The 130,192-nt window shown below is 42.1% G+C and overlaps 5 protein-coding genes across 9 annotated transcripts; 1 reads left to right on the forward strand and 4 right to left on the reverse strand.

Moving 5' to 3' along the window:
* Window positions 1–316: 316 nt before the first annotated feature.
* Window positions 317–53,295, reverse strand: sema4ba (sema domain, immunoglobulin domain (Ig), transmembrane domain (TM) and short cytoplasmic domain, (semaphorin) 4Ba). 3 transcript variants are annotated; one of them, XM_018763717.2, is made up of 15 exons: window positions 53,230–53,295; window positions 20,941–21,327; window positions 12,810–12,970; window positions 12,620–12,682; window positions 11,864–11,962; window positions 10,927–11,038; window positions 10,651–10,767; window positions 10,021–10,178; window positions 6,426–6,607; window positions 5,797–5,947; window positions 5,462–5,672; window positions 5,257–5,372; window positions 4,858–5,015; window positions 4,328–4,419; window positions 317–3,892 (listed from the first exon to the last, which is right to left on the reverse strand). In XM_018763717.2, exons 2-15 carry the CDS (start codon window positions 21,095–21,097, stop codon window positions 3,126–3,128), a joined length of 2,544 nt encoding a protein of 847 aa, XP_018619233.1. In that variant the 5' UTR covers window positions 21,098–21,327; window positions 53,230–53,295; the 3' UTR covers window positions 317–3,125. The 3 variants fall into 3 exon arrangements, with proteins under 3 accessions (XP_018619233.1, XP_018619231.1, XP_018619232.1); XM_018763715.2 differs by lacking the exon at window positions 53,230–53,295 and adding an exon at window positions 43,858–44,145; XM_018763716.2 differs by lacking the exon at window positions 53,230–53,295 and adding an exon at window positions 42,771–43,332.
* A 41,168-nt stretch (window positions 53,296–94,463) lies between these two features.
* znf710a (zinc finger protein 710a) lies at window positions 94,464–99,944 on the forward strand. 2 transcript variants are annotated; one of them, XM_018763775.1, is made up of 5 exons: window positions 94,464–94,652; window positions 96,523–98,013; window positions 98,753–98,944; window positions 99,029–99,203; window positions 99,315–99,944. In XM_018763775.1, the coding sequence occupies exons 1-5, from the start codon at window positions 94,608–94,610 to the stop codon at window positions 99,341–99,343; spliced, it is 1,932 nt and encodes a 643-aa protein (XP_018619291.1). In that variant the 5' UTR covers window positions 94,464–94,607; the 3' UTR covers window positions 99,344–99,944. The 2 variants fall into 2 exon arrangements, with proteins under 2 accessions (XP_018619291.1, XP_018619290.1); XM_018763774.1 differs by having other exon boundaries at window positions 99,524–99,944.
* A 2,342-nt stretch (window positions 99,945–102,286) lies between these two features.
* On the reverse strand, window positions 102,287–109,788 carry idh2 (isocitrate dehydrogenase (NADP(+)) 2). Its single transcript, XM_018763776.1, has 11 exons — window positions 109,545–109,788; window positions 106,228–106,319; window positions 105,440–105,605; window positions 105,175–105,335; window positions 104,938–105,081; window positions 104,648–104,784; window positions 103,958–104,109; window positions 103,763–103,875; window positions 103,325–103,422; window positions 103,034–103,126; window positions 102,287–102,643 (listed from the first exon to the last, which is right to left on the reverse strand). The coding sequence occupies exons 1-11, from the start codon at window positions 109,660–109,662 to the stop codon at window positions 102,559–102,561; spliced, it is 1,359 nt and encodes a 452-aa protein (XP_018619292.1). The 5' UTR covers window positions 109,663–109,788; the 3' UTR covers window positions 102,287–102,558.
* A 7,267-nt stretch (window positions 109,789–117,055) lies between these two features.
* On the reverse strand, window positions 117,056–118,874 carry tmed3 (transmembrane p24 trafficking protein 3). Its single transcript, XM_018763778.2, has 3 exons — window positions 118,562–118,874; window positions 118,078–118,323; window positions 117,056–117,882 (listed from the first exon to the last, which is right to left on the reverse strand). Exons 1-3 carry the CDS (start codon window positions 118,796–118,798, stop codon window positions 117,649–117,651), a joined length of 717 nt encoding a protein of 238 aa, XP_018619294.2. The 5' UTR covers window positions 118,799–118,874; the 3' UTR covers window positions 117,056–117,648.
* A 4,953-nt stretch (window positions 118,875–123,827) lies between these two features.
* Window positions 123,828–127,758, reverse strand: ankrd34c (ankyrin repeat domain 34C). 2 transcript variants are annotated; one of them, XM_018763447.2, is made up of 2 exons: window positions 127,582–127,758; window positions 123,828–125,899 (listed from the first exon to the last, which is right to left on the reverse strand). In XM_018763447.2, the coding sequence occupies exon 2, from the start codon at window positions 125,847–125,849 to the stop codon at window positions 124,257–124,259; it is 1,593 nt and encodes a 530-aa protein (XP_018618963.1). In that variant the 5' UTR covers window positions 125,850–125,899; window positions 127,582–127,758; the 3' UTR covers window positions 123,828–124,256. The 2 variants fall into 2 exon arrangements, with proteins under 2 accessions (XP_018618963.1, XP_018618962.1); XM_018763446.2 differs by having other exon boundaries at window positions 123,828–125,902.
* Window positions 127,759–130,192: the final 2,434 nt, after the last annotated feature.

The following is a 130,192-nucleotide window of genomic DNA, read 5'->3' on the forward strand; positions in this document are numbered from 1 at the left end:
AAGATTGCTAATGCAGTGCATTCTCACTAAAATCACAGGTTGTGAATTAGGATACAGGACCAACATCACTTGGGAAATCAATGACACTCTGTGACATATTTTTGCATAACACTGCAAATACATAGTAGTAACAGGAAACTATTTCCATTGTAAGTATTCTGCAGGAAATAACCAGTACTCATTACTGGGGTCCTACTCTTGAGCGTGGCCAAATTTGTCTCTGCCAGCATGCAGGTGAAGTTCATGGCTTTAATGCAGCATTAATAAGTGGTACAACCTTCTGGAGATACAGCGCTAATGATATATACTGAAGGTATTTTTTTTTTTTTTTTTAATAGAAGTGTTGAACTTATTACAATGACTAACCCCACTGCAAGCTACGACGTACAGTATACTGTGCAAAACCAAGGCATTCTTGAAAAACAAAACAAAAAATATAAAAACAATAAAACATTAGATAGCTGCAAACAACAATTAGACGCCAAGCAAATTTGCCAGAACGCGTTACTGTTACTAGAGATTTAGCCTTGATACTGTACTTTAAAGTAATTTTAATGAGTAATGTGTGCTCAAACACAAAGGTCATGCAAGTATATCCATTTGCATTTTAGTCTGATTACGAATCTTTTGCAAAATGTTTGCTTAGACTAAATCATAGGTATCAACCATGTGAGCGGTTTTCCAGAAGAAAGGATTAATGGTCTCTCTTGTTGCATTTAATTATCAGCCTCTTGTTGTCTCCCTCTGAATCCTTTTGTATCAGTCAAAACAGAAATGGGGCTTTTTATTGGGGACGTATGCAAATTTGGAATTACGCAAATTAATTGTCTTGTAAATAGCCAAGACCATCCTCATACCATGTAAAATTTCTAGTAATTTTTGTGGCAGAGAAAAATTATAGAAAAATTCAGTGCCTAAACCCACATGACACTTGGCCCCTTAAAAGCAATGCAATATTCAGCCTCTAGTTGGACACTTAATTCTATAACAACATATTTTGCACAAGGTCCCTCAAATTCAGTACACATGTACATATATACACGCACAACCATTTCAACTTTGCACGCAGTATGCTTTTGCACAGCTACTTTGTCAAACAAACTTCCCATACAAATATCAAATTACGGAAAATAATTAAATAAGACAAAACATCACTTTTATTAAAGATTGGCTTTGGAATACTTAGTTAATTCATACATTCCAGTTTTAAATAGCTCTGGTACATGTTAAATTATTTTCTCACTTTTTTTCTTTGGAAAATGAGATTTATGTCGAGATTCCTACTATGGGTCAATATATTTCACTTTAGAGAATAACTTTTTCAAAAGTCATTTTCCCTGTTGCAGTAGGTTGGAACGTTGGACTTGTCTGTCATCTGTCTTTCATGTCTTCTGCTTCTCAGTAGTTGTGTCACTGGCCTCTGTTCCTCTAGCTTTGCTTTTTTGCGGAAATGTGCAAAGGATTCTCATAAGCAACGTCCCGTGAGTTAACAGCCCACTCTCCCACGCTCCGGTTCCTCTGGGCCCCAGAACATTATCAGCAGAGGACAGTGGGGCTGGAAATGGTTTGGCCACGTCATGGTGGTGATCAGACAGTTGGTCCGAGGCAGAGTACCATCCTTTGCTTCCTCTGCCACCAAGGGCAACAGACATTTAGCAACTTTTACATTCTCCATGTGGTCATGCTGCAGCTGAGCATAACCAACCAATAATCTCTGGCCGAGCATAAATGCTCTCCGTGTTCCTCTGTTTCGAGGCGACTAAGTGGCCCAGGCAAGTCTGCCTGGATGAGTAAGGAAAATGTCAGAGTTCATGACAACACAAATGGAAACGGAAGCAGTTTTGGCACAAAGCGCAGTGCTTTTGGTTATGTCCGGGTGGCAGACCAAACTTGCCGGGTTTCCAATGGGCTATCACACACACAGAGCAGGCGCAAACTAGTGACCTGCCTAGATAAGTCAGAGCAGCTCTGCTTTATGCCATTGTTGCTCCTCGTCCTAGCGGGCACCCCTGGCTCCCGGGGGTTCTGACACATTGTACACTGTGTTAGCGTGGTCAGTGAATACTGAGTCAATGATGCTTACATAGTGTAGCAAGGCCAAGCAACATCCAAGGAAAGTTTTCTCACAGCTCCTCTTTTCACACAAATGGCTCAGAATTGCAAAACCGAATGATGTTTGTGTCTGTGCGCTATACCTCTGGGAAATACTGAGGAAATATGATGTGGCCCCCTTGGAGACGTTCACATGCACATTTTCTGGGTACAGTTCCCACCATGAATGAATTACATTTGTTGATAAATCTGGGCTCCCCACATCTTCATGTTACGTTGGTTTGCATAGTGTGCTTGTGCTGTGACGTTCCATAGGTGAAATCTAGGTCCAGGTCCTCTCTGGATTTTGTGGTTATGTCCAAAACTACATCTCCAGAACCTCTGTCTTCTTCTTTAAAGTTAATTGACAGATCGCCAAGAGGAAACAACTCTCTTTTTCCGAAAAGATGTGAAAACAGACACATTCTCTGCTGACCCTGAATCACCTGGGAACTGCTACTTCTGTTATTTTACATAGGAATGCCTTCTTGTTTCGTTGAATGTTGTACTCGCATCATCCTTGTAATTCAAAGATCAACTCTTGATGCTCTGGTGCAGATACTGTGTTTGATTTCATGGATCTTTCTCCTTTCTCTAGAATAAGGCAATAAATGAGACTGGATGGCCATGAAAACATCAACAAAGATTTTACACCTCTCCTAAGAAATCGTGAGCAGCCCCAGATGGATCTGTTAGATGTTCGCCACATTATGTCTCGCTGTTCACTTTCAGAATCGTAGCAAAAGGGAAAAATAATATGGCGGAGCGCTTCACTCTGAAGAGTGCGCTGGAAAGGAGATAGTGACTTTGGAATGAAAAAAGAAGTGCTACCCCCTCACAAGACCAGAAGGCAAATAAAGATGGACTAAATAAGACAAAAGAAATGTCCCTCTGTCATGTGGTTGAAGATTGTAGTGTTTCCCTCTTTTTTTTTTTTTTTTTTGTGTGTGTTTTTACTGCTTTATGCTGAAGGAACACCATCTTCCATTAGCCACTTTGATTTGATATCTGACTGCTGCTGTTTAATGGGTTCCTTATACAATAGAGTCTTTTATCTCTGACCCCAGTCGCACCCGGGGACGGGGGCAGGTGGGCGAGATCTCCACGTGACTTTCCTTGAAATTCAGTGGCCGTCTCTCCGACTCCGAGAAGCTCTTGCTGTTGTCAGGGGAGGAGTCAAGCGTGGGTGTGCTGCAGAAGTAGTTGTCATTGAGGGTTTGGTACCCCTTGTGGTCAGAGGTGGATGCTGGAAGTGTGTTGCCATTTAGCGGTAAGCTCTCAGTTGGCTTACCCACCATCCTAGGCTTCATCTGCTGCATGTTGGGGCACTCGCCCTCCTTCAACATGGACTTCATGCGGCCTCTGTTTCTGTACACCACAAACAAGGAGAATACCACAAGGGAGAAGCCCAGCAGGGTGCACACAATGATAAGTTCATTCCAGTAGGTCTTCGTGTTGACCGAAGACAATCGTTCCTCGCCCGGAAGGATGATGGTGTCTTTGTGGATCTGTGCGGTCCGAGAGTGCCCGGTCAGTGTGGTGGTTTCTGTCCGACCCTCAGCTCTCACGCAGTAATTGGCCAGAAGTTGTTGGAAGCCTTCCTCCACAGACCAGCACTGGTAGATCTCTGCTTTGTCACCCTGGGCCACCACCACAAGCCCTCCATCTTGGCTGATGTACAGGAAGCGACTGGCACTCTCACTATACTCCCACTTCTTCTTTGCAAGGTTGGAGCGCAGGTGGCAAGGCAGGACTTTGAAGGTGTTGGCTGGGATGAGGACTTCCTGGCACACAGAAGGTTCTGTAACAACACAGAAAAAGCTAAATTTCATTTCGGTAACACTGCTTTATAGTTTTACTTAACCTAGGACTAGTATGAAGTATTTTCAGACATGGGTAGTTTCATATCATAATTGTGTAATAACTTTAGATTATGCTAACTTGGATTTATATGACACACACACACACAATTAATTCTATTAATATGTTTAAAATTGTAAATTTTATGTAATTTAGTGTGCTGGCTATTTGGATCCAGTCCAGTGAGGCAAGTGTAAGGATGGGTATATCTATCCGTTCATTCATCCGTCCATCTATCCATCAGTATGTCCATCCATCCATTTTCAGGGTTGAAGTGATCCAAAGCCTCCAAGGAAGCATAGAGCATAGGACAGGGTACATCATCGATGGGTCGCCAGCCCATTATAGTGAAATGAAGTGAAGACAGACTGCTTACGTGTGACTGCAGGCTTTAGAGAGCGGGGGCTGGCTGTTGTTCTGTTGCAGATGGCAGATGTGTTGGCCTCCTCCACATCCTGCTGCCAGTGGCTGGAAAAAAAGAATACAGGACAGGTGAGCTTTCAGACAGGGTCCTCAAGCCGAAAGGGCGATTCTCCTTACATTTGACAGCTGATAGAACGAGGGTCCACAACAGGGCTGTGTGCGACCTGACCTTGAGAGACAGCCCTGTCCTCAGTTTACCTCGCAATCTCAGCGTACTTATGAGCATGAAGCTTAGTCGTGTTCATTCTGCCATGAAGGAAAACGGCTTTACGGTTTTAAGATTGGTGTCTTTCATACTTGCATCAAAACTATGGGCCGGTAACCCTGTTCTATTTCCTACTGAAATGATATTTAACTGGGATTGTTCACTCTTTAAGCAGTGCTGCTCACTTCAGCAGCACATCACAAAAGGCAGTGTTATGAATCAGATTTGACTTGATATCCCTGTCATATTTGGAAGACCAGGCGTAGAGAGGGACTCACCCCTGAGGGGGCCAGTGCGTGATATCGAGGCATTGCTTCCCTGTCCAGGCACAGTAGGGGTCTCGGGACAAGATGCATTCCCCGCAGCTCTGATAATTACTGCAGTTGGCTACAGGGATCTCCACCAAGCCCGAGTAGGAGGACAAAAACAGCATGCCCTACAGAGGTGAGGAACCAGTCACAAACTGTGAAGGGGGTCACTGCATTTCCCACCAATGCGGTAATACAGCATGCACATTGGCAGTCTATACCAAAGAAGGTAAATATATTAAGAATTTTATAAACTCATGCATGTAATACACATGAATACAATGGCACTGATATACATGATAACAGGCAGACTTGAAAGATCAACCTTTTCTGGTTATTGCCATCGCCACGAATGGTAGGAATTTTTACCTTTTCCGAGTCCAGTTCAATATGCTGTACAGGTTGAGGTTGAGGAAACAGGTCAATTTCTTCAACGATGTGCATCTTGTCATCTGTGTTGATAGCTTTGTGCAATTTTCCATCATCTGATGAAAGGAGATCAAATCTGCAGTTTATTTTGGCCTGAGGTTTTGACCTCTTCTCGACAGATTGCCGTTCAGATAAATCTACATACCTGTGCCAATGAACAGCACGTCGTATGCTTTGTTCAGGGCCTGGACCCTGTGCACGGCGATCTGAGTGTAGCTCACGCTGCGCTTCAGCAGGAGGGGCGTGCTACGCACCACGGTGTCCATCAGGAAGTGGTCTTTCACAAAGTTCAACACCTTGTCGGGCATGTGCAGCGAGGAGGGGATGTTCATCTTCCGAGCAGCGTTAGTGATGCACTGTGAGGGAGGCGAAGGCAAACCAGGAATTGACTGAGCATGCAAAAACCAAACTATGAAGGAGGGCAGAACCTGGAGGTGTGTTCACATTCATGAGGAAGATGGCAGGGGGGCTCATGCTCACCGCTCCTGGCCGCGGTTCAGGGACAGGGTGGTTGTAGGTATACCACTGCTGTGTCTCCCGATTGACCTCACGGTAGCGACCGCCGAACGCCTTCTGCACCTGCTCCATTTTGAAGGCGCACACTGCTGAGCTCCCTGATGCACCTTTGTACCTGAGGGCGCGCACGCAAAATGAGTCTCGTACACATAAACACAAACACGCGCTTCTGCCAGCGCACACCCAACACAGTGACAGCATGTCATATGTAAACATCCCTGAGTGCGTAACACTAACTTGAACTCAAAACGCTCCAAAATAAGATGAGAACCTGACAATAGGCCTGCACGTGGGTGTGTCACTCTCAGGTTCCAGCATGAATTGACACGTAATTGCTTGCTTTGGCAGCTGTGTATGTTGAGAAGGTGAAAGTTTTTGAGTATTCCTAGTCTTGTGAACACGTTTAGCTCCAGGCTTCTTGCAACAACTACAGGTCAAGAATGTGTACCTATAGTAAATATTCTGTAACACTCTTTGTGACCTGCATGATTTGTAGTGTACTACTAATAAGACGTGTTGGGGAGCCAGAGGCTCTCGCCATATGGGAATGCTTTGTATCGACAATATCGGTGCACGCCCTATCCCTCCCTCACCATTGGGACGTGAAAACTCCATAGAACATGGTGTTCTTCCAGTTCTCCTTGTCAGGCTGCAGTACGAACATGTCTTGGATGATATTGAAAGGAAAGCCATCGTCAGGGAGGGAACAGAGGAGCTGGGCCTTCAGGAAGGTGGTCCATTTCTTCTGCAGGACCCTTTCCCCTCCTATGTCTCCCTGCGGTCAAACCAAGACAGAAGTCTGTTTCTCTGCCGAGAAGGGAAGGGAAGGGGCCGGGAGACGAGCGGTACACCGAGTGTCCAGCAGAAGGCTCTGTTCGGCAATCACAAAAACGGGACACGACGGCGGCGCCGAGTTGAGCGCTACTGCCCTGGAGCGATGGGAAATCTGAAAACTTCCCAGTGCTCTGCTTTAAGACAACATGCATAATCTCTGATAAGCAAAACTCTGGAACAAAATGGCCTGTGTAATATTATTTCCTACAAAAACAGTTCCTAGGTAATTGGGTTTATGGTGCAAGTTACTGACTTGGCTACTACTGTAAAACACTTGATCTTGTCTCTCCATTGGCAGAAAGAGGAAACTCGTAGACACTGTTACTCCGCATGCAGCAACTTGAAGGCTTCATATCCGACTAATTTGCACCTTAATATTCAGCACCGTAAGCCTCTCTCTCACGCGAAACAGCAGTGAAAACTGAAGCATGATGGACTTGTCCCCAGCAACACCCAATTAGATAAGAAAGTCCCTGCTCTGTGTTGTTGTTTTGCTTGAGTGAGCAGCACATCTTAGTGGCCTTCCTCGTCTATCCATCTCCGAAAGTCCCTATGCGTTAACCCTTCAGGTCAGCTCCCCGTTACACACAGCAGCACCGATTCAGTAGGGGGCTGTCCGCGTCACCGAGAGGCAAAAATATTTTTCGTCTTTTAGAGAAGTGAAATGAAGTTGAGAAGAAATTCCAGTTACAGTGCAACCGCAAAGGACGCAAAGAAAAAGAGGCACACTTCGAATGAGCCAGGCTTCCAGCTCACGGTATTTTACTGCATACTCTGGCCTATAGCTTTCAGTGGAACCTTGTCCTCCACACCTGAATAAACAACAGAAAGGGGAGCGTGTGAGTGAGAGAGAAAGAGAGGGAGACAGAAAGAGCAAGGGAGGGGGCAGGGAGAAATAACACGATGTGTGTGTATATTATACGGCGCGTGTATGTTATTCTCGTCACAGGCTTCCTACTCGCACTGCAGCACGGCCCCTTTGCCCGGACGCTCGTACGAACGCTAACTGCTCCCTGTCATCAGCCCCAGACCCACTCCTGCACAGATTGGTTTCCTCCGTTCTGACGGTTTCCTCATGTCCTTCGGGGAACACTAACGCCAAGCAATGCGATGGGGGTCTGGCTGCAGCAAGTTGCCTTTCTGCAACAACGTATGGCGCTAATGGACTGCTGATGACCTGTCTATTGGAAAACAGCCTGAGCTTCACTAAAATTGTTCCTCCTCACTGAAACACCATTTGCAGAGGACAAAACGTCCACAAATCCACTGTCGTGATGTTTCATTTACTTGCTGCAAAAATGCACGAGTAAATGACTATTGCTATTAATACTGCAAATACACTGTTACTGCAAGCCTCCACTTTGCCTATTGATGAAAGCAAAAGTTATAAGAAATGAGCTACGTCTGAGATAATGTTGTTATTATAGTAATTAATTAACAAAAAGGCCTGATTGCAAAAACCAGGCTATGATCATAAAGTAATGTTATTGTTACTGGTGAACTCAGTAGCAGGCTGGAGTTTGTCATCTTGACACTGAAAGATCAATTAGACTCAAGCAGTCAATTTTATTTCCTATTCATCATGTTTCCTGTGTTTTGCTCAGTAGGCTGACTTCCTGCTGTAATTTGTCACATTTGACCCACAAAAATTTTTGATCTGATGCCAGTGCATTGTACAACATTATTTATAGGCCCATTATACAGTATAGATGAAGTTTTGTTCAAAGCAATTCTGGGAATAATCATTACAGGGCTAAATGACTGCCATAGAAAAGAAATTTAAAACAAGTAAAATGTGCTGCAAGTTGAATATACACTGGCAAAACCATATAAGATAATAAAATTATGTCTACATAAATATATTGATTTAATGTAGTAAGATAGTAATGTAACAGGTGAAGGGTTAGGAGCTACTGGGTGTGATTTAAAGTAGAAGTGACCTTACTGTAGTACACCTCATTTAACCTGAAATGTATCAATAAAATATGCAGCAACTGAATAAGCAAAGAGACTGTCAGATACACAACTAATAACAACAGAAGTAATAAGAAGAAGATGAACAAGAGGAAGGAGAAGTTGACCTGTACTATTAAATCATAACAGGCTGGATATGTGCGTCAGGTGATGCTGTACACCTATATTCGCTCGTTGATCTCGCTCTCATTTGACGGCTCTGTTTTACGTTTGTTTCAGCAGCAGATGGGAGGGGTGCACACATGTAGGCAGTGCGTCATGCCATCCTTTGCAGGCTTTCACACACTGACAGGCACGTGCTTTATTACCGAAATTAGGGAGGGAAACATGCCGGGCGCAGCCACTCAACACATTCCCGTAAACACACCAGCCTGAGTTAAAGACTACATTTCAGTGTCTTCTGTACTGCTGCATGACATGCGTTTGTGCCATGCAGTGGCCTTGTCAGACCATAAATAGACCAGCCAGCGTTGCAGCTATTTCTTATATCATATAAGGTATAGTATCGTGATCTGAGTATCCAGCTATTTAAGGACAGGAAATTGGACTAGCCCTTAGAAAGCAAAACATTGCTGGACTCATTTTATCTCTGGGAGTTTAGAAAAAAATAAACATGGGCTGTTAGTAAAGAAAAGTCCGCAAACACACGGAGTGTCTTTTTTGCTCCTCGCAGAAGGGAAAGGAGTCAGTGGTGACCATGCTGGCGTCTCCCTCGTCCAGCTCTTGCCTGCTACTCTCCGCTCTGGCAGCACTGCAGTGGAACGCTGCCATATATAGAGTAAAGAAGCGGCCGGTCTGCTGGGAAGTGTCGCTTCTCCGAGCCGCAAGGGCTACGGGAGGAGGGAGTCCCTATTAAACTGCCACTCAACACAATGCCCAAACACTATTTGCATTAAGGCGTTTTGTATACAGGAGGCTGTGATACTCCTGTGTGGTGTAACACTGGGAGAACCAACAAGCTCCAAAAAACTCAAGTAATGCAACGATGTGTTTTGAATCATGTGGGTAAAAATAAAATCTGTGCTTTTCCATAATGTAAACTGATGTTCTACAGTCATTAGTATGTGTTCTATCATCGCTCTCCCTTGGCAGCAGACCCTGACACCTAAAAGAACTGTGAAGAAGAACAAGCAAATAAATATAAGGCCTGTATGAATAAATTTTTTTTTTAGCTCATGGATGACTCATGCACATGTTTTCTTCTACACACTGCATCACACATATACAAACGCGCACACACATACACACGCAAATTCTAAGAAAAGACATTAATGTGTCGGGGAGGTTTTGCTCGTTCAGATTTGACCCCCCCCCACTTCCAGAAAGTTTGCAGCAGTGAGGAGCACCCAACCCACCCACCCATCTCCACAGGTGTCTCACCTTACACACACGAGCGATGCGTGAAACAATGGTGTTATCAAAGAAATCAAACTCCTTCCCCGCTTCGCTGAAGAAAAAGTAAATCTTGTCGTCATCACCATCTGGGTTGCCCTTGGGCAGGCTCTCCTGGATGTAAGCGGAGCCCACAAAGACCGGGTCTGAGAAAAGCACAAAAGACAATCTGAATCAGAGAACTCCTTTTATCTGATGTTTTGTTAATGGCAACTTTGTGTTGGGGTCGGGCAAACCCTTTCATTCAGAAGCACAAATATGAGCCCGAAACACATCGCACGTGTTTATATTGGCCCGGACAGCAAGCGACACCCCATCTTACTATACAGTGATACTGAGCATGATATTTTGCATAAGTGCTGCATGGAAATAGGACAGAGGATCTGCACTGAGAGCAAAGGGCACAAATCGGTACAGCGATGTCTTCTTGATACACTTGTGTTATAACGAATAAGATCACAGTTTTTCTTTTAAAACCTGCTGTTGGCTAGAGACAAAAAAACAGTTCCTTAATGACTTTTGCTCTGGGGACTTATTGTTTTGGCTGCTATGGAAAAGGAGATAAATGAAACATGCTTCTGGAGCCAGAATGCTCTGATTGCAGGACGAAGTGTTTACCTTGAAGCCAGTTCAGTGAATTTTCTGTTTTTAAGGCAGTCCCTTGGCCAAGGCTCTTGTAAATGATGGGCTCATTTCCTTGGAAGTTACTAACTGTGCCAGCATACAATTCTTCATCTTCAAATTGAAAGGAGGAAAAAAATTAAAATACACATGCCAAAGCAAATTACGAAGCACGCACTGTCCACTATACTACTGTGCAGTTTTTGCACGCAATGAGGAGGTGTGTAATCCGACCTTTCAGAAACCTTTCTGTGAAACACGTGAGACCCTTACCAACCATGATGGCTGTTGATTTATACTCTGGATTGAAGGGACAGCGACTGCGGCCGTCCTCCATCACAATCTCTCCCATCTTACTTCTCACAAGGCTGAAGTCCAAGGTGTTCTGCGGGACAGGTGAAGGCAGTTCTAAGGCCTGAAATCTTTAACATTCTTCTGTAAATTTTCAGTAGACCTGGAATTTAACTGTATCAGCAATTAGATATACGGTAAGTCAGTACTAGCACTGTAAATTGAAGACTACAGGGCTACCGCTGGCAAATAACATTCTGGCAAACAAAAAAGTGTGCACCATACAAGAAAAACAAATTTTGAGGTTAGGGCTGCCTTAAACATTTCTGGTCCATGTTGAATCTTGCAAATGTCCCTGTTAAAGTCATCTAGGCCCTATCAGGTCTACTGATAACAACAGGCAAGGAGCTGTGAGTCTGGACGCCTGATTTAAGACCCAAAGTTCAGCCAAGAGTCCAGACTCCAGTAAACTGTCGTTCTTGTAGTGTGATGTCAAAGCAGTAGACATTCATGGAGGATATTAATGGTGGAGATATAGAGTTCATTATTGCTGAACAGTCAGTAAGAGAGGAGAGATATCTTGTTTAGCTCCTGAAGATCATTACCCAAAGAATACGGAATGTAAGTATAGTACAACAACTTATGCTTTTAATAGTTAAAGCTTGTTAACCCCCATGAAGCCTCTGTGTTTAATAGCATCCATTCCTTTCCATTCCATTCCACTCCATTCGGAGGGTGTTAATGGGAAACACAAGACGACAGAAGAGTACTTCAGGTTTGTGTTTGCAACAGAAGAAGCGAAACAGCATTTTAATAGACTCTGTAAATTAAATGACTCAGTAATCAAATTCTGCAGCTCTCCAGAGAGGTCTGTCAGGAGAAGCCAAGAGCATATGAAGATTTTAAACCATGTACTTACTATGTATGCACAGACAGGACTAAAGGCATATGTCCCACACACATAAAGGTGCGTGCTGTTGAGTCGCAATAAAATTTTGATATAATTGAAGCAATCCGTCTAGAAAAAGAAAAAGAAAAAACACAGCAGAGTGCATCAGGCAACAGGATACACAAAAAAAGAGAGCTGAACAGTGTTAAAATTAGGATGAAGATACTCAACTGGGCCTTCACTCAGGCTAATATTACACACTGCTTTCAGTTTATCAGAATCAGAGTCGGGTATAGTTTGTTCCATTCCTAAAGGACCAAACCTAATAATGCTCATATAAGTGCTTAATAAGTTAACTTCATTGCTGCTGACATATTGTAGATTAGAATTGTTCCACAGCACATCAGTATGTATATGTGTGAACTCAATTTCCTTCATTTCACAAGAAAAATGTAAAGATGATGTTTTTTGCAGTGAAGATATACATATTCCAATCAAGAGCACAAATCTTTTTTTTTTTTTTTCTAAATAACTTGTATAATTTAAGCAGAAGGTCAGTGGGGGCGGCAGGTGATGTAACGGTTAGAGCTGCTGCCTCTGGACTTGGAGGCTACAGGTTTGCATTCCACCGACTACCACAATACCCTTGAGTACAATTTTAACCCTTAATTGTTAAGAAAAATATTACCAAACTCTATATATGCGCAAATCAGTGCAAGTCACTTTGGTGAAAAGTGTCTCAGCTAAATGGATAAATAGAATAAGGTTTTGGCATGTCTCGTTTACCTGCAGGTCCTTTCCCTTGAAACTGCATTCTTCTCTTTTCTTTTTTGGGGTACTCCATGTCAACTGATAATGAAAATGACAAGATGGAAAACAAAATAAACACGGGATGATCGCAGACTGGTAATTAAAATGCTGTTATCCAAAACGTGTGTGGGGGAGCAGGGAGGGGACGCAAGCAGCAGTCACTTACATTCTTCTGCAGCTTCGCTTTGCTGATATCAGAGAGATTTAAGGCAAACAGAGCTTCCCTAGCACCAACGTACAGCATACCATCTTCTGGGCTGAGGAGCAGAGAGGTGTAATTGAAGACCCCGTCTGAAGCGAATCTTTTGGCTGACCTCTCCTTCGAATCTGGAGCAAGAGAAAAACAAGAGAGAAAAGTCCTTATTACTGAGCAGTTGTGGCAGGCTCTGCAGCTCAGCTCTTCATGCACTGTTGCCAAACTGTCATCACAATATAGGAACCCTGAGATCAAGGACAGCAGATACACTTGTTTACACACTGACCTTTTTCATCCATCTAAATACTTTCAGTTATGTTAATATCTCCCGATGTATTCAGAAAGCTTTTGGATATTTTCTTAAAACCTCTGCATAAAAACCAAAACCTTTGTTGGATGAAGACATTAGACCAAGTGAATGATGATTAATGTGAAATTAATTCTTTTTACACTTTTCCTATACTGTATTGTAAAAATGTGGCACAACTGTCTGTAGAGCATCACATGTTAAAGGTCCACCCAGAGATGTGAACAGTTCTCCATATTTCCTACATAGTTACAAAGACAAAACAAATTTAATTATCGAGTTTGGAACTACTCAGTTCTTGCACTGAACTGAACAAAGCACTGAACTAACAGCTGCTGTAACGCCGGAACACCAACTAATATTGATAACAGGCAGCCTTATTATCACCAAATCAACGGAAGCTGAGAAGTACACGCAAGCTCACAAGGCCTTCAACAAAGCCTCGACAAGCACCTGTATACTTGTTTCCACGTCACTGCAGGCGGAACACAGGTGCCCTGTACTTCCATACCGTGTGAGCTCTCTCAAAGCGATTGTGAGTTTTTCCATCGTGTGCAAATAACTCAAGACCAGGCATTCTCAGCACTTAGAAAAAGCAGGTATACCAAGCCTTTTACTGCGTGTGTGTGTGTGTGTGTGTGTGTGCGCGCATCTGCTTTCAGACTCTAAAGATTGCTTTTGTCTAGATGAGTGTTGCATTCACCATTTTTTTTGTTTTTTTTGCCGTAGACATGCTATTCTGTCATGCATTGTCTCAGCATGCACATACAGGATTTTATTTGTAGTCGTACAAACTTGCATGTGGGACAATAAAAATGCTCAGCACACAGGATTCAAAATTTTTACGGGTCATATCACTTTTGCAGCAGCTATTTTATACTTATATACTCAATTTCCCACCATTACGCCAGTTGGAACATTACCCTGATGTAATAAATAAAAGTAATACTCCTATTATTTTCTACAGCTCCAAGGCAAGGCCCATCATGCACAGCAGAATTACACCCCGTCCACATCTTGAAATGCAGTGTACCATTCTTTGTGTTTACATCAGTCTTCCTTCTGGATTCAGTCAAGGAGGAGCAATCAATAAAAGGGCTCTGGACAAATAAATAGGGACAGACTGTCACTAAAGTATGGAGTTTTAAGATGAAGCAAAGATCAGTATAAACAGCATGTGACATCATATGCACTTCTGTTCAGTGTTGCACTTCTATGATGGTATAAACAGAGTTATATTCACTGAGCAGACACTTTCCTCCAAAGCGACATGCAACCCAAAACCAAGAAAAGTGCATTTCACAACAGATGAAGAGTTATATATGCAAGTGGGTGATTCCCACAGCACAGCCAGTTTTTTCAATACCACCATATTTGCTAATGCACATTGCATGAATAAGTGACCACAGAATTCACGGGAAATAGAAGGGTAATTCTGACTGATCATATAATGCAAGTTTACATTCATGATGAATAAAACTGTTAGGAGATCTGGAAAGAAGTGGATCCAAAAGATATGCATTTTTAAACTTTTCTAAAAAGGGCCTCAGCAGTTCTAAGTGAAAGAGGGAACTCATGAGTGGAACTACCACATGGCCAGAGGTAGAGGAATGGATCGCTCGTGCTGGGGTATACAGAGGGAACAGGTCCTGTTGATGTTGAGGTGCAGGACCTTTCACTATGTTACAGGGCATAGCCAGAGTCTTGACATTGATAAAGGCAGCTATAGGAAGCCAATGGACGGAGATGCACGGGAATGCTTCAGCAGGTCCAACTCAACTCATGCCACAGCATTCGAGATCAAATCGAGATGCTTGATGGAAGAGGATGTGACTGTATTTTTTACTTTGTTCCTTGAGCAAGAAATCACCTACCACACTGTTACTCTTGAAACGTGCCCACTTTCGGCTGGCTTTGTCACTGAAACGCCAGCCTAATGTCATTCGAAGCTAAGCAGGGTGCCTACTGCACCTGTTCTGTGTTGAGATCCGGATATTTCACAAGCTATGCATCTTTGAACTGCACACACTGAGATTATAATGTGGTGATGCTGTTTCTATTTTTTACACAATCTATTTGACAAATGAAGAGATATGTCTTATATTTTTGTATTTCACTGGATGTATTCCAAAGACCAGAGGTTTAACCAACTCCACAGCTACTACAGTAGTAAGAGAGTTGTTTTTGCTCTAGACAGTACGCGTGGTGGCGTAGTGGTCAGCGGTGCTGCCTTTGGACCCCTGGATTTGAATCTCAGCTCTTGTGATGGTACCCTTAAGCAAGGTAGTTCCCCTAAATTGCTCCAGTAAAAAATTACCCAGCTGTACTGGATATGGGTAACTGTAAGTAGCTCAGCGTTGGACGTTGTTCGGGAGAAAAATCGGCTAAATTAATAAATGTAATATAGTAATAATCCTCTCCGTAGAAGGAAAGAGTCACAGTTCAACTTGTGTGGGGTTAGAGCAAGTGGGACTCCAGTCAACTTTAACAAGCGACTCCAGCTGTCCCAAAGCTACCAAGCTGGGGCAGGGATTACCTGTTCCACCCACTGGGTGAAGGGGTACTAATTCTTGCAGGCAAGCGGTCACTGTGACTCAGCAGAGAGAACGAGTGACAATGTCAAGTCTCTGCCCTACTCGCCGCTCTATATTTCACGCAGTGCTTGAAAAGTCCTCCCGCTGCAGTCGTACCACGTTCGCACACGTGCGCCGTGCCGCAGGTCCGCAGAGGAAGCGAAGGGCATGATAATAAATGTTCTGTTAAGCATGGGGTGTCACACAAGACATTCTTCATGGCTGAAGTGCTAACTGAGAGGTAAAACTCAGACCGTTGTCTGATTTTCAGGTCATATCAGAGGTTTCTTAATAACGGTAGTAAAATCTATATTACAAGTTCTTGACTGTATACAGGAGCATAGCAGCTGTGCAAACAGATGCAGGGGCAGATAATAAGCAATTGAAAGCAGGACATCAGTCGGGGTTTGGCAATTATAGCTGAGAGTTTCCATTTCGCAGAAGGACTCTGGGCCTATTCATCAAAGTGCCGTTTAACCAGCTGCCTGTGCCCACATAAGGGCCAAGGGCTACCACTGGCACGGGCTGCCTACTTGCCTCCTCACTTTGGCTTTCCCAGGCTACGTGCCGAAATACACGGTGGGCAAATGATGCGTCCTGCGTGACCTGTTCAGACTCAGCCACAGTGCAAAGCAAGCCACAGAGGGCCTGGCTCTGCAACCAACAGCTGCTGCCATTATTATGCAATTAAATATAATGCATAATATAATGAGGCTCATTTGGTTCGCTAATCCGTTTATGGGCTAATTGATGAAGTTGTCTTTTATGAAACTTGATTAATATGCTACAGAAAGGGCCAATATGAAATGGAGGGGAAGAATCAGCCTTAAAAATGACAGTGAAATTTAGGGTTTGGATGGTGGGAACTGATTTCAGGTTGTCCCAAAGGCTACGGCACACCAATTCTGATCTGCAGATGCTCAATATCTAACAGGCTATCGGCTGAACAGCAGTTTGCATTATAATGTAATAATGAAGACAAGGTGAAATCCATAAACGTGAAAGACCAATACAGTTTAGCAGATGTGCAGTGATAAAACACCATAATTATTACTATTTTCCACATGTTGATCTGCTCACTGGAAAGGCCGCAATGACAGTGCAACTATGGGTGGGTCTGGGGCTTACAGACAAGGAGGAGAATGGTCACCACTGCTTGGAGCCAGGGACTGGAGAGATGGTATCTCATTAAAGCACACATATGTCAGAAGTTGTGTAGCAAAGGAAGACAAAAGCCAGACCTCTGGGGCCTCTGAGCTTCTCGGCTTTACTTGGGTCACAAGCACAGAGCAGCAAAGCAGAGAAACAACAGACAGTCAGTGTCCACGGGCACAGTCCAGAGGCTGCTTTACTCTGTGCCTACATCAGGTGCCTTGCCCCAAAAGGGAAGGGTTTAATCGGTACTGTTATACCGACAGTGATACATGCAATTATCTCATTTATGCACAACAGTGGAGGGTGGATATCCAGTAGACAAGGCGAAGACACAGGATGCATGTTCTGATCTGCTGTGGGTCCCCTTGTTGTTGAAATTACTAAGCTCTGGATAGGCTGGAAAAATACAGAAAGTTGTAGAGTCGAATGCTATTTTTTTGTTTTAAAAAAAAAAAAAAAAAAAAAAAAAGCAGAAAAGATGTCTAATCCAAAGTCCTTAATACGTATATGAAATCACTGAAAAACATATGACAGACAAGCACTATCAGTCCAGACAGAGAATCCATTTTAACTTCTTAAAAGGTTCAGTTATGAGCCTGCAGTTCAGTTATGAGCCTGCATTTGATAGCTTCACCAACTGTCAGCCATCTATTCCAGCACAGCAGGCAGCATATGACTTGAGCACAGCGGGGGTTAATCGTGTAGACCATCCCTCTCTCAAGTCCCTCACGAATTCTGGCTGTTCAAATACCTAACGCCTTATCGAGATCATCAGACTCCGTGGCCTCACCACGCTAAAGTACATTCTGCCGCACAGTGCAGATTTTAATTTGCCCGGATTCTGGCCTTTTCAGCAGAGCACAGAGATGACGATATGAAATATGTTCAATATGAAAACACAGTCAAAAGGAAGGCACTTTTTTGTCAAGAAGACAAGTTCGTCAAGTATGATTTATGACTCAAGGAACACCAAAATTCAAACCTAAATAGTCATTTTTGTGCCGTTGCAGAGTTTTTAGCTTGATAAGATTCCTACCCATTTGCCTTATTTGTTTATACCTCTTTCTGTGTAATTACAGAATGTGCATGCCCGAATATAAGCAGCACAATATGAGTTGTATAGTCTACCAACTATCAAACTATCTATGCCAAGAAGTTCTTTCTTTAACCTTTTGAAGAAAAACAAACAGTCATCCACAGCGCAAGTAAACACCTAAAATTAAAAGCAACATTATACCAAACGGTTTTCATGCAGTGAAAATACGGTGTAATCGTATCCGTTTACTCATACTCATTAAATAATACAGTATATTTGACGAGAAGATGCATTCCGGAAGAAAGTAAAGAACAGCCCAGTGAGTCTAGAACGAGAAGGTCATACAAGTTACAGTGACTTCTAAAGATTTGTTTTTAGGATCCCCCCCCCAAAATGTTTTGCTTTAAAGCAGCCGACATGTCTGAACAAAGGCATAAGCTCTGGTTTGGGCTACGGCAGAGTGTACGAAAACATACAGGCCGACACAGACGACTAACGCTTACAGCTTTGCTTTATAGCGCTAAGCTTCACTGTTCGGCAGTACTGTTATGCCCTGTTAGCTCTTCTTTGTGTGCCTTTTCTTTATCTACAGAATTAGTAATTTTCTAGCCCCCCGAGTCCATGCCAAAGTGTAAACTGTGTTTAGGTGCCAGTTCAGCTAGCAATATTACATACTTAGAGCTTTACAGTGTGATCTGCATTAAAGCCCTGAGCATAAAGGGGAACAGCAACCGCACACTGCCTGTCTGAGCTTGCGATCCCCTCGGGTTTTTCTCCAATCGGAGCATAATAAGAACCATACAAATGTTCACACATAACACCCTGAAATCTCCATTCATTATTCATGGCAGATTAGCTTCCTCATTTAGGGGAAGAGAAGCCTCTCTGGGGAAGTTCCCCTGTTGGTGGAAAAGGGGAACAGAGAAGAACAGAGCCAAGAAGAGAGCATGAGTATCAAGGTGAGACCATGACTGGGCACGGAAGGGACACTTTCCCCGCTCCAGACCGTAACACAGCCCCTGGGTTCACCTACAAGGAACATCTGGGATGTATGATTGCATGACCGAATCGAACTTTCCACGGTTGAACCCTAGATTCCCAAAACCATAAGCATGCCGTTTGGTTCATTTCACATGTGCACCAGCAGCTAGAGAGGCCCTGGGAGAGGGTATATGCAGGTATGCTGAAAGATCTGTCTCTCAAGGCAACCGTCCATTGGCCCCACTTCAGAAACACAGTTTGATGAAATCCAGTACCAGCATAAGAGACTGCTGAATACAGTTCCTTAATAGCACATAACCACCTGCAACATATAAAAAGAAATCCTTCGTAAACTAAGAGCACGTTAAAAGTAAGGTTAACAGTAGGATAAGAAAAAGAAAAACACCCACTTCTGAGCTGTCCTCACTACTGAGATCGAATTCCTCTATCCCGCATGTCCCTGTAATTATAGACTGAGAAAATGGTACAGTATGGAAATGGATAGGTGAATCAGTCTAAGGAAGGAATCTTGTTAGGTGCAAGAATATAATCTGGGAAATGTTTAAACGCTTGACTTTTTTTATGTCTCTGTGAATCACTTCTTCATGGTGTAAAATTCATTATGTCAGAGAGCAGGTAAGGAAAGTAAATTTGTTCAAGAATGCAAGTTCACACTGGCAGAATCTTTATCTGAGGTTTTTGTACACTGTTTTATTCGTAAATCTTCAAGATATTGACTACATAGTTCCATTAAGATAGGACAGGATAGGATAGGATGGAATGGGATGAGATGGTACTTTTTATCCCTGCAGCCAAATTCCCACACAGAGCACCTTAACATATGACACAGAACAAGGTGTGCAGTTATGCTCAATAAATAACTAAATAACAAAACCGAGATTTACAAATTTACCATTACACGGGAGAATTACATAAACAAGTGCATCCGCTCTAAGGTACTCGAGGTACTTCCTGCTTGTCTGTATTGAGGTTGATGACCGTCGTATTACCAGTGGACACATGATATACAGCAATATACCTTCCAGAACTCTCCAGATCTGTCACCCACAACTAAAAATCCCAAATTTCAGAAATGACTGCAAACCAGCATTTTCCAACAGGTGCCACGGCCATGAAAAATGTTTGAGACACCTATTGCTTTTCCTTGTGAAATTCACCCATCGCCTGGCTCCCTCTGACTTCTTCCAAATGGCACAAATTTGTTCAGCTCTGTGTTTTGAAATATACCTCCTAATTACAGGACAGATTTGTAAACAATTCTCTCCTGCCTCAAGATTGCAATAATGCGTGGAGGAGCCTAGTGGTCTTAATAATCCAAAATAATGAAGTCAAGCCTAAAGTGGTTTCACAGTGGCTTCGGGGAAAAAAAAAAAGGATTATTTGCCATGCATGACATTGGATTTGTGTTGTCAACAAATTTGGACGCACTGATAGCATGCTGTAAATTAGCAAACTTGTGAATGAAGAGCTACTTTCTGTAATGATTGTCCTAGGCAAGAGTTTTACCACACGTGTCCATTTCTGAAGAGTTTGTACCTCACGTTTTTGTCGGCGACACAGGAACGCATGGCATACACCAAGCGTGTTCCCACACCGACAGAAAGTAGTGAGAAAAATCCGAAATGATGGATTTGTCAATACATGTTACCGATAATATTTAAACACTAAACAACTATATATATGTATTTTGAGTTATGGTATAATTTTTTGTACTATATTAAAAGTGGGCCTGATACCAGAGGCAACCCACCAGGAGGACAGATAGTTCTCTGTTTTTCAATAACTGTTACAGTACAAGAGGAACACTACTCTGCTCACAATAGTATGAGCCCAGGGCTCTATTATTGTAGTAATAATAATAGAATATTAAGTACAACTGTTATATTTCTACACTATGTTTTGTAAATATGTACATATATCTGTACCCCTCTCCCTCTTTCTATAGATAAATGTTTTCCTCTATCCAATGTATATGTGCGATGTACTTGCAGATGCATCAGAATGACAACAGAGTGAAATTTTACGTACCGTATGAGAAGGTTAAGCGTGGTGTAACATCATCTTCAGCTCCTGTCGTCTCACAAAAGCAAGTCATGAACACAGCTGTGATTAGCAGTATGGATAGTAGGTTCATTTTCCTTGTCCACATGATTCCAAAAAGTTGTTGAATAGCTTGCAGAGCCATTCAGATGTTTCTAGAACTCATAGAGGAGGCTTTTGCTCTGTTGGATGATGTTCCTTCAGTTCGCAGGTTTGTGTCCAGTATATACAAAACCTGCCTGATGCTGTGAACAGGAAAAGTTGTATTTCTTGATCTGTTGCTGCTTTTGGGTTCAGCGCAGAGCTTTTTAAGAACTGCATGCAACTCTCCAGATGTTCAATCTTCCAAGGTTGGTCTCCTTGCACTTCTGAATCCTGTAAAGATAACACAATAGAGTCATGTTCTTAATCATGTATGGAAATGTATCAAAATGCTGTATTACAGTTTCAAGTAAGGATGAACACAGCTTTTTTCTTTACAGCTTTTTCCCCCCTGCTCAAGTGTACTGTTGCCTGTTGGAACAATATACAAATTTCTGCTCATTCAGCAAACGCAAGGCTAACTATAGCCTCCGGCAGCTGGTAGCGTAGTGGTTAGAACTTCTCCTTTTGGACCCAACGCTTGCAGGTTTGAATCCCATCTCCAGCAGTAGTATCCTTAAACAAGGTACTTACCATAAAATTTCCCAGCTGTATAAATGGGTAAATAACAGGAGCTACTGATGCAATTCTACTCTGCAGTCATCGAGTCTATCCTCTGCACCTCTATAGCTGTCTGGTTCGGCTCAGCTACGAAATCAGAAGACTACAGCAGATAGTTCGGACTGCTGGAAGAATCATCGGCCACCCCCTCCAGCTCTCCAAGAACTTTACTCATCCAGAGTCAGCAAAAGGGCTAGCAAAATCATTGTAGACCCCTCACATCCAGGCCACTTCCTCTTTGAACCTTTGCCATCTGGCCGGCGTTACAGAGCACTGAGCACCAGGACAGCCAGGCACAAGAAAAGTTTCTTTCCTCAGGCCATCTACCTCATGAACAGCTAAAGAGAGTAAACCAGTGCAATACACAACACTATTTATAATTATATCTATTTATCACATCATATCTCTTACTCACATTCCCTTGCATTTGTATAGAACATACCTGTACATACATATAATGTCTAGTGACTATTTTGTATATTGGGTACTTATATTTTTAGATATTTTTTATCCTTCATTCACATACTCTATCTTCTCATCTGTGTCTTGTCACTGTCATTCTGTCTGTGCTGCGGAAGTTCCTGTCACCAAGACAAATTCCTTGTATGTGTGAACATACTTGGCAATAAAGCTCGTTCTGATTCTGATAACTGTAAGTACCTTAACATTGTAAATTACTTTGAAGAAAAACATCTGCTAAATTAATAAATGTAACTGACAGAAGGCAGGTGAGCAGCAACATGTTTTTTGGCCTGGCCACGACACTACACCTAACAGGGAGCCCCGTGTTCGTTGGCTACACTATTCTAAAACTCTTGGCCTGGATTAACTGAATTACACTCATGGTTAATAATGCTCATGGCTAAAGTTCTATTCATCCGTTTTGAAATGGACTGAGTTAGTTCTTTGCCCAACCAGACCCAATAAGACAGCTGACCTCCGACAGAACAACTTCAATCATAATTGGCACCTTGAGAGAAGATAAGAGAATTAATTCTTTAAAAAAAATCTGAATCACGAAACAAAAAATCTTTAGATTAAAATTACATCTCCAATCATTAACTTTTTCCCCATTATAAAACATTAGATTTAATCCCAAATGAAACAACATGCAGAATATTTTATATAGGCCGCAATCTGCTGAAATGACTGAAATAATGGTAGCTTTAATGGCAACTGATGTTTGTTTTCTTGAAAATACAATGGATTTGTTGAAAATCACATTATCAAAGTGCTTTCCAGTCAAGAAAGATGGGTTTGATTTCAATATTTTAACCGCCATAGCTTCGGAAAATTCTAAATTTGATTTATAGCGTTTCCAGCTGGCTTTGGTTACAAGCCAACAGTATTTGAACACTTACATAAATCTGACTGTGGTACAGTTGCAGAACAAACATGACAAGATGGTGATGAACCTTCGTGGTATCCCATAGTAAAATTATTGCGTCCACCACGTTGCTGTTCGTCATTACAGCCCAAGGTTCACCTGTACCTTGTTGAACCTGTTTGTAGTGCTTTGGATAAATCTGCAGAAGATTTTGAAAAGTAGTAAAAAATGAACAGGTGCCAAAGTGAGGTCTGTCTGTAAATAAAACTTTTACTACATACTCTGGTACGCCGAACACATTTTTATAGGGGATTGATGACACTAAAGGTAACCAAGTTCTGTTTTCACGTACTTGGCCATTTACAACCCTTTTACAATCTTTCTCATCGGCATGTCTGTACTTATAAGAGTAAAGTTGGCAAGAAAGGAATTAAAAATGTAAGACCTAATTTAATGTTTGTTTTAGTCCTCAAAGCAATTGAGGAAACAAACAGCGTAAGAGTTCAGATTGTTACGATTCCAAGGTCAAGCCAAAGCAAAAGTTTAAGCTTATTATTTACATAAAAATGTAAATACTATGACTGAATGCCCTGAAGCTGTGTATTCAGCTGCGGTTTTACTGCAGCACGTACTGTGTGTGCGCAGGAACAAGATGAAGGCGTCTTTCTTGGAAGGGCTCATGCCAGAAAATTAAAGGTGTTTCATTCTTTGTTTACAGCTCACATTACCAGAGCAGCCTAAAACATCTGCCATAGAGTATGAGTCAGCCCTTTGGAAAAACAGCACAACCAACCTTGGGTGGCACCATATTGTTACTTCAGGGTTATACTGATACTAGCAACATTTAAAGTTTGTAATTAATTATGAAATACATCAAGTGCCAATTCTGAAAAACACACATGATGTGGTCAGGTTAAAGAGCAGCATTACAATTTATGACTGCTATACAGAAGGAATAAATAAAACCATGTTTCACAATTATGCTTTCCTTAAACTTTGGAAAGAGTAAGAAATTGGTTTCATGAGTACACTATTCATATGCATATCCATCTGCAGAAAAAAAATCATTTTTTTTTAATAATGAGGGTGAAAACATTTCTTCCCGGGCAAAACTCAAGAGAGAATTATTGTTTTATCAAGTGTTACTTTACACTGAATTCCACTGAAAACAGCTGTTTTCCCTGGAAGTATATCTTGCAAGCATTATAGCCTTCCTTGTAAATTAAAGCTTTCCCAATCACAAGTGCTTGTTTTCAATTAAACCGTCACGGGCATCAAACTGGACACGGCCAAAACTATGACATGGCAGAGGCACTGCCTTCCATTTGTGGTGACAAGCGAGGAAAATGAGAAAGGCAAATGCCCCCAGACGAGCTGCTGTAATTAATCTCATAGAAATGCCGTAGGGTTGCTTCCACATGACCGCTATACTGGGGTTTTACGGCAACACATGCAAACCTTTATGAAATGGCTTTGAGTGCACTTACACGCTGAACAGGAAGGATAAGCTTCCATACATTTATTTACATGTCTAGCAGACATTCGCCATCTGCTCTCGCTTCCCTTTTCACTCAGTATACGAGGTTGTCACGCTGCTGGCACCCCAAACAACCTGAGCGAGTGAAGTTGCTAGAATGGCTAATCCATGTAAAACCCCTGGAAAGTAATTCAAAGGGAATGTCAAGCAACTATAAATATAACTCTTTAAAACTCAAACTCCATAGATGGGGTGGGATTACCAAAGAAAACTGCAACATAAATTCAGCTCTGTGTGGTGTTTATGAAATAATCACAATGGTTCCATCTGTCACTTTGATAGAGTGGGGGAAAAAAGCTAGAGTTTATATTTCAATCACCAAGCTTGTAAAAAATCACAGCAGTAAAAAAAAGGCTCACTGTTGATAGGTATTGTTTTCTTGTAATCAAGCTTCCAGTCAAAATCCTTTATGTGAAAGCATGAAGGAGGCTTCTGTCCATAGCATACATTTACCCAATGCTTTTCTCCAAAGCGACTTACAATTATTTATCCATTTATACAGCTGAGTAAATTTTACTGGAGCAATTTAGGGTAAGTACCTTGCTCAAAGGTACTACAGCTGGATGTGGTCTGAATGATGAAGACTAAATAAGATGCTGGCAAAGTATCTGCAACAACTGGAGAGAACCTGTGCCAATTTAAACTACTCAGAATTAGTGGCCCACTACATTACTCCAGTAAAAAAAAAAGCTACCTACATAAATAAATAAACCATTCCGAATTCAATTTCGATAAGAGTGTCAGCTAAATGAATGAACATGACAGATTTTCTTCTTATATTTTCATACAAGCTGTCATGGAAAAAAACTGTATTGCACAGCAGCAGAAATGCTGTAATCTATTGTGTTTCATTGTATTATTCGTATGTATTTGCATAAAAACATACAAAATAAACCAATTATGCTTTTTTGAAGTGCCCTGGGATTGTTCACGGTGAATTAATGTAGTAAAGTATTAAAAAAAACTAGCTGCCACCCACAGCTCCATGTTACATAGACATATTTTCAAGTACGTACAAGGATGAACTGAACAATTCAGGGGTGCAAGGTACTTTCTGTCTGTGGGTTGAAGCATCCCAGTGACAAAGACAGAAGAAACCTCAATTATTACAAGACACTGCATGCCTGTCTCATGGAAGTATGGCTAAAGTCACCATCTGATGCCCTTTATGCACTGTGGTTAAAGCCCACGATGTAATGCAGTTCCAATGACAGGAAGCATTGTCAAGTCAGCCTCATGTGCAGAGTGGTCTGTTTATTCTGCAGTGAGGTCAGCATACTCTGCAATCATCGTCCATCATCATAGCTTTGATTCCTCTTAAGCTGTGGTTCGCATTTCCAAGGACATCTTTAACTCTGATGACAATTATTTATACTTTTATCAAACGTAATTTACAGTGTTATTCTCACTTACAACTTGATTTTTATATTAAATTTTTCAAATATATAAAAGCAGGGCTTCTGGGGCATCTAAATTAGAAACACTCTGCTTATAAACCTGTGTCCTTAACCATCATGTTACCTGTTTCCCTATTACATTAGGGAATGCAGACACACACAAAAAGAGAACAACAAGTCCTTAATCACCAACGTGTCTTCCCAGAATAGTTGTTTTCTCCGTGTTAATCAAAGTCCTCTGTGGAGCGTCACCTTCAGTTTAGTGTTGTTTGTTGTCAACAAGCTTTAATTTACTGTGGCCCCAGAGCAGGATCTTGCCTCTCAAATACATGACCCAGGCTTCTCACCAATTCCTATGAAGTTTTATGTCTGTCCCCACATCACCATCTCGCCTTAAAAGGCCTTTCCACATGCGTCATGAACCTTGTTTCTACTTTCCAGATTATTGACTCATACAACAACTTATTTATACAAGCTTTATAAAGAACACTTCAGTGTTCTTTCCCACAACATGACCCCACAAGAGCAATTCCCATAACAGAGGATGGTTCTTTCCATCTGAAGCTATTCCGTGCAAAGAAGGCATCCAAAGCTCCTCTAAAATCTCTATGCTTTAATGTTTTACTGTAACTGTAGAAGGTGTGGTTTCTCATAAAAAACAACTAATACTCTACTGTCTTGATAATGGCAAAACAGAAAAACAAGAGAACCAGTTTTTAATGCATCCAGAAAGGTAGAGAAAAGAGAGAAAAGCAATTATTTTCATTAAATTATGAAAAAGACATGTTGATATATCTGACGACAGATTTGTGATGGTGTTGTGAAAATCCTTTGTATCTTTTTACAGGGTTTAATAGGATAATACTAAGAGAATAACAGAATAATACTAGGAGTACAAACAATACATATGGTCAGTTATGTGAAGTTTTCTTTAAAGTGAAAAGTTTGTAAGACTGCTTTCCCACATATTACTGTGTACGTGGTAGAATTTTGTTCCCGTGCTGAATAAAAGATGATAGAGATTCAGGTTTAAAACCCGCAGGTTATGTAATGCTCCATCTAGACCCCGCTGGGAGGATGGTGGGCTGGGGCTAATCTGGCTGACTCAGTGGTGACAAATGTTTATATTAGACTGAAACTTGCTGCAGGGGAAAACTTTACACCGGTTCATTCAGTGACTTAATAGATCAGCTCAGTGTATCACACGGAGCTTCAAATACAAGAAAGAATCGCCATGATGGTGACATGTCATAAGCTCTAGTTTCAGTCATATGACTTCCATATAACTTATGGCAACAGAAATTCAACCCTTGAGTGAAGAAACAGTTCTTTAGAGGATCTCTGAAGATTTCGCGCACACACGCCCTTCAAAGAAGCAAAAACTACTGTACAGTACTTAACATTATATATTTTCTGAACGATGTATTTTTCAAAGACAATTTAGACTTGAGTGATACATTTCAAACACATCGTTAGTATTAATTCTTTACTTTTTCCTGCATTAAAAAGTGTTTCATGCAGTTATTGTAATGCTCTGAACCCAGTCCTGCTTTTTTCATGAAACTCCAGTTCTGAAGATAAGAGACACCCAACAGGGTTCTTTGTTGCTGTCCTCTATTTCCAGTGCCCATCTGTTCCAGTCGGACCGTGACCTATGCTGGTGAGGGTTGTGTACCACACCATATTGCCAGAGGAAATGGCTAAAAGCATCATTAGCCTGTTTAGTGATGAGTGGTCTGATATACCCATCCCAAGGCAATGGAAGAAATGAAGTGATTAACTAATGCGGGGGCGCTATTCATCCTGCAGCTGTCAAACAGCACAGGGGAGACAGATACATGGGGGCAAACTTTTTAGTTAAGCAGTGTGCTTGATATATCGGAAATGAAGACCTTCCTGACGGCAAAGAGATTTACCACAGTCCGAGCGCCGCAACAAAAAATAGTTTTGAAAGGAAATGAAAGCGTCCTGTTGACTCCACAGTGAGGTTAAGAAGCTTGAGTTGCTTTCATTTGCATGATCTTGCCTCAGATGAAATATGTCTTTGATAGCAACATCCTTTGTGTTTGTCTCATTTTCTTAGCATCTTTGTATTGTATCTGTTTGGTGACTCCAGTCCAGGGACATGTTTTCCATCAAGACTTTTAACAGGGTATTTGAGCCAAACTTAACTGAACACTTCCTAACCACCTCCTGAACCTAGACAACTTAGAATATTCTGCAACCACAAGGGAATGCAAGACTCCAAAAGACTCTTAATACGGGCTATGAATTCTAAATCTGTTTTTTTTCTTCTTTGTATGCAAGAGTTGAATGGAAGTGCCTCGGTTTCTGAAAAAATAGTTTAGTCTGCAAATCTGCTTATTGAGTCAGAGAGATAAGTTTTTTAACTGCTCAATTCCCCTGCTAATAGATGCACCCCCAAATCCTTTTGAACTAATAAGGACCACGCAGGACCCAAGCAGGCTTGTCGCACTCAGCAGTCACATGAGGACCGGCAGTTCAGAGAGTGCTCTGCAAATTGTCAAGCCTCCTGAATCATTCACAGCTGTGGTAAAAATAAACGGAGAAGCCTGAAGGCAAGGAGAACTGTGGGCAAGTGCCCCACGGCAGCCGGGCTTCCCTTTTAACCCCCCATGCTTGTATTGTTTTCAAGACTGCGGCAAAAGCACGAAGCAGCAAATTTTAAGTTAAATCTTAGTTCTTTGTAATTCTGTATACATACCTGACAATGTATAGCTGGTAGTGTAGTGATTGGAACTACTACCTTTAGACCTAAAAGTACACACTCACACACACACGGGGGTTGCGGCAAACCAGAGCCTAACACAACAGCAGAGGGCACAGGGCTGGAGAGGGAGGGGACACACCCAGGAAGGGATACCAGTCTACTGCAGGGCACCCCCAGTGGGACTTGAACCCCAGACCACCAGAGAGCAGGCACAGGTCAAACCTACTGAGCCACCACACCACCCCTAACCTATCAGTAGCAGAATTGAATCCCACTTCTAACTGTAGTATCCTTGAGCAAGGTACTCATCCTAAAATTGCTATAGTAAAATTACCCAGTTATATAAACAGGCAAATAATTGTAAGAAGCATAACGTTGTGTCCTTTAAAGAAAACCATCAGCTAAATGAATAAATGTAAGGGGGTCAGCAGGCAGGATAATGGTTAGAACTACCAGGTTCAAAACCCCTCCTTTAACAACCTTGAGCAAAGTACTTTCCCTACCCGACAGTTTAAAAAAATCCTCATCTGTATACAATGGGTAAATCACTGCAAGTAGCTCAATTTTTTAAAGTTGCTTTGGAGAAAAGCATCTCAATGAATAAATGCAATGTAAATCTAATATCTTCAGGAGCAATAGCAAATAGAATTAAGTATCAAAGTGGCGCATCTTTTATATTACACTTTACAATTAATACGTCTATACATCAGACATGACTTTTAGTATATCACTACAAGCTTGGAGGATCATTCTGATAACCAAATAGACACAGAGTACAGTAAGCCTACAAAACCAAAAAGCTAAACAGAGAATCTTAAATTCACATCAGTGCAAGAGTAATTTGAGACAACAGTAATACGAAACAGTTAGTAGCGTAGTGGTTAGCGCTACTGTCTTTGGATCCAAAGGTCACAGATTTGATACCCACCTCTGGCTGTAGTACTCTTACACAAGGTACTTACCCTCAATTTCTATAGTAAAATTAACCAGCTGTATAAATAGGTAAATAATTGTAACCTTCCTATTGTAAGTCGTTTTGGAGAAAAGCATCAGCTAAATTAATAAATATAATTTGATCAAGATTTTCTTACATTCACAATTCTCATTCTGGTGAACAGGTAACTCTTGGAAAAAATCCAATGCTAGAAGGAGCAGGTTGACCTCTGAACATAATCATATGCTTTTCAAACTCAATGTAGAATGTCCTATAGTATTTCAATATGATAGTTTCATACATGAGCAAATATTTTCCTTGTTAAATAAAAAACCGAAACACAACTTAAAAATGCAATCAGTTTCTTTACAAAGCATTCCTAATATATGACTCAGTTCTATTTCACTGTCTGCGAAACACTATACTCTACACCCATGCCTCCCTACAGGTAACTTATATACTGTAGGAGGAACATGTTTTCAGTTTCCTGTAAAGACATTACCCGGAAAACAAATCAATTTACTGCATTGCCTGGACTTCAAACAGCAATTAGTCATACGTAGATTTTGTTTACTCTCCAAGTCGAACTCTGAGCCTAATTGGCTATCTAATATCAAATGAAAATTCATACCTTCAGAATATAGCCAATGAAACAGAAGAAAGTAGATTTTAGTAAGAGGAGTTCTGTCACCTTTAAGATTAGAAATAGAAATAATGTGTCCTCTTACTTAACCTCAGGTGTGTTTAGTACTTCCCGCATGTTGGTAGATGAGCTGACATTGCTATCGGGTTGGATATCTGTAACAGGCTGGAATGTAAAAGTTTCAGTTTCAGGTGGTTTTTCTTTTGTAAAATACCTGCTGTTTGAACTGATGATTAATTAAATGGCATGTCTACTGTACATATGTAGAAGCCATGAAATCTTTCACAATTACCAAACATGCTCAAGTCAGATGTTTCAAGATGTGACTTAAACCCTATGACCATGCCCTTCTTGTGTCAATGAATAATAGTCAGATGCGTGACAGAGCAGATGTGTCATCAGGCAGGACGTACAGGAGCTTGTCTCAATTTACACTGAGGAAGCAGAAATTACAATCCATCCATAAAACTCATCTCCGCTTTCCCACGGGTGACTGATTCACAGTGTCTGAAGAAACATGCAAATGGCCCACAGAAACCTAAGGGGTCTAGTTGTGAAAGCTTGTAATCAAGACAGTGAGATGGATAAGATGCCAGGAAGTGCTTTGTTGTGTGATTGTGTCATCATGAATAAGCAGTCAGGTGACAAGACCCAACGTGGGTGTGCTCCGGTGAGCTCCAGTAAGCCACTTCTCATCTCACACTTGTCCACATCAGCTGTCCAGGAAAAACAATCGTCTAACCACTTCTCATCATCAAATGGAATGAATATGCCAAACACTGGCAGACTCCTAACTCCCACATACAGTTTGTTTATGAATAATGACTTACTTCCTTTCTGGGTGAAGGGCAAAAGCATAATTATTTCCAATGCATTTCAAAGGTAATTAATAGATGGGCCCTTTAGATGTAGAGTCAGGAGAGTATAGCAGCAGATACTACCTCATAGACCATTTTCATACAGAACAAATGTCATGAATACTTGGTCTGTGGGGCTACGTTTTTACTCTGGTCTTCCTTATGTGGAAGAAATGTTATGCAAACTCTGTCAACAGCACCATTTTAGTGAGGAACTTCAGTCAACCAGTCCTCATGGACCATTAAGTGCTGGAATCAGTATTCTAGGTTTTTCTCCGCAACTACTTTACATGCAGAGTCAGTGCAGGAATTCTGTTAGTGAAAAAAAATCAAATCTGCTGCACTAATCAGAAATCCAGCTTTACTGAAATCCTTGTGGGGTGAATGAGAGAACCAGAAATGCTGCTTGGACTCTGGCAGAAGGTCAAAATAAGGTTAAAACAATCTCATATTTCAGAGTAGAAGCATAGACATACAGAAAGTCAGTAATCGACCTCAACTGCTCAAGTTAGAAGCTAACCAGGTGAATGTTGTTGATGATGTCATTATTTGTGAGAAAATGGTTATAGCAGGTCTCTTATGTGGCTTTTAATAAGCACAGAGAGAGCTATTCCATTCTAAATATTCAATTTAACACAACATTAGTTTAACGCAATATTTGCACTGACTCCCCAATGCACCATACAACAAGGAAAATTTACCATCAACAAATTCATCAAGCAAAACAATTGTAACAACAAGATCAAAGACATTTCATAAGGAGTCTCCATATTAAACCAAGACAATCAGTTTTTTTCTATGGAAATGCCAGTTCTGAGTTATTAATCAAAAATAGAAACATGGAGTTTAGAATAGCCAATTTTCAATAAATCACAGAGAATTTGAAACAATGATTGTTATTTTTTATGACACCCAAGTGACAATATGAACAGAGAACACTTTGTGAACCTTGTGAAATATAACTTGTCACACTCAGCCCAGTTAATCTTGTCAAAATAAATGTCTGTTGCCCAAGATTAAAATCTCAGCTTGTTTTTATTAATCAAGTTTCTTAACGCAGTGTTGAAATACTGCATGAACACTGAGTAAAAATTCAGGAATTTACCAGTTTATATTCATACAGGAGGAGGGGTAGAATGTTGTAATCTCATATGGCTGGTAAAGTTCATTACTTTTTTGAAAGAGCCCTTGTTCTTTTATTTTACCTTTTCAACAGAGTCTCTATTGTATGAAAGCTAGATTGTGGAATTAATATGCTTCCTTCATCTTTGAGGTTTGTTTTTCCAATATATGAAATAACAGCTCATCAAATGTAGAGAGCCTTTAAGGAACAAGCCTGCTGTTGACCCTAATGATAAAGCGAGAAACCTTTCCATATTCACAGTGTGAAGTTCTATATTGCTGCCACCTTTTACTAGTGGGGGCAAAAGTGCTCAGGAAAGTGAGCCACTTAAAAGCAGGCCCTGTAGACCAGTTAATTCTGTCTTGTTCTGTCTTTATTTGGTCTCACTGAGTGGTTACACCAATTGAGTAGATTCCCCAAGCTGATCTTACATCAGGAATAAAGGGTATGTTTTGCCAATTAAAATGGTTTTTATTATGACCACATGACTGTATACGTACATGGAGGTATGCCATTCACAAAAGTAGTCCGTGGCATGCCACTGACACTCTCAGTCTTTCATTAAACACCCAGCTGGTCCATGGGAAATGCCTGACATTTCCAGCTGCCCAGGCATAAACTCCAGCAAGATATAAATAAAATGCTATGCATCCAACAAGGATGATTCCTTAGTGACAGCTCTGAAAGCTGAAGTCAGAAAATTAGTGGAGCACCTACAGTCTTCAAACTTTACAGTGAAACAGGAGTGAGGTGAAAGGTTTAGACCTGGTAACCATTTCACAGCAAACCTGGATGCCATTATTGATTTTTATCATAATGACTAACCTTTCCGTAAGACAGATACCATGGACACACACATCTGCAATTCCTATCTGTGAGTTATTTTAACCTGCAATCTGGTAAAAATGCTAGAGCAGATTTTTCTTTATATGGTGTGTACAGAACAACACTTGGAACAGTCTAAATTTGCTTCCACCAAGAAAACTGACAGTTCAGAGACCATCATGACCCAAATTTGAATGTAGGACTCTTCAATAAGAATTTAAAAAACAGCTCATGAAACAAGTGCTCAAAACATTTTGGTTGTTCCTTTCACATAATATTGACTTACTCTTGATCTGGGCTTCTAGCCTAATGATGGTCTGCATCCTTTAATGAGCCGCATATATGACGAAGCCTTCAAAGTAGAGTGATGGAGCAGCCCTGCCATATCTCTGCCTCATTATAATTCCAACACAGACAGACAAAGCCCTGGGATTTCGGGGAGCATTCTGGAGACCATGTTCTCTACTGCTGTATATTCAGTAGAAATCCCAGAGAAGGAAAACAATGTTGGAAAAAGTTGTGACATCGCTGCCTACTTTAACCTCTCCTAGATTTACTCTGTTCATTATACACTGCAGAAACCTTCTCTGTACCAAGCATAAAGCTCAAAACTGGTTAAATTCTCTTATTTGTACAGCTGATGGAGGACTGTATTAGTCTGATAGGAAAATATGTATTAAACCAGTCGGTTTCAACCTGAATGTATTATAAACATTGTATAGACACTCTTGGCTCAGTTAGCTTTTGCTGCCCTGAGGCTGTTTATAACTACTACTACCACTAAACAAACAAAAGCAACACATAACTTCAACATGTCACTCATAATAGCATGTATGTTAAATTCATTTGAAAATGTGAGCAGTTAAAATACCGATTTTTTTTTTTTTTTTTTAACTTGTCTTGAGTCTGAAATGAAGCTTCAGCTCTTACTAAGAAAGTGAATTGACATGACGTGTGTGAAATAGACTAAGTTGCACTGAGAGCATATATCTGTTCAAAGTAGGTCAAAGTTGAAGGAGTCAAGGGCCATGGTTAAAAAGCTGAATGTTTCCAATTACTTGAAAATGATTTTTCATTTTCACAGGAATATATTTATAGTGGGGTTAATACTGACTATTGTATTGCACCTTGACTATATTCTGTGAGAATATAGGATTTCTAATGCCTTGCAGCCTTCAAGCTTTCATGTGCCAAAGAACAGTTGCCTACCTCAAAAATATTCATTATTACACAAAGGGATGTCATCACATCTACGTCCGCATCACAATCAAAAGCACTTGACACAGATCAAGCACCAGACACCAATCAGCACACGCACCCTTAAAACACCCTCCTCAGCTCCCATTTCCTTGCAGAATCTCGCTGAGACAACCGTCCCTCTGCACTATGTCCTGCTGTTCCTCGTCCCTTACTTCCCGTTTCCGTTCTCCGGCTTTCGACCATTCACATCATCCCGACCATGTCCATGGATCCTCGCTCTCGCTCTGACCGCCGCTCGACCAACTCTTTGCCTGTCCCCAACAACGAGAACTCGCCTGACCCCTTGGTTCCCAACGAATGATCCTGCACTTGGGTCCAGCCGCTCCAGCATCCTTGGTTCCGTGTGACAAATGTCTTACTCACTATTCACTTTAATCAGTTAATACAATATGTCAGCTGTTTGCTCTAACAGTAAAATCAATCAAGCAAGCAATCAACCAAGCAAGCAAGCAACCAACCACCATCGCTAACTCCTTGCCCAAGTCAGGGTTGCAGTGTCCCAGAGCCTATAGCTGAAGCACAGGGTGCAAGACTAATCAGCATACACCCTGGACGGAATGCCAGTTCATTGCAGGGTAGTCAGACAAACTTTTTCAAAGAGACATTCAAATATTATGGGCAATTTAAAGTCACAAATCCATGTGAGATGTATGCCTTTGGACTCTGGGAGGAAACTGGAGACTCTGGGAGTAACCCGTATAGACACAGGGAGAATATGCTAACACCACACAAACTCTGCTGGATTTCAACTTGCAACCCAGGCACTGTGAGGCACCAGCGTTACTCACTGTACGACGATTCCAGAAAATAAATCAGTTTTTGAAAAAAAAAGCCTTTATAAACTGCTTATTCTGTGGTTGTTTGTTCTTCCCATAACAAGTTTGGTTCTCACCTTACACCTTTAAATCAAATCTAAAGAAATTGATCATCGATGCATACACAAGACAGAAAACAGATGATTCTCAGTCCTGAAATTTTTCAAAAACCAGGAGGTGAGCATTCCCAAAGAGACAGACACACAGAAACAACAAATAAATAACTACCTGCCGTTTGTTCCCTAAATGAAACTATTTAAAGGCAGATTAACTATCCCAGGGATTCCCATTCTGTACTTTAAACATGGTGGTTGTGTTTGATCATCACTGCCAAGCTACAATCAAACAAAATAATTGCATGCAAGGTGTCGAGTCAAACCTGACCCATGGGCCATAGCGACCACTCGCGTGGTTTGCAAGGAAAGTCAAGGGAGGAACAGATGTGGATTAGTGAAAAAGTTACCACACATGAATTTCCTTCCAAACGTTCTCAGTGTCATGCGTACAGTGTACAGCTTCCATAAGAACACAGTTTCTCTGAAAACCAAATATAACCAGTGTTATTTATAAGGAATCACCCAGAACTCAAACTGGAGGTGATAAAGAAGGCTTGTCCCTCATAGTAAATATACTGGTACATGCCGTACCTTAAAAGAGAATGAAATGGAGTTATAATTTTGTCCCCTTTATAGGAAATTCAGTTGCACTGAAACCTGAGAGTGTCAGAGTCATTGACATTGAACCAAATAATATATATATTTCGATAACTTCATGCTAAACTGAATTTAATATGTGTTTTTGGGGGGATGGCCAAATATGGTAATAAACTGTGTTTGTGTGATAATGAACCAGATCTGCTTGTTCCTGCCTGACTTTCACAAAGAGGAGCAAAGAGCATTCCTTGGCCCGGGAGTCGGTGGCAGATGCCGAGAGGGCCGAACCCATCCATCAGAGCAGCGGAGAGTAAGGACTGGGTCAAGCCGGGCCTAGAATGTCGGCCTCTGAGCGCAGCAAACACCTGCACTGAACTTCAGCTCTCCAGCATAACAGCTGGCATAGCGAGTCTAATCCACAACTGAAGTCGGGAAAAGATGAAGGGACAGCATACAGCATCTGCTCCAGCTCCATGACACAGCTGCATCCAGCATGATAACAGGCTCCTCCTTGCACAGATCATCAAATTAAATGCTTGTTAAGCATGCGGAGGTAAAATGCAAAAAAAAAACCTTGCAAAGATTCTTTCCTCTGAACCTGCTTCATCACAACTTGCAAGCCACTACCCGGACATATGAACCTAATGTAATTTTTTTTTTTTTTTTTTTTTTACTATCCGTGGTTCAGGACATACTAGGCGCACCACAATGACCTGAAAAAGAAACCCCGAACCTAACCATAGCTGATTTTTTTTTTTTAATTAAATTGGTCACCGCCACAAACCTAAACAGAAAAGGATAAAGCTGACAGCAATCCAAATTCTGCGGAAGGATAGTATTATAGAGCACAAACAAGCGTTATCTATCATCTGTCAGCTCAGGTTACTGTTCAAACCAATAGACTCACAAAGCAATGACCCTTGTTTGCTTTTCAGTGCTGTAGCCAGACAGTAAACAGATCCCTTGATGAGCACCTTAGGACCTGAATTTATGAACTATTTAAGTGACACACGTAAACATGAGAAGTTTAACAATTGCATTACACCATCTGCCAACATTCTGACAAACATCAAAGCTCGCCTGCTGCCTTCCCTGCCTCAGGCAACTGTGCCCAGCATCACAATAACATTAGCGATGCCCCATTGTTTGCACTGGGTGGAATCTGTGCCCTCAACCAAACTTGTACTATTCCTCAGCAAGATATATCATAACTGAATGTTTTAGAATACCCCAAGTAGTCATTTCACATTGTACAATATGACAGTATTGTAACATGACAGATGAACATAGTGAGCATGCCAGTTTCATCAGCCCTAAAATAAGCCCAGTTATCCAAGGTTAACAGGCTCTGGCCAGTGACTTCACTTGAGGTGGTTCAGTAGAATGCCGATCATTCCTTAGCCTTTAGAAAGAGCAGTCGCTAAGTCACGGGCATTTAGGCCATTCCACTGTCCCCAGGAATCCCTTACAACACAAATATTTTGGGCTTGCAGCTTAGACAGCAGGCTTTGACAGCCTAATAGCCAAATTCATTCAAATGTTCTTAGAGGTCTGATGTCATCCAGTAAGCAAATGTATACAATGCTACATTATATTAGCTATTAAAACTATTTATGGCTAAAAACCTCAAGGCCTCAAGAAATTTCTGTCTGGGAGCTAAAGGTGGGGAGTTTCTGGATACTCTGAGATAAGTGATTTGACAAACAGAAACTTGGGGACTTCTTTCTTCTCATTATTCGTTCTTCACGGTTTTCTCAGGGGAAAACAATTAAGGATACAATTCATTCCTTTGGGCTATACACATTTAAAGATTGAATTCTTCATTTCGCCACACTGGCATAACAGTATCAGATGATGGTTTTCTACAAACTGGCCTTGGGATACAATGGCTGACCTGTACGTCCTGATGGATATAGTAGCTGATTAGTAAATCCTCTTGCTGCATGGCTTAGTTACAAGGTCAGGTCAGTTACCAGCAGCATACAAATAATGCTGCACAAATATAAAACTGACTTTTCACATGAGCTGAATGAGATTACACTAATTTTTCATCTTTTGAAATCCTTTTTATGACTATGCTCAGTTCCTCTCATTTATTCCTCTGGTAAACTACAAAGTGCAAATTTTCTATTTTACTAGGTTGCATTTAACAGTTACTTGATACACTGCTCACACAGGGTATATGTTTGTCAACCTCAAAGGGCCCTTCGAGTTCTTGGATCCTTTTGTTTACTGCTAAGAGCTTGGCACCAAGCACTGCATTGAACTGGGCAATTAGACCTCACCTGGGAATCAACACACTAAGGTGCAAAGCACACCCCAAGTTTATTGCACATGCAAACACTGACAGCTTTATACAACTATAGAACTTAAAGCGAGTTTGAGGTAAGGCATTATTCATTTAGTCACTAATAATTCAAAGAAAAGTTGCATTACCAAATTTTTAGTTTTAAAAAAGGAAATAAAAACAATTGGGGACTATATTTTCACTATGGCTGAATACGGTACAGAGTAGCTAAATCTACAGATTGTTCTTCCTTGACAGCTGCTTCTACAATGCTGTACATAAAATAAATGCTCACTTGTAATAATTTTGTCTTCCAACAAGACTTGGGAATGTCTCATTTGCTTGAAAAGATTTTTTACATGTACTGTATTATCAGTATGTATTAGAACAAAAGTGGGTCCAAAACAGATGTGTTCTGAAACTTTTCTTGAATGTTGAGAAGGGTTCAGAAGTTCTGAATGAGGGAGGTAGCACAATCCACCCCACTAGAGCCAGAACTGAGAACTTTTGGCCTTTTGATCATAGACCTCTTGTATGTGGGATCATCAAGTGGCCAGAGGTGGAGAAGTGTAGTGTTCTGGATGGGGTCTAGCAAGCAATAAGTTCCTGCCGGGGGAGAAGATCCATTGATTGTCTTGTAGGCCATAACAGAGTCAAATCTGATATTGGCAACTACAGGAAGCCAATGAAGAGAGTCAAGGAGTGAAAATACATGGAAAAGATTTTGCAAGAGAAAGGCAACTCCTGCTGTAGCATTCTTTATCTGCTGGAGAAGCCTGATGGTGGAGGCCAGAAGACCAAGCAGGAGGAATTTGCAATAGTCCAGGTGACATATCACCATAGGTTGGACTAGAAGCGATGTATGGTGTTGTGAAATAAGGGCAGATCCTTCAAATGTTACTCAGAACATATCTTCAGGACAAGGTTATAAACCTACTGACAGATAAACTTAATGCCAAATGAAGTTTGCCACTTTGCGTTAGTTAATAGAATGCCTTGATTAATGATTACAAAAGGACATCAGAATCAGAATACAATTTATTTGGCCAAGTATGCACGCACAAACAGGGAATTTGGCTTCGGTTCCCAATGGCTCATAGTGTAGACAACAAAAAAAAAAAAACCCTTCACATACACACATATAAACAAACATACATACATACAAACAAACAACAAGTGCAAAGATGCATTGGCAGTGCCAGAGAATAAGAGAAAATAATGAGGGATGGAATATGTAATAAGGGATCGAATAAATAATGAAGGAGGGAATAAGTAAGAGGGAGAAAGTACTGCACAGACTAACAAACAATCAGCTGAACTGATTTAGTATCTGGTTGTTTCAGCGCACAGCGATGTGTAGCACCTGCCGGATGGAAAAAGTTCAAAAAAGCTGTGGCCCGGGTGGGAGGGGCCTGTCAAGATTTTCCCTGCCCGTCTCCTGATTCTGGAGGAGTACAGGTCCAGGAGGCAGGGCAGTCTAGACCCAATGACCTTTTCTGCAGACCTTGGTTCTGCAGTTCTTAAGTTCTATGGTTCTGCAGACTTATGCAAACAAAGCTAGACAGCCTAACTGGGTAGTATGCCATAAAACATTCTGAACTGCAATACTTTTTTTTGTAAAAAAAAAAAAAAATGGCTTTCCCAAATTTTTAAGTTTTGACACTACAATGCAACTCTGCAGTTCAGTGATTGTTCATCCACTTTTAAAGGTTCACTTTAAAGTCTATGGAGTCCTAGCCAGTTGGATCCAACTCTTGGCAACCACTGGCATGGTGTTCTAGGGAAATGAGGGACAGACACACATTCACAGGGTGCAACATTCAAACGCTACACACCCTGAGCTGCACCCACTGAGGAGCTCAGCAGTTGTAAGACACTAGCTTTACCTGCCATGCCACTGTGTCCCCTGAACTAAAGTTTCAACCATAATTATTTTAATGGATCATGCACTATTCCTAAAATTTCCTAAAATTAAACGAATTAATGACATTTAAAATCTGTGAAAGAAAAGAGATATATATGTAAGTTTGTTGGGCATGTTCAGGGACATTTTGGTATGATGAATTCAAGTCAGACAGACAAAACAACAGGGACAGACTCTCGGGAAATGATTGGGAAGTAAGTGTGAAAACAGGAGCAATTCCCCTTAGAATGACAGGGAAGTGATGGTGTAAAAAGGGATCAATACCCCTGGGGATGATGATGAAATATGATGGGAAATATTGTAAATATAAGGAATCAAGAGGAATATGAAAACTGTGTGGACACTGTCAAGACTGTTTCCAATGGATAAGAAACTACGTGCCCGGCAGCCTCTCCTTCTCCCACCTGGAAGAGCCGAGTACTAGATGAAGAACCCAAACTTTGAGAATGAAGAAACAAGAATTTGATAAAGAAGAGCCTAAACTTTGAGCAGCAAGGGCTTACACATTGGGAAGAAAGGGTGCTCAGATTTTATCCCTCGATATCTCCCACAGCGGTCCTTTCTGGCACAGTGAGCTACCAAGAGGGCAAGAACAGCCACTGATCTAGAGTCTGTAATCATAAAGTATTAAACATTACCACAGAAAAAAATTCCAAGTGGGCTGGAAAGTTAACATTTTGAAGGGTGCTACACCAGCAGAATTAGTAGCAAAAGTAAAAGCCTATATCTTTTATTCACATTGTTAAGTTATTCAGAGGGCTTTGCTTTGTCCAAAGTTGAAACAAGTTCTATAATTTATTTAGCCACAAATGGCTTTTGTGAAGTTGCATTTATGATTGATGTTCCTGTTGTTTCTCTTTAGCAGATTTATTGCATTTCTGTTTATTCATTTTTTGTATTACTACATTTTGTTGCAAATGTCTTTAATTGTTCATTGAAAGAAACAGGTTTTCTAAGGGTTCAGAAGTTTGCTGATGCTTCCTAGAATAAAAGGTCAACTGCAATCGACATAAATTTTTGATGTGTTCAAGCATTCACACATTTACGGTCCATAGCTAACGCCTGTACATTTTGACGATGTATGGAATAGGCCTCCTCATTTCCCCTAACATCTGCTATTGGTAATCTAGGATTAAGAACAGGACAGTCTGTTTTCTTCATTCCTTCTGAAAACCTTTGCACAACAGCTGCTGTACAAGAACATGACAAACATTAAAAAAATTAAAAACAGAAATCTGTGTTTTGAGTTTATGCTTGTTAAGAAAAAAGAATTAAACACTCTGTCGCCAATGTCTTACAAAGGAATGTCCCAAAGGGTCAACAGCTCTCCATTGGAGGAGTAAAGGGCATGACCTGGAATGCTCTGAGATATCAAATCACTGTTTGTGGGGGAGGTCCCGGGCAAGCAGGGCTATTTTTACTAATAAGCCATACAGCTACAAAATGTGTGCACATAAGAGTTAGAACGTTTAGATTATTGATCTAAAGTTTGTGAAATGGAACAGCAAATAACAGCCCAGGTTATGGTGTAGAATATCCCTTCTAGACTGATTGAAAAGGATGCAGACTGTAAAGTCACTGAAAGATTTTTCATAATGCATTAGGAGTTTGTTCGAGAGACATTCTGCAACATTTTATAAGCAATGCCTACTGTAGTACAACCTTAGCCGCACAGAAATTTTTACAGGATTGTAAGAACTGAGCCACTGGGTAGTGGGTGCTAGAAGGCATGCATCTGGCTGATGTCCAACACAAAAAAAAACATTTTACCGTGGCATTGTGCTGGACTGGAAATACTGAAGAGACCATTCCGTCTGCTACGGTGCAAGATCTTAAAGTTTACATCAAAAGTTCCTACATTAGTTCTCAAGATCCAATATTTAACCTTCATAGTAGAAACAGTAAGCAGTTCTCTCCCGTTTTTCAGTAAGGCCGCACTATATCTTCTACTGCCTCTAGGTTTGATCAACACCAGCTTGTGGTAGTCTGGAAGGAAAAGTATCAGGCAAACGCAACTTACATGTGATGGTCTACATCGGACTACAGTCCACAACGCAGGAATTTGCCCCACCAGCCTAGTTTGATATAAAGGTGGTCCAAGAACAGTAGAAAGAAGTTGGACCAAGGCTATTTGCATTCCTTTTTTTTAACTACCAAACCTACCTACTTGACCCAGTTTCTGATCTGCTTTTTCTCTGATAATAGACAAACAGGAATCTGATCACTTTTCCCTGGGACATAAAGACTGTGTGAGAGAATGTATGGGTGTTGGAAGCTGGGGTGGGGTGATGCAGCAAAAGATAAACAATAAAGTGTTTTTTTTTTTTTCTGCTGTTCCTCAGGATAAATCACTCATGTGTAGCAGCTCATACTGTTCACTTTGCTTCATAAAGCAGTTTTCCCCCTTTCTTGCCCACAGCTATGTTAAATTGACAAATTGTCCCCAGGCACATCCTGTCACTCTAAAAGAACCCTATGAATAATGCAATGGTGAAGAAAATACATACAGTGAGAATAGCCACTTTCATACTCACCAATGCAGAAAATACCCAATTAAAAACACATTCCTGGAAATTCTGCACATTAGGAAACTTACATCAGTAACATTTTGTCATAAAGTTTCTTTCAGCTCTATGATAGTGATAGAGAGAGCATCAAATGAGCAAGGCGGCGTCTCTCGGACAGACTCGGCAGTGTATTTTATTGCAAAGCCTCCAGCTGTTGCATACATACAGTGGATCAAACCAAATGAAAACACTGGAACAGTTCCAAAGAAATTCCTCTGTTGTGTCTCCAGACTTACCTTTTTACCGTCCAGGAATTTAGACATCCATAAATACTGGACAACGCGAAACGTAAATTTCCGATGCCTGGCTGGAAAGGAAAAGCAGTCAAGGGTTGCAGATGCTAGAACAAAATGTGAAAGTTTGAACGAAATTTGCTAAGAATTGTAAAAACTGCACGTTCTACCCTAGTGATTTTTGGCTGCTCGTCGAAAATAAAGAGGTGAAATCACTCTTTTAACCCTTTTAGTTGCCGTTTTCAAGTAGGGAGCCCTTCAGAAGATGGTAGACAACTACCTGAGCCATCTGTGGGCTCCACTGACCAAGTCATCATGAAGGACTCATGAAGTCAAGAGATCTACTGACGTCAGACGAGCCAAAGCCTCACGTACGAGCTATATGAAGGCACTCTTTTAAATTTCCTCCCACGGTGAGCCGTAAATAACCTTGTGTAACAACAAAACGAAAGCTGGAACTTCCCCTTATTTGGAGTAAAAATGACTAACACCTATTAATCATGAGGAAATCTGATAAGTGGAAAGGAGAGTAAAGCTGGGATGTGGCTACATTCACATCCAGAGTAGAGATTGTTGTACTGTAATATAATGAAAGAGGCAGGGGGGATTATACCAGCAGAACTGGAGCCCCACTGCATTTATCAAAATGTACCCTCGTCGAAACGTCGTCACTAGACATCACTGCCAAAAGTCAGGAGGACAAACAGTTCCCAGGCTCAACGGGTTGTATATACAGGATCCGTTTGTTCACTGGCCGCCACTGCACACTTATCTCCTGAGAGAGAGAGGCCCCGGCGTGGGGCTGCAGTGTGTGTCACTGTAAACACCCGAGGACGGTTGTTTTCTCGTGCTCGAGTGTTTACAGTGCAGCATGTGCGTCATATAGCGCCTTCGCAGCCCTCCTCGCTCCCCTCCGCAGTGTGACGGAACAGCAGCCGAAAGAGCGGCGGGAACCAAAGGGGACTATTTAGTCGAGCGGCCGGGGCGACGTGCAGCGAGCGAAGCGGCGCATTAATAGTTAACTGAACTTGCACGCGGAGCGGTTAATGAGTACAAGAAACGCGTCCGGATCCCAGCGCTGAGTACTTACGTTTTCTTTTTTTTTTTTTCCTTTTTTTTTTTTCCTCTCTCGCTCTGCTTTCTGTCAAAATAACTTCCAGAAAGTGTACATTTCCGTCTTCTGAAATGTCCTTGAAAATCCAGCCACAGTCAGAGCTTAAGTCCCAACGATACCATATAGAGTATCCTCAGATCATGTGTACTCCTTCTCTGGTTTTCACTCTCTCTCTGCCTCTGTCTGTGTACGCCTGGGTGTATGGCTCTCGCTCTCTCTCTCTCTCTCTCTCTCTCTCTCACTCCCTCTCTTCCTTACTCCCTCTCTCTCTCTCCCCCCCCCCTCTCTTACTCCCTTTCTCTCTCTCTCTCCTTCCCTCACTCACTCTCACTCACTCCCTCCCTCACTCCCTCTTGCTCCTTCTCTCTCCCTCACTCCCTCTCTCCCTTACTCCCTCTCTCTCCTTCCCTCACTCACTCTCTCTCTCTCTCTCTCCCTTACTCCCTCTTTCTCCTTCCCTCACTCACTCTCTCTCTCTCTCTCTCTCTCCCTTACTCCCTTTCTCTCCCTTACTCTCTCTCTCTCCCTCCCTCTCTCTCCTTCCCTCACTCACTCACTCTCTCTCTCCCTTACTCCCTTTCTCTCCCTTACTCCCTCTCTCTCTCCCTCCCTCACTCACTCTCACTCCCTCCCTCTCTCTCTCTCTCCCTCCCTCACTCCCTCTTGCTCCCTCTCTCTCCCTCACTCCCTCTCTCCCTTACTCCCTCTCTCTCCTTCCCTCACTCACTCTCTCCCTCCCTCTCTCTCCTTCCCTCACTCACTCTCTCTCCCTTACTCCCTCCCTCTCTCTCTCCCTCCCTTCCTCACTCCCTCTTGCTCCCTCTCTCTCCCTCTCTCCCTCACTCCCTCTCTCTCTCTCCTTCCCTCCCTCATTCATATGGTGGTTCAAGAGCTCGCCTCTGGCAGCCACAGTAACCTGTTACCCCTCCCCTAGCCTTAATGACACTCAGAGCGAGGAAGGGAGAAGCACGGCACAAACTTCTCTGAAGAAACTCGCAAACATGAAACACCTTCTGAAACGAATTAATCTCAGAAAGAAATGAGCCATTCAAGCAAAACAAATTCAGGCGTATTCAGTATTGCTTTATATTACTTTTTGTTTCGACTCAAGTCCCGGTCTGTGAAAGGAAGCGTGGGTTCAAATTGCCCTTCTGACACATCCTTGCACAATATCCTTTGGGATCAATAAAGATCTAATCTATGACTCTGTTTAGTATAAAAGGGGGTGGGGTGGCACAGGAGGTTTGGCCAGGGCCTGCTCTCCGGTGGGTCTCGGGTTCGAGTCCCGCTTGGGGGGCCTTGTGGCGGAGTGGCGTCCCGTCCTGGATGTGTCCCCTCCCCTTCTGGCCTTGCCCCCTGCGTTGCTGGGTTAGGCTCCGGTTTGCCGTGACCCTGCTTGAGACAAGCGGCTTCAGACAATGTGTGTGTGTGTTTAGTATGAAACTGAAATAGGACTAAAGAAGTGCACTACCCAGAGAGGACATAGGTAGAATTGCAACATACAGGCAACTCTGGCTGTGTAGCTTTTCATGAACCAAAATAATATTTTCAGTTCTTTTAAGTTTATTGCCTTACAAAGTACAGCCCAAAAATTCGCATTTTGCTGCTGGATTCATTCATTAATTCGCTTGATTTGTATTCAGTATGGATTTAATGTTACTCATCCTTCCATGCTCACTAGTGGGACTGTTACAAACAAAATTTCAAAGAGAACACCATAATTTGATTTAAACAGTTTCTCATCATCATAATAGCCTGAAAAATGATCAAAGTGTAGTCTATTATCTTTTCATCTTGGGGCGTTATTAAGCAACTCAGAGGCATTTCACATATTTTCACGCTGTACACAGCTGACAAACACATGGCATCTCCTACATGACCCCCCCCCCCCCCCCTTCCCTTCCCTTGCCCCTATTTAGCTGACAAGTTCCTATGCACTGAGAGGCACATGACTTCAACCAGAAGACCTGAAAATATGACATATTAAGTGCCCCCAAACTAATATGCCGCACAGATTCTCAGTAGTTACATTTATTAGCTTCGTAATGAATTTAACTACAATGATAGGCAAACATAAACATATACTTTGCTGGCAACCTGCTTAAAGTCCTATTTCAAAAGAAACAACAGAACAAACAACAATGCAATTAATAGTTTCCCTTACCTTTTCTTTCATATTTAAGCTATAGACTGTAGACTACACCCACACTGGCTGAAACTGCTTGTCCCAAGTGGGGTCGCGGCGAACCAGAGCCTAACCCAGCAACGCAGGGCGCAAGGCCAGAGGGGGAGGGACACACCCAGGACGGGACGCCAGTCCGTTACAAGGCACACCAAGCGGGACTCGAACCCCTAGAGTGCAGGACCTGGCCAAACCCCCCCGACTGTAGACTATAAAGCTACAAATAAATTTAAAAAACATCTGGAGGTAGTGAAACATAAAGTGAAAACATTCATTAAGTGACAATGATGCAAAACGCAGAGGTCGGCTTTTTTTTGTTGAGTCGGGATCATCTGCTGAAAAAAAAAAAAATGCTATGAACAGGAAGAGCAGTCTTAAATGCGATGATTAGGAAGCGTGAGTTGTGGATGTGGCTATAGATGTTATGGACCATAAGAGCCACGATCAGAGAAATGTTCCACACGCTGTGGAGCCCTACAACGACATGTTCACTGAAGTTTCCTCCCCGTGGGGAGTTCTCGTACGCTCAAGCAGCACGAGCCTTTCAAGCAGCCGGGAACAATACTGACTGCCCAGCACAATCGGTATTAAGGGGTCTTATGAATCACTCTACAGCTAGTGACACAATGGGTTTAACAATCCCAGTTAATCCACTTGTATTATCCAATGCAGAGAACAGTAGAAAAAGGCCACAGGTAACTGACAAGCGAGTGACATTAAGTTAGTAAGATGGGAAATGTACACAACCTACACGTCGATGAAAACGAATCGACTCGCACGAGAGCTTTTAACAGAACTACGTGACGTGAAAAGGACCCTGTTGAAACTCTCCCGGTACAGTTTCGCTTGGAGACATTCCCTTCCGTCGATTTCAAAACGTTATCTGTTGGGCTGAATTAAAATTCTTCTTCGTCTCCTGTTGCGAAAGCTCTTGTTTCACCTGTACTGCGCCGCTCTGATACACTTGCAAAATAGCAAGAGTGGCTTTTTCGTGAGCTGCAAATGCCGTGCCATCACATATCCTCCGTTTTCCGTGAGTATTAATGGTGGAATCAAATGCTGAATTAATTAAGCATCGATTTAATAATGATAATACTTATACAGCCCTTTTCTGCTAACTCAATAGTAGAAAATGATATTCTGCATCCTACTGACTAATATTGTCTTTAAATATAAATGACACTAATCTGTTAACTGTGGCATAACTTTTTGTTTCATTTTCCTTATTAGTTGGCCATAATGGCCAGCCCACTTGCTGAATGAAGAAGATTTGTGAGAGAAGATTATCTAATAAAGTTAAAAATCTCCGTCACTGCATTTAGTGCACATATGACAGTTTTGCTGTTGCTCAGAAAGCAAAACGGAAACAGTTAAATACAGCTGTTTCCCATTATCCGATCTAAGAGAGCTGTCCTCCTGCCGCTCCTGGGTGGTGTCAACCCTCGGGATGGGGCAATCGGTCAGTCGCGGTGTGCAAAGGGGATACGCTGAAAGTGCTTGGTTTTCCAGCAAATCGGGGTATGTTTTTCTACTTCATTTTCCAGAGGTTGCATAATACCCCAAAATTAAAACACAGATTAATTTTCAAAGGGATTATGATCAGTCAACTTCTTCACATTGCTCAAGCTTTACTTCCTGATATAAGAAGTGAAAACACGTACAGAACTGAATTACTTAGGATAAAATAATATATTGTTTTATGTATTACAAGGCATTGAGACGTATACTTTTCTTTACAGTAGCATCATTGCTCCAAAAAAGCTTAAAGTAATGCATCCCTTGGGTAATCATCTTGGTTTTAAATGTATTTACTGTAAACACTTGCTTAAAATGTATTGTGTTAAAATTGAGTTATTAACTGAATATCCATACATGAATCACCTACTTCATACAGGGAAAACGTCCACCATGCTGCTTTTCTAATAGTAATAATGCCTGAAGCGCTTCGAAACACTTATCCCTTATATCCTACAAGCCATTCCATTGTTTATAACTGCAAATAGCTGCATTTTAAATGCATAAAGCATTAAAATGCAAATTAAACCATCAGTCAGTCCTTCAACATCTGTCCTTTATTGAACTATTAATTACATGCTATGTATTAATGAGCATGGTTTCATACTGAATTATTTCCCCATGGCAATTGAATAGACAGTCAAAGTTTTCCTTTGGTATTTTTAATGGTCAACAAGTAAAACATGTACTGTGCAGAATTTTTTTTTTTTTTGCACAGAAATGCATTCTTCAAACAATGAATGAAAACCTTGGATCCAAAAATATGGACATCTAAGTGAAATATAGGAACAAATGGGAAACAGAATGCTAGGCTATTCTTTTTTTGGCACTCTTGGCTTAATGGGTGCCAAGCCACTGAATACTTCAAGGGAGGACTGTTATATTCACTGACCTCAGCATATAAAAAAAAAAAAACGAAATGACATGAAATCTGGGATTGTAACAAAACTGCTATTCTGGGCAGAAGAAATATCGGTTAGCACCTGTTGAAATGAAAATTGTGCGAAAAACGTTTTCCGATGCTGGAACAAGTAAATACATTTGACCAATAGACGACCGCTGGAGAAACTGAAACGTGTTGCAAGCGATGTGTTTAGGGTCTTCGGTAGTCCGAATGAAAATACGCAGATTGTTCGGCTGTATTAGTTTCCAGCATTTTCTCGGTAACTATGCAAACTCCCACCCTGTGAGCTGGGACCACGGTAACCAGCACGCCTCCGCCCTACCCACATGGTGCCTCCTGGGGATGGTAGCTGGGGAAAGCAAATACACCCCCTGGCAGGTTAGAGCTTGACAAATCCCAATCCTTCTTTTCTACAAGGCTTTGTCAAGAAAACCTCTGTTGAAGTCGGCGTGACTCACACACTTGCCTTACCAGTCCTACCTTACCTGTTGTTCCGAACACCACCTGCACATGAAAGTGTTGCCTCACTCAACCTTTCTCCCACCTGCCATTCTCCTAAACATGTGATGTTGTTTCCTCGCTGCGTGTATCAACAAAACCACATTTGGTTCTGTGAAGAATGCCCTGCTGTTCTGTCACTATTTCGTCACATCGCTTGTTGGACTGATATTACAGAGTAGGCGTACATTCGTGCATTTAACCGTTAGTAAGAGGCCCACCCTCAGACTGAAAGCGCAAATTTAGGCACAGTCTCTTGTACAAGTAGCGTGAGAGTGTTGAACAGCAGTCCAAGTGCAGTAACAGTTTTATAAATCACAGACAAATACGTACTGAAAATGTTTACATTGCATGGGATTGCAAAGGTGCCCTGAGAGAACCTTAATTATTATGCCCTAATTTGTGAACTCCCGTTCGTCGTTTTTGCGTCCTTGGGTCAGTCTCATGACAAAATGAGACGCAGCTGACAGGAGAAGCTACACAACCAGCTGATGTATATTTCAAGACGGTTACAATAAAACTGTCAGTCACCTTGATTCCGTGAGCATTTCCGGCACAAAGATTTTTATTTTATGTAAGTGCTTATGCAAGGAAACAAAGTACTATTTTAAAAAAAATACAAAGGAGAATCGAGCCCACCTGGCCGTAAAGAGAAATTCTGTCTGTTGAAACACGTCAGTTAATCATACCTGCGGCATTTTTTGTTTAACTATGTCCTGATCATATTCCTGAGTATCAGGAAAATCCACGATTTCCAGCAGCCAAGTGACAATTTACAGTAAAGCTCCAAGAAAGGAACAAGAAAGTAAAAGAAAAAAGAATGGGAATTTCATGTATTTAACATATTTGTATTAGTGTGGGGGGGTGCGGTGGCACAGTGGGTTGGACCGGGTCCTGCTCTCCGGTGGGTCTGGGGTTCGAGTCCCGCTTGGGGTGCCTTGCGACGGACTGGTGTCCCGTCCTGGGTGTGTCCCCTCCCCCTCCACCCTTACGCCCTGTGTTACCGGGTAGGCTCTGGTTCCCCGCGACCCCGTATGGGACAAGCGGTTCAGAAAGTGTGTGTGTGTGTGTGTGTGTGTGTGTGTTAATGTGGATTTTGCCAAACTTATGGGGACATTATTGGAAAAAGTCACTATAATGATGGAAACTGAAGACTTTATTGGGGGGTGGTATGGTGGCGCAGCAGGTTAGGCCAGATCCTGCTGTCTGGCGGGTCTGGGGTTCGACTCCTGCTTGGGGTGCCTTTCGACGGACTGGCATCCTATCCTGGGGTGTGTCCCCACGCCCTGTTTTGCCGGGCTAGGCTCCGGCTCACCGCGACCCCCGCTCGGGACAAGCAGCTTCACACAGTGTGGCTCCTACGAAAAAAAAGCTTTTTGTTTTTCTTTTAATAAACAGACTTTAAAAGCAAACAAAAGCACGACGAATTATTTTTTCAACTTTCACAAAATTAGGAAAAAGAGCCCCGTGCTCCGTAGGTGCATGCGTGTAAAGGCCTCGGTCCCTACAGCAGGATCTACCCCACATCTGTCTGTCTCGTGCGCTGAGCGCAGACGGGGAGAGTGAGCCAGGGTTGGACTGCCGATCAGGCCAGCTGTCTGCTTCAGAAGCTGTGATGAAAGGATGCGTCAGGTCAGTTTTTTTATTCACTGAACTGGCAGGGAGACAGCAACGGGAATCAAACAAGGAGAGACTCAAAAAGCAGCAATTTGCCTCCTTCATGGGCCTCCTGGCTCTTCACTCACAGAATGCAGATGCTGACATTTAGAGGCGAGGTAAAACTGAGAAGGAGAGTCAGTGGATTCAGCAGCGGTGCTACGAACGAACTGAGCGAACATGGACTAACGGGTCGCATACGGGTGGGCATGCGTACGTGTGTGCGTGTGTGTGCGCGCACGAATCCGAATAGCTGCGTTCCATTTTTACCTCATGTGTGAAAGAGCTGATCTAAAAAAAAAAAATGCAAGAAAATGCATTAGAATGCTAATTAAGGCAGACTTTTGCCTTCAAAATGAGCTGTTTCATTGGAAGAACGCACTTGTGTCGGCCGACTGCCCACACTGCGATGCACCAACGCGCCTTCTCAGTCTGCGCCGTCTTTACATCGCCATCGAGCAGGAGCAGAACGAGCCTTAAGATATCGATTTCTGCCAGGGCCACTGGGGTGGTCCACGGAGAGTTAGCCACTTCCCTTCTGCAGTGATTTCGAGAAAGACACTGAGGAATAGTCGGCGACTTGGAGGTAACTATTTCTTTGACCCTCTTTTAATTGGAAAATATACTGTGGCCTGTGCAAACGTTTTTCATATGCGTACAAGAACAGCAATCCGGGGATTTGCTGCCAAACGCCATTAACGTCATGATACAATTAACTGCTTGGGAGGTGACCCCGTCAAGGACAACTCCAGTTGCTTACAGTTTTACACATTACGCATTTGTCCGGCTAGACAAGCTCAGTCGTTCGCGCAAGGGTACAACAGCTGTCCCCCTCGTGGCCGTGAAGTCACATGCCACCTGCTACCCAACTGCTCCATTCCCAGAAGACGTGTAAAAGAGGCAAAGCCTCACCTGTACAGCACCGTTCCTTGGGAAGACTGCTTATGGAGCGCAAGGGAAAACAAGGCCATTTTTGTACCACCTTATGAAGCAATATCACATGTGCCATGCACTCCGTTACCTGAGTTATTGTCGAGGATTCCTGCTTGAGGAGCTACCTAATAGGGAAGGTCAAGAAAAAAGCCCTATGATTCAGATTTGGCGCAAAAAAGAAAGAGGAAAAAAAGGTCACCGCAACAAAGGGTCACGAAGCAAACAATTTCTAGACTAATTAACACACAAGAACCCCAGTGTGACCGTTCTCCCGGAGCGCACGAGTGAAACGGCCAATCGGAGCAGACGGATGGTGGCACCTCTGCGTTTCCCCACAGGGAAGGTGTGGCCTGTAAATAGAGGAATTACGGTAGCGCTGCATTACTCACATCATCTGCCACGTAAAGTGAACAGGAAGCAAATGGAAATCCATATTCGGTGCACCACCATCACATTGGTCACAGAGGTTAAAAATTCCAACCACTAAAACCTCACTTAGCATTGGATGTGTTCTTTCCGAAAGAGACCCTCTGTGCGAGGTTTACTCTGCAGAATTGACAGTACCCAGGGACCACAGGATATTAGAATGGAATAGTTGCTCCGTGTCACATCAAAAATATCAATGGTCTCTTAAATTACTTTTCAATGTTAAAGACATCGATGGTTTAAAATATATTTACGTGTACAGCTATTTACGGTTTTTACAGACACACACCTGTAATGTGTAGTTTTAAAAAAATATAATGTACCTAGATATCATTTCGTAAAACAAGGGACAATTAATATTTAATCGCAACAAGACCAGTCATCGCACAATTTGCAGAACAAAACGATACAATATCGTGTGTCTGCTTCTGTTTTATATATTCATCTGAATTAATTAGTCATGACTACATGAACATCTGGAGCAGGCAGGAAATAAAAAATATTGAAATTTATGTGCTAGGCGTGCCAACCAAGAATACAATAGCACAAGAAAATTAAATTCATTTTAGGCTATTAAAAATGCACAATGTAAGATACAGTGCAACTGAACTGACGTTTCAGTGATAATTATCAATTACAAATAATGTAATGTATTTAAGTAATATTTTTGTCAGCCCTGAATAAATACTACTTGCATGCAAAGTATTCAGCCAATGCACACAAGCACTCATTGCCTCTTTTGCAGACACAGCACATAAGCAGATCTCACTCTTTAATTTTTCTTTTTCTGTGTGAGAGATGCAGAGAATAAAAGGAACCTCAAGTATTTTTCAGCAGTGAAATTTAGGAAGTGTTCTTCCTTCAGTTGAGTAATTACTGCAATTACATTAAAAGAAACTGTGAAGAAAAATCGTAACTATAATGCACCGTATTACGAAAGGAAAGAGGAGGAAAATGCAAAGAGGAATCCGAGCTACTGCCTGAACAATCAATGAATTAGTACGGGAATCCACCCCTACCTCACCATGGTTACCAACACCTTCACAGAAGCAGGGAGCAGGAAGACATGGAGGATTCAAGCTATCGCCATGGCACCCAGCTCCAAAGCGACAGGAATCTCAGACAGAATGAGCTTTCGGCAAGCGGCCGCGCTCACCGGCACCCTGGAAATGTGGCTCCTGTCCCTCCACAATGCCTCCTTTAGTTCCGCTAACAAAGGAGAACAGCATCTTACCGTGCTCACAGCCAGCTTCTTCTCTGAGGAGCGCGGATGGCAGGTGCAATGAGCGAGGGCCTCCCGAGGAATCCCCGAAGGTGCCCGGAGCTGCGGCGGGTGCGACGCGTGCGGATGGCCTCCGCCGGCAGCCAACGGGAGCGGGAGGGGAGCGGGAGGGGAGCGGCGGGAGCGGCGCATTACATCATGGGTTTTTCTGTGAAACAGCTGTTGAGGGGTGGGCTGCGAGAGGAGGGGCGGCTGGGGGCTTCTCACTGGAGTGATGGCACGCGTTGGCCAGCAGCTCCTTCCCCCTAACACAAAACGAATCACTTCATACGTTGCAATGCACGTCCGCGTTCCGTAAACGCGGACAATGCCGCGACCTGCCGATAAGCGCATTCCGGCCTTTATCATGCTTTTCACCACCGCTAGGCTGCATTGAAATATACGCGCGGTAATATTTACGTCAATATTGTAACGTTTCGATATTCTAACAATCAGTCTGAATGAATTCTAAGTCTATACAACGGAAAAAAAAAATGGAAAAAAGACCTCAAAAGTTTCTCTTTGAAATATTTCATCTAGAATCGCATCTAACTGCTAAATTACACATAGACACAAATGAGAGAAAAACAAAGAATGCAAGTACACTTGCTATCGAGGGATGAGGCAATAGTGACGCTGGTTGGGTGGCGCTCTCTGGGCCATCGGGGGGTGCGGGGTTTCCCTGGCACACGCCGGACACATTCATCCAAATCTGTCCCGTAAGCATTCCTACTGGGATACCTGCCATTTCCAAAGACACTGACTCAAGACCCTTCCAGCTCGCTCATTCGAGCTGCACGGCACGGACGCATCGCGTTGAAGGCTCCGTCAGACCGCGCATTACAATCGTAACGACAAGTGTTCTCGATAAGCGCAGTTACTGGCAGACGCGTTATTTAAAAAGGTAGGAGATGGGAGGGGCACACAAATCAGATTAGGTTGGAAATGTTCTTAGGAATCCCCAGTTTTCTTAGATTCTCGCTGAATTTCATAATCCTGGTCTATTAAATTTGACCTAAAAATGTAAGAAAAGGGACAGGAGGAGGAGAAAATGTCATCCCCCTAGTGACAGGTACCCCTGCGTTCCCCTCCCCCATTTCTGCACCACTGGCTGGGTCTTGCTGCATCTTCCTTCTCCTACGTGCGTCTGCCACTCTGCACTAAATCAATACAATTTCAGACATGCTATTTTTGGGGAAAAGAAAACCTGCTCATAATGGAGCGAAAACTAGAGGTACGCTAAGATGTCCATCTCCTGCCACTGCCGATTTATTTTTCATGTTCAGAGAAAACACAGCTTGTGCCTCCTGGCAGAACCTTTTCTATGGAGCCGTGGTCTTCCGCAGCCGCACACCTGGAAATGCTTTGTGTTCCAAAGGAGGCTTTAATTGATAGACATCGTTTCCCTCCCAGCAACATGGCTGCAATGAGAAGGATGCCCTTTGCACTCGAACTGGTATATTTCAACCTTTTCCCTGTAACTGCGGTTTATGATCTGTCTATTTCACATCTTATGATCCACACGGACAACTCAAACCCCATCACAGAGGAAGCGGGGAGAGTAATGCCAAAATAAACACGGAGCGAAATAATTCATAAACCTCTCTCCGTCCAAACTGCCCATTTTAAATGCGCTTTTTTTTTTTTTGTCCACTACGTCAGGTCTTCCACTGAGGATGAAGTTTTATTTGTGAGTTTTTGTGCTTTCGTTCAACCGAGTTGAAACGGTACTTCGTACAAACACCTAAGAAACACGGGAACAGAATTTTTAGTAATTTTCTCTGAGGGAGACTCCAACACAGCGCTTGTCTTCTTACCCCCCATGTGCTGACTCTGCATAGCCAATCCATCTCCCATGTGCCGGCCTGTCACAGTTCCCGCCGCTGCTGAAGACATGCAATTACATGTGGCGACTGTCTCAGAGGTCTCACCAAGGGTAATGATGGCGGTGGTGGCGGCGGCGGCAGTGGTGATGGGGGATCTATATTGTGTTTGAGTGCTACGGCCTTGGTATCGCATGGTTACCCCACCCGACTGTCCTGCTGACAGACCCTCGGCACATGCATGCTCTTGCAAGCACCATATTGCAGCAATGGGCTTCTCCTTTCCTGCCATAACAACGGCAGTCTGGTGCAGAACGCTTAATAGCAGACCTGCTGCAAGGCTTCAAAGTGGCATCCGAACGCCGCCGCAAATAACACAGACCGAAGATGGAGCTGACACCGAACACATCATTCAGTTTAATTACGACGTAAGGTGGGAAGCCTTCAGTTAAAAAACAGTGTGATCACAACAAGCGGAGCCTAAGGGTTCCTCTGAGTGTTTTGCTGATGTGAAAAAAGCTGTAATGTTACTAAATAAAAAAAAAAAAAAAAACGGTTCCGTTTTCTGCAAGTCCACCGTAAAATGCAATAGATATTTTACATGCGTTTTCATGACAGACAAGAATTTAGCTTAAAAAATATGAAATACGATATTGCTAATGTACAAATTACCTGGAGAAACACTGCTAATAGCAAGTTTATAAATTTGCAATTAATCAAAAGTCCAGCCTGATCAGAAATGAAGCCAGATGGTGTTCTATCACACTTAGCTGCCATTGTCAGGAAGAACACTACCAGACTAAAAGGTCAAAGGTCAACGGTCAGCTCTCTTTGCGCTCGATGAACAACGAGCATTGATCACGTGCGCTGACGAGATGCTCCTCCTGAAACAAAAAATATATCACACCCTTGCAACTGTGCCTTATCACACCATCGGCGCTCGTTCATGGTCGCCAGAGAGGGGCGAAAAAGCCGGCGATCCACTCAAGGCAGCGTAATAACCACCGGTGCGAAGTGGAAAAGTGTAGTTCTCCGGTCGCCTGTTGCACGCTACACAACCCTAAGAGCCGTCTTCTCTATAAATGCTTTGTCTGAAGACCTTCGTTACGCTGCAGTACTTTGCACCTCCAAGGCTGACCGCTAAATGACACACTACTGCAAAGACCACAGCACACACCATTCTATTTGACATTTAGAATCAGGGGTCTCAAGGGTCACGTTCGCTGAATGTTCAGCGTTTTCCAACTCTTCACATTTCCTTCTTCTTTCCTTTAGGGTTTTTCCTCGCTACCTTTCAACGCAAAGAAAACAACTATTACAAAAAAGAAACAACCTAAAACACACATATCAAAAATACTACTCAGCGATTTTTAACAGAGTGCTATTTTCAAGCACTATTTTTATCCTTGAAAAATTGGCATTTATATTCACTTGACATGGGGGGTGCAGTGGTGCAGTGGGTTGGACCGGGTCCTGTTCTCCAGTGGGTCTGGGGTTCAAGTCCCGCTTGGGGTGCCTTGCGACGGACTGGCGTCCCATCCGGGGTGTGTCCCCTCCCCCTCCAGCCTTACGCCCTGTGTTGCCGGGTAGACTCCGGTTCCCCACGACCCCATATGGGACAAGTGGTTCAGAAAATGTGTGTGTGTCTGTATTCACTTGACTTTGCTTTGAAAAAGGAAGGTATATTCAGACTACTTTAATATTCAGACTACTACTCTCTCTCGTTCCAGAACCAAACAAAACTGTTCAATAGCAGATCCTGTAGCATGAGATGTTCTTCAATGAAGAGCTCTTTGACCTTCACAACAGAAGGGCTCTTATTTCCATCATACCACCTCAGATAACACTGTATCGCGACAAACATCCTACACCAGATTACGTTGTTGGCCGGCCTTCAGCACTAAGCAGCCCAGTTTTGTGTTTTACACGAAAGCTGAATCTGCAACTGCAGATTTTTAAGACCTTAATCTGTGTTTATTAAATATGGGAGATGCCACACAGTTGCTGTTCCATCTAAATATAGGGAGAGAGCATTTGAAAGCTTTGTATCCCCTTGTGGTGAGACTAAAACCCTCTTAAGATCTGCTGCAGCCTGGGCCATGCCAAGGCCACCCTTACAATGGCATGGAGGTCTACTTCGCCTAGCTAGGGTGACCACTGAGTGACTGGGACGTTTCCCAGTTTCTGGTCATTGTAAGGCTCAGCTGTGGGATTCTGTTTTCTGGAACCTCCCTCCTGGGAGCTCTCTGACAGGAGGTGCGAGATTCCATAGCACCACGCCACCTCGGACCACTGCCCAACAGTCCCCACCAGCTTACTGCTGGAACCCTGGGCCTTCCTCATTGGCACACATTCTTTCTGTTCACACAAACAAAGAGGGCAGCTGAGTGTAAAGGCATCTGGAAAGTAATGTGTAGCTGCTAGATAACAACCATTTCCGACCAAGCCGCCACAGCTCCTGTCGGCAGCCAGAGAAACAGGATGGCGCTTCAAATATCTTGAACGAAAAACATGCTACAGCTGTAAGGTCTAAATAATTTGAGCATCATTCAACGCAGTGTAAATTCCCAAACTGCAGAAAATCATCTCGATGATAGCAGTAACAGTACAGTAAAAGCACAGGAACAGAAAAAAAATCCGAGTAAACTTTCACTGTTATGACGCTGACTATAATATAATGCCCAGCATCAGACTATAGCACTGTTTAGTCAAAACTTTTTAATATAACGTTCTGTGTTCAGCAACAATAATGCCGCCACATTCAAGTGCGAACAGGGTCTGAGAACAAGGCACAGCACACACACCTTATCCTCTCGTGCAGAGGCAAACTGCTCGGGCTCTTACGCAAAAGTCTATTCTTTTGTTATTGAGAAGTCACAAAAGAAAGGAACACTCCTTTCCCTTCCTCACACTAGATGTCAACTGACACTCGACTTACAAAGGTGGCCACCGGGCTCCAGTTACACCGTTTTTCTTTTGCATTGGTGTATTATTTCAGGTAACCGTGGAAACACCATGATAATGTTCTTCTTTTTTCATTCGCTCTGGTTTTACACCACCCTCAGTGGGACTGAACTCTTTTCAGGATCCTTTAAAAAAACTTGCTTTTAAAGTAGCCAGGCACCTTTTTGACCACAAGAAAGAGAGCTGCTTTTCAATAACTCACAAGCGAGTGTCAAATGAACCAAAGGACTCTTTATAAATATCGGTGCAAAGAGCATAGATCTATTTCACATGGATCCGTTGACAGGTTAGGGTATAATATTCCACCCCAAAAACCCAGTAAACTGTAAGCTTAAGCTCTGGCCATGTAAAGCATGGAATAAAACAGCAGTGCACTCCATAGCCTCCCCTTTCAACTGCATTTATGTGTGCAGAATATACTGTGCTTCCATGGTAACCACCATGGAGAACTGGGGGGAGGATATATTGCAGGCAAGACTTCCTTTAAAAAAAACCTGTTTCATTCAGCTTTGTCAAACTGTTCTCAGGGATCGATAAACTGAAAAATCATGATGTCATGTGGAATAATGACTACTTCTGCTGCACACATCCCATAACGGTGTTCCGATGACAACGGAAAAATCCCCCCATTGCTTACTGCCTATTATACAACTTTTCTGTCTAATCCACAACATCCTCCAACAAAGAACCTGCAGAAAAGAGGCTGTTCTTCACCACTCTTGCGTATTTCACATAGCCTCCTTCCGAGACGGAGCATATCGTTTCAGTTTGCAGGGAAACTCAATTAACAATGGAGACCAATCTGTAATAACACCTATGCAACATCAGACTTATAAAGCAGAATTTAACAGAATTCATGTATTTCGAGGGAACATCACATATTCAGAGAGCAATGCACTGGCCTCACATCACCCAGTTCCTTTGTTTCATTGCGAGTACGGCAGTTTTATCCCTTTACCCACAGTCAACAGTGTCAGTCTAGTGTGCGATTTAACTCCTGTTAAAGAACAAACACCAATGTGTGTTAAAAAAAGAAATTTTGTTGTTTTTTGGGAATTATCAGCATTTCACACAATTCCGAAGCCATCCTGCCACTTTTCCCCCCTTTGTTTATACATCGGATCAATTACCCAGGCACACACCCGCATGGCTAACAGTATTTATTATATCTTTATTATTATATTCTGTCGGCGCAGCAGCAGTACAGCAAAATTCCTGCGTTATCAGGGCTTGTGCTGAATTTGGCATAAACCATTGTGTTTATCATCGAAATCTGCTTTGCTGTTTCTCTGCCAGGTCAGGGACCTGTACTGTGTGCAGAAGAAATGTGTTCAGACTTCCAAAGAAAAACACTGTGACAGAGCATCGCTGCAGAAAACCCGGTGAGAGGAAGCGCTAGTTATTTTGATCCCCAATTAGCACGCTCTGACACCTCGATGTTGCTGGGGGTCTCCTCTGAGTGCGGCACCACGCACCTCACACCTCCACCGCAGCTCCGGCGTCCTGTCTGATGGCTCCCACGCAGTCACGGGGCCAGTGCCGGAAGGTCTCACTGCCTTGGACGTCATTCCCTCTGCAGTGCCGTGATTCGCTTTAGCATCGCTTACCTCCTTTCGTTTAATTCACGTGTTTTCACAGTTAAATTAGAACATCTTTTTCACCCAGGCACAGGAGTTCCCTTTCATTAATTTTTGAAACTCTCCACCCAGCAAAGAACATCTGTGTCATATAATTGCAAGAAGTTCATAATCTTTTTTCCCCAGACTTGAGCTTGCGTTGCAGATGTCTACAGCTGCTGATGTAAGGGTGTGTCAGGCAAAAGGTGCCCGGTGTCTCGTGTTGTACCACAGATGATTGGCTGGAAGTAACACTTATGTCAGGCTTACATCCTGTTAGAATAAGTCACCCCTTTCATGCCACGGCTTCTTGTCTTGTTTTATTAAGAGCAGTGACCCCATAAGACTTTCGCCATCTTTTTAAGCGCTGAAACAGATGCCAGGCAAGTAGTACTCGAAACTACGGGGTTACGAATAACAGCATGTCAAAATCTTGAAACGCATCAAAAACACACCTCACCCCACACCGCAAAAATGTCGCACGTGTTTTACACATTCACATATTTTTTGACAGTTCTGATGCTACACACTGCGAAACGTACGGCAAGTCAGTTAGGGCAAGTGTTTGATTTTTTTTTTTCATTTTGTCTACACCTCCCTAAAATGAAGACTCTTATGCCATGAATGTTGACTTGTGAAAACATGTCAAAAACTGTAGAGCAAGCGTGCTACGTGCTGATGGCTGCTCTCGGAAGGGTGCGTTTCAGCATCGAGAGATCCCATGGCCGTCACAGCAATAAACTGACCAGAGCAGCAATCCCTAGAGCCAACTCCTCCAGAGAGCATTCATTTTGTCTGCCTCATCCAGAAATATGCTCCCTTCGTGCCTTTGTCACAGCTTCTAAACTTAGCCTGTCCAAAAGCGATGCAGCTTGTTGCTTGTTTAGTTATGGGCCACATGGACAGCTGTTTAAGGGCAGTGAGATGTGTGACAGCTGCATGCAAAATCTGGACTGCTCCGTCAGACCGTATACAGGTCTTCAAGCTTGAACCTGGAACACCAAATAAGCTTTGTGTAATGTTACACCGACACAAAATCTAGAAAGAATAAAATAAAATCAAAAAGAAGCTTTCCTTGGCATGTATAGCATGTATTTTAATACACTAAATAGCAGTGTGTTAAGTTATATTTGTTACATTTCATTATACAGTACACAAATACAGTCTTTCATCTACAGCAAAAAAAAACCCATCAAAGATGTTTTTCAACATATAAAATTGAAACTTGCTTCAGGGCTCTCTGTACTTGACCTCTAACAGAATATACTTAAGGAAAGAAAAGAAATATACCACTTACTCACTGGTATTGTTCAAACGTAGTACATGTCATACCCCTGACCTAGGTTTCCTTTATGTTGTATTATGCTCATAATATCCCGTATTTTTTGGGGAAATGTAATGTGTCACATTACTGAAAAGTCACTCCGTCCTCATTTTCTCTCCAAGAAATTCTCAAGTACAGTAGCAGATACAGCATGCTTTAAGGACGCGGGTAAGAAGAAAATGGAGCATGTGAACGGCCCTGTGAGCAAAATGACTCTCCAATCACTTCAGCATGCAGAAGGGCCAGAGACTGATGTGGTTATTTGAATTAATGACAAGTCAAGGGTTGCCCCAGGCAGATGTTCTAGCTGAGCATCAATGGAGCATTGTGTACCATCCCAACAGGGGCTGGATACACAAACTCCCACCGTTGCAATGCTGGAAATAAACATGTCAAAGGAAGAACTCAAAGGAAATTCATTCAAATATCAGGATGTGAACAGTTTGCTCTAGTAAAGTTCAACATGATGTCAGCCATCTGCAACTTCTTGTGTATGAAGTGATTTTCTTAATGGTAATTACTTACAGGACTGCGCAGAGGACTGGGAAGTGGATGGGGATGGTGCAGTTTAGACCAATTGTAGAGCTAATGCTAATCATATTAAATCATCTCAGACCAAAAACTAGGAAGTAAAAGGTTTCCTCAAAGTGTTAAGTGCATTAATTCATAGCAGAAAAATTAGCTTGAACCTGACTTGTCTTGCATGAAAAACGATAAGTTGAGGAAAGAGCCTTTTACTTGACGGAAATTATAGCCTACATGATACGCCTTGTTTCCCTCACAACAGAGTGGGTGTGAATCACGTCCTCTTCACAAAAACACCCAAGTTCCTTTGGTCAGGATTAAATCTACGCATATGACTCAGAAAATGTGTGCATGAAACTTGTGGGACTGTAAAACTGCAGGGCTCAAGCATGGAGTTCACTATAAACCAAAAAAAAAACGAAAAACTATTCAGACAAATGTACGAAAGGGAGAAACTTGTATTTAAAATTCATGTCATTACTTCAGAATTGTTTGAACTTCACAAGTCAAATGCCCTGTGTAGTACTCAGTATATACAGATTAATAACATTAACCACAATTTATCTCTTTTGTTTACGCCAACCACGGGTTTAAAAAATTATCCGATGAACAATGAAAACTACAAAGTCCAATTGTTTCCATTTATCACTGCTGAATGTGTCACATCCAAATGTGGCTGACAAATGAATCCATATACAAAAATGGACATCATTTGGGTAAGTACTTTAATCTTGGTGGGCTCTATTCATAATGATACTAATATAGTTTCATTACAGGCGTCACACAATTTTGTTTCCTAAACAACTACACAAAATATAAAGTATAGTGACTAAAGGCACCGTGTTAGTCTAATCTGCAACAGATTTGTTTAATATGAGAACACCTTCATAGTTTATTGGGTATATTCACGAAACAAATTAATCACATTTTAGCACAATAGAATAAGTAACATGGCTAGACAAGAGACTTCAGTGCAAATTTAAAGTAATTTTGTCCTGGCCTTCACCGACTGCTTTTTCATGCTGTCAGTCTCTGTTACCTTCTCGGACAGCCTTTTCATTACTCATAAAAGACAAAGTCATATTTATTAAAGCACACATACTGGATCAGCCAGCCTCCCTTCATATGGTTTCAACAACTGAACCAAAAACAAAAAGCCAATTGCATTTGCTTCTTTTACATTTAGCTGCATTATAAAAGAAAACATACAGCGACGCAAGCAGGCCACTTCTGTTTTTCTTGTTTTATTGACTGCATGCTGCGGTTTCTTTCTAGGGTACAGAGGGAGGGGATGTTAATTAGACTCCTTTAGAGAAGAAGCTTCACTACAATAACATGGCCTAACGGGGACGGACATTGTGCTTTAGAAAAGTTTTATTGAAAGTCAATGAGGAGCTCCAGAACTGGGCTACAAGAAGATTTTCTGAGTTCATGTTATACAGTAACATAGTTTTCTGAAAGGGTGTTTGCCCAGAGTAAAATGTCTTAAAAGATGAAAAGGTCTTAAAAATAAAACCCTACTGAACTCTACACTTGACCGTTAGGTCACTGATGTCTCACTGATGCTTTACCGTTTTTCACTGCCTGTAATCATCATGCGGTTCTGCTCCACCCTGTACTTCCGGTGTTATCTCTATATAACAAAAAAAATTAGAATTATAAAAAATTATTAATTCATACATTGGCATGAATGTATGTATATATATGTGTATATAATATGGATAAATGTATATATTTATATATGTATAATATAGATATATAATATGTACACTATCTGTACATACATAGTGCATTATCCTTGCTACTATTGTACATACTCTATAGATGTATATATATATATATATATATATATATACTGTATATTCCTACTGCTACCTGCTCAACAGCTTCTGTACATACTCTCTGCCATATCCTATTTATTTACTTGTTGTACATATATTTCTTATATTTAACTGCACTTGTACATTTGCACAATTCTACTATTTGCACTTCTGGTAGATGGTAAACTGCATTTCATTGCTGTGTACCTGTACTATGCAATGACAATAAAGTTATATCTATCTATCTATCTATCTATCTATCTATCTGATAAATACAGTCCACAGTTGGTTGAGAATGTAACTAACATCTGGTATTATTACATATTACTATAATATTTTATAATTATGCTTCATACACTGGCATGAATGTTTTTGGAAAAATCAAATGAGTTACAATTTATTCCCCTTTTCAAAATGTGACACATAAGAAAAAAAACATATTTGCCAATAGCCATCTTTCCCAAGCTTGATGGTCAATACCTACGGGTGTATTTCTCACACATTTTCAGTATTAACAGTAATTATTTACTTCCCAAAGCTCTTTGAAGTTGACAACATATTCTCAGTATCAATGTATATTTGGTCTGACAATGAAAAAAAATAACTAACACCCAGCATTATTACATATTGCAATAATTATGTATTTTATATACAGACACAAATGGAAAACTTCTGCTCAAATTTTATTTGTGTTCTGATTTAATTCACCCACATTATTAGTAAAATCAAATGAGTTAATTATTCTGCAATAGGGGAGCGTGGTGGCACAGTGGGTTGGACCGGGTCCTGCTCTCCGGCGGGCCTGGGGTTCGAGTCTCACTTGGGGTGCCTTGTGGCGGACTGGCGTCCCATCCTGGGTGTGTCCCCTCCCCCTCTGGCCGTACGCCCTGTGTTACTGGGTAGGCTCCGCGACCCCGTATGGGACAAGCAGTTCCGAAAATGTGTGTGTGTGTATTCTGCAATAATTCCCCTTTTCAAAATGTGACACATCATTAAAAGAAGGAAAAAAACATATTTGCCAATAGCTATCTTTCCCAAGGCCGATGATCAACACCAGCAAGTGTATTTCTCACACATTTTCATTATTAACAGTACTTCCCAAAGCTCTTTGGGGCTGACGACAAATTCTCAACATCCATGAAAGTTTATTATAACAATGAAAAAAATGACCTGCACCAGTGATTTCTGAGAGCTGCGAAAAGCAGCTTGCTGCAAGGCTTCTGGAGGGATCCCTGCTGTGAGTCTATTTTCATTGTATGTCACCATCTTTATGCTACTTTGCCACCATTGGCTCAGTAATGCAGACAGACAGAGCAATTATTCACCCATGGTTTACCATTGTAAAAGCGATAATTTGATAAGTCTTATCATTTGATGGCTGTGTAACATATGGTAAGCCTGGAGCTTCTGCTTTTATTTGCTACATAACCACAAAATTCACCATTTGAGGACTGCTTGAATTTACAATACTTTAAATGCCTTGCATAAAAAAAAGCCTTTGGAGACTGCAGGGATCTCTGCAGTAATTAAATTATGCAACTGTATTATTTTACTTATGTGTATGTACAGAGTGAGAAACCAGTCCTACCTAATCCTGGATCAGGGAGAGATTAAATGCAGTTAAGGTCCATCTTCTTGGGGAAAAGTGACCAATTTTTCAACAGCTGATTGTAAAACTTTTACTAAACCACATGAATAATGTACATTGACATGAAATATGTGTATTCGCACATTGGTGCGCTTTACTCTTCAAGGCCACTAACGCAATCCAACATAACTAAGCAGCATACATTGGAATTTCTATATTTACACCGTTTTAGCCCTGTGAATTAAAGTTTGATGTGAAACAAGACTAAAAGTGATAAATAGCAAACAAAAAAATTGTTTACGAATATAATTCTATTAGAATAGTACAACAAAAGCAAAAAATGTCTGTTCCATAAGTAGTCTGAAACCTCGGAGAACTATTTTCCTTGCAAAATCACTCTTACATATTATGAAATCCAAACTTGTCCTTGTATATAACACTTTACCTTATAGTTATCTCAATAATTAGAAATTTAGACCCAACTCAACAGTTAGCGACCAGGTACACAGCCAGCTATACATGGCATTCAGTGGTCAACACAACTTTTGCCAGAAATCATCATTTCTGGGGACCATGGTCTTCAATTCCTGTACGGATTTCATGTTACGCAACACATACGCAGTTGTGAATTAAAAACATAATTCATAATCACTGGGATCATCCCAGAGAACATTTTTGTAATTCTCCTGCTGGTTTACTCCTCCCAAAAACATGTGGACGAGTGACAAATCATTTAGGCCTGGAGCCAAAGAAGTGGGAGTATCAAAAGGAGGCAGCGAGGGATTACACATGCACTTAAATGCAATGTCTTGTCACTGCCCACAATAAACACAGGCCAAAGGGAAGTTAGACCAAGTGCAACAAACAGGCCTTTTTTATGAGTACGCTTATTAACCCCAGGGTGACTGGGGGACACCCAGTATTTATATTTATGTTAAATTACAATACGGAAATTCTTCTGTGCAGATTAAAGTTTGGAAAATCACAAGAGTAGTACGAGTTACTGTGGGAAAGGAATTTTAACTGGTTCCTACTTCAACCCATTTTTACTTCAGTACAATTTGAAAAGGTTTTTAAACGAGTGCCAAAAGTGAACCTCACACAGCGTTCAGCGTGAGGACATACCAACTGCTACTTACAGTCTTTTCTACAATTGTGCAACATGCCCCTTATTTGGATACGTAACCATATGATGCATCATATGAAATTAAAACAGATGCTTTAACAGCCTCATTATGATGAGTCTTATTACGGGGTGGCATGGTGGCACAGCGAGTAGCGCTGCTGTCTCACAGCACCTGGCTGGTGCAAGAGGATGTGGCTTCTATCCCTGCTCAGTCGGGTGCTCCGGTTTCCTCCCACGCTCCAAGGGCATGCTGTTCAGGTTCCCCCATAGCGTGTGAGTGACGGAGAGAGTGTGTTCCACTGATGTATGGATGAGTGACCCATTGTAAGTAGTGTATCTAGCAGTGTAAGTCACCACGGTGAATAAGGTGTGTGGATTGATAACACTACATAGAGCTCAATGGAAGTGGCTTTCGAGAAAAGTGTCTGCTAAATAAATAAATGTAAATGGTGACAAGTGGAACTGAATGTAGCCATTTTTGAGGGTTGCAGCTGCCAGAGAAAAACGCAGCTAATGTTAGCTTTTTCCAGTGGCTCCAATGCCCATTCGCCTTCAAACGGGCACATGGTTCCATTCCATGATTCCAAGGATGCATTCCAAATCCATATCTTTTCCAAATCACTCTTTGCAACGGAAGACTGCTTCTGCCGACAGTTTAAATGCAACCCAGCTTTTAAATTCCCGTCTGTGTGCAGATAACCTAGAAAATGTAAACAGGTCTCTGTCTGAACACATCCAGGCCCACTAAGGTGCACTTGTTGATGCAATGTGTTTATAATGCTGGGCTTACTCTAGTACAGCACCTCTCACTGCCTGGAGCACAGTAGGGAAAGTTTTTTTTTTTTTTTAACAAAATGTGTTAGCTATGCACTGTGATCGTTAAAATGTCAGAAAATTAGGAACTTGTACACATACTGTATATGCTCTATCTGAAACATTTTATTTTTCCAGGTTGTTAAGCATGTTGAGGGGGGCGCGGTGGTGCAGTGGGTTGGACCGGGTCCTGCTCTCCGGTAGGTCTGGGGTTCAAGTCCCGCTTGGGGTGCCTTGTGACGGACTGGCGTCCCGTCCTGGGTGTGTCCCCTCCCCCTCCAGCCTTACGCCCTGTGCTGCCGGATTAGGCTCCGGTTCCCCGCGACCCCGTATGGGACAAGCGGTTCAGATGATGTGTGTGTGTGTGTGTGTGTTAAGCATGTACTACCTTATCTGCTTATGTAACTGAGCTATTACCAACCATACTACAGAATTAGTCTATGACACGCTTTGTTTTCTAGTTTCTACTGCCACTTGAATCATACTGAGAATTGTGTTAAATGCAGATTATGAAGAACAAAGTCCTCAAAGGTTCTTGATGCGCTAAACTTACACTGCTAATGTCCTTTTGTACCATATTTACACTAAACCCTATTCTAATTGCTTTGACCTGTGGTGCCTCTAGTGCTGACTGCCCAGTGAATGACTGCTTCATACAGAGACTCTATAATGACTGTATGCCTTCATAGTTGAGACCTCTTGTTGAACTTGCAGGCTGGTGGGATTCATGGGAGTCTGAAAAGACATTTGTGTTGAGCAGGGTCAGGGAAGCTGCCAAGAGGAGGTAAATATTTCAGATTTTTATGTCTATTCTGTTCAGAACTGCTTCGAGTTCAGCATTTTACTATAAATCTTATGTTGTGCATTTTGAATTTAACACACTTTTCTGTTGTGCTTTTCCGAAAAAATTAGTGATAAACCACTCAAATTTTATCACTTACCAAATGGCTGAAATCATAAATGGATACTGGCAATGCAATGGCACACTGGAAACAAGGCATTAAGTGGTAAGAGGCAGATATCACTCTAAGGAATGGCAGGTCCCTGACAGCTGTGCCACAACCGAATGCCTCAAGGCCATTTCCTGCCATTAGAAAGACAATGTTCAGTTAGTTGCTCCTTCATGAGACAGGCAGCATCGGCATAAGTTACCAGAACAAGCTAATAAACCTAAACTGTCTAAGTAACATGAGAGAAATTATGGATTTCCATCTTAGAAACTGCTGTTCTGTGTAAGGAGGCAAAACTTAGCAGTAATGTTTTTCTATCCCAAAGCTCTCCAGTTTAGGAATGTTCAGCAGCAACTCTCGCAGCCCATGATCACGAATATAGCCGGCTCTCAGCTCCCGTGTAAAATTCTGCAAGTACAGTTACGCTATGTTAAGTCCACTTATTCTGTCTGTCACACTACTCGAAGATTAGATGGCAACCAGCGCTGGATGGGTACCAGGCTATATTTAGCGTCTCCGTCCGACAAGAGTGGCATTATTTTTATGTCAGCTCCATGCGCGTTGACTCAGAGGAGCTGTAATGTCGATACTGCAGTGAGCTGTGTCGCTGCCATTAATGGCGTCCCTCCCCCATAGCGTGTCCCCTGTGACAAAGCTGAGAGGTGTCAAGACAAAGCGTCACTGGCTTGAAGACAAATGGCGGAGTGTCACACTAAACATCTGCTTTTGCTGGCATCAAATGTCCAACAAGTTATAAGCATGTTTACGTCAAGAAAATATTGATTTACCGAGTGGAAAAACTGCAGAAATAGAAACACGAGGTAGCTGTGGAAAAAAAAAACTTCAATACCAGCACCTGTCATCCAAGGATCTCTGACATAACTAATGCATAGTATCCGAAGGAGTGATGCTGTCTAGCTACTTTCTACCAGAATGGTCAACAGAATTACTTACGAAAAAGATCCTTGCTGAGACGTACGCCCCTTTAGAGAAATGCGTCTGCTAAATGAATAAATGTAAATGTTCTAATTTCTGAAAAGACAAAGAAAATGAAGTGAAACAGATGGGAGAGCTAATCAGCATGTAATGATTCCTACTCTTAATACAGTATAAAGTGCTGTAGATCACAAAGCAGGAGCTCACTTTTAAACCGTGTCTGGAAAGCAGCCCAGCATATGGACGCAGCTCTGAGACACTGGTTTTCCACTCAGTCCTGTGGGAAAGGTGTCCTTTACTTGCCCCTCCGTTATTAACCTGCCCTACAATACCTCCTTTTAACTCACGAAACCCTCCCAGAGCTACATAAATGTGTCATAATAAAAAGATGTCTGTTTTAATGTGATGATTTTATGTTCTATAACTCTTCCTTTACTGCACCTACTAATAACATGATGGTTGGTAAGCTATCTTTTTAATAAATGAGGAAAAAAAAACTGCTTGTCAAAGAAGCTAATGTGTATTTCTGAAAAAACAAGCAGATGTATGTTAATGATTAGTACTGAAGGAAAATAAAAATGACAAATTGATAGAACTCAGAAAGACATGTCATAGAGCCATTCTTTTCACATAACCATTTCTCTTTTATTTTCAGTAATAATTAGCCATTATTTTCTTCCATACAAAATGAACTTGCCTGCCTACTAACGTCTGTGGAGAAATCATAAGTTCATTCAATAAAAGACCAGAGTTTAACCCATTATAAATTAACTTCATGTTAAAGACTATTTTACTTTCCTTGTGCTTAAACTTGACCAAAGTCATGTAAACCATTTAGACAGTAATTTAACAGATGAAATTCCAGGTTAAATTCAATCCTTTGACAAATTATGAAATACAGTCAAACTCAAGGTTTGGTAAAGACAGACAACGACCTTCTGTGATGTTATTCCCCAGCTCCAGAGGTCAATAAAGACTGCCAGTAGGATCAGTCAATGATGGCTTCACAAGCCTGTCTATAGAGGTTAAAGTAATCCATGTGTGATAATGAATCAACATAGCATTGAATTACTCTATAACATTGAAATATTTGGCAATTAAATCAAAATATCACAACTTAACTGAACATACAGTCATGTGAAAAAGAAAGTACACCCTCTGAACGAAGTACACCGTATGGTTTTACGTATCAGGACATAATAAAATCATCTGGTCCTTAGCAGTTCTTAAAATTAGGTAACTACAACCTCAGATGAACAACAACAACAACAACAACAACAACAAGACATGACATATTACACTGTGTCATGATTTATTTAACAAAAATAAAGCCAAAATGGAGAAGCCATGTGTGGAAAAACTAAGTACACCTCATGATTCAACAGCTTGTAGAACCACCTTTAGCAGCAATAACTTGAAGTAATTGTTTTCTGTATGACTTTATCAGTCTCTCACATTGTTGTGGAGGAATTTTGGCCTATTCTTTACAACATTGCTTCAGTACATTGAGGTTTGTGGGCATTTGTTTATGCACAGCTCTCTTAAGGTCCAGCCACAGCATTTCAATCGGGTTGAGGTCTGGACTTTGACTGGGCCATTGCAACACCTTGATTCTTTTCTTTTTCAGTCATTCTGTTGTAGATTTGCTGGTGTGCTTGGAATCATTGTCCTGTTGCATGACCCAATTTCGGCCAAGCTTCAGCTGCTGGACAGATGGCCTCACATTTGACTCTAGAATACGTTGGTATACAGAAGAGTTCATGGTCGACTCAATGACTGCAAGGTGCCCAGGTCCCGTGGCTGCAAAACAAGCCCAAATCATCACCCCTCCACCACCGTGCTTGACAGTTGGCACGAGGTGTTTGTGCTGATATGCTGTGTTTGGTTTTTACCAAACATGGCGCTGTGCATTATGGCCAAACATCTCCACTTTAGTCTTGTCTGTCTAAAGGACATCCAGAAGTCTTGTGGTTTGTTCAGATGCAACTTTGCAAACCTAAGCTGTGCTGCCATGTTCTTTTGAGAGAGAAGAGGCTTTCTCCTGGCAACTCTTCCAAACAAATCATACTTGTTCAGTCTTTTTCTAATTGTACTGTAATGAACTTTAACATTTAACATTCTAACTGAGGCCTGTAGAGTCTGAGATGTAACTCTTGGGTTTTTTTGCAACTTCTCTGAGCATTGCACAGTCTGACCTTGGGGTGAATTTGCTGGGACGTCCACTCCTGGAAAGATTGGCAACTGTCTTGAATGTTTTCCACTTGTGAATAATCTTCCTCACTGTAGAATGATGGATTTTAAATTGTTTGGAAATGGCCTTATAACCCTTCCCAGATTGATGGGCAGCAACAATTGTTTCTCTAAGATCATTGCTGATGTCTTTCCTCCTTGGCACTGTGTTACCACACACCTGAATGCTCCAGACCAGCAAACTGCCAAAACTTCTGCTTTTATAGAGGTGGTCACACTTGCTGATGATCAATTAATCAAGGGCATTTGATTAACAGCACCTGGCTGCTACTTATCCTCTTAATTTCTATGGAAACAGTAATGGTATACTTAGTTTTTCACACATGGCTTCTCCATTTTGGCTTTATTTTTGTTAAATAAATCATGACATGGTGTAAAATGTCATGTGTTGATGTCGTTCATCTGAGGTTGTATTTACCTAATTTTAAGACCTGCTAAGGACCAGATGATTTTTTATTATGTCCTGATATGTAAAACCACAGAATTCAAAGAGGGTGTACTTTCTTTTTCACGTGACTGTATATGGGACATGGTTGCACAACAGGTAAAGCTGGTGACTTAGAGCTTCTGAGCTGTTTGGTGAGTGTGGGGTTTGAATCCATACCTGGGTGTGTAGAGTTTGCATATTCCTCCTTGTGCTTGTACCCCCCAGACATGCACAGAACAACTCAGCGGCAAACTAGTTCTGTTTCTCCCTTATCTTGGAACCTATGCAAGTGGTTACTATGAGTCAGACTACTTGAAGACACATCCATCCAACTGAACATATAGTACTATATGTTCATAACTGAATGTATACTATAAATCTGTAATTAACTGACAGACATCCAATATATTATCTATTGTGTATACAATTTATACCAGAATTCTAACAAAAATACAATTTTTCACACTTTTATCACACTGTTTACATTGTATGTAGGTTTTTACTGTTTACATTGTGTAGGTTTTTATATTCCATTATTAAAACTATCTATTTACATATTTATCCAAAAAACGTTTTGTATATTATAGATAGTGTTCACTTTTTCCTCTATGTTTCACTAGTAATATCTTTAACTTTATATTACTTTAATTCACCTGGACTCCTAAACCTCTTACAAAGACAGTAATAATAATAATGCCTTTCATTTGAAAAACACCTGTGGTAGATATTATTATCTGTGTCATTATATCTATACAGAAATTCTTTCCATATCACACACACACACACACACACACACACATTTTCAGAACTGCTTGTCCCTTACGGGGTCACGGGGAACCGGAGCCTACCCAGCAACACAGGGCGTAAGGCCAGAGGGGGAAGGGGACACACCCAGGACGGGACGCCAGTCCGCCGCAAGGCACCCCAAGCGGGACTTGAACCCCAGACCCCCCGGAGAGCAGGACTGCGGTCCAACCCACTGCGCCACCACACCCCCTTCTCTTTCCATATCAACAGACTTCATTTTCATCTGTATGAGCAACAAAACATATCATGCGTAAAAAAACTCACACACACACACACACTTCCAGAACCGCTTGTCCCTTACGGGGTCACGGTGAACCGGAGCCTACCCAGCAACACAGGGCGTAAGGCCAGAGGGGGAAGGGGACACACCCAGGACGGGACGCCAGTCCGCCGCAAGGCACCCCAAGCGGGACTTGAACCCCAGACCCACCGGAGAGCAGGACTGCGGTCCAACCCACTGCGCCACCGCACCCCCCGCGTAAAAAAACTGATAAACTAAAACATAATTTACTGAAGATATGATGAAATGATATTAATTTATAAACCTCTAATGTGCCCTAATACAGAGAAATCCTTATTTGTCGTTTAGAATGATTCTTAGTGCAAAATTCCTCCACAAATGCTGGCTGACTGATGTAGATATATAATAAATGACTGGACAGGTTCCAGCAAGTTGTGATTTCACCTTTGATTGTCTTTTTTGGAAAATAACACAGAGAAAACAGCTGTGGAATCTCCATCTGTCACTGATACTTGATGAAAATACAGGTTAAAAACATTATGCTCAAGGAAGTTTGAGAATCACTAAAACCTACTAAAACAAGGCTTCAACAGTTAAATCAGATTTTGCAATTACTAGCAAAACCTAAAATAAAAAAAATTTATACACATAACCTGGCATGTGTATATCTATCTTACAAAAGTAGAGAGAGAAACAATAAAGCTTTATACTTTTACCTGGGAATCATCCAGAGTACAGAAAATACAGATATATAATTCACCACAGTGTAATCTTACCATCTGAAATCAAAAAGGGTAATATGTTGAATAATAAAAAGAACTTGGCAAGTGACTACAATGGCCTTAATTGTCCTCTTACTACCTTTGAATTACCACAGTTCAATGTGCTTAATAAGCCATGTATTGCGAGTCTATACAGGGATTGCGAGTCTATACAGGGATTTGCCTCTCCATCTATCCTACCTATCACATCTATCCAACCACATACACAATTTACCGATGACTGCTCTGTATGGATTTCATAGTTGAAAAGAGTTGTAGGACTTTTAAAACAAGAACCTCTGAGGACCATTTGATCTGGCTGGAGCACAACCCACACAAAGAAGTAAGAAGCAATGCTAAACAAAGTAAAATAGGTTTTGTACAAGACATGCAAGATGCAAGTGGTATTAAACATGTTTACCACCTAGTAAATGTGGCCTCTGCCAGCTACAGTACTTTGGCACTATGAAGGAACATACTTCAGCACCAGTGGCACCAATGGTACCTACACTGTCATCAAATAGACCCCATACTGGGAGCTTCTGCAACACCAAATAAACTGCAGTCTGAAAACCAGCTACAGCATTACATTAAACCCCACTGGTACCTAGTACATTAACTCTGAGGTCTCACAAAGGTACCTACTCCAGCACTACACAGGTACCACAATGATACTTACTTCAGCACCATACAGACCAAAAACTGGAACCTTCTACAAAATCATGTAGACCCCAGACTGATAGTTAGCCTCAAATATATAACTCCCATGCTGGTATCTCAAACACCACATGGGTCGTAATTGCTGTGTACAACTACTAATGCAGGGAGATGCTATTCACACAGCACAGTACAGAGGTAGAGGTTAAACCTTTGTCTGCAAATAAGGTTTAGGGAAATTAATCATAATTATAAACATACACAAAAGTTGTGTATTACCTAGCTTTAAAAGTAAATCAGTGCTTTGTAAATTGTCCAAATTAAATATGCAAATAAAGCTAACTAAATAATTATGGTCTAAATGACTGAAGATCTTGTGGCAGCCCTGAATCATCTACCTTATACTAGATCTGCAAATGTTTCTGCCATATGTAACCTGAAAAACAACAGAAAAAAATATTACCAGTGATGATGAAAACTGTATGTGCCTTCACAGACCCTCTGCTTCAGTAGGAATATTCAGTGCAGTAAATTGCCAGGTGTTGGAGAAGCTGCCACAGCACATCTGTAAGTCATAGGCTGTAGGCTATGATATCACCAGCACATCAGAGAGGAGCTCAGATGGCCAGCAGTACTTAACATTACGCTCATAATGACGCCAGTAGATATTAGTCATGTCAATATGGCAGTTAATTTAGCCACCGCCCTAATCCAGGGCTTCAACATAAGTTCATGGATACAAAGAAGTTTTTTTTTAAATCCATGGCAAGTCAAATTGTCAAAAGTCCCTTAAGATCTTGATTTGTTAAAACAACACTAGCTAAAAGTCTAAGAGAACATACAATGCACCAGTAGCAGTTAACATCATCACATTCTAGGGTCAGAGCATCTTGTCTTTCTTTGAAAAAATACAAATTCCATGCTTATCAAATCCAAGAAACTGATGTCAGCAGATTTTTATCTTCATAACGCATAAAAATTCTCACCAAAGTTCCAGTTACACCTTTTACACAGCTCCGAAATTACACATTTTAGTAGTATAGGGCAATGCCATTTTTACAGTGCATGCAGTACATACTCAAACTGTTACATACTGTAATGTAAAAGAGATGATTGTCCATCAAGGTTATTGTGTTCCACTTTGTTAGATATATTATATTTCAGTTAATGTCATAAGTTTCTAAAACAGAAACACATTTGGGAATGCTGTGTTATTTGCAAGAAACATACAGCTCATTGAAATTAATTACAAAGCAGTTTCTGTTATGGCACCAGATCCAGGTGCATAGATGACAACTGAAATATTGTGCTTAATGCAGAACATCTTCAGTGCATCTTACGCAATATTATTTAGAAGTCCCTGCAAGAAGTAATGTGCACTGTATATGACTACATGCTGACGTCTGGCCACGGTTTCTCAGTTTTCAGAACAAAACCTAGACACGGAGCCAGTCTCAGCAAGCTCTTGCTCCAGCCAGCTGGTCAGAAAACTAAAGTGGTGTATTATGGGAGGGAGCCACCTTAGGGAGTATCAACTGTTCAATTAATTCACTCTAATTACAAGCTTTGTTTCCGTGTCCGCAGACCTTTTCAGGTCACTCCCTGTTAAAAGCAATTCTCCTGCCACAGTGAAGCCTTACGAAAAAAAACTTACTTAAAAAACCAAGTCCACAGCTACGAATTTCCTTTCACAGAAAAAGGGGAAAGCAGCCAATGCTGAACTGCCATTTGATTGATTTGTGTTTTCCGGCTAGATAGGTCCAAGTTTGCTTTCAGAGCTGCCTGTATAGCCCCCTCCTTTGGAGTCATTGTGAAGGGCACAGCGTGAGCAAGACGTAACTTCCTTTCTGCCCATGAGCAGAAATAAAACCAAATGCCTTCCACTGAAAACCTGTCTGCACCTTGTGTCTGAGTGTGGCTCCTTCCAAAGAGGACTGCAGTAGAGACAGAAATACTAAAGGGTAACTTTCAAAGGAAGCAAAAAACAGATTAAATGTTCCTCACTGGCCACACACAAACACACAAGTCATTCTCAGTACCAATATATTAATTTGAGTTTGATCTTAAAGGTTTCAGTATAGTCACTTATAAAGTGAAACCTTTTTTCCTGTTTCTTAAAATAAATAAACAAGCAAAATATAAATCCTATGAATCACACACATCTTGTAAGGTTGTTTTTTTAATACAAAATACAGCTGCTTTTGAATTAGAGTGAAATTAGGTTCAATCCATTCCCAAGATTTACAGAGTACAGATTACACTGGCCACTTTTAACAACTAACAATTAACTAATAAAAACAGAGTAGATGAAGAGTTGAATTATTAGTAAACCAATTTTATAATATCAAACCATGATATTGTTAAATAACTTTATTAATAAAGTACATCTTTTCCAGAAATATGCAGTGCCTGTTTGCTAAAAATGCAGGGTCTTGCATATCAAAAAAGTCCATACAAGCCCTGAACAAAACTGCCCTGGACCAGGAAATGTAGGGAGATATATGAATAAAACATGATGCAAGAAGTTCTGTGGGAGAAATATAGCCAGATAGCCTAGGGTTTTGGCTTGTCAATGCATCCAAATCACTGTCAGCATATAAATAGAATGAAACTTCTGCAGCAGGCTTAAAACAGAAAATGTCCTTTTTAAAATGAAATAAGTTCGCATTTTGCTTTTCCAACTGCTGCATGGCTTTTCTGTGATTATGACTGACAACTACATTTTAATATGCCATGAAGACATTTACAAGTAAAATAAATTCACAGTGTAATGGCGAGCTTTTGTTGGAAAGGACACATGCAGACATTAGTGCAGAAACACAAATACAGCTGTTTGAAAGTTACATAAAATGCACATTTGGCATTTAAAAATTAATACCCACTTCAGTTATCAGTATCCAGGTGAAAAGCAGTTATGATTTTCCTTTCAACCAAGATCAAATCAATTATACATTTGAAATTGCAACCTCAGTACAAGGCCTGATTGTGAAATTCAATTTATAATTTTTATACCAAATGTATGTTGAAAAAATTTTTGTAATATATTTGGCTTTGTCTGTTTAACTCTTTGACTCAAGTTAATTTATTTTGTTGTTCAACGACTAAAAAACATATCCAACTGGAGCTATAATTTGTCCAAATACCCTAAGCGTTTGGATCATTTCTTTTTTTAGACTTTTTTGTATTAAATATATATACTGTATGTGTATGTATAGGGAGGGGTGCGGTGGCGCAGTGGGTTGGACCGCAGTCCTGCTCTCCGGTGGGTCTGGGGTTCAAGTCCCGCTTGGGGTGCCTTGCGACGGACTGGCGTCCCGTCCTGGGTGTGTCCCCTTCCCCCTCTGGCCTTACGCCCTGTGTTGCCGGGTAGGCTCCGGTTCCCCGTGACCCCGTAAGGGACAAGCGGTTCTGAAAATGTGTGTGTGTGTGTGTGTGTGTGTGTGTATGTATACATACATACATACATACATACACACACACTTTTTTTTAAATTTGCTGAGCAATTCGGGTAGTACACAAGGGTGTTATCAAAAACCTCTCATGGCTTAAACTTGTAGCCTTCAACAGATTACAAAACTGTGCCCTTAAACCATTCACAACTAGTACAGAACTGGTGTTATTTCATTGTAGATGTACTATCATCCCTTACCATGCTCACACTCCATAGGTTCAGTGGAAGTAAACTGCATAAATATAACACCCCCCACATGTCAGAAATCTGTACCTTTTTCATAAGAACCACTGGGGCTTTGTTTTGATAAAAGACTGTGCCATGGTCCTCATCCATCCATCCATCTATCCATCCTCTGCCCTACTACATTCAAATCTCCTCTGCCTTTGTGGACACAATGCTGGATGCAGACAGTTCGTGACGGCCGTCCCTTTGAAAAAAGTGCAAATAAGGCTGACTTCAGAAACAGTATCATTTCTCAGACGTGTGTTTTTTTTCCTCCTGCTTTCTTGGCAAGCTTGCTGAGCATGTGAAGCTTGGCAGGGTTTTAATCAGCCCCTGTTGTGCAAACCACAGGCAAAGCAGCTTCTTCCAGATTCTATAAATGAACAGGAGACACGGTCTCATCCTGAAAGCCAACCTGACACATATTCAAGAAAACACAATACTTTCAATTTCAAATTGCAAAACAGAATATAATTATACCATTTAAAAATGGCTGATAACAATACATATAGTCAGGAGACTGTGTTCCATTTAGTTTAGTGCTGTTAAAGGACATAGCCTACACCCAGAGGCATTCCCTCAAACTGCTTTCCAGATCTCAGTCCAGAGTGGTTACATAAATTAAATGCAATGAAAATTTACAGTCTTCCATGAACACAGCCAGTGATCACAGGGTGCCTGTTGAAGTTGTTCATCCAGACCCACTTCAGCCTTGTGATCCCAAAGCATTTTAATTATTAGGTGCAGGAATAAATACAAATCATTTCCAGCATGTTCCACAGGCGTGTTTGGTACACCCTGACACGTGAAGGAGACTAGGGGTCAGAAAGAGGACCAGAGCCACAACGCCAAAGAAAGGGGTCCTTAAAAAATGTGAAGATCTGAACCAGTCAAGGTGTTGGCCAGTTAATACAGGCCAAGAGCCTGCAGAGCCCAAGCTTCTGCACTCAGGATCAATTTGAGCAAATGCACCTGAGACTACACTTCCAGGGGTATTTGCATTCTGATCAAAGTCCCTCCTAGACTCTGCACATAGCTCAAAATCACACTGGAAATTACATGGTAAGCAAGTCATAACTAGTTGATTCTTAGTGCACTGTAAACTAAACTCTGCAGCAAGCAGGGTGTGGTATGACCTTGGCTAACTGGAGAGCCATGTTTGTGGTTAGAACATGTCATCAGCCACTTTACAGTCCCAACTCTTCCAGCAAACCGTTTCTTAAGATACTCTCTTGCACAATACAAAGCCTTACATATGAAAAATGTTTCTGTGTATTTTACAAGTATTCTGACCGGGCAATACATCAATATACTAAATGCTTTGCATATTGTTTGATCCAGAATGATTAACCTCATTTAAATAAAAAACTGTGTTCAACATTACAACATACCCCTGTGCATAACTGATAATGCTCGTAGATGCTCTGAATATGTGACAAAAAAGAAATATGTTATAAACCTAAAGATGTTAAAATGTTTGGACTAATCGCTTTGATAATACAAAAATGTTAGGGCCAGTAGAAGAGTTTGAATTTACTATGGGAATTTGATAAAGCAGGGATCATGCAAAACTGCACCCCCTCGCTCCATTTGCTTGCTGCGGTATCAAGTGGATGCGAACATTATCAGTCCAAAGGCCTCAGGACATTGTCTTTCACTTACATCATGACTAAGGACCTAATGCACATACACTTTGGTAAAATCAGAATAACTGTAGCCACTAAGAAACAGAAAATCTGAAATTACAACATCCTGACACAGTCACAGGACCATGAACCTATTACAAAAGAAATGGCAAATAGGTCCTAATTCTCTCATCAGTACAAACAGGGTAGGGAATTCAATGTGAGCATAACACTTTTGCTGAAAAGAGTGTTCTTATTGATCAAGCTGGCATAACACACAGAACTTTTAGGCAACTGTCCCACAATATGCATGTGGGCTCTACATGGGTTAAAAATAGTCAACCCATCTGAGGTCAACCAAATTCAGGAAAAACTTTTATACTAGATCCCAAACGGGCAGTGATTAAACTGCAGTTGTGTCTGCAAAATAAGCCACATATAGCCCATGTAGGACCCGGTGTATGTCCACAACTGCTTGCCTACAAGAACTCTACCTGTATTCCACCTTAATCCCATTATTAATCCATGGGTAGACATACCATACTTGGCCCATGTGTGCTCTCAGCAGACATGTTTGCTGGGAAATGCTTCCCGACATGTTTCCTCACCTTGAGAGAAGTCTTAGAGAGTCGCTCCAAATCCTATGAACTTTTAGGCATTGTGCAAAAAGCTCTCATTGCAAGCTGTCTGCAGTGTCAGCAGCTTGGTTTGCATAGGTCACAGAAAGGATCACAAAATGACAAAGTAATGACTATCCACAATGCCGCAGATAACCTTTGCATTACGCAGCCTTGTCAGCAGCACTGACGGTGTGTGGCTCATTATCGGCCACAGGGGCCCTTTTATAACCTCTGCCACTATTTAAACAGAACCATACTAGAAAAGGCCTAATGGAGGTGCCACTGGAGAACGCTGTTATATTGAACACTTGCCCATTATTTCACAGAATTTACCTTATTGTCCAAAGTAGGTGTCACATAAATATTTTTTCTCATAAAATTTCCCACTGAGACATCAAGAAAGAGTCATTAATTTTAACGGAAGGTTTAAAGGCTTTCATGTTTATAATTATCTGTTTACAAAACAGGCTAGTGGTTGGCACATAATTAATGAGCAGAATAACAGTTCCAGATACCCAACTGTATGTCTGTATGGGCAGTGCTATTATGAAGTATGTTGTCATTCTACAAGCTTACCTGATAACCAGTCTACCTCAACCATTTGAAATATTCCATCTGCTTACAAATACAACATGCAAATGTGATGTTTGTCTTAAAGTGGTTTATACAGTCTTTATCCAGAATTTAAATCTTAAACTGCAATTTTTTTCCACCTTTAGAAGAAAAAGCTAATATATTAAGTTACTTGTTTTCTAAAGCAATCTGAATAATCTAGTATTTATATATGACAATTTTGCTGAAAGCTTTACAAAGATGCACTCATTCATCCATTCATTAACTGTCACATGCAGGGTCACAGTGGTTAGGAACCTATCCTGGAAGCATAGTGCATGAGGCAGGGTATACCCTGGATGGGACACCAGTGCATATCAGGGCAGCTACATTCATGTCATCCCTAATATAAAGACTTTGCAAAGCTAAGACAGAAGATAAATCACTAGAACCTACAATGCTGGCATATTATATCATGTCCTGACTATATCAGTCTGATGCCACAAGACTTCTGTGCCCTCTACTAAGATGGATATACCAAACTTTTTCCAAAACATCACTTTGTGCATATAACACTGTCCCCTGGTGTTATTTCTGACGAACGGAAAGCATCAGTAATATCCACCACTTACTATTATCAAAAGAATATTTCATGGCCTCTGAAAAAAATCAAAGGCATAAGATAAATACACACACTTTCTGAACCGCTTATCCCATACGGGGTCGCAGGGAACCGGAGCCTAACCTGACAACCCAGGGCATAAGGCTGGAGGGGGAGGGGACACACCCAGGGCAGGACACCAGTCCATCACAAGGCACCCCAAGCAGGACTTGAACCCCAGACCCACTGGAGAGTAGGACCCGGTCCAACCCACAGCACCACTGCACCCCCATAAGATAAATAACAGTATACAGTGACCTCTTGTGTACCACTGAACCCCCTGAATAATTTCAAAATATTTACGTGGCATTTATCAGGAGCGGATGTGGTAGCACAGTGGGTTTGGCCGGTGCCTGCTGTGTGGCAGATCTGGGGTTCGAGCCCTACTTGGGGTGCCCTACGATGCACCGGCGTCCCGTCCTGGGTGTTTCCCTTCAGCCTTGTGCTCTGTGTTTCCGAATGCAGCTCCCGCGAGGGACAAGCAGTTCTTGATGTTGGCTGGCATTTATTTTATTGTGTGTGTCTGACTACACCTGTATTATCACATGATAACACATAGAATTTATCATATTTATAGCAGGCACAGTAAATGTATGAATAATTTTACAAATGTTGTCATGGGCTGCACATTGGACAGCCCTGCTGTAGACTGTCCCCACACTTCTCTCCAGCACAGAGAGGGTAAAAAAGCCTGGTAAAAGCCAGGTTTCCTGGTGCCATGACCGCCCTTCTACATCCATGCCCCAGCAGGACACGAAATGCTGTTCTCCACGCCATGATTGCTAATGATTATACTAACATGCTGCGCGATCATACTAACAGCCTGCTACATAGAAACATTATCCTTAAAAGGTTCTGTTTTTCAGGAAACTCACTGACGTGACCGCTTCGCGTGTTTAATTGTCAAGGAAATGGTGACCTCTGGTGGTGAAGGTAAAACCGCGGCGTGAAGCCATGGCGGTGAGAACAATTAGTAAAACATGATCACACACACACACGCCAAACTCGTAAAGACAGACTATGAATTATTAAAATAGATATTGGTGTGATAGTTTAAAAATATAGTTAATGCCACTAATGCTGTTTAACTCCAAAAATATACCCCAACAAGCGTCTGGCGTTACCAGCGTGAAGTTAAGTAAGACGTTGCCCGGGTCTCAGGTGGAGGAACTGCAGGTAAAAATAAAATAAATGAACGATTAACGGAAAAAAAAAAAGCTCTGGAGTGACTAGTCTCGTGAGGAGGAGCGCGACGGTTCTTCCTTCCGTCACGTTGCTTCGTTCCCTTCCGGCCTGCGCGCGCCGAGCACGAACGGTACTTTGCCCGCGAATCGCCGAAGTCGCGCGCCGCACAACTTACCTCCCCCCCGGTGGGTGACGGGTGAGTGGAGCAGCGCTGCTCTCGGCATAGGGCCGTTCTGCTGGACGTGAACTTTTTCATAAAAACCAAGAAACTGATGTTCGCAGTCGTCTCTGTGCGTTGACCACTGATTAAAAAAAAAAAAAAAACAACCATGGCATGATGTCGTAGACCTACGCAGTCATTGGTTTTTCTAACTTACCGTTTCGGACATTTTTTTGTTTTTCTGGTTTCGTCCGATATTAGGATAAAATACAAATTACCTATATAATTCACCTGTCATCCTCAAACAGATGGAACTGAAGGTATTGAGGTGCGGAGAGAAACACAGCGATATAAAGCAAGATCATCAATCAGCCCTGATTGTCTGTCATCTCCGTCAAAGTTTCAAAGTGTACTGTAAAACAATGTATACGGCTGTACTGTGGCAGTTCCTACAGGGCCTGAGGTGTGCAGCCCATTGGCAGGATGTTCTACTGTACAAAACAACATACTGTATAACTAAGAGTTCCGCACATTGTCAAAATGCACTGTATGACAACATTATGAAACAGGGGTCCCTGCAGTGTCTTCGAGATGCACGATATATTGTCAAAACGTAATAATATACACTCACTGGCCACTTTATTAGGTACGCCAGGTACTGGGTGAGACATTCTTTTGCTTCCAGAATAGCATGAATTCCTACAAAAGGTGCTGGACCAGTTCCATAGGGTTCTTGATCCATGCTGCCTTGGAAGCTTCACACTGTTTCTCCGGGTTAGGGTTTGGTGGCATTCCACCTCATCCCAAAGACTTTGGTTTGGTTTGAGAGGCGGGGCATGTAGTATCCAGTGGAGTAAAGTGGATCCATCCTGAGATGTAGTGTGCTTTTTGACATTGCACATTTTCCTGTTGGCATGACCAGTTTGAGAAAAGCTAATCTGATCATGAAGGGATATAAGTGGTGAGTAAGAATGATTTAGTGTTTAGTGCTCATTTGGTCCCAGAAACCTAATGTGTGCCAAGAAAATATTTCCCACTCCATTAGGCCTCCACTGCTAATCTGTACCGTTGATACCAGGCAGGATAGGTTCATTGGTTTATTCTTCTCATTCCAGTTTCTGACATTGCCATAAGCATGTTGCGAAAGAAACTGTGACTTGACAAACCAGGCAATATTTTTCCACATTTTCAAACTCTGAATTTGGTGATTTTATGTTCACTGAAACATCATTCTTTTGTTCTAATCTCACAAGAGATGAACTAGGCATGGTCTTCTGCTGCTGTAGCCCATCTGCTTCAAGGTTTCATAAGTTCTGCATTCAGGGATGCCTTTCTGCACACTACTGCTGTACTGAGCTTTCTGACTTTCTCTGCTTGTAGCCTTCTTGTCTGCTTCTTCTCTGACCTCTTCCATTAACAAGGTGTTTTAGTCCACAGAAGTGCTCCTGGGTGGATGTTTTTCTTTATCGTACCATTCTCTGTAAACTCTAGACACTGTAATGCACAAAAATCCCAGGAGTGTGGCTGTTCCTGAGACGCTGTAGCCATCACGCCTGGCACCAACAATCATTCCGTGTTCAAAATTGCTTAGATCACACTTCTTGCCCATTTGAATACATATTGTAACAGTAACTGAACCTCTTGGACTTGTTGTCTGCATGACGTATGTAATTGTCGTCATATGATTGACTGGAGGGGGGTGCGGTGGCGCAGTGGCGCAGTGGGTTGGACCACGGTCCTGCTTTCCGGTGGGTCTGGGGTTCAAGTCCTGCTTGGGGTGCCTTGCGATGGACTGGCGTCCCGTCCTGGGTGTGTCCCCTCCCCCTCCGGCCTTACGCCCTGTGTTACCGGGTAGGCTCCGATTCCCCGTGACCCCGTATGGGACAAGCGGTTCTGAAGATGTGTGTGTGTGTGTGTGTGTGTGTGTGTGTGAGTGTGATTGACTGGAGGAGCAGCCTGTTTGCATTGAAGAGCTTGTGTACCTAAAAATGGTCAATGAGTGCAAAACTACAGCATCTAAGGAGTTCCTATAGTGACAGTCTGGGATGTGCACTATATTGTCAAAATGAACTATAGAACAATGCAGGTACAGCAAGGTGGTGCAGCAGTAGCACTGGTGCCTCACAGCTTGTGGGCTGAATGATCAGCCATCATGTAGAAGTTAGAATCCAGCTCAGTCTGTGTGGAGTTTCCTCCATGTCCTCTGGCTTTCATATACAGTCCAAAGACAATGTGTGTCAGGTGTATTGGGGAATATAAATTGCCCATAGTGTGTGAGTTATGTGTGCATTACACTGCTCTTCTGAATAGAAGGGCAAATGACTGGAAAGAGTTTACTGTAATGTGTCTAGCATTGTGTAACCTTGGGTAAAGATGTCAGCTAAATTCTTGTTAACAATGTCTGAATGTCATATTGGAGAAAAGCCTCTGCTGACTTAATAAATGTAATTGTACAGTAAATATTACAGCATATAACAGCAGTTTCTGCAGCATCTGACAAATGGGAACCATATTGTCAAAATGTACTGTACAACAATATGTAACTACAATATGTAACAGAAGGTCCTACAGTGACTGAGATTTGCACCATATTGTCAAAATGTACCGTATCATGTTTGAGATACTGGTTGAACTGACGTTCTTTAATATTTTACAAGTAAATGGTAAATGAGAAGACTTGTGACAAAATTTGAAACCTTTACTAATACATCACATGTAAAATTGCTTTTAAAGCAAAGATGGTATCTTTTATATGTGTTATGGTTATTATCTAGGCTTTTTTGAGGAGGTGACAGCATTAATTTTGTGTATATACGTGTGACAATATACATCAAGGTATTTTTGAAGATTCGAAATGTGTACCCTAACAGGATTTACTTTGCCAAAAAATTATTGATTTTTTTTTCTCTTTACATCACTATTATTGAGGGACACACAGACTATGGCCTTAGACTCCCTGATAATTTTCCTTCAGTACCATCTCCTTAATTTTTTTTCTCCCTCGTCCTTTTTCTTGCCTCCTGCCTTTTTCCATGCTGTTATTGACTGCAATTTGATTTGCTTTTGTGTCTGTCAATGTTATTATTTGTATTAATTGCTTGAAATATGCTTGTAAGACTGCTGTTACACCCTACATGATGTGGTGTGCACACATACAGTAGCACATAACAATACATTTACTTGAAATGAATACCTCTGTGTGAAGCCCCCCACCACTGTAGGAGAAAGAACCTTCCAGAACAGTGTGGTTATTAGTTCAGTGTTGTTTGCGACTTGTAGTGCCAGTGAAAAGACTTTTGTTTCCCATCACAAACAAACAAAACTCCATCTCAGGTTGAATATCACACCTTGACTATGACCATCTCTTATCAGTGCTAGCTCTCCCAGCACACGTTCCTTACTTCTCCTTACATCTGACCTTTCCAGTCAGCAAGCCTCAGTTGGAAAGACGGTAGGCTGCTTGCTCATCCTGACTCTCAAAAGGTTTTTCAGCATTTGAATAATGAAAAATATATATTTTTAATAATATATTCATATGCAGAGTGGCACAATGGCTCTGCTTTTAACATTTTCTTTTCACACCTTCAGAGTTTCAAGTTAAGTTGTGGGTTTTATGCAGATACTCACTCTGGTTGTATCCTATAGCAAACATGCAATTCTAGCAAATGAATGACCTTAATTCTTACTTTTACATGGGTGGCAGAATTTGTGTATATTGTCGTTGGCCTTGATGGACTGATATCCCAATCTACATTGCACTACCAGTGTTTCAGCCATATCTTCCCTGTCTTCACAACCCTGAATAGATGAGGAGCTACCGAAAATCCTAGTTGTTCATAATCAAATGTTTAATGTAGAAGTTTTTTTTTTTTTTTTTAATTTGTTTAACTGATGCATTTCTTCAAAGAAATTTACAATGTTAAGTTTGTATGCTAAGCTACTTAGAATGATTAATCCATTTATACTACTGGGTAAAATTTAGTGGGGCAACTGAGGGTACATACTTTCTCAAGGATATGTACTCTTGGGTCAAATTTATGTCTTTCCAGTTGAAAGAACAGCTGCCAGTCAGTTGTTTTTAGCTGTTTCTCTTCTGTCTCTGTGACTTCCCTTTTATCCACTATGCTACTTCTTCAACTGTTTGCTCCTCTTTCGTTCCCCTATCTCCTAAGTACTCAGTGTGTCCTTTCCTGTGCTTTCTTTATTTGTTTTTCAAGTAGTTGCACTAATTTGAGAGAATTATCTTGACTTATGTCACAGGGGCTGCAGAAAGCTGCCCCGCGCCACATGCTGCTGCATCCAAACCTCAGAGTTGTTCCAAGCACACAGTAACATGTGCCCCTCTCACCAGGGCGGGCCATATTTCTACCCTGAGCTCACAGTGCTCATCTTGTGGGGGTGATTGTCTCCTTGTAGAGACACATGGAAGCAAAAGGAGCATTGTGTCCTAGTCACTGGATGTGGCTAAGTGGTATGAGGTATGGTGTCACCATGGAGGTTTAGTTTGGGAGGTGGGAGGCAGGGCAACATGGGATGTCACAGCTGTGTGAATTGTCTTTGTGCCCAGGGGAAACGTTATGAGAAGCATTTGTTTACTGGTGCTAGACGACAAACAGTTGTATGTGTTGTCACATACGGCCCCTGTCTTCTCATTGGTCTCCCTGTGTGCCCAAATGGGAGTCTACATGGGAAAGATCTAAATCACTTTCAGTTGCTCATCAGTACATTGCAAACTTTCCACATTGTGACAGCATTGCCTTTCTAATTTCAGAAGAGGAGACGATTAACCTGGGGCCCTAGCTCTGTATGGAAGGAGTCCATTTACCGTACCGGTGTATGAAATTGAAGTCTTCATGGCTATAGAATCTGAATTAGAGATTGAAATTGGAGATTAATACAAAATATGAAATTTAAAGTCCAGTACATTTTAAAAAGTTTTAAGCGTTCTCCAAAAAAAACAAACGATGGAATGGTAGGCTTGAAAGGAGGGTGAGGTGAAAGACAGATGAAAGTGAACAGATAAAAGCTGGAGTAAGGAGGGTGTGGGATAAAGCAAGAGGAAAGGAAGCAAGAGATGAAAGCAAATTGAGAGAGATAAGAAGAGAAAGAAAGACAGAGGGGGAAACGGAGGAAGAGATAGATAGTGTAAAGTGCGGAAAGTGGAGTAACCATGGAAACAAGGGGAAGGTACAAAAGGAGAGAGAGACAAAGGGTTTTGATTTAAAAGAATGAAACTTTGGGGGAAATAAGGTGATCCAGGATAGAATTTTTAACTAGAGGGTGGAGGGGGAATATAAAGAGAGACGTGTTTGCTGGGGCACGAGGGTCTGTCTTGATTGTCTTGTATGAGACAGTAGCTGTGCCTTCTCACTTTGCAGCTCTCTGAAGGCCTTTTCTACATTTGGTTTATAGAGAGCAACATGTCTAACGACTTGGAAACTTATCAGGAAAAAAGGATTCTCTCATTAACATTAACAATTTAAAGTCTTGATTGTTGATATAAGTATAATATAAATAATTACCATGTTAACTAAGAATAAATGGATTCCGCCTGTATACTCTAGTTTTTCATTATAATTCCAAGAAACATTTGTTAATCCAATTTTTACCCTTATGGATTAATTTTTCTAAATTTTCTGTTGGGTCAAATTCCTCATACACACATTGTCCGAACCGCTTGTCCCATTCGGGGTCGCGGGGAGCCAGAGCCTTACCCGGCAACACAGGGCGTAAGGCTGGAAGGGGGAGGGGACACACACAGGACAGGACACCAGTCTGTCGCAAGGCACCTGAAGCGGGACTCAAGCCCCAGGCTCACCAGAGAGCAGGACCCGGTCCAACCCACTGTGCCACCACACCCCCCCCTCCCATTTCTCATACATATTTTACAAAAAAGTTTCCATTGATACCAATCTAAAATGTCAATACATTTTGTTTGTAATATTTTTCGCAATATTCCTTTGGATGTGTATAATTTTATTCTATAGTTTGAGAACTAAATTTACGGAGTCATCGCTTGAATAAAAATAACAATACCAATAAATATGAGTAGCCAATTCACTCTCAACCTGACAGGATGTCTGTTGAAGAGACCTCATAAGAAATGCATAGCATGTTTCTAAGAAATCCATACAATCCAATTTTAATAACCGATTGTCCTGAGCAGGTTCGCAGTGAGTCGGAGCCTATCTCAGAATCATTGGGCTCAAGGGACATACACCTCAGCTCAGGGACGTACACCCTGAATGGGATGTCCATCATGTTTCTAAGATGTCTATCAGTAAAAATTTGGAAAACCTTTAATAAGTTCTCTGTACCTTATGTATTTATACAAAGGGCCTATAGGACAGCTAGTAGTGTAGTGGTTAGAGCTTTAGCCCAAAGGTCACAGGTTCAATTCTTATCCCTAGCTGTAGCACCCTTGAGCAAGATACTTACTCTAAGTTGCCCTGCTGTATAAATGGGTAAATAATTCTAGGTAGCATAACATAAGTTGATTTGGAGAAAAGCGCCAGCTAAATGAATGTTTAACTGAACATTTGCTGGTATGGGGCTGGAAGTTCTAAGGACTCCTTGGAATGTCTTTTGACACTGTTGAAAATAAAACGAATTGATATGGACAAAAACTATAGCCAATTATAGTTTTTACTATGTGGCTGACATTTAAGTTTGCATCCTTTATGCTCCAAATACAGTTTTTTTCTGTTTTAATGGGAAAGCTGATTTAAATTCATTATATTTTTATTGTGTTTTATGGCTCCATCCATCACGAAACATAATGTCTTCACTATTTATATTATGAATAGCAATCACACAACTTCCAAACATTGTTTCCAAAAAAATAGAAGCAAATTCAATTCATGTCACTACCTTTTTAAAAAGTAGTTTCAAATGGACATTTTTACATATGACCTGAGTAAAATAATTGTTCAAAAGCAAGTATAGAGGTAATCTGAGCATGCTCAGAACCCATACCCAAATCCCAAACCCATACCTTCACCAGTTTTTGAGTGATTTTGTTGTTACTCACATTTTCCATCCTTCTTTTTATTGTGTTTTGGAATCTGTTTTTTGGATGCATTTTACCTTGAAGGTACTGGGAGTGCATTTCTGAGTGGAACACGGTGACACTAAATCTGCTCCACTGGTTCATAATTTACTTGAACGGGTGAACGCGATTTAGACATGTTGGAATTTGAGCATTAAAAATATTGGAATTAGTTTCCCTTTATTTTTATTGTGCTCAAACTGCAGGCATTTTGTACCTGTTTTATCATAGCATGCAATATGTTAAAACTTTTGTTTATAGACTTCACTGTTAAACCCCTTCTGCAACCACAACATTTTTATGATAAGATGCCATCCAAAAATAACATTTCTTCACATTTTGTCATAAGTGCTGTTCATGTGAGCCAATCACTGTTCTCTTTTTTGGGGATCTGAAACAGTTCCTTCTTTAAGCATACATTTATTGAATTGCTTGGTCTTTGCAAACATGTTGAGTTGAAAGGCAGCCATTTTTTTTGCGTTCTTGAGTGTAAGGTCTTTGCTGGGACGACGCCAGTTCCATGTTGGGATGGTTCCGAAGGTGTCAGTGTGATATGGGTGTGCGGACCGACTGGAATGTGTTCCTGGAGAGCTCCTTTAGCTGCCCGTCATGTTGTTCTCTCTTGTCAGCCTCAACTAAGAGTGAATTTACAGGGCAGTCTTAAACCCACAAGGAAAGTGGAGACTGATGAGCCAGCTTATCTCTTAATAACAATAATATTTTTGAATATGGAAAGAAAGCGCGTTAGTTTCTCTCTATTTGCATTTCTTCACCGCAAGGGCGAGAAGTTATGTCACAATGTGAGCATGAGCCAAAGAGGCTCTTGTTAACAATGTAACGTAGTAATTCAACATGCCAGACCACTACCAAGACAGCAAGCAACTCTAATATAACCCCGATCCATCTTCGTATTGTTGGGTGTCACGTAGCAGATAATTTTAGATTATTGTAATGCTGAATATGCAGCAAAATGAAATCACTTCATGTATGACATGAAAGGAATGTGTAGCTGTCCTGTGCCCTTACTTTGTGTTGCGTACATAGCTGATTTAGGTAACCGCACAAATGAACTTAAATTACTTTTTGAAGGACTTGACACTTGATTCACTTTTATACCTCTATGCATCCTTCCCAGCGTGTATTTAAGTATATATATCTGTATGTACAGAGAATAATACAGGGCCTTTTTATTTTAAGTCTCTTATGGGTTTCTACCTTTTGCTTTTTTCCCTTCCCCCTCAGTGTTTTTCTCTCCTCTGGCCCCCCACCCCCCACACCCACCCCCATCTCTATCGCACTCCCCCCTTCACTCTCTAGATCACTCCTCCCCCTTTTATTTTCTCTCTCTCTTTCTCTCTCTCTCTCTCTCTCCCTCTCCCCCTCACCCCTGTTCCTTTTATATTCTCTTTGCTGAATGCTCTTCCCTTCTTCTCCTGCATCTCTTTCTCTTTATGTTTTCTCTCTCTCTCTCTCTCTCTCCTTGCTCTCTGCAGTCTCCTGTTACTGCTCTCTCCTCAACTGCAGGCGTTTTGTTCCAGATATTCTCTGCCAATATTAGTCCCCCATGTTGATCTATATTTTACATTAGATATGTGTGACTTTGACAGACTGCATAACACACTTAATGGGGGAGAACTCAAAATCATTTACGTAACGACTGATTGACCTGGTGATCTTTATTGCTTAGATGTGTACAAATGCCACACTCAAAAGTGCCAAGAGAATTGAACAATATATATCCAAACAGAAGAAGTCTGAAATTGCATCAACGAACCCTGGATTGCTAAAGGGCCATAACTAATGATCACCATGGAGAAATCTTCATGGTTCAGCCTCAAATGTAAGAGGTACAATATGCAAGTTTCCAAATCTAGCAAGTTTTATTCTTCTATGATGCATTTCATTGTAACTGAAGTTTAAAATATTCCCATAATTAGTGCCCATGTTCAGTTTTACTGTTAGCTATCTTATATGCTGGGTCTGTGCAGATATACAGTATAATATTTTTGATTCTGTGTTGATGTAGAACCCTAATGATTCTGCATAGACGTATATACCACCCCTAGTTTTATGTAATATTGCCGCATCTGTGTGGCTATATAGCACTGTGTGTGTTGAGGACATACATTCTATAGCTTTACTAGATGTATATACACATATTAATAATATTATTATTTTTATTATTTAGCTGACACCTCTGTCCAAGACAGCTTACAATCTTAGGTTTGTATAGTAAAGCACTGACGTACACATTGATACTGCTGGGTAAATTTTTACTAGAGCAGTTCAGGGGAAGTCCCTTGCTCTGGGGAATTACAGTAGGGTAAGGGATTTGAACATGAGACTTTCAACGGGAAGGCAACAGCTCTAACCGCTGCACTGCTGACTGCTCGTGAACTCCTAGCTTAGGACACATGTAGCACTGTGGGTTTTGCGTCAATATGTATGTAGTATAATATAGCTGGGTCTGTGTTATGTAGAGCTGCTGCTTCCATATACACACCGGGCCCTGCTGGATGTGTAAGCAAGCAGTGGTAAACCGTACCTGATCCATTCTCAGTCTTGTGGGTGAACCAGGTAAACAGTTGTGTTCACTTAAGTGTGAGAAAGGAGAATGTGTGCATCCCTTATTTGCAAAGTCTGTCTTCTTGGGTAAAGAGACCATTAGGTAAGGATCTTCACAGCAAAAAATGATCATTTTCATCCAGTTAAATTACCCTTTTAACCGCCACTTGTTTCGCGCAGCCTGACACTTGAAAGCCTTAGTTTGTTTCTTAGAAATGTTGCTCATTACTGTAAAAACTGGAAATTCGGCATCAGGGGTATACTTCAACTCATCGCCGTTTCAGCTTGAGCCAGAACTGACCATATAAACTGCGCCCCTACAGAGGACTAACTTGCTAATTCTCAGTGTGTCCTATTATTTGCCACGGTGTTGAAGTATGACAGGCTCGTATTTCTTAAAATATGGATTTTGTCCAACCAACCAGTGCTTTTGACTGTATGTAACAGTGTAATAACACATGTATGATGAATAGTGGATTTGTGGGCTTCCTAGGACCCACATTTTCTGCAGCTGTCACCCCATCCCTTTGTCCTTGGTTGCAGGAACGCAACTTTGAAATGGCCCTTCTCCCACAGATCCTTCTGGTTTCAGAAAAGCAGAGCAAGTGCTAGAAATTAGTTTGCGTAATGTAAGCTCCCGCCAGCTCGTGTTCACCTGCGTAAGGGGGCAGACTTGAGTGGGGATCTCAGCTGAATTTCATTAACCCAGCAGGACCTCCTCCAGCTTGCTTTCCCCTTGCTCTCTTCCTTGTGTGGAAACTTTCTGAAACATGCTGAGAGAACCCTAGGAGGAGATGGGGTGTTCATTATTCACAGCGTATTCCACTCTCCCAAAGTTATCCTGGTTAGCAGTAGCCCAGAGTTTCTTTGCAAATGGACAGAGGGTAAGGTTCTGAAGATGTTAGACTGGAACGTTGCCAGCGTTTTTTTTTTTTTCCCTCTTACTTTTGTTTTCTCTCTCTATTCATTTTCCCACAGGCATGTTCTGAGTGTTGTTTTATGTATGTGTCCCTTGTTGTTTCTTTCTCCTTGTCTGTTATCTTTCGTTTTTTTTTTTTTTCTTCTTCTTCTCCCCCCCCCCTCTCTATTTCATTTTTCTTTTCTCAAACATCCTGCAATCTCTTGGCCCCTATTCACAAACTCACCAGTGTCATTCCGTGCCAGAACGGTGGTGTTTTGTCAGATCGTCTTTAAAAACACGTAATGACACCGCAGTCGCGAGTGTTTCGGTTTGCATTTATTCCGCTAAAACTTGTTTCCTATTCAAATGGGAATCTGCGAAAACAAGCGGCCGCCTGGAAAGCGGAGGAAACTACCCCTACCGCCGTCCCCCGCAGAAGCTCTGCCCTTTGCTACACACTTTTTGGCCTCAGAGCACAGTGAGAAGTGGATCTGGAACTTCAATAGTTAATTCCTTCCCTTGTTGTTTTCCGTTTCCTCCCTCCCTCCCTCTCTCTCCCTCCCTCCCTCCCTCCCTCCCTCTTTCTCTCTGCCTCTGTCTGTCTCTGTTTGTTTCCCTTCTTCTGCCTTTCTCTTTCCCTTCCCCTTTCTCTGCACTCCGCCTCTCACTTGCTGATGGACTTGTCTTTTTATTTTTCACACCCCCATCCCCCCTTTCTATCCTCTTCCTTCTGTCAATCTCCCCCTTTCTGTCTTTCACCCTCCTGTCCCTCTGTCTCTCCCCATCCCCCTCTCAGCACTATATCTCTCTTCTCTCCTTTCTATTTTTTTCCTCCCTGACCTCCTCCTTTCTCTTGCTCTTGCTCTCCCTCCCCCAGTTTTACCCTTCCTATCTTCCTCCTTTTTTACTGTATTCTCTCCTTCCCTCCCCCTGCTGTCTCCCTCCCCCATCTCTACCTCTGTCTTACTCTCACATCTCCCTCCCTCTCCCTCTCATTCTTCCTCTCCCCATGTCTCTCCCTCCCTCCCTCCCTCCCTCCACAAACTGCTTTTCTCTCCTTTTTTCTTTTCTCCTTTTGTCACTCAGCGCTTTTACCAGATTTTTTACTTTGCATTGTGCACCACTATTTCAGGAGCAAACGACAAGCGTCCCCCCACCCCCCAGCATTAGCTGACTGTGTGCAGTATCTCATAGTGCACTACTGCAAGTGTCCATCTGATATTTCACCAGTCATACACACACACACACACACACACACACACGTCATTCCATAGTGCAATGGTTGCTCCAAACTTGCTAGGCTCCCGTGCGTGCAAGAGACACTCGGAGGAAAGCGTTACATTGCGTTAGGTTTCGTCTGTTTGGAAAGGGCCTGGGCTGCGTGTGCTGGAGATAACTGGTGTATGTGCGTGCCTGCATGTTTGAAAGGAGGGCTGCGCTGATCCGTGTGTCCGAGGGAGAATGATTGAGAGACAGAGGATGATACTGAATTGTATGTGAGCAGGCGCTCGAGCGCGAGCGAGCGAGGGAGTGAGAGAGAAAGAGAGAGAGAGAGAGAGAGAGAGAGAGAGAGAGAGAGAGAGAGAGAAACAAGGTGATTCTAAAGGGGGGCACAGCCAGTTCTGATAACGGCAACAGTAGGAGGAGGATGAGACAGTGGCACCGCCCCCCTTTCTCCCACAGATATAAATAGGAGTAGTTTTTTTTGCTTTACTCAGTTGTCTGGAAGGATGAGATCCCTAAAACACCTAAAACATCACGCCAGAAATAACGTGGTAAGTTCTACGGCTTGACCATAACTACATTTCCCGTGTTAGGTGGAACCTCGCTGTGCGTTATTAAAGGGCTGACACTTTTTCTGAAGGATTTGGCAAGACGGAAAAGCAGCTTCAACATTTGTTGCTGTTGAGAGAAGGTACTCATTATGCTCGTGTGCCTTTGTCACACCTTTCTGCCTCTCTCACGTGTCTGTCTGTCCTCAGCCCGCTCATGCCCATTCCACCTTCTCCTCTCTCACTCTTCACGTTTCACTTTGTCAGTCCCAGGCCATATCCTCATTTGCCGCTGTCCTTCATTTTGCAAGGCCTTTTTTTTCATTGAGTCGCTGTTTTTCTTTCTACCTCTGTTCTCACTCCCTTCTCCTCCACTCCTCCACTCTCCCCACCCAGTCTCCCTCCCTCTCTCTCTCTCTCTCTCTCTCTCTCTTTCTCTCTCTCCCTGCCCCTCCCCTCTCCTTTCTCTCGCTCACACGATCACTCACTCACTCACTCATTCTTCTTGCTCTCCTCCCCTTCCCTTTCTTCTCCCCTCCCTTTCTCTGCTTCTCCCTCGCACACTTTCGCCCAGTGTCACTCTTCTGACTACTTGAAAAACAGTAATTATAAATGACGCCGCGTGCCCGTGTCCTCGGACTCTTTCCTGCCTTTCCCTCGCGCTCTCCTGTTTGTTGTCCTGAGCAGACTGAAAGCAAAACACGGTGCAGTATCACGTACTGTTTTGGTGCCATTCGTGCCACTTTCGGTTCTTTTCATTACGTACAGGTCAAAAGACTACAACAGAGCTGCGTGCGCGTGTCTCATCCTTCTTCGTAGGCAGTTTTTTGAGCTATGACCTAAATAAAGCCGGTAATGTACGCTATTGACCTTTCGCTGATCCGCGACAAAAACTTGGGAAAGAAGCATTTTTCCAGGCTGCTCTACTTGGTATCTCTCCAGACATTCACGGGGGGAAGATTAGAATGGTCAGGTAGAGGTGGGATACAAGTTTAATTACATCTATTTGCCAAGATGCTACTTAGAGACTTAGTGGCATGGAAGTAGTCCAATACAGCAGTCTTCCTTGCGTTAATACGTAGAGTACGTTGGCAGCTCGAGAGTTTTTTTTTTTTTTATATTTATTTTTGTCGCTGTCTAACACCTTAAAGAGGTTAAAGAGAAGCTGATCTCCCATTGGATAAAACCTGTTGCACAGTCGCTACGGTGTGGCGATACTGGTGTCTTTACAGAGTCGGAATCATCGTATGGCTCTTGAAGTGTCACAGTCAACCAGCACTGTTCTAGACATGGCAGGAAGTGTCACAGACTGCCTGTGGAAATGGGCCTCCTACATGAACTTGGATTGCATTTCTATTATTTATTAATATGGTGTCCACTAAGGAAGGAAGCAGCACGCCGAGAGACCAGCCTCGTTTCTAACCGGATGTGCCTTCTCTGGCGGACTTGGATTCGGGCTGTGGCTTTGCTGGACTAGTAGCATGTACTGTGTGACCGCTTCATATAGCAAATTGCATTCGCATCGCTTATGGCGCGTGCCGTGCTTTTATTCGCGAAGGTTAATGGTGGAATTGAAAGTGACGTTCCGTGTGGGTGTTCTCAAAAAAAGAAACAGGAAGTCCACTTTTTGCTTTTACTGCCAGGAAGGACACCCAAATACGATTTCAGATTTTGTCGGCTTTTCCCTGCATATTCTTCCTGCATCGTCTATTATTATAAAGGTAAACATTAGCAGATAGAGGTTTCGTGAGCAAATAGAATATACTGTTTTCTCAGCAGATGCTTCAGCGTGTGCCCTCATTGATCTAAATCGCAGGGGTTGAGACTTTGTTAGTCAGCGTGCTTTCATCTAAACGTGTGATTTCTCTCTCAGGAGGACGAGAGTGGGCTCCCAGTTAGATGTACCTCTGACCAGATGGATCAGCATGTGGAAGCAGCTACGCAGACAGAGCCGGTTGTGGTGCTCTCTCTAGCCCAGGCTGCCGTGCTGGGACTCATCTCCCAGAACGAGGTCTTCGGTGCCACTATCGCACCCAATGGATTCTACATGGGTGAGGCTAAAGAATCTTCTCCGCCTGAGGATGATATGGAATACGAGTATACCAACCAGCTCATTGGTGCCAACGGCGACTATCTGGACGAGTCTCCAGCTAATGAGCTCCCCTGCAACAAGCGGAGGCAGCTTGGGCCTTTCAACAAAGGCAGGAGGTCAGCGGGGGAAGCAGAACCGGCTGCGGAAGCAGAGAAGCAGGTGAAAGGAGAGGGGGTGTCATCAACGCTCCCTCCTTGTTTCCACATGGTCAACGGTCTGATCCCAAGAGATGGGCTGCAGCTGGTCGGTGCTACCCCCTACAGAGTCCCTCTGAAGGAGGAGCAGTCCAAAACTTGCTGTCCCAACTGTGAGAACGGGGCAGAGAGCCAACAGACAGACACACAGCCTGAACAAGCCCCATACGAGGAAGGAGAGAGTGAGAGGAGAAAGCTTCACGGTGGCGAGGAGGAGGACAGAGAAAGGCATAATAGTGATCTTGGGGACCATCCTCCCTCAACTAGAGGGGAGGGAAAAAGCCACAAGATTAGCAGCTGCTCCGAGTCTAGTGAGGTGTGTTATGAGTCCAGCGAAATGGGCACCACAGGTGACTATGATGATAACAGTCAGCCAATCATGTGGCCAGAACACATGGAAAGTGAAGGGCAGCAAGGCAGGCGCATGCAGATGGACCGACTCGACATAAATGTGCAGATTGATGAGTCCTACTGTGTGGACGTGGGAGAGGGTCTCAAGCGCTGGAAGTGCCGCATGTGTGAGAAGTCCTATACATCCAAGTACAACCTTGTCACCCACATTTTGGGCCACAACGGCATCAAGCCCCATGAGTGTCTGCATTGTGGTAAGCTCTTCAAGCAGCCCAGCCACCTGCAAACGCATCTGCTAACGCACCAGGGCACACGGCCGCACAAGTGTACCGTCTGTAAGAAGGCCTTTACGCAGACCAGCCACCTGAAGCGGCACATGCTGCAGCACACAGATGTGAAGCCCTACAGCTGTCGATTCTGCGGGCGGGGTTTCGCGTACCCCAGCGAGCTGCGGGCTCACGAGACCAAGCACGAGAGTGGCCGGTGCCACGTATGCACGCAGTGTGGGATGGAGTTCCCCAGCTATGCCCACCTTAGGAGACACCAAGCCAGCCATCAGGGTCCTACCTCGTACCAGTGCTCAGAGTGCAACAAGTCCTTTGCCTACCGCAGCCAGCTGCAGAACCACCTCATGAAGCACCAAAACGTCCGACCTTTTGTCTGCTCGGAATGTGGTATGGAGTTTGTCCAGATCCACCACCTAAAGCAGCATGCCCTCACTCACAAGGTACTTAACGACGACCTTTTTAACTAGGGTATTAGAAGTGCATGTTCTATGGTGCATCCCCACGTTGTCCTCCTGCTATCTTACGGTAACACATGAAGCACACTCAAAGCTGTTCCAGGTTTCAGCATGCAGACATTGAACTGTGATAATTTAAGTTGGTATTGCGTAGAGATTTCATTTCCTTCCTTTCCATCTAGATTGAGACACTTGTTCAGTCCTGATGCTTCATTTGTGGTTAAGCAATTATAGGGTCATTTAAAAATCCTAACGTTCATGTGAGGTTTACAAATATTCCCTCAATAAACAATTGTTAACAGTTGAAGTCAACTAGCATCAGCCATGGGCACGTGAGGAGCATGCTGCACTTTGCCTGGTGAACACCAATTTTTGTTGACATGTTTATGTGCACAGCACTACTCCTCTGAAGCAGAGATGCAGACTATGTGAGATCTAACACTAGATGGAGCTACAATGACAGCAGTGCAGGAATGGTGGCATCGGAGTGATGTCTAGCTTGTCTGTAGATCCAGAACTGTTGATTTTTCTGCTCTTGAACCTACATTATGGTGAACTGTAGCATGTTGTAATCAAGTTGCCATGGCAACCGCCACTTAATTACATGTTAATCTGATTGCTTAAAGTTTTTGCTTCCACGAACACAGAAATCTTCAGATTTTCGTGTCACAGATGGAGTGTCCTTCTCGCCTCAGACATGACATCTCTGCTGTTGTTTTGTTAGGTGATGAAAGGATTCCGCTGTGACGTATGTTCGCGGGAGTTCACCTTGTCCGCTAACCTGAAGAGGCACAAACTGATCCATGCCAGCATACGGCCATACCAGTGTCACATCTGTTTCAAGACCTTCGTCCAAAAGCAGACCCTCAAGACCCACATGATTGTCCACCTTCCCGTAAAGCCCTTCAAATGCAAGGTGAGAGAAACGCTTTCAAAGGCCGTTCGCAAAATGTAGCGCTGTCAGACTAGTTAAAAGCATTGGGTCTTGTCCTGCCAACAGGTGTGCGGAAAGTCCTTCAACCGAATGTACAACCTCCTGGGACACATGCATCTTCATGCAGGGAGCAAGCCCTTCAAGTGTCCCTACTGTTCCAGCAAATTTAACCTCAAGGGTAACCTCAGCAGACACATGAAGGTCAAGCATGGTGTCATGGACATCTCTCCAGAGAGCCAAGGTGAGGGACGTTACTTCTTTCATAAATTCCCATACAACAGGTTTTCTGCCCCTTTCTTTTGAGCCCTGTTTCCATTTAGTTTCCTGACTTACACATTTGTTTTATTTTCAGATTTCCTCAGTGTCTCACCCACCTTGTAGCTTCCACATTTTGTATATTTAAAGTAAGCAAATTACAGGCAAACATATGCAGTGCAGTGAAGACAGACAGATGATATAAGAAGGAGGGGGCAACAGAAAGTGTGCTCTTCAGTTAAGGGATATGCCAGATATGGCCTTGATCCAAGCCTGCAGTCTGTGCACCTGTGTTTCACTCTTCAGACACACCACTCCAGTGCAGATGGACTGGACTACGAGGACAACTATGACTGGAGGAAGGAACAGTGGGAGGGGAGGCCATGAAAGTAATTAGACTGATGCAACTTTGGAAAGGATGCAAATCAATACCACAGGGTGGTTGAAGTAAAACAACTAAATGAATCATTCCTCTACAAGCAATGCTACATTAAAAAAAAAAAAAAAAACTGGCTGGTGCACACAGTGGGTCTTCTAGACCCCCCTGATGTGCCAAAACTGAACTGTTTTCATAAGAGCCCTGCTGAGAAACATCATGGAAAGTCAACTTAAGCTTTGCTGCGTTTGCCTGGACCTTACCTTGAGAAAGGTATCGTTAAAGGGGAATATGGTTGGTTCTATAACCTGGATCATGTACTTACATCCATAATGGAGAGATTGATTTTTACCACCATAAACTTCAGACTAATTCTGTTCCTGGTGAAAGTGGATCTGACTTACAAGATTTTACAGTAAGTCAGTAGTATAAATGTGTTAAGTCTGACTTGTATAGAGTACAGTATGTTGCAGTTACAGATTTATTCAGTATTTCAAAATGTGGCTACTCTGTATTTTCAAAATATCTATTACTGCGGTAAGTGTACTATTTTTTGTCAATATAGCAACTGCAGATTTTGAGCGGATTTCAGATTTGGTCTTCAGCCATCATGGATGCTTCTTGTTTAGACTTAGAAATAGAGGTGGGGAAATTGCTTATTAAATATCGATACAGTAAATTCATTTCATATCAGCTTACCAGTATACTCAGCTGAAGTCCTCAAGGTTTTCCAGGAACAATTGTCTTTCAGAACTATATTCCATGTTAGGCGGCAGAAATACAACTCTGCCAAGGAGCACAAGTGACCCTTGAACCTCTGCATGGATGTCCAGGCAAAGCTGTGGTCACCGCACAGTCTTTGGATCCCCAAGCTGCATGGCTGAGAGCGAACTGCCCCCAGCTTTGACAGGGATCTGAAATGGCATTCCTCTTTATCATGCTGCAGCATGTAGCTCTGCCCCCTGGAGGAGAGCACACTTCATATTCTGTGTAATATTCCAAATAACTACAATCCCTGCTGCCAAAAGAAGTTTTCCTTGGTTTCTTTCACATCTATGTGAACAATGCCTACAGCGCAAAACAATTTTTTTGTTACACAAGCTGCTGAATTAGTTGCACTTTTATTAAAACTTTATGTTAAGGGAATTAATGTATTCTTATAGAGGCCTGATGGTCTCATGTGATTACTCAGGTCTTGGCATTCTCTAAAAATTGTTCACGTGCTACATTAAAGAAAAACTTTATTACTGGCAGGTTTATATCTGTTCTGTTGCAATAGATTACCCTTATTAAATTTTATACTGCAAATTAAAATTTTAGGTAGACAAATTCTTTTTGACTAGAGGGAACTTCTGCCATTATTACCACATCATCCCTGTGTCTTGGCTGCCTTGCATTAGATACTAGAAGGTTGTGTCAGAAAGCCTCTAGGGATAGACAGCATACCAACGATTCATAACCTTTAATATTATTAGAAGTCAGTTTTGTAAAGTTTGCACATATCTGATGTATTCTTACTTCTTTAAAGTAATCATCTATTTTGGGACCCTGCATAATGCTGGGGGTGGCATACAATATTTAAAAAGTCCCATCATAATTTGAAGATGTTGCTGAAGAAAAACAAAAGTACTCAGAGGTCCTATATCTTGGTGTTTTAGGTGGGCTGAGAGATACTGACCAATACTATTCCTGAATTTAAAAGGTTTTCTAACTATGGTTTTGCTATTTACCATTACCACAGAAAAATTTATAATCTATATGCAATTTACAGGGATTTCAGTAATATATAGCTAATCTGAACAAATATTCAAGTTATAATAGTAAGCTTTCCAGAAAAAAAAAACTGCTTATCACACACACACACACACACACACACACACACACACACACACTCTCTCATAGTTATCGCTACAGCACAAGACCATTAGACATTTTGTAGTCAGCCTCCTTTGATTTTTCCACCACATTCACCTCCAGGTTTTAGACTAAATTTAACTTTTTTTGGAAGGCCCTCATGGGCACAAAAATCACTTATGAAACAAGCTGCACCCATACTATTAAACTAGAGGATATGGCTGGATAAAGGAGGTACAGTTATTATCTGACCAGAACAACAAAATGTTTACCCTTGAATTGTACTTCCTTTTCTAATGACTGAAAAGCAGCTAATAGATTTAAAACAGTCTGAATTGTGGGACCGATCCCATGGACCCGTAACGTCAACGTTTTCCATTCTCTTCCAGTTGTAAATTTAGGGGGGCAGCCCTATTATTTAAAAGCTTGTTCTATCATAAACCTGACACCAAATAAGAATTACAAATGAATATTCCAGAAAGGAGATATATCTCATGACAGATTACTCTGGTAAATGAATGACAGTGTAATGTGAACTGCTGTATTATAATAGGGTCCCTGTGTGAACGACGGGTAATATATACGATTTGTACTGCTTTAGTAAAATCATATTGTCAATGGCTTAGTATTGTGAAACAAGGAATATAAAAATTGTGAATGTTTTTCAGCTGCACCTGCTTTACAGAAGGAAAGTTTTCAGATATGTTCATCTGAGCTTTAAAGGAGATATACTGTGGATATAACACCTATAAAATGTGTACTTTATAAATGTACCCATTTTTTTAAAAAAAAAAGTCTAGGAGAAAAGTTTAAGTTTGTAGTGAAAAAATAAAATGGAGAGAAGATGTAAGGAAGATTTATTTGTGACTTTTCAAGTGTTCAGCTGGTAATGTTGCATGGCAAGATATCTTACAGTACAATATTCTCTTGGGGAAGGACATCATAAAAGGAATGGCAGTAATACTGCCATAGTATACCCTAAATGGCAATAATTAAAAAACTTCTATAGCTAAAAGTAGTTTCACTTTGACATAATGCATATCATTTTCATGACTTTAACTTAAAATTGAGGTTAAGAAGTCAGTCCCAAGAGTATTTTTCCTGCCCTTCTTCACTTGCCAAGGGCTTTATCCAGATTACTCTTGATAGCATCTAGAAAGTCTGTGGTGTTGACGTAGTGTTCGTTCAGCTTACAACTGCAATGCAACCAGTACAAGCATAAGTCAGTGCAAGCCAAAGAAGTTAATCCACTGAAACAGAATAAGGTGATACAGAATAAAAGGAACCCTACACACTAAAGCATGGATCACTTCAATTTACAGTTAAACATTTACCATTGTACTTTTAACTCAGCTGGACAGGTACAACAGCAATTCAAGTAAATGGCAGTAAAGTCCTCGCAGTATGAAACGGGTATAAAAATATAGACTGACATATTAGGGCTGTCTTTGGTCCAAATGGGGCAGGAAAGCCATGAGATACCTTTTAGTAGAACTGCAGTTAAAGATTGAGTGTTAATAGGAAATTAACAAGGAAGCAGTTAATTACCCAAACACCAACCAACATTTCCAATTTGAGAAACTCACTTGGCAAGTCCATGGATGCAGCCAGCAAGGTCCTTGGTCATGACCCCACTCTCCACAGTCTCAACACAAACTTTTTCCAGTGTCTGAGAAAACCTATACATGATCACCAGAAACAAGAACTGCTTAGGGCCTACCAGTAAATCACTATGAACACTGACTTTGTGTTAGTTGTACTAGACTCCATTTTATCAACATGCATTGAAAGAACGTGTAGCTTCTGTCAGCTCAGGCCTAAATTTGTAAGTGGGGGAAATCTAATTTCAAGGCCATCAGTATTCTCTGAAATATTACTTGATTAAGTCTGGGTTGCCATCCAGTCTTCCACGATGTTCAAGCCCCCTGGTCCAAGCAAATATGCTGGCAATGGGATTGGTGCTGGTAGGCCTTCCCTGAAAAAGATCAAAAATAGCTGTCATTTAGTTAAGTTTATTCTTCCATTTAGTTGATGCTTTTCAACATTAGAATGTTAAGCCACCAAGTCATTTACTTATTTTATACAGGATGTTTACTAGAGAAATTTAATGAGTACCATGCCCAAAGATATTAGTTTAATCCAAACTAGCTGCTCATTACACTGTTACTGACACTACAGTACTTTCACTATGAACTACACATACCTGACAACATTTGGAGTGGCACCCACAACATTTTACCACATTTAAATTTTCTGAATTATTTTTTCCCCCAGTTGTGTCTTTAAGCATCCGAAAAGCCATAATCCCCACCAACCTTCTGATGCTCGCGGTAGTGCCTGGTGACAGTGCCGTGAGCTGCCTCTGCCTCGATTGTCTTGCCATCAGGACACACCAGCACAGAGGTCATGAGCCCAAGTGAACCAAAACCTGTAGACAAACCCCAGGCGAAAGTCACATGGGGAAAACAACCATCATAAAAGAAAAGGAAGTCACAGGTACTGCTACTCACCTTGGGCCAAGATATCAGACTGTACATCTCCATCATAGTTTTTGCAGGCCCACACAAAGCCACCAGAAGACTTCAGCACCTGGGCGACCATGTCATCAATAAGTCGGTGTTCATACCATATCTTGAGTTTGTCAAATTCTGGCTTGTAATTCCTATGGACAAAATAAACAGGTCAGCCAAGACAAAGAATATAAGTTCTATTTACAACACAAATTTCAACCATACTACCTACAAATTCATTTTTTTTTAGGGGTAGATGCAAGTGGTTTATTAGTACCTACTTTTGGGCATGTCTTTGAATTGCAAAACAGAGAACACATTCTCTTCACACACTGAGCTGAATTAAAACCTACACCTGAACACCCCACAGCTTAGGCACTGAGGCCAAAGCTTTACCCTCTGCAATACCAGGCCACAGTCTCTTCCTACTCACCAGTTAATTTATAGCTGTGTTTAGTTATACAATATTCCTTTTTTAAAACACTTACTGCAGACACTTCCATTTTTAAGCTTCGTATACAGGACTTTTCTGACACTTGGTACTCAAGTACCTGTTCAGAATACAAGATTCCAGATAAATATAATGAGTTTCTTGTAGGTTTTGAGGTCGCCTCTTGTAGGTTCTTTGCCTCCCTTTCTAATATTACAACTAAATGTATCCTATATGTCTATATCCAAGAAAATTCTTACTTTTCAAAGATGTCTTGGAAGATGTCTTTAAATCGCCCATCGTAGGCCTTCAGAATGGTGTTCTTGGTACTCATATAGAGGGGCCATTTCTTTTGAATAGCATACTGGAAACAGCTGTGTGCAAAGCCAGTAATGGACTGTACATGGAGGAGATGAGAACAATGCCTAAAATAAGTCAAGTTCGCTTATTCTAAAAAAAGAAACTGTTGGTCAGTCAGCAGAAGGGACCTTACAGAAAAAGACACAAAATTACAGTGTTGGCGAGTTATGTTTAAACCAGTTAAGCTCACCTCATCTGTGTTATACATGCCCATTCCGCAGCCACCACCAGGAAAGTCATACACCTCCCACTCCTTTGCTTTACTGCCATCCGTAGGGGTAAAAATAATCTTAAACTTGCCTGGCTGGTTCACCACAAAGTCTGTCGCTCTGTACTGCACAGCAGAAAGTATACACAGTGAAACAGTAACTTACAAGAGCCCTCAACTACTCTTCACATAGACATATTACAGACTTGAAGAACATACCTGGTCACCAAAAGCATGTCTGCCAATGGTAATAGGCTGCGTCCACCCTGGAACCAGACGAGGAATGTTCTTGCAAATGATTGGCTCACGAAACACTGTCCCACCCAAGATGTTCCTAATGGTGCCATTGGGACTCTTCCACATCTTCTTCAGCTTGAACTCTACCAGTCCAGTGAAAGCAAAGTATACAGGGGTTACAAAATTCTGGATTAACATTCCAGTAGAATACTCCTAATCCCCAGGCCTACAAAGCATCAGAAATTACCTTCAACCCTGGCTTCATCAGGGGTGATTGTGGCACATTTAACAGCCACACTGTACTTCTTGGTGGCAAGAGCAGAGTCAATAGTAACCTGGTCATCAGTCTGGTCACGGTATGGAAGACCCAAGTCAAAGTACTTCAGTTCCACATCAACGTTGGAAAGAATAAGCTGTTGAACATTGCAGCAGAAAAAGTAGTTTTTCAAAACAGCCATGCAGAAAAAGCATTTCTTCTGAATCCTCAGTCCAATAACAAACTGTTACATCTCATTCTTTTCCTCCAGATAATATATGCAGAATTTTAAATATATAGAAAATTCTCACAGGTATATACAAGTAACATCATCCAGGGAAAAATTAATGAAAAAAGGCCAGCAAGAAATGAACTGGAAATTTAACACTGGATATTTGCAATGGCAAGAACAACCAACTTTGCATGTAATTTCATTTAAATGAAAAAGTCCTGTTTTCACAACTAGTACAAAAGTACTCAATCTATTAAACTGTACGAAAAGCAGGTGGATAAAATGTGAAAACTGAAGTGCTGAGTTGCAAAAAAAATGCTTAGTTTGTTCAGAATACACACAACACACATGATCACAATGAGTGACCCATTGTAAGTAGTGTATCTAGCAGTGTAAATCACCTTGGTGAATAAGGTGTGTGGGCTGAAAACACTACATACAGTTCATTGGAAGTCACTTTGGAGAAAAGCATTTGCTAAATAAATAAGTGTAAATTTAATGATCAGGTTGCACAAAGAGCAAGGTAAGAAGCACTGCTGCACAGTACCTTTTCTTTGATGAACTCCCAGATTATCCGGGTCATCTCATCTCCATCCATCTCCACCACTGGCTGGGCCACCTTGATCCGCTTATCACCATCTGGGGGGGTGTGTGTGTGTGTGTGTGTGTGTTAAAAGATGTGACCTCAGTTGAGTTAATGTACACACTAACCTCTAACTTTGCATATTTTAAGGAGTGTATGAAAGAGAGAGCTCCAGATGGTGTTATTCATAAGACACTTGACACTTCTGCTTTTTTACCATGAATTAGAAAAAGAAACTAATGCAGCAACAACCACAAGTCTTCTCATTTACTGTACTAACATCCAAAAGTAAAATAAAAGCATACAACCCTTAATTACGGGATTTTTCCATAAGGAAAAACAAGTTTCTGTACTTTTGCACTATATACAATCTGCATTCTTCCTTCCTCAAATTTTCTTTAGTTTAAAAGAAGTCCCACAACCACATGGTAAAACCCTCCCCTCCTGTATAAATGTGAAAAGAAGAGATTAACAACAATAAAGCTAAACTCAAATCAATGGTTTACCATGCTTATAGTAACATGTTATATTTATGAGAACTAGATGGCCTACATGATGAACTACATAGCCTACGTGATCTGTTGGGAGGAGCACTGCAGGAGTTCTGTCAAAACTGCCTGACCCAGAAAAGACAGGACTGCAACGAAGCTGGACAAAATGTTCTCCACAGGGCTAAACCGTACGCCCGTGTCTCTCCAAACACAGGAGAGCAGCATGCGTGATCAAATGACTTGCAGAGCCGCCTGCCAAGCACTCGTGCTCATGGTCTCCACTTCCCAAAAACTACCGGCGAGTTCCTCCTATACGTACTAAACATTTCTCAGGCGCTGCAAGACGAATCTCTACGAGAATGAGCAAAAGTATTTACGTTGCCGTTCAAGGCACGTTTTCAAAAGCTTAACCTAGTCTTTGGAACACATTCTTTTAACCATTGAGTTAATTAAAAAAATAAACAAACTTGCAAGTTTGTAATCAAATTTCCAGAGATATTGGACAAAAACCCAACTTTGAATGAAAGCAGTTCAACACACTAGTGCCCTTACAGATACACAGTGACTAACCTTCTTCTGAACTTCACAGATAAGCACTGCCCCAATGGTCTCATAAACAAGAAAGATTAAACCATAAAGCACTCTAATCCACAACTGCCAGCTCATGCACTTCTGTTCCTCTAAATAAAGACAAACACTTCTTAAAAAGTTGAATTTTTCTTTTTTTTTTTTTTACCCTAAAGAATCCCTACAACTTAAACCTTGCGGATCTTACAAAGAGAAGGCAGCGTTTTCGTACAACGCGGCAGTTGAGTAACTACACACCGCAGTCTTCAACTTAAATCACAACAGCGGCTAGAAAGTTCCACACGAAACACTTCGTCCAGCAACCGGAGAAGTTTTGCGTGAAGGGTTTCAAAGTATAAAATGGTATATAGGCCTCAAACAACGTACTCAACCCAACTTCACCTCGCCGTAGACGACGCATCAAGACAAGAGCACTTTTGACTTTGCAGAAAACTGCACTCCCCAGTTCAACTAGTTGCCCGTTTCAAAGTATAAAAATACTCTATGGGCACATTTACCTTCTGTGGGGATTTATAATTTCTGTAGTCAACTATCTTATGTATGGTATTCCACCATAAAAAAAAAAAAAAGACTTCAGGCCGAGTGGGTCGGTTAGTGAGGAAAGGTTGTTCAAGGGCAGTTCGCAGTCCCTTCGTTGCCACTTCTGTTCACGTGACCATCATCATCATCATCATCATCACACTCGACTCGGTCTCAAGGTTTGCTGAAAAAGGCACCGACGTTTCCCACCAAGCTACAAGTCTTCATGACTTTCACGGACACGCAGAATTATCCAGTCTTGGAGAAAGCCTAAAGAATCCCCCGAGCCTTCCCTCCAATTTGTGTCACAAGCGATTAAAAGGCTATTTATAGAATTAAAGAAACCAAGTCGTTCCCAGAAAAGGGCGAACGTCGACGCGTCCTTCGTTCGTCTCTTCTCACTCTGCATGGAAAAATGCCGGTATCAGTCCTGCGCAGCTACTCTGGTGCAGTGAAGGCGAAACATGGCATGGGTTGTTTAATTTAAAACCCACAACAGACTCCAGGAAAAAAAAAAAAATGCGGTTAATCGTCCATCACCTGCTGGGTCCTTTTCCAGGATCACAGGTCAAACCGCGAGGCCCTGCAGTGCTGCTGGAGCCGCTGCTGACCTTGAAGACCAAGCAGGGCTACGGCGCTTACATAAGGAGCCTAACGGGGGATTATTACACACAACGTCAAAACGCACTGGAAGCGGTTTGAGCGGGAAAAAAAGCGCACAAATGGAGACGGGTGCATTTCCCGGTCTTTAAAGAAAAACGCGTGTGTCTGCAAGTCAACTGGAGTCCTTCACTTCAGCTATTAGCATGCTAACGGTACCTATCCACACACACATTCACTCACTGCAGAGTAAGCCAGCCGAGAAATCTTATTTTACATTAAACCATTAGCATCCGAGTACACAGACAGAGTTCCGAATTTACGGATAACAGATCTCGACAAAAGTCGCCTCCTCGTCTTACTTGAGCAAATCAAACGTAAGGCGAGTGTCATGACTGTGACATTGTGTACGGTCAACAAAATGGTTACCTGGGAAAGACAACGAGAGCCGTTTCCTTCGCACCGACTCGCGGCTAAACGCTGTTTACGACGCTTCCCTTTCATTTCCGAGAATTCGATATGTATGAAGACTCAGAGCGCTGTGCCGCGGACCACAATGGCACCCGCCCGCTGCTGAATCCGCTCTCGGATGGAGGGGTTTTCTGCACGTACGCGGCTCGCCATCGGCGCCGCTCACTCTCTCTCTGTAGGTCAGACAGATGGTGCTGCTCGCTCGCTCGCTCGCCGCGCGCACGGCTCAAGGACGACAGATCAGCCGCAATAAATCAATAAATGAACCACCGGCGGGCTGAAAGCCTACGTCGCGCGACGCGAGAGGCGGTCCTCGCAGAGCCGCAGTCTAAATAAACGATTTGTTCCCATTGAACGAGCAGAAATGAGATGTCCTTTGTGAGCGAGTCCCTCTTGGAGCCCCAACGTGACAGTCTGTCCTGAATAGCGCTGTTTCACACAAAAATACCCACATACTCATGCAGCGCGGTCCGCTAAGATCATCACACATCAAAAAAAAGCAAAAATTTTAACAAAAATCATCCGGATGTCTAACTGCTACTGCTGTGTTTCCATTAGGTTAAAAATAGATTAGGCAGCATCGCCGTCAACAATTTACATATTTAAACTCACAGTTTCGCTTCTGCAGATGGTGGCAGGAGGCTGCGGCCGGACCGAGGACCGAAGGGGTCTTAGACAAAGCGGACGAAGCCTTGCAGAGGGAAGTGAAGACCTTGAGATACCCTGCCATGTTCCAGCGAAGTCACCTTGCAGCAGCTCACCAGCAGTGCAGAGCAGCGAACGGAGAAGGACCGGCCGCCGGCGGAGAGGACCGAAATAAGCGCAGAGCGCCTCCCAGACGGAGCGCCCTCTCTCCGACGTCAGCGTGAAGTAACCCCGAGGACGCAGCGTTTGGTCACCAAACGAAGCCGCTAACCAATCAGAATCGCAACCGTTGAGCGTCCGTTGCAAAAGGTAGCTGCCGTGTAATTTGAATGCGGTTCGGAGGTGTCCGCGTTTCCAAGACGTCCGGAGTCATTGATTTGATCGAGAGTGAGCATGTTTACCAGTATATAAGCGCACTGAAGATTTAAATGCTGCACTAAAAGTTCTTTAAATCAATTTTAAATAATGCAGTGTTTAAAAGTAAGAAATACGTAAAACAATATGAATATGCAATTTTTTTTATTTCAGTCTTTATCATCATCATGATAACCAACACAAAGAAAGATCACCAAGACAGAGAGTTTAAGAGTAAAGAAGAGGTGAGGTTAACGTGAATGGGAGACATACACTTCTGTTCATTTCACATTTAAATTCTTTGTTCAGCACACACATCTCCAAAGTGACTATACTTTATAATAAAAAGAGTGCATTTCACAACAGCTGAAGAGCTTCAGATAGTTAGTATGTCCTATAACACCATTTTTGCCAGGGCACAGTTCATGGAGGAGATTCAGATTGTGGTGGATTTGCTCTTGCTCAATGAATCTGGGCATATTTGCAATTTCTCGGTGTACTCTTTCTGTCTCAGTGTTGCTGTGACCCAATGTTGTTCATAAAACTATTTAAAAAACTGAGACCCTACAGACTTTTGATGTTTAACCTCTGGTGCATGGGACCACCAAGCAGCCAGAGGTGGAGGAGTGCAGTACTGTTGCTGGGGTATAAAGGGAGTGTTGGAATCTTGGTCCAGATGCTCGAACCAAAACCTTGTTCAGGATCCTACCAGCAAAAAAGCCAGAAATCAGAACAAAGTCAGAGAGGCACAGAATACCCCAGGTGGGTAGGAGAATTTTTGATGAGTTGTGGATATCTTTCTAGAGAAGGAATAGTGGACTCAGGTGCCCCACCAACTGGAAGTTGCAGCAGTCCAACCCAGACAGAACAATGACAACCTGAAGAAGAAACCGAGTAGGATGAGTGGAGAGGAAAATTTGACTTTAAATATGCTTTGGGGGAAGAAGTGACAGGACTGGGTCAGTAGGCAGAAACACTACGATGCCTCTAAGGAGACAGAGTTGTCCAGCATATCAGGGTGATTGTCACAACCCTTACTGTCATAGTGTAAATGACCCAGGGTGAAGGACACAGGGGGAGTCTATGCTTCTGGCTTGAAGCCTAATAAACTCAAGGACAAAGAGACAACAAAAAGGGTCACAATCCAAAAAAGTCACAAATTTCAAGCACAACAATATATTGAATGAACATAAACATAAACCTACTATTATTGGTGTCATGTATCATTTTCAGGGCGCTATGTGTGATCTGTTTTCTCCTTCTCTCTTTTCCTCACTATGGGGAAAGTTACATATACTGTACAGTGAGAAACCTCACTGAACATAATTACCCAGTAGTGGCAGTTGTTATCAACTGTTTGAGAAAGGCAGGTCCTCCCCTTCCCATCGTGCCATGGACAGACTGTGCAGTAGTGAGGTTCTCAGGAGCACTTTTGAAGGTCTACTGAAGGGAAGTAAGGTGTGTTAAGATAAAAAGGGACTGCAAGGACATCTGGGCAACAGAAAGTCACATTAGTTTAACAGTAATACGGAAATAGATGTTTGGCCCAAAGTTGTGTGGTACAGTATTTTACGTGCGACTGAAGGCAAACATTTGATGTGAAATAATGATTAAAATGTTAATATATTTTTGGCTTGTCAATAATACTATGAAACAGACAAAACTTCCGTAAACCTCACTGTAATTCATACATTGTTGGAAACATTTCTCTGAATATTTTTATTAATAGTTACACATGGCTGGGGGTGCAGTGGCGCAGTGGGTTGGACTGGGTCCTGCTCTCCGGTAAGTCTGGGGTTCGAGCTCCGCTTGGAGCGTCTTGCGACAGACTGGTGTCCCGTCCTGGGTGTGTCCCCGCCAGCCTTACACCCTGTGTTGCTGGGTTAGGCTTTGGCTCCCCGCGACCCCAAAGGGGACAAATGGTTCAGACAATGTGAGTTATGCATGGCCAAACCAAGATGTGTTGTATAAAACTGTCCAAACATCAGTGCCTGCAACAGAATGCTCACTCTTTATCCTTCATACTTCCTGGAGATCAGCACAACCTTAACTGGACAAGTAAATAATGAAATTGAATTAATCAAAGCACTAATGAATTTATGATTATATAATATACCGTCCTGCTCTCTGGTGGGCTCGGGGTTCGAGTCCCGCTTGGGGTGCCTTGCAGCAGACTGGCGTCCCATCCTGGGTGTGTCCCCTCCCCCTCCAGCCTTGCGCCCTGTATTGCCGGGTTAGGCTCTGGCTCGCTGCAACCCCGCTCGGGACAAGCGGCTTCAGCCAATGTGTGTGTGTGTGAGCCTAATATACCGTTATTAAACATCAAAGGTAACCTCTTAGGACAATTTGTTCAGTTCCACTAATAAATAAACACCATTACCTAAGTGGATATATGTGGTGGTACTTCTTCCAGTTTTTACCTTAAAATTTTTAATTCTAAAGTAACTTAACTACTCTAATCACTCTCGGATCCTTATCTGCAGAGTTCAGTGCTGTCACACACTATCTTTAGTGCTGAGAGTACTGGGTTATCAGTACAGAAATAAGAATCTCACAAAGCAAGCAGCCGATAAAGACTTTTTTAAAATTAAATTCGTAAGGTTTGTGATCCATTCCAGTGAAATGTTTTCAATGAAATAGCCAAAAATAATAGGTAGGAACACAAGTGAACTGAGAAACTCTTCCAGCTCTTGAAGTAATACCTTCACATTCTGTCCTTTATTTACTAAGCAGTGCTCTAAATTTAGATGTGAATAGCACCCATATTGGGAGATGGAACGGCAAGTGTTCTACCATGTGACGGTGTCGGCCTGGAGAAAAGCCAGCAGGAGAGCAACAGAGCTATAGTGCAGTTATTCGAAGGCATCAGGACCAGCAAAATTGCTCTAAAATGTGTTCAAACGTTTCAGCAAAAAAAAAAAATATACTAAGAATTTTATCAAAATGGGATAACACCAGGTCAGAAACATACTCTGATACTGTGGCCTCCAAAATTACTCTTGGTAAAGATTAACAAAAAAGGCAATGGATATTAACTGCAATGTGTCATTGTCAGAGAAGTCTGGTAAATCATTCAATAAAATTCACTTCAAATTCACAAACATTCATATATGAGCAATGCAGTGTGTTTTTTAGAAATATGACATAGGTTTCACTATTACTGGCTCACCAATTTGCGTTAAATTGATGTGGATTAATCATTGTACCTTAGAACAATGTTGGTATGTTGGTATTAAATGATTCTCTTGAAAAAAATTAGTGAAATTTCAATATGTATAACAAATTTAATACAGAGGCCAATATTTACTGGTTTCATGTTTGTATATCGCTTTGGAGAAACATGTTTGCTAAAGGGACAAATATACGCAGGCGGATGAACTAACAGAAATAACAACAATAATAAATCAACAAGTGATGTTTTGGGGGGTGTGGTGGCGCAGTGGGTTGGACCGGGTCCTGCTCTCCAGTGGGTCTGGGGTTTGAGTCCCGCTTGGGGTGCCTTGCGATGGACTGGCGTCCCCTCCTGGGTGTGTCCCCTCCCCCTCTGGCCTTACGCCCTGTGTTGCCGGATAGGCTCTGGTTCCCCGCGACCCCGTATGGGACGAGCGGTTCAGAAAGTGTGTGTGTGATGTTTCGATCTGCTGACTGGATGGAAAACCTTTGACTTCATCCTGGTGTTTGTGATCATTATCACCATTTGGGAGCATGATGAGGGAACAGAGTTTGCATCATAGCATGTGCCCGGTCTTGTAAAAAAGCCTCATGTTCCTTGACCGTTACACAACCGAGCAGAGCAATCAGACCCATCGACTCCCACAAGGTGGCTGCCGGTACCATTATGGATCCCCCATCATTTTTAACAGTTGGCGACACACATTTTCGGTGGCCTGTACGCCACCCAGGGTTATGCACAAAACTTACAAAGAGACATTTTGGGTTGAAGGTATCCTCTGTTATTCTCCGAATATAAATCCATCTGGATGTAGGATATGCGGTGAAAGTTGACTTATCAGACCGTATTACTCTTTTGCTGCTTGGGGTCCCAGTTCAGAGCCGCTTATATCTGGTTTTGCATCTTTTTGTTTCGGCCTTGACTATAAGCGGTTTCTGAATGGCAGCCCTGACATAAATTTCAGCATTGTGAAGCTCGCAACATGCAGTTTTTGGTGAGAATGGGCCACGGAGGTGCTCGTTCGATGCTGCAGTAACTTTCGAGGCCGTAATTTTGTGGCATTTAGCAAATATCCTTGAACTGTCTGTTGGTCCCTGTGGGTGAGCTTCGACTTGCAAAAAAGTATTCTTCTTTGCCGATGCAGCCATGTTTGGCATATCCTATCGTTGTTGAGACTTCCATTTAACACATTAAATAATTTTGCATTTTTATTTCTTGACTAATACACCTACATGGGGGGTGCAGTGGCGCAGTGGGTTGGACCACGTCCTGTTCTCCAGTGGGTCTGGGGTTCGAGTCCCACTTGGGGTGCCTTGCGATGAACTGGCGTCCTGCCCTGGGTGTATCCCCTCCCCCTCCAGCCCCATGCCCTGAGCTGCTGGGTTAGGCCCTGGTTCCCCGTGACCCTGTATGGGACAAGCGGTTCAGAAAGTGTGTGTGTGTGTAATGCATTTGCAATTCAGGCACTGACCATTTGCACTCTCTGGAATTCTGTTAGTTGCCTCATCTGGCTTTGAATATCACATATCAAGTTCCTAATTGTCAGACCTCTTGTAAAGCTGACATACTGTTAATTGACAGTCAGAAATATGATTTGCTTCTGCATTTGTCATTGTGATTTAGTTACTTCAGGGTTAACCTCCTTCTTCATGTGGTGTTTCGGTTATTTTGGACACTTTAACGAACACCTCTGGCCTGCATGGGTTCTTGAGCCTTGCCGTCAGTTGAAGAAAAACCCTGTTAAAGACACATTCACCCCTCACCAACACGTGCCCATTGTGAAATCTGACGGGGGATTTTTGATGATGGTCAGCTGTTTTACTGCCTGCGGCCCATGGAGGAACAGTCCGAGATCCCAACCAAGATCGTGTCTTTCGGTCTTATTAAAAATAAATGAAAACGTTTTGCGCTATGATTCATGCGAAGCGAGGTTGTAACAAGTAGAGAAAATAGTGATCCAATAATTTTGAAAATACTACTTGCTTGCAGCGGGCACAGTGGCGCGGCAGGTTTGGCCAAGTCCTGCTTTGGGTGCCTTGCGACAAACTGGCATCCCATCCCCTCCCCCTTATGCCCTGTGTTGCCAGGTTAGGCTCCAGATCACTGGTCAGAACAAGTAATTTGAGACAGTGTGTGTACTTGCATGGGTGAATACTTGTTTTGAAAGTGTATTTGATTAAATGCCTGAGATTTTTTAGATTTTTGTGATGACACATAGCTGTTCATCACACACACATTTTCTGAACCACTTGTCCCATGCGGGATCACGGCGAACCGGAGCCTACCCGGCAACACAGGGCGTAAGGCCGGAGGGGGAGGAGACACACCCAGGACGGGACGCCAGTCCGTCGCAAGGCACCCCAAGCGGGACTCGAACCCCAGACCCACTGGAGAGCAGGACCCAGTCCAACCCACCGCGCCACTGCACCCCTTTAGCTGTTTATCAGCACTGTTTATATTAGTTTTGTCCATCTTTAACAAGCACTCCAGTAATTTTTGAGACTACTGTAAGTAACTGTATACAAAAATGTCATCTAAGAAATGAGTCACATGAGAGTGATACATTTTTGTCATGTTTCTTAACTCTGCTATGGGGAGACTAGAGGACATAAATGATAAAGGTGGTTACAACCTGAAGCAAACATTGTTTTATTACTACCAAAATAATCATATCAGCTCATTTTTATTCCACAGCAACTGCTATGTAGTCATTTGTAATGCCCCAATCCCATTTTGGAAGTGACTGAAAGTACTTACATGAAACACACACAATCTGAAGCCACTTGTCCCATTCAGGGTTGCAGGGAGCTGGAGCCTAACCTGGCAGCACAGGGCATAAGGCTGGAGGTGGAGGGGACGCACCCAGGATGGGACGCCAGTCCATCACAAGGCACCCCAAGTGGGACTCGAACCCCAGACCCACCAGGGAGCAGGACGCAGTCAAACCCACTGCGCCACCACACCCCCCTTTACATGAAACCCTGTTTGAGAAATCTTTTTAAAATCAAAAACATCTACACAATATTTTTATCTGGCATTCCAGTGTTTCTTTTTTTAGCCAAGGACCCATGTAGCCCCATCTCCTTTGATGTGGATTACATGAAAGATGTTGCTTAAATTTTATCTGACCCTGCCTGCAATCAAATACAGGTAAAAATTACTTTAAATTATATAACTAAACTGTGTATTATTTCACACCTGCCAGTTTTATTGAAAACACACACACACACATTTTCAGAACCGCTTGTCCCATATGGGGTCACGGGGAACCGGAGCCAACCCGGTAACACAGGGCGTAAGGCCGGAGGGGGAGGGGACACACCCAGGACGGGACGCCAGTCCGTCGCAGGGCACCCCAAGCGGGACTCGAACCCCAGACCCACCGGAGAGCAGGACTGTGGTCCAACCCACTGCGCCACCGCACCCCCCTCTTATTGAAAACAGCTTACAGTATTTGACATGATTGTACTGGTTATTATTTTACTGCAGTGATTTAGGATGAGTATCTTGCTCCAAGGTACTACAGGAGTAGGCTCACAACCAGCAATTTTACAGTTTTAAGGCCATGTACTTCATCAGCACACTATATATCATCCTGTATTTTACCATTATCATGTAACATAATTAAAATTAAATCAAAGGGATGAGCGCACTTGACATAAATGGTATAGGACATGTCTAAAACTTCCAGTACTTCATTAAGGGAAATAAAATAGCAGTAATAGCACTATAATGACCACTGCCTGTAGGCAGTGACAGTGTCATTGTAATGAAAGTGTAATAAAGTACAGTGCATTTTATCTTTGCAAGACTTACTTTTGAAAATTTCTTACATGCTGTCAATGTTGTTTGGGAAAGTATCAGTGGTTAAAATGGAAAAAAAAAAATCCAGCAGACAATGCTCATAAGTTGGAAAGATTCTTTGTAGGATTTGGAATGATTGTTTTTATTTACAATTCAAGTTAAACATGGGATTTTTTTTTTTTGGCAAAAATGTTCTATATATTCCAATATAAACAAATACAGTGACATATTGCACAGCCATACTTAACAGACAAAAGCAGCAAACTCATGTCCATTAAGAGATATCAAATGCCCTCTGCTCCACAGTGTACAGTAACTGCATTCACATTTGATGCGAGAAAAACTGTTATATAAACGGGAGGGTGCTGTTGTAGCTACATGAAAAAACTCCTGCGTATAAGGCAATGCTCTGCCTGACATGAAATGTAAAAAATATAGTTTTATTGGTTCACACAGTATTACTGAAATACATCTGGTCAGAATACGAAATATATCTGATCATAATTTCCTGTGGAACAGACCTGTACTTGTGCATTTGACCTTAATTGATACATTTCACCATAATTTATAGTCAAATCAAAAACCAGATAAAAAGAAAGAAATGCACATGTGGGAAATACGAGGGGGCATACAAATAAGGCAACAAAGTGGGGAAAAAAGTCAGACACAGAAATCATTGCGACTTGCTTATTATTGGACTAACAAAAAGTAGTCATGTGACTGACAGTGCAAGTGTGGGGTCTAAGTGCTTACGGGGACACTTGTTTTCTTCTCGGTAAAAAAGCTTTTAAGCATTAACACTTGGCCGACACTGACTAGAAGCAGAATGAGAGTCTCCCCCATGGACCAGTAAGTGACCCGTTCATGGAGATCTTCTGCCCTGCTGCGGTCTTGTGCCTCCCTTAACCTGTACCAAGTCTGGGAGTCTGCTACCACCTTCAGCATCTCGTGAATGGAGACACAAGCAGATTCCATCTGAAAGTGGAACACCTTCTTCAGTCAGCCACACAAACACACAGCCCATCCTTCTCAAGGAGCGATGGTGGCAGAAGTGTAATTACTTGTCAGGTGTGAGGTTCACCAGAAATTTTAGCAATAGGACACAGAGGATTAAAACACAAATATTTGGGCTCATTGTGCTGGGCACACACCCGCGGATGGAGGACATACCTGGGTGAGCGCCGTGGCTCTGTTCATGTCAGGAAGAAGGGGAACCTCTTCCCCGGCTCGGAAATCCAAGTAGACGATTTTGTGGGAGAAGGTGGAGAATTCGTTGCTGAAGCAGACCTTGTAGACACCTTTCATTGCCGTCACGTGGGAGAAGCTGTCGTACTGTTTCTTTCTCTCCTGATACAGGAGATTGTTCAATGGGTCTGTTACAAAACAGTCAACATCGTAGTTGCCTCCAGAAATGACCTGGGGGGAGGGAGGGAGGGAGAGAGAGAGAGAGAGAGAGAGAGAGAGATAAAACATTTCTGAATCCACACCAAACTTGCAAATCGTGCCATTTTTTTCTTAAGTATTAATAATATGAATCATAGAAATTATTCTAACACTATCGACTTATGCAGCAGGGATGATCGAATGGGTTTTTAACGCTGCAAACGAATCCGTGAAAATAAGCCAATATATTAGGCGAAAATGTGGAACTTACTTGAAAATCTATATCAAACTTAACTCCGCCGTCCAGATCTTCGTAGAAGCACTGCTTTTCGTTATCCGGCAGTTCAAACGTGAGCTCAGCGCCACGGCCAACAACTACATGTAAAAGTAGGAGGAAAAGTCCAACAAACTGCATGCTGTCGGAATAATCTAGAAAAGAAAAAAAAAAAAAGACGTGAGCGTGTTTATGTAATGTGCTCCAATTATTTATGATATCAGCTGAGCGCATGCAGCGCGTCGCACACCAGCGATCGGCCGGACGAGCGGAGGGGCGCGCGCGCGGGGGGCCGCGCTCGCTATTACTGACGTGGCAGGAGCGCGTTGCTCTTCCGGGGACGAGCGTTTGGTTCCCGCGCCGCGTCGCGTCAGTCAGTCAGTGGCGCAAATGTGGAGCTCCGCTGCTTAGCGTGGGAAATGAGCGTATTTCATGTCACGTTTACGCACAAAAAGTTGAAAAGCAACGAAGTAACGCCGGCTGAGAAGTTGGACTGGCCTTTCGCTGCACTTACTTTTCGTTCGAAATTCCGAGAGTAGTACGTCACAGACAGAGTCGTTTAATTTGTCACTTGCACGGTTATGGAACAAAATGCTTGTCGTGACGAGGCTCATGGACGTAAACAGACTGAGACATGAACAACAAACACGTATAATATTAGACAAGATGTGCTGATATGTAGGCAGTACAGATATTTTAAGTATAAAGGGCAGGTACAAATAAATGCAAGTACAATAATAGTAAACGGTGAATACTGCGTAGTAATTTGTGAAGGCGTGTGCGCGTGTGTGTGGGCGGTCCTTCTTGGCAGTAGATTGGGACGTGCGGAAACACGCACCGTTGCTCGTCTCATTACATCACCAATATATCTTTACCCCCGAGAGTAGCCCCTGGGGGTCGATGGACATGCCTCACACCACAACCTTCCTCACACACAGTGACATTCCCCTTTTACATTTATTTATTCAGCAGATGCTTCTTCTCCAAAGCGACTTCCAATCAATGAACTCTATGTAGTGTTATCAGTCCACACACCTTATTCACCGTGGTGACTTACACTGCTAGATACACTACTTACAATACGGTCACTCATCCATACATGAGTGGAACACACTCTCTCTGTCTGTTTTTAATTTTTTTGCACATTTTTGCATAACTATGGTTATTGGATGGCATGGGGACACAGCGAGTAGCGCTGCTCTCTCGCAGCGTCTGGGTGGTGCGAGAGGATGTGGGTCCGATCCCCACTCTGTGTGGAATTTGCATGGTTTCCCCGTGTCTGCGTGGGTTTTCTCCGGGTGCTCCGGTTTCCTCCCACAGTCCAAAGGCATGCTGTTCAGGTTCCCCATGGTGTGTGAGTGAGAGAGAGTGTGTTCCACTGATGTATGGATGAGTGACCCATTTGTAAGTAGTGTATCTAGCAGTATAAGTCACCTTGGTGAATAAGGTGTGTGTGGGCTGATAACACTGCATAGAGTTTATTGGAAGTCGCTTTGGAGAAAAAGCATCCGCTAAATAAATAAATGCAAATGTAAGAGGCCCGAAAGGTAAGACAAGTGCATGATCCGTCCACCTGGGGTCACTGTTGGATTACTTGTAGACGCAGTGCAGTGTTACGCGCACGCACGTATATTGTCACACCCTATCATGGAGTGATGAACTAACACAGTAAGAATAATATATATAAAAACGTAACAAAGTTAAGTAATAGGTACTGTGATACGTAAATGACACCTCCAGCTGACGTGTTATTAAAAAGAAAACTAACCCTCAGCTGATGAAAATCAAAACCCACTAAACATGATTAAGGATTTTTATATACTGCATTATGTGTATAGATAGATATATACATACATGCATGTGTGACATATATAATTTTATAAAGAGACCTTCCCATTGGACTCTCTATGCAGTGTTTGGAAGATAGTCATACTCCTTCTACTGAGTTCACACACATATATATAGACACACATATACATTTATTCATTTTGCAGACACTTTTCTCCAAAGCAACTTCCACTGAACTCTGTAGTGTAACACACACCTTTTCCACCAAGGTGATTTACACTGCTAGATACACTACTTACAATGCATCACTCATCTACACATCAGTGAAGCACACTCTCTTTGTGTGTCATTCACACACTATGGGGCACCTGAACAGCATGTCTTTGGACTGTGGGAGGAAACCAGAGCACCTGGAGGAAGCCCATATAGACAGGGAGAACATGCAAACTCCACTCAGACTGAGCAGGGTATCAAACCCACATCCTCTCGCACCACCTAGGCACTGTGAGACAGCAGTGCTAGTCGCTGTGCCACCGTGCTGCCAACTCCAAATAGGCTCCCTGAGACTTTCAGGTTGTTTATCATCGATGTAAAATGGATAATGCCAGCAGTCTCAGCTGGAAGCATCAGTATGTGTTCTTTGATACTTTGTATTTTTACCAGAACATGTATAATGAAAATCTTTTACACTGTAAAAGATGATGTATATACATACATTAAAACTTCAGTTTCTGCTTTATGCGTTTTAATTTTAACTGGTGTGATGCAAGTAATTGTTTCACTTTTATTAACTCTTCGCATGATTGTTTCAGATTTATTGTTGTGTAACACTACATAAATGTTTAATTTTCATGAAGATATATGTATTACCAAAATGGCCAATATCACTGTATGTAGGAAGAATATAACACATTTTGTCACCGAAAAGGATGTATTTCCCAAAAACCTTTCATTGCTATGTTGCAAACTCCAAAAAATGTGGTGAAATTTCTTGAGTACTCCGCCAACATGTAAGAAAACTTTGCTTTTGCAAAGATGCTCTGTGTTTGGTTCAATCTTTGGGGTCAAACTGTCAGCCTGTTCATCCGAGTGAACTCAACAAAAATTATAATAGTGTTGTTTTCTTCATTTACTTCTTAGAGCAGCAAACTCTTCTTACAGAAATTAGTTTTGTACTCTGTGACATCTAGTGAGAAAAAACACACAGAAAGTTTAACAGGACATTTATTCAAAACAAACATAAACTATGTACAAATATTATCCTATATACACGATTTTCTGTAAACATGAGCCTTAAAATTAATGGAAGGTCTCTCACATGTAGAAGTAGTACATTGTATGGAAGTAGTATATTTTTTGTGTGCAATATCTTGTTAACTGCTACTGTTGTGTGAAGAACATTTTGGTTACTGTAAACTGAATTTTTTTGACAATTTTGTGTTTGCGGTGCCAGCAGGATTTTATACACGCAGTATTTAATTTGTACTGTAATTGCTATGTATTCCTGTTATTTAGCACTACAGTGTACATTATAGTGTATGATTGGTTGAGTTATATACTTCACAGGAAAGTACTTACTCTTTGTGTTACACATTAAATCACGACTGTTCTTTTTAAAATGAAATGTTTGTATTTTTTCTCTTGTGACTGTTCATTGAAATATAATCAGTATCATATTTCTATGTTAGTTTAATTAAAAAAGTTGAACTATAGTATGAATGGTGTATTTTCTTTCCTTTGCACGGAAAACATTGAAAATGTTTCCTCATCTTTGCACTTTGCGAGCTTTAATCTGCATGACAATCCAGAAGTTAGATCAAGTGAGCAGCTTTTGTTACACCTTAAATTGATCTTTCTCAAATACACTGAAATATACTAAGACAGCTATACACACGTCCAATTTCTACCGTTACAATATTTAGCTTGCTGGTTAACCATTTTTTAGCTTATGGGAGACTGGACTGCCTGGCAAGCTGTTAATAATGGTAACCCTGTTGGTAAACTATTACTAGTGAACACTAGAGAGAAAACTGAGTTAAACTGTATTACCTTTACAGATAATCCGCTTTGTCTATATACTGTAGGCTACTGCTAGCTAACTATGCAATTGATAATAAAAAACCTTTGTTGCAGAAAGGAGCTTGATTGGCAGAATTACGAAATTAATTTCCAGACCCCTTTTTCACAGTTTGATGTATTGCATTACCATTTCACACTACCCATATCTTTTAAGTAGTACATTTGGCATCACTATTTTTGTCTTTGGGCATTCAGAGTACTTTCAATTTTATGTGTTCTGCAGTCTTTTAAAAACTATTGAGTGAATTACATGGTAATTGTGATTGTAATATTACCATTTTCAAAAATAACTTTTTTAATGCTCATTCAAAATGCAGGAAGGAAAATCCCAGTAACACATATTTTACAGTTCATGATCTTATTCCTAAAGGCTTAATTGAGACTGAAGGATAATGGATAAAAATAAAGGGACTTTCTTTCAGGGTACTGGAATGAATAAAGTGCAAATTAAGAAGTGGGGAAAAAGAAAGACAATACACACTCTTTGTGATTTAAGTGAAAATCATTAAATGCTGTGTTTGACATAAATGGGATGGTAAAAACACTGGAGTTTTCACATAAGTCACAAAATACCATTAAACAAGTGAAGCAAAGGTTCTCTCTTGCATATTCATATATTTAAATACACCAGAATTTTAGGATGATTGTTATTGTCCTTTACTAAACTGTTTTATTCCAAAAGGCACCATATACTAATAGGCTACAAATATGTCAGACCTTGTCATGTTCAGAGTAATAGCACAGGACTCAATCTAACTCTTGACATCCAGTAAATCAATCAATTCTTTGAATTGGTTCAAAGTACAAAGGAGCATTTCCTTAGGTAAGTCACCGCTGCATGAGACAATGCTTGCATCCTCTCTCGGGGTATATGACCTATATTCTAGAATATATAGCTGTTTCTATTTTCTGTTCATGCACTGAAACAAATTGCTGAACTGAGGTTTCTGGAAAACTTTAAAAAAAAAGATATTTCTATGACCCAATTACAAGGGACATTTGTCTAACCAGATTTTGATTGATTAATTTTACCATTTTAAATAAAAATCAGATCATTGAGTTGATAAAATGATAATAATTTTTATGGCTAATAGTATGGCTCTCCTACTGTATGATGTTTATGTACTGATAAAAATTAAACATCTCAATTTTTAACCTCTGGGCAAGGTTTATGTTTTATGATTGTATTCAATATTTAACATCGATTTCTGTCTTGGTTTCTTTTACAGGTCTTAAATGGATATTGTTCAGTGTGGATGACAGTCTCATACCATATAATAGCTTATTTCACTCCTGTACTCCATCTTTGAAAATGATCCTTGTGAAGAACAGGTAAAATCAAGAGAGTATATTAAAAAAAACTATTTTTCGAACACAATCTGTTTGTAGCAGTGCATGTGACTAGGCATGAAAATATTTCTCCAACATGTGGCTTGCAACTTCTGCTTGGGTCTTTCTTGGAATCGGGCTAAAAAAAAATTGCGTGTTGCTAATTTGAGGCTTCGTGGGACTTTGCGCTCATTATTCTCTCTGCCAAAAGTCGACACTGGAACAGAACATGCTCTTATGCAGGAAATAAGGCTCATAGCGGAATGCTGACCTTGTGAAATTAAACATCCTCTGGACATGTCCATTTAATTACCAGCTGACCTGTTTCTGCTGGATCTCTGCTCCGATTAAGTGTTGCCTTGTTCAACCCATTTATGTTGTTGTTCAGGCAAACTTAGTATGTAAAGGAGTTTGAGAACAGAATCCAGTAACATTTTCCTATGAGGATTGAATTCGCTGTGAGATACACATCTTTCCATGATGTGAGTGATTCTCTTTACTGATTAGCCAGCTCTTCAAAATCAGACAGCTGTTTCATTTGCTCAATTTGCATAGAGTGCCTCCTCACTAGTTTCTTCTTGGACCTGGGGTTGCATCTCTTTGGTGAGCTGGGTGCTACAGGGGCTATAGATCTTATGCATGCAGTAAGAGGAGAGGAGGGCTTGCTGCTCGTCCCAATGTCGGGGATTGGAGGGTTGGGGTTGACATTGAGGGGTGGTAGGAAACCTGGCCTGGTATGGGAGATATGGTCAAGTAACAAAGTTCCAGAGCCCCGTCTCTCCAGGAGCCCTGGGGCTCTACGGCGGACTGTGGTGGGGGAGGTGCTTGCGCTGCTGTCCAGTGACTCCCGTGAGCTGGTCAGCATGGTCAGAGGGGATGTGTTGTGTTTCCTCCTCTCCAAGGGTACCTTGGGGGAGTCCAGCATGCCCGAGTCCGAGTAAAGCTGGGAATCTGAGTCATAATGGTCGTTTCCCAGTAATCTCCTGTGCACAGTGTCCCTCAGACTGACTGTCCCACAAGTAGAGACATTGCTGCTGTCTTGCTCAGTAGGCACTGTACTTCGCCTGGCAAGGGGTTGGTGCTGTGAAAGGGGTTTCTCATGGGACATTTTACGGGATGTCGGTGATATTTTGGAGGACTGATCTCCCACAAGTGGGAATGGCCCATCTTTGCCTTCCACACTGCTGTGCCGTGATAAAGGTGCTCTCTTGGACAAAGTCAGACCGTTGATGCTTGTGACAACATCATCTTCAGAATTTGCCCTTTTGTTCTCCTCATATGCTGCAGCAGCCAGGACAGAAGGAGCAATCAGCCCCCAGGGCTCTGACTGAAGCCTTTTAAGCTGAGGAAGCCGTGCACGTTTAGGGTTTACTGGCTTCCTAGTAGGAGACGGCGGATCATTGGGGGACTTAGCTGGTGTAGTGGTTGCACAGCTGTTGCCTGTTGATCGTTTAGCCTGGAAACTGAAGAGTGTATCTGCTTGCTTTTCATTGCTTGGGGATAATGGTGTTTTGAGGCTGATGTCAGAAGGAGAGGTACATGGTGTGGGGGAGTATCTGTCATTCAGCTCTGGGGAGGGGGGAACATTCAGGTACTGTTTAGTAGTTTTGGTGCCAGATGGCGATTTGTCAGTGGTTATGATAATTACTTCCTTGCCTTTGGCTTTGCAAGCATCCAAGAGCAGCTTCAAGGTTTCCTTGTCATCTGCATTTATGGCATACACAAGTGCAGAGGATCCACTGCGGTCTTCCAAGCTGGGGTCAGCGCCATTGTTTAGCAGAAGAGACACGACTTCGTGGCCTGCCTTCTGGATGCAGGCGTGCATCAGGGCCGTTCGGCCCATTTTGTCCTGGATGTTGGGATCTGCCTTGTTCTCTAGCAGGTACTTCACTAGCTTGGCTTTGCTGACACTCTGTTGATCTACATGTTTGGACATGCAGGCAATCATGAGCGGCGTCTCCCCACGCTCGTTGCTCTCATTGATGTAGGCACCTCCTTCCAGAAGCAGTCGGGTCAGACGCAGACGGCGCAGCCACACCGCCTTCAGCAAGGAGTTCCCATCTGTCCTCAGCTCCAGCACGTCATCCATTGTCCTGACAACCTCGGCAGTCACCCTCGGGTTCAAGACGCAATTGCAACCTGCTACCAACAAAATAGTCTGTTGGGTGTTATGAAGCTAAGAATTCATTATCATTACTACATACATTACAGCTACAACACAGGTCATGAAAATCAAAACAGTATGTCTAGGCATTTTAGTGACAACCATCTACACCTTTGCTTGGAGGACAAAAGATCTAATGGATCTGGGTTAGGACCAGAAACAAAGGTTCAGATTTTGCATTTCACCGGTCACAACAGGTATTTGCAGATCTGTTGCTATAAGCAGAATGTGACATGATGTAGCAAGTTGCCTCGTTATTCTACGGTGTCCATACGGGTGATGATAGCCTAGGAAAATTTACAGTACTCAATATTTGGTTACCGAATAAAAATGCAGCCACATATCTACAGGGTGTGGTGTCTCTTCCCGGTAAGGTCTCGGTATTCATTCTAGTTGAAGAGTTTGTAAAATACATTACTATCCCGAACAATTGTCAGCATCCATGATGGAGCATCTCTGCTCAGATGGAAACACAGTTTTACTGATTAAAGTGCTCCAAACCACATAATATTTCCCAAGCAACGGTTATGAAAGAAGACGGAAGTTACCCCTCTTCTAGATTTTTGTAGAACCATCTAGAAAGGTGCCAGTTCTGGCACCACCACACAACGCACACCTCATTCTGTACAAAAGAAAGGTACCAGACTGCAAAAGAAAACCGCACCATCGTATCACACACCCTCTCACACATCCTATCCGTGTCTTTCAGTTTCAGTCGACTGCCAATACAAATAATTACACTGTGAGGCTCTTTCTGCATTACCAGTACTTGCTATAATTGAAAGCTTCGCATTATTTGAACAGGAGGTGCTTTAAATGAGTATCCTCACAGTCGCTATAGTATCTTATGAGCAGCACAAGTGTGATCTGCATTGAGGGACGCTTAATACAGTTTTAGAGTAGGGTTTCACACTCGAGTCGCTGTCCATGGTCCTCAACCGGCCACGCGTCTCCGCTAAAGGAACAAGAAGTCTCCTATGGGTGCTGGGGGGGGGCGCTTAATGTCACCGGGAATAAGACCTTCTAGCAGATCGAGCATCACCACAATTAATCCATGTCTGGGAACAATGCGGTCCCGTTAGAGGACAATCACTCAGTTTGCGTTATTTACTTCACTCACAACTGCCAAATATTCACCAAGTTTAGATATGTAAATCAGAGAGGGTGACGTGGGCATAGCTGACGTTTCTAAAAAAGTGACCGACCCGACATTTCTTTAAAAACGCAACTGAGTTAACAAGTTCTGTCCGAATCATTTGCTGTTAAGGCTAAGTTTTAACTGCGCATACGACGCTGTATTCGCTGGTATTGAAAAAAATATCCGTAAACACTCACTCAGTGCTGGGCACGATGATGGCTTTACTCACACCTTGAGTCCGCACTGGCAAAACTTCGCTGTCGCGGATTTGAAATGATGACGATAACAGAAAATAATCAGATGCGATGAAAATGTAGCACTTCGCCTAGTGCGCAGAGCTGCTGGATTACAATCCGAATGTTTCTGGTTCCAGTCCCACCCCTAGATCAAGGGACTTACCCTGAATTGGTAGAGTTAGACTAACCCCGGCGTTGTATAAAACGGTGACTCAACCGCGGTGAAGTAAATCGCCTACCAATGAATAACGGATCTTAACAGTTCAGCGCTGGGAATCCTTACCTCAGGAGAAAACATTTTGCATGTTCAGAATGTGTATGAAGGGTGCGGCGCCAAGGTGCGGTTTCCCGGAGGTGTCCCGCGGTTCATCGGCATGATGAGGTCAGGTTGCCCACCAGTTGAGCTCCAGGGAAGCAGCAGCCCTCCCGCTCCGAGTGCGAGCGCATCTCCATCCAGCGGCTCGATCGCGCAGCCACTGAGCGCCGAGGGGCGGCAGCTCCGCTTTTCTTAGGGCGCCGCCGCACTCCAGTCCAATCGGCGCACTTCTCCCGGTGACAGTGAGCGGAGCCCGTGGAAAAAAAAAGCAAAGCAAAACATCGCAATCCCAAGACGAGCGGTTATTAATAACTGGCCGCCCGCCCGGTGAATGAAACGTGCAGCTCGCTGACGTCAGAATCGACCAAAATAACCCCCCGCGTCTGTTAAAACCACGTCTTTTTGTGAGGAATAACGCACGGCACAAACAAAACAAAAACAGCTCTTTTGTTTTTCTTTTTTTTTTTTTGTAATCCCGTGTTTGTCTGGAGTCTTAATGTGGAATTAGCTTGGAGGTACAAAGTTTGTTTACGGACACCCGAAAGCTGCACTTTTATAAATGAATAAAAAAGCGATGCGTGATTTTGTTGTGTTTTTGACACACAGTTACAGTGAAATGACAGAACTGCCGTGTCCTGAAGCCGTGCGCATGTAAGGATCATTTACAAGGTGACGTTTTGTAGACTGATCGCAGTGCTTCTTGACTTTCCTCTTGACTTCCTCTCGGGAAAACAAAGGTTGCACAAGCATGTTTCCAATAAATGCAATCCTACAATAAACTTCTGTGATTTCGTGCGGGACCTAGTCCTAGGCAGCAAGACAAGTCAGAAATTAAAAGCTGAACAGTTTTGCAGTAATGTACTTCTGCCTGATTCCAACACATGATGTAGCACAACCCTGCAGTGAAATCCGCCATTCGTTCCCTGTAAAAGTTTTTTTTCTCTTTTTTACTCTCACCTGTTGTCCCTTTTAAAATAGTCCTTTTGAGGGTGTTTCAACAGAACTACCTGCACCTGACAAAATTAAATTCCTTTGTATGGAAGTAGAAGGGGGTGCGGTGGCGCAGTGGGTTGGACCGCAATCCTACTCTCCGGTGGGTCTGGGGTTCGAGTCCCGCTGGGGGTGCCTTGTGACGGACTGGCGTCCCGTCCTGGGTGTGTCCCCTTCCCCCTCCGGCCTTACGCCCTGTGTTACCGGGTTGGCTCCCGTGACCCTGTAAGGGACAAGCGGTTCTGAAAGTGTGTATGGAAGTACATTTTCTTTCTTTAAATAACCAAAAGCCAGAGAGGTGTTTGGGAAGTTTTTAGGTTCGAATCCCATTCCCGAAGTAACAGCCTTGATCAAGGTACTAATCCTACTTTACTCCAGGGAAGAGCAAATACTCAGTACTGCAAACTGTGTAGCAGGTATGGAAGCATGGAGACTCTTCTCCATTCCAGGAGCATAGAGATGACTAAAGGATCCACAGCTGGGGCCAGACAGCTGCAGAGAGAAGTAAAGAATGGCTCTCAGGTACTACAAGTCAATGTGTTTTCTCTCTACACAAAGGCTAATGCCCTTTTTAAACAAGTAAATGTGCAATATGCATGAGAAACATGTGAGCCAAGATGGTTCATTAATCCATTAATCAACTGTTTGTATCTCCAGCCAAACATGACAGCTCCAATTTGCCATTATGGCTTAGTACTAAATGCAGGATATCGCTTATTCCATGAATACCCTTCAGTTAGAAGATATGGAAAGGTAAATATTGTAAATCAGTGTATGAATTTACCATTGCAGACTGTGATTTAACGTCGGTGTAACAACAGGCAGGGAGGTGGGATGTGTCCATCGATGTTAAGTCAAGACAAATATGTCACTCCCATTAGTGTATAACGCCACTGACTACTGTTGCTAACATTTATTTGCCCCCCAAGACATGACACCATTGTAAATTAATATTAATTTCTGTAATAACTTACGCTTCTCGTTTTCCTTTTAAAACCAGTTATCACTACTTTAGAAGAGACCAAAACTTATTGTGAAAGCAATAAACAGAATGCAATTATTATTTTCTAAACCTTTAGGTTGCTGTGACACTGCAGCAATAGAGACATTCAACATTTGTATGTGATGTAACATACACATGCAGAATAAATAACACTGCAAAATACAAACCAAAGCAGAGTACAACAAATGGAGAATAATAGTATGATACATAGTAGCAGCAATAGTAAGCAGAGGGTAATGCTAATGGTTTTACATTGCAAAGAGGCTGGGGGTAGCGTTAAAGCTGTGATTCTGTGAGAAAGGGTAAAGTAATTATAATTACGTAATGGTGTTTCCAACTATTCACTAAGCATCTGTCTGTGCTCCTTGTGCTGGTACTCCAGTTACATCCACAGACTCAACAATGGACCTGCCCGGTGTGATTACTTTTCTACTGATGTAGAAACTGAATTCACTTCTTACCTTTTTTGTGTATTTCAGTCTTGAAAACTATTGTTTGGGGAACAATGACAAGAACCATCTTACCTTGTAGCTATGGCACATGGTATAAGGCAATATGAAATACCTCAGTGTAATTTAGTCTCTA

The sequence above is a fragment of the Scleropages formosus genome, chromosome 11 (genome assembly GCF_900964775.1).
Source record: "Scleropages formosus chromosome 11, fSclFor1.1, whole genome shotgun sequence".
Lineage (NCBI taxonomy): Eukaryota > Metazoa > Chordata > Actinopteri > Osteoglossiformes > Osteoglossidae > Scleropages > Scleropages formosus.

Bases quoted from the DNA above. Each gene is read 5' to 3' on its own strand.
- sema4ba (XM_018763717.2), bottom strand. From the start codon at position 21,097: ATGGCTCTGCAAGCTATTCAACAACTTTTTGGAATCATGTGGACAAGG. The intron at 12,971-20,940 runs GTACGTAAAATT...CTCTTGCTCCAG, and splicing joins ACGCTTAACCTTCTCATACG to ATTCGAAGGAGAGGTCAGCC. The intron at 6,608-10,020 runs GTGAGACACCTG...GTTTGACCGCAG, and splicing joins GCATCGCTCGTGTGTGTAAG to GGAGACATAGGAGGGGAAAG.
- znf710a (XM_018763774.1), top strand. From the start codon at position 94,608: ATGAGATCCCTAAAACACCTAAAACATCACGCCAGAAATAACGTG. The intron at 94,653-96,522 runs GTAAGTTCTACG...TTTCTCTCTCAG, and splicing joins ATCACGCCAGAAATAACGTG to GAGGACGAGAGTGGGCTCCC. The intron at 98,014-98,752 runs GTACTTAACGAC...TTGTTTTGTTAG, and splicing joins AGCATGCCCTCACTCACAAG to GTGATGAAAGGATTCCGCTG.
- idh2 (XM_018763776.1), bottom strand. From the start codon at position 109,662: ATGGCAGGGTATCTCAAGGTCTTCACTTCCCTCTGCAAGGCTTCGTCC. The intron at 106,320-109,544 runs GTGAGTTTAAAT...ACACCCCCCCAG, and splicing joins CCATCTGCAGAAGCGAAACT to ATGGTGATAAGCGGATCAAG. The intron at 105,082-105,174 runs GTATGTTCTTCA...TCTGCTGTGCAG, and splicing joins GACATGCTTTTGGTGACCAG to TACAGAGCGACAGACTTTGT.
- tmed3 (XM_018763778.2), bottom strand. From the start codon at position 118,798: ATGCGCTCAGCTGATATCATAAATAATTGGAGCACATTACATAAACAC. The intron at 118,324-118,561 runs GTAAGTTCCACA...CCCTCCCCCCAG, and splicing joins AGTTTGATATAGATTTTCAA to GTCATTTCTGGAGGCAACTA. The intron at 117,883-118,077 runs GTATGTCCTCCA...TTCCACTTTCAG, and splicing joins GAGCCACGGCGCTCACCCAG to ATGGAATCTGCTTGTGTCTC.
- ankrd34c (XM_018763447.2), bottom strand. From the start codon at position 125,849: ATGGATGACGTGCTGGAGCTGAGGACAGATGGGAACTCCTTGCTGAAG.